The sequence below is a fragment of the Budorcas taxicolor genome, chromosome 11 (assembly GCF_023091745.1).
Source record: "Budorcas taxicolor isolate Tak-1 chromosome 11, Takin1.1, whole genome shotgun sequence".
Taxonomy (NCBI): Eukaryota; Metazoa; Chordata; class Mammalia; order Artiodactyla; family Bovidae; genus Budorcas; species Budorcas taxicolor.
Genome location: NC_068920.1, coordinates 170,748 through 272,189, shown reverse-complemented (window position 1 = coordinate 272,189; position 101,442 = coordinate 170,748). Strand labels below are relative to the sequence as shown.

Here is a 101,442-nt window from a genome sequence, read left to right as displayed (position 1 = left end):
CAGTGTGGATAGTAGTGGCAGACCAGGGCCTCCCCAGCCCTGTCTAGCGTGCATCACTGCTCTGACTGAAGGGTCCTGCACCCTGATACAGACTCTGGTACCAAACTTGCTTGCATCACTGCTCTGACTGAAGGGTCCTGCACCCTGATACAGACTCTGGTACCAAACTTGCTTTTGGTGACCCTAGAGGGAGAGAGAGAGCTTGTTAACAGCATGTTGGTAATCCATGGTTCTCCATGCCTGATCTGTAGGACTTGCCCTCGGTGGGGAGTTTCAGCACTGCTGTGCCCCGGATCACCACTAGGTGGGAGTGTTGAGTTCGGTGCTGGGTGAGGCTGAGGGTCCCTGGCTCCGTTGCCTGGGAAGTCTGAAGATCGCGCTCTCTTCCTTATTCAGTTCAGCCTCTAACCTGGAATGCCACACCCACTGCAGCCCATGATTAGAGCTAGGAGGGATGCCGCAGTGCCCTTGACATCATCTCCCCCTCTGACCCCTTTGCATTCTCTTTTCTACATGGGACCATCAGCAAGTGTCTCTAAACTCTGCCTCAATGCTTAGGATGACACGGGGATTCCCCACCTCATGCAGCCCAGCCCATTTGACCAGTTCTGATTAGTTTCTAATGTCTACTGTATACAGTCGTCCATCAGTATCTGCGGGGGTTTGGTTCCAGGAGCCCCCGATGCTCAAGTCCCATGGTCAGCCCTCCATAGAAGTGGTTCTGCATTCTGGAATTCAGCCAACCACAGATTATGTCGTACTGCGATATAGGAGACGTGGGTTCGATCCCTGGGTCAGGAAGATCCCCTGGAGGAAGGCATGGCAACCCTCTCCAGTACTCTTGCCTGGAGAATCCCAGGGACAGAGGAGACTGGCCGGTTACAGTCCATGGGGTTGCACAGAGTCAGACGGGACTGAAGTGACTGAACACAGCACACAGCAGGTCTTTATTGAAAACAATCCCCACGTAAATGGACCTGTGCAATTCAGACTCACGTTGTTCAAGGGCAAAGTGTGTATCACTGTAATCTGGAGCTCAGCTCTGTTCTGCTGTCTTTCACAGATGGCCCTTCATAGATCTGAGCATCACATCTCTGCTCCGGCTTTTTCTATCCTTCCCCAGGCCATACATCTTCAGTTGCTGCCACTGTTATGTACCTGTCTTGGGTCCAGACCTCCCACTAACCCCATCACTCCATCCTGTGTATGCCCGCCAGTATCCCCTTGCCTCAGGACTTTGTGACCTTACCAATGCTGTATGCTATTGCAGTATTTATTCTGTTACTGAGAATAGTGTGCTTTTTAAATGATGCTATACGAGCTCTTGCCTGGAGAATCCCATGGATGGAGGAGCCTGGTGGGCTGCCGTCCATGGGGTCGCACAGAGTCGGACACGACTGAAGCAACTTAGCAGCAGCAGCAGCATACCAACTTTTAGGCACCAAACCCAACTGTTGGTTCATATTGAATGGATAGTCAAACAGAAAATTCCTGGGCTGTTTGAAATGAACTATTTTTCAACCAGATCTCTCTAACCCTGCTATTAATTGAGCTATTGAAACCAAGGGTAGGGCATATATTTATTCTTGTTCATTTTAGTATTTTTGGCTTTGTGCCATCACTTCCAGTTTCTTAGGATATATTTGAATATTAATTGCAGGTAATATATTAAGCCGGCTTCCCGACAGCTCAGTTGGGAAAGAATCCACCTGCAATGCAGGAGGCCCTGGTTTGATTCCTGGGTCAGGAAGATCCACTGGAGAAGGAATAGGCTATCCACTCCAGTATTCAGTATAATATAGTAAGCACCCCTTCCAGCCTTCTGTTGCCTCTAAATATGATAACCAAACCACTTAATAAAATGTTGAACAGAATAGAACTGAAAATAGAGTTCTTGCATACCATTTGCCCCACACTGACACTGAACAGTTAAGGTCTATGATACAGACTGGAAACTAAGTGTTTGATGAATGACTATGTGATACACTTCCTGTGAGGTATGCTTGTTCAGTCAGCCTTGAAGATATCTAATTATGCTGTCATCCAGCACACTTTCCTCCATTTTGGAAATTTCAAGCATGTCAGAGTTGGGCGTACTTTTAACATTTAACCTAAACAAAGTGCATTCTGCCTTTGCACTACACAGGTCAACCTGTTTAATAATTCACTAAAACAAGAGATTTGCATGCCGGGACTTCAAGAATCCTTGCCAAGCCCTAGTGACCCCTCCCATTGGGTCCAGGCGTTCTGTCTTTTAAATGGTCTCATGGTTTTTCCAGAACTGACACAGGCTCACCAGGCTCTATTTCCTCCTCTTTAAAATGAAAACTATGTATCTGTTGTGCATGGACATTACAAGCCAGTCGTGGGTTTCACTCAAACTGAGAAACTCACAGGATGGAGGGTGCTGGGCAGAGCAACCCAGTGTATCGCCCTGACCTTGGGATGCATGTTTAGGACTGTATGTATCAGATTCTAGGTGTGTTTTCTATTCAGAGCAGTTAGTTCGTATTTATGGGACTTGGAGTCAGTAGGGATCATCTCATTTTCCTGTCACTTCTGAAACAAGCTGAATCCATGGTAATGGGTAGGGGGAGTTACAGGGATTTTTGAATGATAGCAAAGACAGAAGTGTCTTCCTTTATTAAAGGTTGCTTTTCCTCCCAGAGATGACTGAATCATAGGTATAATTTACAATAATATTCTTTTTAAAGTGTGTTTCCTTAGAGTTTTCGAAGACAGAACCAGAAGAAAAGGAGCATCTGTTACTTAGAACTGTATCAAGTTTAGGTGACCTCAAAGGAAACAGCTGAGTTCTGCCTAAATATTCCTGTATGTGCGTAGTCGTTTCCGACTCTTTTGCAACCCCGTGGACTATAGACCACCAAGCTCCTCTGTCCATGGGATTTCCCAGGCAAGAATACTGGAGTGGGTTGCCATTCCCTTCTCCAGGGGATCTTTCCGACCCAAGGATTGAACCCAGGTCTCCTGCGTTGCAGGCGGATTCTTTACTGTCTGAGCCGCTAGGGGAATAACCCTAAACATTAGCTGCTTGTCTCCAAGGCGCCATCAGTTCTGTCTGCTCACAGAACCTAGTTTGGTTCCCCAGCACTTACTCCATTAGAAAGAGGCTGAGATGTCTACTTAGGAGCTTAGGTGTACAGGCTGAGTTTCTCACCCCTTGCTGTGCATGTGAATCATCTGGGGATTTTATTAAAATGCAGAGACTCTGAATCGGGAGCTTTGGATAGGACCCGAGTCTCTGCATTTCTAAAGCTGCTGGGGGAGCTGGTCTGAGGACCACACTTGGAATAGCAAGGCCATATGCCACTGAGCTAAATTTTAAGATACTGATGGAGAGAGAGAGATATAAATGGAGATGTGAAGATGCTTAAGATGACTCTATTCAGAACAGTGATTAACAGGCAAATCATACGTAGTAAACCCTATATAAATTTGTCTTGATCCATCTATTGATCCCTGTTCACTTCCCCTTTCCTAATAGTAATGTTTAAACATGATCTGCCTGTGTGGCTCTTTGGTAACTTTGCAGTTATATAATCGTGCTCAGCCCCATGTTTCTGTTGCGGCAGGTGCATCCGGAGGCACACGCCTCGTTTTGGGGACTCAGGTGAATGAACCATTGGTGTGTTTCAGCACTGAAAAGGCAATTAGGGACATAAAGCCCATTTGTCTGCAGCTAGAAAGAAGCCCTAAAGCAGACATCCACTCTCCTTTCTTCTCTTCTTTCCTAGTCTCTCTCTCCCTCTCCCTTTTCCCTCCTGTACTTTCTACCTTCATAGTTTTATCTCTGTTTTTTTTCATCCCGTGAACCATCATCCAATGTACCAGGGACACAGTGGCGTCCTGTGGTGCCCTCTCGTGGCTCACTGAAAATATAGCTAGACACAGTCCCTACTCTCACAATGACTTCCCCTGCTGAGAGATACGGACAGCACAGAGAGCCAATGAAGCGCAGAACAGGGACACGTGCCCCAGAATTACAGCGACCCACGTCTGTAGCTGCACTGGTAAATAGGAAACATGGTCCTTCTAAATGTAGGAGGGTGAGCTGAAATTTATATCAGTCTGGCCCCAGGGTTGCTCCAGTTAATCTTTGTATCCTTGACTTAGTGTCAGTTATTATCTGGAAAAGATGTTTATCAGTGGACCACTTTTCAGAAGAGTGCATTTGAATTTGTGTGTTAAGGCCGATATGTTTTAGTGGTCCATTAGCAGAAGAACCAGCCATGGAATCTATAATGAGATCTTTAAGGCCAACAAAGCCTCCCAGTGTCTCTCAAAACAAACAAAAAAACAGTGTATATAAACCAAGGCACTGCTAAGAACCAAGTCGGCCTTGTTTTTTTCAGATTCACTGAAGCTGAGTTCTGTTTTAAAAAGTACCTTCAGAGGAGTTTTCTAGTTTTGTGTATGGTGTGTTCCATTGTGCAGCCATTTCACATTTGCATTGCTAATGGACCTCTTTGCAAACGTGTTTGACATTTTGCTTGGCTTTGAAAGGACTTTTATGCTGCTATTTTTTCCTTCCCTAGAGCTGCCTTGGGCTAATTAACCTATTCCCTTACTGGCTGGGCTGCTATATGCAAATACTCTCATTCTGGATTCTGACACACTACTCTTACAGGAACATCCCTAATGAAATCCTGTGGGGTTTTATTGGAGCAGTGCTACTGTGGGGCCAGCAGGGGGCGCATGGAGCAGTTCACGTTGAGTCCATCTCCTAAATCACTTTCCTTTGCTAGTCCCAATGGGAATGCCAGTTTATGTTCTCTTTCTTAGAGTAACTTGAAACCTAGAGATAAAAGATCAGTATCAACACTTTTTAAGCAGTCAAAAGCGTCAACTGTTTTCAATTTTGGTAGTTTAGTTTTATTCTGTCGTTTTGAAAACAGCACTGTCATCTCAGATTTGTATATATTAGGTGTAAATTACATGCCATGAACTTCCTAAGAGAAGGCTATACCTGGGGCTTAATAAAGCCGGAGGTTGGGAGACTAATGCTGAAAACTGCTGCCTTATTGTGTCTGTTTTAACATCAGACTATAGAAAACAGGTCTGGGTAGGAGAAATGCTAAAACCCAGGACCTGGAATTCCCAGAACCTGATTCAGCAACTTTCCAGGATCACAGCACAAGACTGCGGACAGCCTGTAGGCAGCCCTCACATCTGCCTCCTGTTAGCCTAGTTCCTGTTGGTTCCACTGATGATCTGCCTCTTGCCAGGTGGACATCTGTCTGCCTACACAGTTCTGGTAACAGAGTTCGGTGGTTCCCGAAAGACTGAGATAGGTGTCCATGAAAACTGGCTCCCTACTTGTATGGCCAGGTTGAAACACACAGGCCTGATTGGTCTAGCAGAGGCTTCATCTCCAGGGTTCATGGTGGACTGGCCCTTTCCAAGAAGAGGGTAGAGAGAGTATGCAGAGAGAATTCAAAGAGCACTTGGAAAGGAAGGAAGAGGCAGAGATGAAGCAAGCATGTTGCCCTCATTAAGGACACCCTCAATGCCTGATTATTGCATTTTTAAAAACCAAACCATGTTCCTGTTTTAACTGTCTCATACATTCCTTTTGGCTGTTACCGTATGAGTAGCTGTACTGGGAGCTGTTTGGAAACGTGTAGAGAACATAATTATTTGGGGCTGCCTCTGCTCAGTTGGCCTGTATATAGTGTGTTTGTTTATGTCTGTGTGTGTGTGTGTTAGGCAAGAGAGAATTGTTGTAAATCCAGTATGGACCCAGAGTCACTAGAATCTTAGAGTAGTGCCTATGGCGGAGCTTCCCTGATAGCTCAGCTGGTAAAGAATCTGCCTGCAGTGCAGGAGACCCAGGTTCAATTCCTGGGTTGGGAAGATCCCCTGGTGAAGGGAAAGGATACCCACTCCAGTATTCTGGTCTGGAGAATTCCATGGACTGTATAGTCCATGGAGTCGCAGAGTCGGAGAGGGCTGAGCCTCTTCCACTTTCACTATGGCAGAGGAGGACTCAGATAAGCTATGAAATCCGCTGGGGACTTCCCTTCCTAACCTGGTCCTCCCAGTGCCTGGCTCAGAGGAGGGCTGATCATCACTGGTGCCATCCTCCTTGTAGGCTTCATTTGATCCTCCAGAGACTGGGTAAAGATACAGCTGAGGAGTGGGAGGGCCATTTCTGGGAGGGAAACTGAGAAATGCATTGTTTGCCCTCCAAAAAGAAAAAGGGGCGGGGGAGGAGAAGGTATTGAGAGAGATATCTTAGAAGACTTACTAAACCCATAAAAAAGGTTTGACTTGCTCCATGGCTTAATGATCTTCCTGATGTCCTACCCAACACGGCCAGCGTTTTACCTGCTCTAATAGTGGGGCTGGCGGCAGGATTTTGGGGGATTCACATCAATCTCCGGGAGGGTGTTCTTTTCCGGTGTTGATGTTCTGACGCCCTGTTCCCCCACCCCCCCACCCCTTTCTCCCTCTTGGTCCCGACCCTCTGCCTTTTCCCAGATTCCAGAGCAGCTGCTGGAGGATCGCACCCACGGGGAGATGATTCCTCATGAAGAGCCTGGATCCCCTACAGAAATCAAATGTGACTTTCCGTTTATCAGACTAAAACCAGAGCCAGTCCGACAGTGAAACGGTCACCGTGGAGGGGGGACGGCGAAAAATGAAATCCAACCAAGAGCGCAGCAACGAATGCCTGCCTCCCAAGAAGCGCGAGATCCCCGCCACCAGCCGGCCGTCCTCGGAGGACAAGGCAGTGCCCAGCGACAACCACCGCGCGGAGAATGCGGCATGGCTCCCCGGCGCCCGGGGCCACGTGGGCGGGCGGCTAGGACCGGCGGGGCCCCCGGCGGAGCTCGGTTTACAGCAGGGAATAGGTTTACACAAAGCGCTGTCCACGGGGCTGGACTACTCCCCGCCCAGCGCGCCCCGGTCCGTCCCGGCGGTGGCATCCACCACGACGATGCCCGCGGCATACCCGCCGCCCCCGCCATCCGGGGCCCCCGTGTCCCCGGTGCAGTACGCCCACCTGCCGCACACGTTACAGTTCATCGGGTCTTCCCAGTACAGCGGGCCCTACACCGGTTTCATCCCTTCCCAGCTGATCTCGCCCACGGCCAGCCCGGTCACCAGCGCGGTGGCCTCGGCGGTGGGCGCCGCCACGCCTGCCCAGCGCTCCCAGCTGGAGGCCTATAGCAGCCTGCTGGCTGACATGGGCGGGCTGAGCCGAGCCTCCGGACACAAGGCTGAGCCACCGCCACCGCCGCCACCGCCGCAGCACCTAGGCCGGACTGCGGGGCTCCTCCCCCCGGGGTCCCCTCCGCCCCCCCAGCAGAGCCAGTACGTGCGCATCTCCAGCTCGCCGCAGAACACCGCACGCCCGGCCTCGCCGCCGACCCTCCCCGTCCACCTGCACACGCACCCGACCATGATCCCACACACGCTCACCCTGGGGCCCTCCCCGCAGGTGGTCGTGCAGTACACCGACTCCGGCAGCCACTTTGTCACCCGCGAGGCCACCAAGAAGGCCGAGAGCAGCCGGCTGCAGCAGGCCATGCAGGCCAAGGAGATGCTGAACGGGGAGGTGGAGAAGGGCCGCCGGTACGGGGCGCCCCCTGCGGCCGACCTGGGCCTGGTGAAGGCAGCCGGCAAGGCGGTGCCCCACCCCTACGAGTCCAGGCACGTGGTGGTCCACCCCGGCCCCGCCGACTACAGCGTCCGCGACGCGTCGGGGGTACGGGCCTCCGTGATGGTCCTGCCCAACAGCAGCACCCCCGCCGCCGACCTCGAGGGGCAGCAGGTCACCCACCGGGAGAACTCGCCGTCCGCCCTCAACGACAAGAGCGGCCTGCACTTGGGGAAGCCCGGGCACCGCTCCTACGCACTGTCCCCGCAGCAGGCGCTGGGCCCCGAAGGCGTGAAGGCCGTCGCCACGCTGTCCCCGCATACGGTCATCCAGACCACACATAGCGCCTCGGAGGCCCTCCCGGTCGGGCTGCCGGCCACGGCCTTCTACGCGGGCACGCAGCCGCCGGTCATCGGCTACCTGAGCAGCCAGCAGCAAGCGATCACCTACGCCGGCGGCCTGCCCCCGCACCTGGTCATCCCGGGCACCCAGCCCCTGCTCATCCCCGTGGGCAGCGCCGACCTGGAGGGGTCGGGCGCCGCCTCGGCCATCGTCACGTCGTCGCCCCAGTTTGCTGCAGTGCCTCACACGTTCGTCACCACCGCCCTGGCCAAGAGCGAGAACTTCGGCCCTGAAGCCCTGGTCACCCAGGCCGCCTACCCGGCCATGGTGCAGGCCCAGATCCACTTGCCCGTGGCGCAGTCCGTGGCCTCCCCCGCCGCTGCCGCGCCCCCCACGCTGCCGCCCTACTTCATGAAAGGCTCCATCATCCAGTTGGCCAACGGGGAGCTGAAGAAAGTGGAGGACCTGAAGACAGAGGACTTCATCCAGAGCGCGGAGATCAGCACCGACCTGAAGATCGACTCCAGTACGGTGGAGAGGATCGCGGACAGCCACAGCCCCGGCGTCGCCGTGATCCAGTTTGCCGTCGGGGATCACCGAGCGCAGGTAATGTTGTGGCCGCATCACGGGGGTAGGGGGACACCGCACCGTGCCGCCGCCCTTACCTCCTGGCACCGTGACTTTCTTCCAAGCAGCAGACCTGTCTGCGGCTGTGGGAGTGATTGAGGGTTTTCTTTCACTTTCACTTGGTACCTAAAGGTTAGGCTTCTCACGTTCCTCCAACCACCATTCTCTAAGAGAATTAAGCCCTAATGCACCCGGAAGCATCCTCTGTTTGTAATGAATTAATTTCTCTGCTTCTCCAATGGGGGCTGGTCAGGTACCATGCTTGGGGTAGTTAAGAAAATCACCACTCGGGTTGTTTTGCTGATGTTGTCCTGTGGTTCACATGAGTAACCCTGATTAAGAAAAGCCATTTTCCACCCCCACCCCTTTTGGTTTTTTTTTTTTTGGTCAGGAAAAGACAGTGCTGCTTCAGGGGAGAATGTTAGTTGCTCAGAGTTGCCATATCCCATTACAACATCGGTGTTTTGTTATTGTTTTTATTTATTTATTTTGGCTGTGCTGGGTCTTAGTTACAGCACTCAGAATCTGATCTTAGTCGTGGCATGTGAACTCTTAGTTGCAGTGTGGGGGATCTAGCTCCCTGACCAGGGGGTCGAACTCAGGCCGCCTGTATCAGGAGCTTGGAGTCTTAGGCGCTGGACCACCAGGGAAGTCCCAACATCCATGTTTTAACATGTAGGTTTTATTATCATTTAGGTATGGTGAGGCCAACAGAGGAGAATACATCTGGTTATACTCAGATCCCAAGAAGAGGGGATATGCCCGGCCACGTGGGCTGCCATGCGGAAGAAGGCCAAGGGCTGCTACAAGGCACTGGGAGCCAGGAGAATACATGAACAAGAGCCTTTGCTGTCATTTCAGTGGGAAGGAGTGTGTGAGGCAGGGTAGCAAGATAGTGGCCCCAGAGAGTGAAAGTCCCATTCACTGAGGAGGAAGCTGGGTTGTGGGTGTTTGCTTTACACGTGAAGAACATTATCCCCAGCAGGGGAGCTGTTGGCTATGTCTAGGAATTAGCTAACGCAGGGAGTGACAGTCTCTCCAGTGTCAGCAAGACCCCAAGATGTCAAAGCATCAGATACAGAGAATAAAAGGCATGGTTCATCTAATCTGGAAGGTCAAGGCTGTCCCACGTGATCTCCTGGACTTCTGATAAATAGGAACCCCCAAGGGCCAGATGCAGCCAAGCTGAGTCATGTTAAAACTAGAACCAGGATCAGCTCTTAATTTCCATGAGTTCCTTCAGTCCACTCTTTTCCAGCTTCTTAAATCACTTGAATGCCTTGATTCCACCCATGTGTATGGAAACAGCAGTTTCACTGCCCAGCTTGCTTGAAGTCAGGTTTGGCCCCAAGGCGGGGAACTTCCCAGGCTATAGAGCCTCAGTGCCTCTGGGAATGGGATATGACAGCACCTTCTTCAGTTTGAAATGAGTTGAAAAATGGTCATGGCGTAGCTGGTATTTGGGACAGTCAAAGATAAACAAACTAGTTAATGGTTTGAATTGTTCTTAGAATATTTTTTAGAAGATCAAGTGAGGTGGGGGAGTCTGATTTTCCAAAGCGTCTTCCAGGACTTCTTGTGAATGTCCGGATGTGGGATCTGGCACAATATCAGAGGGCCTGCGTTGCCAGGAGCTTTTAGCCCCGAAGACTTTTCTTTTTAATGGTGAGATGTCGCTGTAAACTTTGGTGAGGCCCAAGAAAAATTTCTCAGGGTTCTGATGTAAAAAAAAAAAAACAAAACAAAAATCAGGATATTTGGAAAAGGGCATCATTATGTAGAACTCCCTGCCCACATCTAAGTTTCTGCTCCCTCTCCACGTCCTACGTGGATTAGGAGTGGGTGGATCCTCATTGACAAAAGAATGAGCTGACTTACTAGCAAAGTTGTCTTTTAACAGACCCCAAGTGAAGCCTGGGAAATAAACAAGAAGAAAAAGTAAATGTTTTTGTTTTTTTTTTTTCATGATGCTTTTAATCCTTAAAGCACTACTGTGAACAGAGGTAAGCAGAGGAAGAGGGTTTATTTTGAAATGCAACTATCTCCTGCCCAGCACCTCTTTTCAGCTTTCAGTAAAGAACAGCTCTGAGCTGCAGGCTCATCTCCAGGGCTGCAGGAGCCCCCATAGACCGGAGCCTCACAGACCTCTAGGCAGTGCTGAGGGAGGTAGCATCTCTGCGTGCTCCTTCCCCCCCAATCCTCCGCAGAGCGAATGCTTAAACGATCGAGAAATTGGCTTCCGAGTGTGAAGTCTCATTTCCTTCCCATTGCCAGGCCACCAGTCTCCTTGCTGACGGCCAAGGTGCAAATTAGAAGGTAGCGGGTTTGTCAGGGCCTGTTTGCAGGCCTGTGAGGCCGCCCGCTGGGAAGGACTCAAAAGGGTGGCTGGGGTTCCAAGCTGCAGAAACACAAGTGCAGGGCCCGGCACGCCAGCGATGTGTCACTTTACCCAGAAGCCTATCAGAAACAGGCTGACATCATCCCAGCTAAAATACTCCACCAGCTGTGTTTGCCACAAGTGACGGGGGCAGAGTCAGCCGAGAATCAGAGAAAGCAAGGCGGGGAGAAGGGCGGCCAGGGAGAAGGAAGGTCCAGATTTAATTTACACTCTAAGGGCTGAGGGCTTCCCTTCCTCCTCAGGGGGCTCTCTGAGGGGTTTTCTCCCCAGGCCTGGAGATCCCATCTCGGTCTTCTCAAAAATTAGAAATCTCTTAACACTTGCACCCATTAGGGAGGGTGAGAGATGTGCAGAGCACTTTGACTTAATTAGCCAAATCACAGATTTGATTGGGGAAGTTGTGGGAGGAAGGGGGTGGTTTTCTAAAGGACAGATGGCTTTGTGACCCCAGGCGTAAATCCTGCACGGAGGCAGGACCACAGGGACACTTGACTTCATAACCTACCACAGGCGTCCCCGGTGAATGCGGTGTGGCTGGTGGGAGAAGCCCCGAGCTTGGGGTCTGGACAAGGGCAGGACAAAAATGGTCTCACTTCTCTCTGAGCTAGGGTTTTTCTCATCACTAAAATGGGAAAATGATTCCTTATACAAGATCATATCTTCAGCATCCTCTTTGTTTTTGTATTCCTTTGCTTTCCTGCCATTCAGAACAGTCCTTGTAAAATTTACTAGCATCCACTAAACAAAAAAAAAAGTGGGGGGATATACAGGGAAAGTTACCTGACTTTATGCTAATAATCAGCATATAGATCCAGTGAGAAGGAAAGCCACCCTCTATAGAAACAAGGGAATTTTCACTGAGGGATTATTTTCAGGAGCTGAATTCCTAATTATTATTGTGAAAAGAGACCTCCAGGGTGGTGGATCTGAAGCTCCCTGTGAGGCAGTGTAGGAGAAGAATGCTTTTGCATATCCGTCCCCATCCCTGTGGTTTTGTTGTTCCCAGAGCTGTATTTCTTGGCCCAGGCAAAGTATCCTTGCATCTCAGTTCCGCCCAGGCTGGTTCTCCTCCAGGAGAATTGAAGGATCTCAGGCATTGTCTGTCAGCCTGTGTGCACCACACGAAGCCTCTCGGTAGCCACCCATGGTCTCCTGAATCTATGGTGAGCCCAGAAGGGATCCTGAGATGATGATAAGATCCACATGGGAGCCCGTGTGATTCAACTGGAGGGCAGAGCATCGTCTGCTTGGGTGGGAAGCAGGTTAACTGGTCAGAAAATGCAAGACCTGGAGCTGAAAAGACCCGAGGCCGAATCTGTCCTCCACCACCGGAGCTTTGGGACTTGGTGCAAATCACAAACAGACTAGTGCACACATGCTTCATGGTGCAAATGACACATGTGCCTTCCATCCGGCTCGTGTTGTAGTGTGAAGAATGAAAGTGGTTGTAAGAATGAAAGGAAAGTGAAGCCAGGGTGTTAGCCGCTCAGTGGTGTTACTCTTTGCAACCCCATGGACTCTAGCCCGCCAGGCTCCTCTGTCCATGGAATTCTCCAGGCAAGCATACTGGAGTGGGTTGCCATTTCCTTCTCCAGGGGATCTTCTCAACCCAGGGATTGAACCTGGGTCTCCTGCACTACAGGTGGATTCTTTACCAGTTGAGCCACCAGGGAAGAAAGGAAATTTGCTCAAAAGAACCAGTTCAGTCAGTAGTGGATAGTAGGTCCTCAGCAGTGTTAGTTTCCCTTCCTTGGTTCCACTTGGGTGGGACTTTGACCCTAAGAAGAGAAAGGTTAGGCCCTGAAAAGTGAATGAGTAAAAGGCTTCATGTTCTTACAAGAGCTTTTGGAAGGAGGGACAGTTTAGAAAAGTCTGGAAGGAAGGCTGAACTTTCTGGTGAGCCTCATAAGCCATTTATTTCACTCTGCCTGTGTTCTTGTGGCATATTCCCAGGAGAGGTCCAGGAGCATCCCTCGCCATCGTCTTTCTGTGAAGGAAGTACCATGACCTCATGCTGGCCTGCGTGCACGCAACACTGTCTGGTTTTCCTGAGTGTGAGCTGGACTGGAAGGGTCATTTGATGGTTGAGCCCTCCACATCAGTGACCAATGCAGAAACAGGCTCATGCACCTCTCCTTTGCAGAAAGGATCTGGGCACCATGCCCACTGAGGGACCCCCGGCCCGGGACGGCCCCACTGGGGGAGCCCTGGTCTTCCATTTTCGCAGCCTCCTCAGCCCTCTATCTCATGCTCCCCAGGCTTGACTTTTCTGAAGAGTACACAACATTTTGTCAGTACGATTTATCTGTGATGAGGCTGCTGCTTTTCCCTTCATGCTGGGCTCTGTCTCTCATTAGGGCTGTCTGTCGCCTCCCAGAGTCAGGAGCTGCCTGCTTCCTTTTACCTCCTTGGTGGCAGCTTAATATTCCATGTCATTTTCTTCTCCCAACTCGTGTGTGTGTGCGCGTGTGTGTGTGCGTGCACGCACACACCCATACAGCATGTTACAATGATATGCTCACTGTACATCGACTGCTTCTTCCATTCCACTATTTTTTCATATGACCGCTGTGTTTTGTGAGCCATCAGTGTCTGCATTATGCATTTAATAGGTTAGCTGGTGCCTAAAAATAGCCGGAGCCCTCCTGCAGGCAGCACAGACGCCTGTATAGTCCCTAAGCAGCCAAAGCAGACCAACTTGCCAAACATTTTACACATGGGGCTTGGTGGATGTGAACCCTGATGAACCAGAAAATGGGTAGTGGCTGCCCTCGATGCAAAGCTCATTACTGGCCCTGGGGTCCAGTGATTGGTGATAATCCTCCCAGCTCTAATGCCAGAAAGGCTCCAGCAGAGAAGCAATATCAAACACATTTTTCTTTGCCTGTGTTCCCTCCCACTCACCCCAAAAGAAGAAAAATGCTCTGCTTTAGCATGTGTGTGATATAAGTGCCCCCTGCTTGGGGATCTTACATGTGTTATTGAAGCAGATTATCTGGGACCATTGTAGCTTTTTTTTTTTAAGTAGACTTTATTGTTGAAAGTAGTTTTAGCAGAAAGTACAGAGTTCCCAGACACCTAGAGTTTCCCGTTATTAAAATCTTGCATTTTAACGGTACACGTGTGGCTTGTAATTGATGAGCTAATGTTGATGCATTATTATTATCTAAAGTCCATACTTTATATTAGGATTTACTCTGCTCTACATGCTGTAGGTTTTGAGAAATGTGTAATGTCACATATACAGCCTTCCAGTGTCCTGAAAGATCATTTCCCCACCCTAGAGATCCTTCATGCTTCACCTGTGGGTACTCCCCACCCCACCCCTAACCCTGGCAATCACTGATCTGTTTCCATCTCTGTAATTCTCCCTTTTCTAGAACGTCATGCAGTTGGACTCCTATAGTGTGTCGCCTTTCAGACTTCTATCACTCGGGAACATAAATTTACAGTACCTTCATGTTGTTCTGTGGCTTTGAAAGCTCATTTCCTTATAGCACTGAATAGTGCACGTTTGTTCTTTAAGGCACGCATTTTCAGACCCTGGTAGGGAGGGAAGGCAAGTGGGACAGACCTGTGTGCCCCAGAGCTGCCCTGGTCACCTGCCAGTTGGGTCTCTGGGAGCCAAGCAACATTGCGAAAAGAACTCAGCTCATCCGTCATGTGGGGCTTGTGTTTGGAGGCGTCTCTGTGCTGGGATGTGGGTTTAATGAAACAGCTTCCACCAAAGACTGAGTCAGGCTTAGCGTGAACGTGATGAAATGTTTTAAATAGAACACTCACAGACGCTCTTACACTCGACTGAAGAGGTGTGACTGTTTTTATTAATGATTTTTCAACATTGAAGTAAATCGGGCCTCTGTCAGCCCCTCCGTCTTTGCTCCAGTGTTTTCATTTTTTCTTTTTTACTTGGAGAATGTGGTCATGCAAACTAGCCTTCAAGGAGAGCAGACAGACTTTTCTCTATGGGTGAAACGGGACCCAGAACTTCACTTGAATGTCACCAAAAGTGAGAGGTCCTCACTGACACCCACTTCTGAGTCATGTCCTCACTCCTGGATGCAGGCAGAATGTGTACATTTGCGATAGGCTCGAGAAAAGAGTGCTTTGTAAAACAGATGCCCTTCACATTTGTGAAAACAGGGATTCTCATGAAGGAAAAGGGAGACAAATTTAAACAGCAGATGTTTTGTTTTGTTTATATCTTGTTTTCGGTGATACATACATATGTGTGTGTATAGAGAGAGCACCAATCTACTGTTTAAAAATACAGCCAGACAGCATAGATGTGTGTATATGCATGCACGGTTTAGATATGGTGGTCTTTAAGTAGCTAAAGGTATTTTACTGAACTTACACAAGAGCTAAGAATGATCATAAAAGGCGGTCATTCGCCAGACCAGGAGGCGACACTAAATAATTATCAGCCCAACGTGAGGATAGTACCTCCCTGTCTTGGTGTCTTCATCATGAATAGAAGTTGGAGGCGATCATTTTAGAGGAGCTGGTTTAGCGGGGCTGGAGAGGGGGAGGGCAGGCGGGGCAGGTTCCTCTTTGGAGCCGTGGGGAGCAGTGGGTGTGTCTGCAGCCATGGGAAGAAGGCGGGAAAGGGCACAGGAGGATGGAAGGTGACCACCCCTAAAAAAGAGAGGTGCTGGATACAAGGCATCCAGGGATGAAAGGCAGAGGGGGCCTCAAGCTGACACCAGGACAAAGGCTATTCATGCTCCCATTTCATCCTCCAGTTTGCTTCAAGTGTTTGGAAAAGGATGTATTTATGTGATGAAGAAAGAGAAACGGGCTGTGCCGCGCTGCCAGGAGTTATATAACAGGTTCTGGTCTTGTTATGGTCCTGCCCTCTTAAATATATTTTCATTGGGGTTTAATCAGAGCCCATTTGAACCTCGACAAGGTCATAAAACGAAATCATGGTTATTAGCGCAGCTGAAAGCGCAGAAAGGAACCTCACGCTTGGGGAGAAAGTAACTGAAGTATGACTCAGTGGGATCAGGGTGAGCACCACGTCTGACAGGGGACTGTGGGTGAGGCGGCTGTGGCTCAGCCTGGAACGGCACCTATGAAGAGCTGAGCGAGACCCAGGGAAGCTGCAGCTCCTCTCTGGGCCAGGAGCGTGAGCCTGGTGGAGTCCCGGCTGGTGGTCGCAGGCCCAGGCAGTCTCTGTAGCATCTAAACACTGGCCTCTGTTGGCCAGTGGTACGTTGCGGTGTTTTCACTCGTGGAGGGCAAACACAGAACCAGTCTTTCAGATTTGTCCTGAGCACCCATTACAAGCCAGGAGGTGTCCTGCACCCTGGGGATAAATCAGTGAGCAAACCAGGCGGTATCTCAGCACAGCACCCCCCACCCAGAACATACAGTCTCTCGGGAGTTCATGGGCCGAGGTGAAACGGAGAAATATGGAAGTAAAGAAAATGACACATCCAAAGATAACCCGTGCTGTGGGAAAAAATAAAGCAGACTAAAAAGGATGGGGAAAGAAGGACGGAGAATAGTTCAACAGGGTGTTTGGTGACACTCTCTCTGAGAAGGGGAACAGGAGGTGACAGGACACAGAGCAAAAAGGCTTTCAAGTGGAGGGAATAGCAGACGCACAGACCCAGAGGCACGAGAAAGGACCAACGAGAAGACCAGCGTCACTGCGGTGCAGGAATGAAGGGGGGGGATACAGACCACGCCGGGCTTGTTCACAGGGCTTTTTCTCCCAGTGAGAAGCTGGCTTGGCCAGGACTGTGACCGTGGAGGCAGTGAGAAATAGTCTTATTCTAGCTGTATTTGGAAGAGAGAACCCCTTGGACTTGCTTGTGATTTGGATGCATGCGGTCTGGGAGGAGGAGCCCAGGAAAGTATGATGCCCAGGCTGTTGACTTGAATGCTGGAAGTGCGGGGACGCGGCTCTTGGAGGTGCCTGGAGGAACCCAGGAGGGGCGTATCAGGGGTCTGTTTGGGACATGTTCAGTTAGAGTTGCCAGTATATAGCCAAGCGGACATCGCCAGGTAACATGGTTGCCAGTATCCAAACAGGCCCTGGTGAATTTACTGGCTTTGCATGCCTGTTCTGGCTCCTCAATGAAGGCAGGAACTAGGTCTTAAACAGTAACTCTCACAGTCTCAGTGTTACATTTTGAACTTGATTCAAACTGCAAAACCTGGAGTGTGAAATAATATTTCTCAGCACCAGAGGGAGCCCCACATGGGCCTCAAGTTCAAGAAATTCAGACTCATTTCTGGTTTAAAGCGACGTCATGTCCCAAAATCCCACCATGTCTGTTTCATATCCACAGTAGTACCTGTTGGCCTTGACAGCATGTTTTGAGGCAGATAATGCTCCTCTGTAAGGGAGTTTCAAGCGGGCAGACCCAGCCATATACATTCTCACCGAAAAATCTGTCAGTATGATTTCTTCATTAATTGTTAATGATCAGTTAACCTTTGAGAATGTTTATGTCCTTCTGACAAACCTAGTTACAAAATGAAAATACCTTTGTTATGACTACTTCAGTGTGCTTATTTGAGATATGTGCAAATGAGAGTTTAACTTTCACCTGAGGAAGGGCGAAACCTTACTTTAGTTCACGTATATCCAGACCCCTCAAAAAAAGTGCATTATCTAGATAATTCAGGCTACAGCATTAGGGAGGGAAGAATATTCATGATGGTAAATATTAGCAAGGATAAATAATTAGGAGAAAAGTAACATGGGGCCTGAGCCACGCACTCAACTGCTTACCACGATCAGATGACCTGAATCTTTTGCTCCTAATTTGTATGGACCCAGCTGAAGGGGTGGCATCTTTTCCTGGGATGGCAGAGCTCTCTAGGGAGAAGACACAGCGAGCTTTTAGGAGGAAGGGGCCAAAGGCAAGCCTTTGAAATGACAGAGATTTCCCCAAAGCTCTCTAGGTTAAAATAACCCATTATCATCGCCCTTTTCAGCATACCTCTCAAATATTCTCCTCTCTCCTCATCACTTTTCTTTCATGCATTATTAGGTAGGCTGTTCAAGCTATCAGGCACCTCACAGAATTTCATTCTAAGACCTGCTTTTGGAGTTTTGAGATGATAGAATGATAAAGGGCTTTCTAAATGCCCCCAAATATGGTGTATGTAACGGGGGAGCAGATTACATCTATATCATTCCTTGTGGAGTCATCAGTAACATTACTTGTCACAAAGGCTTTGAAGCCATCTTCTTAATGAGTCTGTCGCACTTGGCAACATGTAAAAGTCTTCAGGTAGATTTGCCTTTGGCCCCTTCAGGTAGATTTGTACACAGTAGAAGTTATTTTCAGAATGTGAACACTGGCTGCTCTGAGGAATGTGTGTGATTCGGCTGACACAGCAAGATCCTCTTGGTTGGGAGTTGTTGGGCTGACTGTCAGCACAGGTCTACCCAGGAGCAGGGCTCACCTAGGAAATGCAGCCAACAGTCCCCACTTGAAGTAGGATTTGTCTCCTCTGCTCTGTGTATGATGTTAATGGCTTCAAGCCATAATGGATTCATGGAGCTAGCTCCTGATTGGTCCTCCCAGTTGGAACTTAGTGGGTATCCCCATCTGATACTGTAACTTGTATACATTTGCATGACGTGACCATAGCTCTGTCATTGAATATCAGCCTCATATATAGGGAGACACTTGATTCGCATAGCAGATGTAAGGCTGATGATATTTCACAGTTTTTTGTCTCATGGAACAAATCCATAACCTTGGGTCATTGGATTCTATTTATTCCAAGTAACATTCACCACTTTTGGGGTAGTGGAAATGTTAAGTTCATCTCTTCTGGTGATACTACAATATCTTTGTTCACAGGGGCAGAGATCAGTAACAGAGGAAAAAAGAAAATGGGTTTGGGGGCCACAGAGACTAGGATTAAATCCCAACTCCATCAGGGTATAGTCATGGCATTAGGTCACCGATTCAATCTCTTTGACACTTAGAGTTCCTTAGTTGTAAAATTGGAACAACAGCATTTTCCTCACTAGTTTATTGTGAGTATCAAACAAAATACTTTTTGTGAAGTATGTACCTAAATGTTTAAGAGATGTAGGAACTCAAAATTTTTTTAATTCTCTTTTCATTATTCAGATAGTCCATAACAATGAAAATTTCCCCAGATAATATGAACAGTTATATGGGCTCATGCCCACACACTGGAGAAGGAAATGGCATCCCACTCCAGTATTCTTGCCTGGAGAATCCCATGGACAGAGGAGCCAGGCAGGCTACAGTCCATGGGATCACAAGAGTCAGTCACGACTGTGATTAAACCACCACCATGCCTACACACATACTGTAGTAATAGGCTTTCATATAAATTCATCCTAGTTGTCTTTTCTAAAAACAGTTAGGTCTTCTATGGAGCAAATAAAATATATCATTCAAGAAGTGCATTTAAAACAAGATTAATCACAGTTATCAAAAAATAGGTTAAATAGAAAAGCCACAATCCATGTAAATTACATGAAAATTTACTACTTTTAAAGTGAGATATTTTAATTATTTATGTGTTTCTGGATGCGTGCCTGTGCATGAAATTCAACAACATTTTCAATATTATTGTGTTTAGTCAATACAGCCATCTTTCCATATCTGTGGGTTCCACACCTGTGGAGTCAACCAATCACAGATTGAAAATATTTATGGAGGAAAAGAATTCTAGAAAGTTCCAAAAAGCAAAACTTGAGTAGTTCCCAGGCAACAATTTACATAGCATTTACATTATAAGTAACGTAGTTGAGTTAATGTATGCAGACAATGTGTGTAGGTTATATGCAAATACTGTGCCCTTTTATATGGACTTGAGTATCCTTTCAGTCATTGCAGTTTATTGAAATTTACAGTAATACATGGCACATGTGTGTGTGCTCCAGTCGTGTCTGACTCTTTGAGATCCTATGGACTGTAGACCGCTAGGCTCCTCTGTCCATGGGATTCTCTAGGCGAGAATACTGGAGTGGGTTGCCACACCCTCCTCCAGGGGATCTTCCTGACACAGGCATTGAACCTGCGTCTCCTGCAGTTCCTGCATCGGCAGGCAGTTTCGTTATCACTAGCGCCACCTGGGAAGCCTGCATGGCATATAAGCAGCCTAGGAAAAACAACAGCTACTGAAAGCATGCTGGGCTTCCCCTGCTTTTGTCTTTCAGACAAAAGAGAGACTGTCTGGAGTGCCTGGGGCTTGACGGTGTAGCTGGGCCAAGCCCGTGAACTGTTTTGTATTCATTGTACCCTCAAACCCCTTGAAGTGGTGCCCAGGTTTCAGGTCCTGGGGAAGCCCTCCCTGTTTTCTCCAGCTCTCATTGGTTCTCCTTCTCCTAAATTCCTAGAATATGCATTCATTTGTCCAACAAATATTTATTTTCAACTACGTGCTGGGTACTCTCTTCGGGGCCAGGGACAGTGATGAACACGTGCCTGCCTGCCTCATGAAGCTAAAATACAGTCTTAACTCTGATGCCTGTTCAGCGCTGCCATCGGTGAGGACAGCATCTGTCCAGTGAGTTAATAAAGCACAGGAACATACTTTGGGCGTGAGTCACATGCAGCGCCCAGCGCCTGAACACTGAGCAGGTGTTTGTCATCCTTGGAGGGGTACATTGACTTGTTTTAACAGAGACCAGCTACAGAGCAGATAAACAGTAAAACTATATTTTGAATACTGAATGGACTTTGACTCGCTTCACTATATGGTAAACACAGGGACAGCAGAAAATTAAGAGGCCTATTTACATGTGTTGGTAGAGGCAGATTGGGGAACTGAGTCTGTCTTTTCTTCCGATCAGCTTATGTGCGAATGTATGTTTGTGTACATGTGTATATGCAATAAAACAAGGATAAAACATCTTCATCTTTTCCTGCTTTCCCTTCTCCCTGTCTCTCCCTGTTCCCACAGGTCAGCGTGGAAGTTTTGGTAGAGTATCCTTTTTTTGTGTTTGGACAGGGCTGGTCATCCTGTTGCCCGGAGAGGACCAGCCAGCTCTTTGATTTGCCATGCTCCAAACTCTCCGTTGGGGACGTCTGTATCTCGCTCACCCTCAAGAACCTGAAGAACGGCTCTGTTAAAAAGGGCCAGCCCGTGGATCCAGCCAGTGTCCTGCTGAAGCACTCAAAGACCGATGGCCTCGCTGGCAGTAGACACAGGTATGCCGAGCAGGAAAACGGGATCAGCCAGGGAAGCGCCCAGATGCTCTCTGAGAACGGCGAACTGAAGTTTCCCGAAAAAATAGGATTGCCGGCCGCGCCCTTGCTCACCAAAATAGAACCCAGCAAGCCCGCGGCCACGAGGAAGAGGAGGTGGTCAGCGCCCGAGACCCGCAAACTGGAGAAGTCGGAAGACGAGCCACCTTTGACTCTTCCCAAGCCTTCTCTCATTTCTCAGGAGGTTAAGATTTGCATCGAAGGCCGCTCTAACGTAGGCAAGTAGAAGCTGTGTGGGGAAGGGAAAGCTGGCCCTCCTTTATCATTTGTATCCAGATTACAGATGTACTGTAGGTTAAATAACTCAGTATTTACATGTTATCCTCTTACTTTAGGGTTCTGTTATAACCTTGTCATTAGAGTTACAGCTGGCATTGGGCAGGCGATCGGTGCATATGCTTTTTCCGGGCGTATCTCTCGGCAGGTGGGGTGCCAGGGTAGGTCCAGCCCAGGCTCCAGGCAGGTGGTGGGCATCCTGGTTGAGATGAAGGTGGCCCCATGGCACCCGCCTTTTCTGGCATCGTGGATGCATCCACGGGGGCACCGACTTCCACTGGCTTCAGAGGGATGATCTCGGGAAGGGAGCTGCGTCAGGGGGGTGTGCGTGTGCCTGTGTGCCAGGGAGGGTGCCTGGGTGACACTTCTGTGAGGGTGTCTTTCTCTCTGCCTCCCTCTCTCTCGCTCTCAGCACCAGATTGGAGGTCTGGGGGAATGTCCTCAGGAGGTTCCCCCGGTGCAGAGTCAGCACTGGGGCCTCCGAGAGAGGTACCAGACAGCAGATGGAAAGCTAACCGTGTAAAAGAACATTTCCCCCCCCCCAACTTATTTTACAATAAAAGCAACTTTTAATCATAGAGATAAATATATATATATATATATATTTCCCCCTATGGGGCCTGACTGCACTGATATTTTTTTAAAGAGCAACTGCCACCCATGGGATTTTGTTTCTGCTTTACTAGTGCAGTAGTGATGCCTCCAGGGCGTCATGGTGGGCAGGCGGCCCCTGCTGGCATCGCTCCGCACTGGTTGGGGGGGGGGGGGGGGCGCTGGGCAGCAGGGGTGGGGGAAAGTGAACACCCCCTCCGGTCTCTGTGCAGTGTTAGGAAAACCAATCAGGTTAATTGCATTGACTTCGCTCCCAAGAGATAAGACACAAACTGCCCTTCAGAAGAGCTGCAGAAGCTCTTTGCTTTGGGTTTGCAAATCTTTTGTCTTTTAACTCTAGTACTGTTTATAGTTCATGACAATGGACAACTCGGGTGCCACTTTTTTCAGATTCCAGTGTGACGTGAGGAAATAAGATTTTGAAGATAAGCATATATATTACTATCTCTTAAGTACTTAAAATGCCGTTCACACTTTATTACCAAGCATCTTGGTCTCTCATTCAACAAGTACTGTATCTCACTTTAAACTCTTTGGGAAGAAAAACAGAAAAGAAAAAAAAAAAACTAAGTTGCTTTCTTTTTTTTTTTTAACACTGTAACTACATTTCAGCTCTGCAGAGTTTCTCACGGAGCAAGATGCTGAAAGTTTCAAAGTGGTTTCAAGGGATGAATGTGAATTATGAACTTGTATGTGACAATGAATGACCACCAAGTACAGCCTGACAGGAGGCACTCTTCACTTTGATGTCTCAGAAAGGAGTAAAAAGCGTATGCAGAGCTGGCAGAGGAACTGAGAGGGAAGGGATGGGGAAAAAAAAAAAAAAAGAATACTCACTTTTGTCCAGTGTTTTTCTTTTTAAGACGAACTTTTAAAGAACCTTGCGATTTGCACATCTTGAGTTTATAAATTTGTGTGATATTCCTGCAGTTTTTCTCAAATAACATTGTGGGAAAGGCTTGGGGGACTGAACGAGCATAAATAAATGTAGCAAAATTACTTTCTAACCTGCCTAAACTCTAGGCCTTTTATAAGGTTATGTTCCTTTCAAGATTCATTTTTGGTCTTCTTACCGTATCTGTCACATAAAACCAGGTCTTAGCAGGACAACTCTGAGAATTTTCTTCAGATTCATTGAGAGAGTTTTCCATGAAGACATTTATATATGTGAGCAAGTTTTTTTTTTTTTTAAAGAAAACAATTATTGTTGTTGTTATTAATGTTATTTTCAAAATGACTTTCTTTTTCCATCTGAAATCAAGATTTAATATTTGGTACAAACCCAGAAAGGGTCTTTCACAGTTGAGACCTTTTATCCCCAGAGATCTGAAAAATTGTTTGTGGGTTTTGAGTGTGCGTTTTAAGTGCTTAAAAGTTTTATAAGGAGAGAGAAATTTTTAAATATTCTTACTTGGAATGGCTGCAGAGAATCTGAACAAATACCTGATTTTTCTTTTACCATTGAAAATAGTACTTTTTCCATTTCACAGATTTAAAAAAAAATTCTTGTCAGCCCACATTCTGGCTTTCCAGTATTCCTTCACATTTAGCTCTCAGCAGAACTGATGATTTTTAGAAACCATTTCTGGGGTGTACCAAAACCATTGGAGTAGGTTTTGAACTGCTAGAACCAGTCCTTGACTTTCCTCGGTGTTCATTACCCTCTCAGCATGCTAGCAGAGAGCTGGGTGAGTCCATTTTTGCAGTCATATTGCTTACTTAGTGCTGTATTTTTTTAAATGTCTCTGTTCAGAGAACTTGCTTAATCTTCCATATATTCTGCTCAGGGCACTTGCAATTATTAGGTTTTGTTTTTCTTTTTTTGTTTTGACGGTAAGAGGAATACGGGGCTGCCATACAGACTTTGTCCTCATCAGTACCACTAAGGACAGCGATTCACGCGGACTCAGAGAAACACCCACCACCTTTTGGCTTCTTTTGAGTATTGAACTAACCGGATCCACACCTCCAACACTAAAACAGGAAAACATGCGTGGTTTGGAGCAATAGGAACATCATCATTGTTTTTCGTGCTTTTGTTTCAGGTATAGGAATTATCGAAGAATCGGTTCTTTCTAAACATTGTCCTGTTTCACCTTCTTGCTTCTTTAGTGTGTGCAATACTTTCCGTGCCAATAGAGTCTGATCAGTGTGCTCTAGACAAGTGTAGGTAGGCCCCTCTTGGCTTTTTCCTTATTCTCTCCATCCTTTTTCTGTGCCGGCCAAAGAAGGGCTGGAAGGAAGGAGCCAGGAAGGGGAGAGCCTCCTGCTGGGCGATGGCCCTGCTCGGGGAAGCCGAGGCCCCGGGGCAGGGAGCTTTCGGGGGAGCCCCGCATTTCTGTCGCCCTGTTGCAGAAAGGAGCAAACAAAGCAGATCTTCCCCTCCTCACCGCGAGGAATCGTGGCGTGCAGACGGGAAGCAGGCAGACTCGCTTCTAAGGCGCACTCGAGCAATCGAGCCGGGATCAGCCCCTGTTCCACTGTCCTTTCCTCGAGTAGGTGGGCCCCCACCCACTCAGGTCTATGTCCTGGAGACTTGGAGCCGTACATCCTCCAAGCGTGGGCAGGAAGTGTGGTCCACCGCGTGCGCGCCTTCCGAGCCTCGGGCGCAGGCGGCTGCGGAGGGCCCGGGCCTCCTGCGAACAATGGCCACCACTCCTCTGTGGCAGCTCTCGCCTCCAAATAGGAAGGCCATCCGGAGAACAGGGGCCCTCCTCCCGTTGGCACATGTGGGCGAGCGCCGAGGCCCCCAGAGCAGCCCGGTCACCGCGCCCGCGTAGCCCACCGAACAGTGCCACGCAGCTTGTGAGGAGCAGCCATGTGCCTCTGTACCGGGTCCACTTTGCAATACTTACCTAACCCATCTTTTGTTCTCCTTACCTGTTTTCCATTTTTAAACTAGTAACAGCAGGCCTTTTGCGTTTACAGTGGAACACAATCACCAAGAAATTAGTCAGGGCGAAAAGAAAAAAAAAAAATTCACCAACAAACAAGGACCTCTCTTTCTAGGGATTTCTAAATATATAAAATGACTGTTCCTTAGGATGTTTCAACTTCAGAATTATTTCAGTTTGGGCCACATTGGGGGCGGGGCGGGGTGGCTAGAGAGATGGATACCACTTACCTCAAATCTTTTCAAGTGGAAATCCAAAATTGCTTTTTCATTTGGACGTTCAGGATGATTTTCTATGTCGGTCAATTTTGTGTCTTTTCCAACTCACCCCCGTTTGTTTTGGGAGGAATTTCTTCTTTTTTTTTTTTCCCCCCATTGCTGTCCTCAGTCCCATTTCTCACCCTGAATCATGACCCTCTGTGTGTCCTGTTAGGTGAGCGCGTTGGGTTATCTCGCCCACCGGGAAATGGCAGCACCCCTCCTCCTCCCCCCCAAGGAACTCTGCAGAACCTTTCACACCTCTAACTCAGGGACGGGGCTGGCGTGTGTGTGGTACACTGATGTGTCCAGAAGCAGCACTTTGACTGTTCTGGGAGTAGGGTTGTACAACTTCAAGGAATGTTTGGATTCCCTGCATCTTGTGGGTTTCTCCTTAGATACCGCATCGATTGCAATATGATGCTGCATGTTCGAGACGAACAGTAGCTCCTAGAAATCAGAAAATCCACTCTTTGCACATAGTTCGATCTTTACTGAAATACATTGCCAAAATTTACTTTTGTTGTATAGCTTTGGAATTTTTTTTTTTTTTTAAGGAAACAATTGACAATACCCTTTAACATCTGTGACTACTAAGGAAGCCTGTTTCTTTCATAGAGAAAAAAATATCAAATGCTTTTGAAGACACTAAATGCCATCCTATTTCAGATCTGGGTGAAGAAGCAGAGCTCTGGGGACAGAAAGGCTGGGCTTTTTGAGCTGTGTTGGTTGTCACGGCTACTGTTTGATGAACTGTAAGCAGCTCGACAAACTGTGGTCCGTTTCCTCCTCAAACCCTTTGCACGTCCTATCTCCTAGTCACCATGATAATCCCAGGTGAAAAAAGGGCCAGCAGTCTCCGTGGCCCAATCCCACTTCTTCAGGGTGATGTGAAGGCAAAGGGGAGGACACTGTGTGGGCTTTTCAAGTGAAGCGGAAGTCTCTGCTTCCACCTTTGTTTTCAACCCAGAATTTCTGAAATAGAAAATTTAAGAACACATCCAGTAATAACTATACAGAGAACATACTTTGCTATAAAGCACATGCCTATCTATGCCATTGTGTTAGGTTGGTTTCCTCTTTTTTCCCTCCACGGACAGTGTTGTGTTTCTGTTGATAGGGAAACTCCAAACTGTTTGCACATCTCTACTCCGGAGCTAAGATTTCTTTTACATAGATGACCTCGCTTCAAATAAGTTACCTTACTGATAGATCTTTTCTTGTAGCACTATACCTTGTGGAAATTTTTTTTTTAATGTACACCTAATTTGAGAAGCTGAAGAAAAAAAAACTTTGAAGCACTCACTTTGAGGAGTACAGGTAATGTTTTACAAAATTGCACAAAAGAAAAATGAATGTCAAAATGATTCATTCAGTGTTTGAAAGATATGGATCTGTTGAAACAATGAGTTTCATACCTTGTTTGTAAAAAAAAAAAAAAGCATAAAGGTTGAAAGTTACATGTTTTTTTGTATATAGAAATATGTCATGTCTAAATGATCAGATTTGTATGGTTATGGCCTGAAAGAATTACTACTTAAAAGGCTCTTCAACTATACCTATGCTTCCTCTAGGTTTTTGTTACATAGAACCCTCATCTGAGGGAGAGTAATTCTGTATTTTGCAATTAGAGAATACTGTTCATTCCTATGCCGAAAGTACTTCTCCGAGCTCCCTTCTTAGTTTAAACTCTTAAGCCATTGCAACTCCTTTTTCTCCAGAGATGATGTTTGACATTTTCAGCACTTCCTGTTCCAGTAAACCCAAAGAATATAATTCTGAACAAGAAGTGTTTGTAACAAGGGATCCTGGCTACCACGAAAACGGGGCTCATCACGAGGACACACACACAGAAATATTCAGCCTTCTCTCCCCACCGACACCTCATTTCAATGGCGGGGGGTGGGGGGTTAAACAAGAATTTCAGTTGAGATGCCTTGTTTCACTTTGGTTTTGATTTTTTTTTTTCTTTACCATTAAGAGGCCAAAATTAATGTGGAGCAACTTCTCAGAAGTCATATTCTGTCCAGAAATCAAACCAGCCAGCAGAAACTGGACAGCTGGCAGGGGAGGGGCGGGATGTTGAGCAGATCCCCCCTCCAATTCTTAAAATTCAGAATCTGAGCCCCTCCCTCACATTACACGCAGTGTTTCTGGTAGCTGACATTCACCTGTACGACGGCGGGAGGGAACAGCGGCTTCAGTTTCTCGTGTCCTCACGACTTGCATACAAATGGTTCAGCTGTATTAAAATTAAGTGCTTTTGGCCAATAGATAGTAGCTCTCCAGTAACCGTCTCTTAAGAATTTCCGTCACTTTTCTTAGCTGAAAGGACTCCAGTCTTCCACTGCAGATAATTGGAGACTTCACCCAAGTTTTCTTTCCCTTTAGTTTGTTCGTTTGCTGTCTGGGACGGCCGATGAGCCAGTCTCCTTTTCCATGGCCAGTCTGAAGGCCCCCTTTGGAAGTGCTGTTTGCAGTCATCCTTGCCGAGGTAACAGGAACTGTCCTCTGGAATAAATGGCAAGTCTGAACGGTTACCAAGCTGGGTGTGTAGGTTTCCTCTGGTTCCTAACATGAACCGCCTACTCTTCAATTAATCCAGTTCAGGAGTGGGGTGAATTTCTTTACTGTCAGTGAACATTAAACTTGATACCTGTGTGCATCAGTTCTGTGAATACTGCCCTTTTGGCCTTTTAGGGGAGGTTTGTTTTTTTTTTCCTCCTCAGCCTTCACTACTCCCTGTACACCCAAATTAGTGTCAGCTGAAAGGCTCCAGCAGAGCCCTGCCAGCATTTTCTGGTGGCCTTTGGTTAAGACAAGAGTCCTAATTTCTAGCCAGTGGGGTCCTGGCCCCAGGGCCATCTCTGAGAGTCACACCGATGTTTTTCTAGTATCAGCTCACGACCTACCAACCTTCCAATCGTACGCCTCCCACCGGCCAAGGAAAAAGAGACACCAGAACTTTGAGGGCACTATCAGACTGACATGGCCAGTACAGAGGAGAACTAGGGAAGGGATGATGATTTGCACCTTATTGAAAAGAAAAATTTAAGTGCATACATAGTTAAGAGCTTTTATTGTGACAGGAGAACTTTTTTCCATATGCGTGCATACTCTCTGTAATTCCAGTGTAAAATATTGTACTTGCACTAGCTTTTTTAAAACAAATATTAAAAAAAAAATGGAAGAATTCCTATTCTATTTTCTAATCGTGGTGTGTCTATTTGTAGGATACACTCGAGTCTGTTTATTGAATTTTATGGTCCCTTTCTTTGATGGTGCTTGCAGGTTTTCTAGGTAGAAATTATTTCATTATTATAATAAAACAATGTTTGATTCAAAATTTGAACAAAATTGTTTTAAATAAATTGTCTGTAAACCAGTACAAGTTTATTGTTTCAGTATACTCATACTAATAAAATAACCGTGCCAATTGCAAACGTGTCTGTGCCTTGTGTCAGGTCCTGGGAAACCAGGGAGGCCGAGGAAGTGTCAGTCCTTCTTCCTTCTTGACCCGCTGTGATCACTGGGTAGCTTTGTGGTGGCAAGGGTGACATCAGGCTCTGCCTTTCTTACTAATTTTGGGGAGTGGTAAGCGGGTCGGTCGTGCTTGAGATGAGAATCAAAGTCAGGTTTCAACATCTGATGTTTCAGCTCGTTCCATTTGTTTCTCTTCTCTGCACACTGCTGTGTTTACAAGAGATTTTTCTTCTCAACAGAATTTGCCATCTTTGTGGGCTCGTAGCATTATCGATATGTTTCTGTAAGCTTTGCTGCACACTGGTTAATGGTCTGAAGGTGGAAAGTTCATTTCTTAGAGTTCATGCCTGTTAGAAACTCAGAGGTTTGCACGGTGCCCGCTCTCAGATGAAGGAGACTTGGCAGTTGCCCCAGAAAGGAATTCCTCCAGGACCCAGGCAGGTAAGGCCCTCTACCTGTATCTGCATGCGTGGCTGTCCGATCCTCCCAGCCTTCAGGTTCTGCAGTGCTGGAAGAGAACTTTTGGCATCCAGTTCAGTGTTGTTGCTTACCCCAGGCAGGGACGGGTATCTCCCGTCCTGTTAGTCGTCTTGCTTCGGTGTATGGGGACATCTCACCAGGACTCTGCTGTTAGCCCTGCGACATCGAGGTCCTGTTGTACTAAGAATGCTAGCGTGAACGAATGTTGGGTGTGTAAATTAGCAGTGATGCACTGAGCCTTGAAACCCAGACAACAAGGCTGTCCAAGCCCTCATCCTCCAGAACGGTCTGGGCTGATGTGGGTCGCTCTGGTACAGCAGTCTGAACTGCCGCCTGCTCTGCTGTTGTAATAGTAGCTGCTAATGGTCCTGACAAGTCTGGGTTCCAAGAGCTGCGAGTCTTACTTGAGTCAGTCCAGTTGATGAGAGGAAAGCCTTTGCTTCACAGGCGGCAACGAGGTCGACCTTAAAACCACCAGGAGCCTACAGTGCACAGGAAGCCCTGTACAATCAGCAGGTCTGAGGGTGTCCAGGGCAGGCTCCCCCACGCCCACTGCTACCGGAGGCAGGGATGAACCTGCAGAGGGTCAGGGAGCCTTAGAAGTGAAACCTCTGCTTCAACATGTTCCTGATGAGGTTCTGGCTTCTGCGATCATGTTTTCGCTTCCCTAAATAAACCAGGTGAGTGAGGAACCTGCCTCACTCCCCTTGGTGGAAACAGAGCGGGTAGTCTGGAAAGTCTTTGCACGAGATGGATAAAGCAGGCACACGTCCTCACGGATAGGACTGGACAGCCCCAAGTCAAGACAGGAGTATGAAGGATGCTGTTCTGGAAGTTTCCTGACTACTTACTGGCAGTCCCTTTTTAAGAGCTTTAAGACTTCTCCTCCACTTCTTTCCCTTCTTTTGCCATGAAGGATCTCTTAAAACTAATGAACTCAAGGGCTCGAGTGGGACATACATCTAGCTCAGGTTACAGGGGTTCACACCTCAGACAGCCAGACAGAAAAGGTGGAGTACCTCCAGCAGCAATGCACATCCCGCCAGAGGTTCAGTACCCTTCAAACCCTCAGGTGTGTGGGCATTTGTGTTCCTACAAGAATTACTCTGGGTGGATTTAGGAGGAAAAAGTATTACCACAGAGCTCAAGTTGCTGAATTTTTTAACGTATTCTTCTAAGACTGTAAGACTGGACCACGAAGAAGGCTGAGCGCTGAAAAATTGATGCCTTTGAATCATGATGCTGGAGAAGACTCCTGAGAGTCCCTTGGACAGCAAGGAGCTCAAACTGGTCAATCCTAAAGGAAAACCACCCTGAGTATTCATTGCAAGGACTGATGCTGAAGCTGAAGTTTTCCAATACTTGGGCCACCTTACGCGAAGAGCTGACTCATTGGGAAAGACCCTGATGCTGGGAAAGATTGAGGACAGGAGAAGGGGGTGACAGAGGATGAAATAGTTGGATGGCATCACCAACTCAACGGACATGAATCTGAACAAACTCTGGGACATAGTGAAAGCCAGGGAAGCCTGACGTGCTATAGTCCATGGGGTCACAAAGAGTTGGACACAACTGAGCAACCGCATGGACAACAAAGACTATAAACTCAGGCCTGTAAGTCCCTGGAGTGTGGTGGTTTGTTCGGATTCCTCGTACAGTGTCAGTCACCAGGAACGTCAGGCTGTTAATTCGCTCTCACGCAGCAGGAAGGAGTGGCTCCTCTCTCCTCTAGGGCCGTCACTTGTCTCTCCAAAGAAGAATTAACTCCTGTATCTGCTTCTTTAGCCTCATTTAAAAGGAAATGAAGCAAAACATCCTGGGCTGCATACACTTCCCAGTCCTAATACTCAAGTAATGCTTCAAAAGAAGTGGCCGGTCATCATTAATGCATGCGGGTTCACCGTTTAGACAAGTGTCACCGGGCACTGGGGTGGGACTCCCACCAAGGCCATGAGTCTTTTCTCCAAGAAAGTACAAATGTCACCAATGAATGCATGGACCCTTAGCCATGCCCACGGTCCCTCCTGGAGAGTATTCATTGCTGTGACGAGGGGATGCTAGCTCTGATGCTAAACCAATGTCAAGGCTTTAGCTGCTTTTCACTGGGACTCTACCTGCCAAAACTTTTTAGTGGATAACCTTGCACTCACTGGAAAGATCCCCTGGAACTTCCTTAAAATAATGTTCTCTAAGAGAGAGGAAAGCCTGGAACTGAGGGGGAGAGAGATGGAGGAAAACGAACCGAACGAAAACCCAGGACAAGACTAGAAGCAGCGTGAGCACAGTGACAGAGGCCCTGTTCCCCAAAGGCATGGGTAAGAGACGTGGCGTCAGTGCGTCCCCGCACCTTGGGGACACTGAGAGGAAACCAAGTTCAGCTGTCCGGGTGATGATTGCTCTCATTCTTCTGCAGCACCTGTGATCTGGATGGAGCGGGGGCTGGTTCCCCTGGCTGCAGCCCCCTCCCCCCACCCTGCCCACCCTGGTACCTTGACCACCAAGAGCCAATCGTGGGAAGGAAGCAGAAAACCCCCAGCCCCCCAACAACGTGGTCCTGTAAATGCGAACTCCAGCACGCAAGCAAGTCTTTGTAACATTATATTAAAGTGAAACCATTTTCTTAAAAAAAAAAAAAGGCGTGAGTTTTAGTTTTACCAATGAGGTTACACATTTTGGGTAGGTAAGCTCCAACCGCTGAGCCACTGAGTGCCTGACTTCTGGGCCCCTAGACCTAGGGGAGCCCTGCAGCCTCCAGGTGATGGGAGGAGGAGGGGGGCCCCCCCCACACCCCAGGACCTGCTGGAACCTCTGCCCTAACATGAGGAGGGAGATGGAAAAGCAGGCGTGTGTGGATGCCTCCGCCAGCCGGAGGTGGCCTCGTCCGCAGGGTTAGCTGAACACGGTGTTGTATTGCTGGGTCACTCGGATGAACGTCGCCCTCCTGCTGAGCTCTTTGAGTTTGGCGGCCCCCACGTAGGTGCAGGTAGACCTCAGTCCCCCAAGAATATCCAGAATAGTGTTCTCGACGTCACCTTTGTAAGGCACTTCCACAGTCTTGCCCTCAGGGGCCCTGGAAGAAAAAGGAGGTGTTTCTTTCAGTCTGGTTCTTTTCCCTGAACTACCCAGCCGGGATCCCCAGCTTTGGCACTTGAACCCACCCCAAGGCACTTGGGCGGCTGCATGCCACCCTCTGATCCAACCCACCCTGGGAGGACCTCGGCCTCGCTGCACACGCCACGTGGGTCAGGCCAGCATCTCAGGTGAACGCACTCCTCCCACCCAAGACGCACAACCTGGCTGCTGACTGCCCAGAGTGCCAGGAACACAGTCTCCATCAGCAACTCCTGGAAGAGTTGCAGACCCGGCCCGCACCCCACTATCTCCTGCAGGTACGCCACACCTTCCATCAGAAACCAGCCCCCCCTTTCCATCCTCTGCTAATCTGTACACGGGCCTCCAGCTGACCCAGAGTCCCGAACACCAATGGGGTTAGGGGAACAGACCTCCCGGCCACCTCCCACCACGGCCTCTCCTGCTGGCCCGCCCTAACCAATAACAGAACAAGCCCAGAGTGTCCCCTTCCCCCGTACCCCTGCCAGCCCTCCAATCGGCATCAGACAGAGCATCTTCACAGGAGACAATTGAGAGAGGAAGAAGGGACAGGGAAAATGGACGGGCACTGTGAGGTTACATGGAGACCTCCACAAGTAAGGTAAGTGACTCCACTCACACGGCCTCTCTTGGGCACCCCTCAGCTTACTTCCCTGCGTCTGCACAAATCACCACGCCTAGATGTGCTGCGGGGCCTCTGCAAGGTGGACCCAGAGCAGAACTAAGGACCTCCTCAGCACCCAAGGCTTTGGTAAGCATCCTTCATGTTTTCTGAGTGACACTTAGAAATCCAGGTCTGGCTCATGGCACAAACGTTAAACCACATCTGACTGTCCGGCTGAGTCCTTGTCCCACTCTTCCTAAGGCCACCAAGCAACACTGCCAGATTCCGTGTCACACCCCCTTACTGCAGGTTTTGAAGATACCATCTAGACTTGCGTTAGAAGGGGCATTGCAAGAAGGGAATCTCCAGTCCACACAAAACTCTACCCCCCATCCAAGGGTCAGGAAATCTGGAAATTCTAACAATTTACCAAATACCGGAACTTTAGCTGGTCTCTTCACATGAAAAAACAGCATCTCTTGATCAAAAAGTCATTACCTAGAATTTCAAAAGGGTATTAACTCTTGTGCATTGAAATCTACACATGCAAGACTACCCTCAGGTAAGATCTAGCAGTTTAAACCATTGACCAGAACAAGACAAGGATGTCCATTCTCGCCACTTGTTATTCAACCTAGTTTTTGAAGTCCTAGCCTCTGCAATCAGAGAAGAAATAAAAGGTATCCAAACTGGAAAAGAAGTAAAATTGTTTGCAGATGATGATACTATACACAGAAAATCCTAAAGAGGCCACCAGAAAGCTACTGGTGCTAATCAATGAATTTGGTAAAGCTGCAAGATACAAAATTAATGCAGAGAAATCTCTTGCATTCCTATACACTAACAATGAAAGATCAGAAAGAGAAATTAAGGAAACAATACCATTTTACCATTGCAACAAAAAATAAAAATACCTTGGAATAAACCTACCTGAAGCAAAGACCTTTCCTTGGGTAAAGGAGAACAGTATGGAGGTTCCTTAAAAAACTAAAAATAGAGCTACCCTATGACCCAGCAATCCCACTCCTGGGCATATACCAGAGAAAACCCTTAATTCAAAAAAGATACAGGCACCTCAGTGCTTAATTACTGCAGCACTGTTGACAATAGCCCAGACACGGAAGCAACCTAAATGTCCATCAACAGAGGAATGGCTACCGACGTGGTACATATACAGAATGGAATGTTACTCAGCCACAAAAAGGAATGAAATTGTACCACATGCAAAAACATGGATAGACCTAGAGACAGTCATACAGAGTGAAGTCAAGTCAGAGAAAAACAAATATGCAATAACACGTATATGTGGAATCTAGAAAAATGGTAGAAAGGAACTTATCTACAAAGCAGAAATAAAGTGGGAGGGAAATCTAAATAAAGGGGATATGGGTATACATATGGCTGATTTACTTTGCTGTAAAGCAGAAACACAACATGGTACACAAACAACTATAGTCCAATAAAAATTAAGGAAAAAAAAAACAAAAACACAAACCATTGGCCAGACCAAGGGCTGGCCTAGTGGCTAGTTTACAGCACCAAGTTCATGAAGCCGGTCACTGGTCACACCCAAGATGACTGGCATTGCTGTATTCTCTGACCACAGACCAACATGTGCATGTGTGCCAGAAATGATAACCACTTCATTTTTCAATAAACATTTCCATGGCCTCCCCAGGCTTACAGACACCCTCCAGATCCTCAGCATCACTTCTTCTCTAAGTGGCGATGGTACCTTTTGCAAGTCATTTATCATTGACGCCCAAGTCTTCTCATCTGTAAAATGAAGGGCTTGGATGTGTCTCCCAAGGACAGTGTGAGAACTAAATGGGTCATGACTGGGAAGGAACTAGCAAAGCATAAATAACTCTGCCTTAATTAAATACAATGTCAAACTAGGAGAACCAGTCTTCGGAGGAGATCAGATGATGGGGGGGCAGGGTGCGGGTCAGGGGGGTGCAGAGACGGAACACGGATGCAGCCTAGAGGGCTCGCGCTGCCTCTGGATTACGCTTCTCACTCCAGCAGCACTTTCCTTCCGTGTCTAAGATTTGATTGAATCCACTTCCGGAACTGAGTCTTGGTACTCCCGAATCTTCTATTTTCTGTTTTGTCTAAACCCTGCTGGAATCACAGAAGATGGTTTTTTGTTCAGCTCCTTGGTTTCTGTTTGTGCTCTAGCCTGGTCTGGCCTTCCCTACCTGCTTTTCTTAGAAACCCAAAACAGATGCAGTGGCTAGAGGGGAAAAAAAGTCCTCCAGGCACAGCATCTGGCTGCCACGCAATCACAATGGTTCCTCTCCCAGTCCAGCACATGGAAGAAGGCACAGGCCCTTGAACAGTGGTACTGGTAAAGCATTAAGCTGCTTGGCAGAGGTTCAGGTCGAAGGGGAGGCAGTAAACCCCTTTCTCTCTCTCCCCCGACACTGTCCGGCCTCCTCCACTAGTCATCACACAGGAGAAAGAGTCCTTTGGAGGCTGTGTGGGACGGGGTGTCCCTCTTGTCCTAAACTGTCTGCAGCTTCCAGGATGAAGGTACGAATGTAGCCCCCAGCTCCTTGTTCCCACCCCGCTGTCCCCATAACTACAACATATTTTTCTTATTGAGAATGCCCCCAAAAGAGAAAGACTGCAGAGAAAGAGGAGTGAAGTTAGACTACCAGTACCCGAGGAACAGAGCTCTGGTGGGGGACCCCACCCCTCCCACCAGCCTGCCCACCTGAAATATCTCAGTGACTGAACTGTGTACCTTGAGCTTGGCTCAGACCTTACATAATGCCTCCAAATCCCACATCCTCATGATAAGCTTTTGGGTGTGGAATACGTGATAGGAAATTGAGGGTATCGGCCCATGGAAAGGGGCCTGAATTCCCATTCTTCTAAGGATTCAGGAGCCCGTCCACATGGTGCAGCCTGTCATCACTGCCAACTCTGATGAGAAGCAATGGCAGACTCTATGGAGGAGGGCGAGGTGGTGAGCAAACTCTGCCACAACGTTCTTTAAACACACGTACAAACAATTAAAACGGAAGTGGAACAGATAAGCAGACGTGAGCATCCCTTCCGCAGACTGATGTGATTAAATGCCTACAAAAGCTGCCTGTGTCAACTGTCTCAGCCTGCAGGCAGGGGCGAGTCCTGTGGGAGCTGCTGCAGGTGACCCAGGGCATTCTTCCCAAAAGGTCTGACCTCCGTGAGGGGGTCTCACCCATGCCATCTCACATGCAGTGGGAGACCCTTCAGCCTGACTCACACCAGGCTCCACAGGGGCTCTCTCAGGACAAGGCTGGGATGTTCTGGCCTAGCCCCTTGGAAGCCTAGTGGGTTCCCCTCCAGGGCTGGCTGAACAAAAGTCATAACTACTCACACATACCCCTAATTCCATTTCCAACTCGACCCCAAACACTGCCAATGCTAGTTGGGATAAAAATTATGGCTGTTTTGAAAGAGGCCAGGATGGGTTTTCTAATCAAAGATGATATAAATAGATGGAAAGAAACCACGTTCTTGGATTGGAGGAATCAATATTGTCAAAATGATTATACTACCCAATGCAATCTCTTATCAAATTAGCAATGGCATTTTTCACAGAACAACAACAAAAAATTCTTACAATTTCTATGGAGATACAAAAGACCCCAAATAGCCAAAGTGATCTTGAGGAGAAAAATGAAGCTGGAGGAATCAGGCCCCCCGACTTCCGACTATACTATATACAAAGCTACAGTTATCTAAACAATATGGTACTGGCACAAAAACAAATGTAGGTAAATGGAGCAGGACAGCAAGCTCAGAAATAAATCCACACACCTCTGGTCAATTAATCTATGACAAAGGAGGCGAGACTACACAATGGAGAAAAGACAGCCTCTGCAATAAATGGGGCTGGGAAAATTGTGGGGAAAAAAGAACATTGTTTAACATCATACACAAAAAGAAACTCAAAATGGATTTAAGACCTAAATGTAAGACCTGATACTAGGAAACTCAGAGGAAAACATAGGTAAAACTCTTTGACATAAATCACAATATCTTTTGATCCATCTCCTAGAGTAATAGAAATAAAAATAAATGGGACCTAATTAAACTCAAAAAGTTTCTGCACAGCAAAGGAAACCATAATCAAAATGAAAAGACAACCCACAGAATGGAAGAAAATATTTGCAAATGATGGCAACTAGCAAGGGATTACTCTCCAAAATTTACAAGTAGCTCATGTGGCTCAATCTTAGAGATCACCTCACACCAGTCATAATGGCCATGATCAAAAAGTCTACAAAGAGTAAATGCTAGAAAGGGTGTGGAGAAAAGAGAACCCTCCTACACTGTTGGTGGGAACGCAAACTGGTACACCCGCTACAGAAACAGTATGGAGACTCCTTAGGAGAGTAAAAACGGAGCTACCGTATGATCCAGACCCACTCCTGGACATATACCTGGGGAAAAACATGGTTCTAAAGGATGCATGTACCCCAGCGTTCACTGCAGCTCTGTTTACAATAGACAGGACATGGAAGCATCCTAAATGTCCATCGACAGATAAATGGATAAAGAATACATGGTACATATAACATGTACACGATGGAATATTACTCAGCCATTAAAAATGAAATAATGCCACTTCAGCAACATGGATGGACACACTAAGAAGTCAGAGAAAGACAAATATCATATGCTAGGGCTTCTATGCACAAGCTAAAAAGAATGATACGAATGAATTTACGAATAAACTTACGGTTACCGGGAAGGAAGATGGGGGACAGACTCAGAGTCTGGCACTGATATGTACACACTGCTATGTTTACAGTAGGTAACCAACAAGGACCTACTGTATAGCACAGGGAACTCTATTCAGTATTTTGCAGTAACCTATAAGGAAAAAGAATCTGAAAAAAAAAGTATGCGTATGTACAACTGAATCACTTTGCCATACACCTGAAACTAACAATGCTGTCAATCAACTATACTTCAATTAAAAAAGTGTAAGCCATACAGTTATTTAATTAAATCTCTTAATTTTAAAAATGTTTCCCAGGCCTTTCCCGTGGTACCATAATATAAACAGACTCATATTCTTGAGACCTACTTCCATCCCCCAGGTCTCCCTCACTGCAGGTGGATTCTTTACCAGCTGAGCCACCAGGGAAGCCCAAGAATCCTGGTGTGGGTAGCCTATCCCTTCTACAGGGGATTATCCCAACCCAGGAATCAAACCAGGGTCTCCTGCATTGCAGGCGGACTCTCTATCAGCTGAGCTACAAGGGAAGCCACCATAATATAAACCAACTTGTGCTCTTTGAGACCTATTTCCATCCCATTTCTGTAAGAAGCAAGGGAATGTAACCTCACCAGTTATGGCGCTGTGCCCACTCCCCATCGAACCCCCACATACCTATACTCCGCAACCCCTCCCGAGTGTTTCTTCATCGCCGTCTCTGAGCTCATCCCATAGAAGAGCTTGAGCTTCTGTCCATTCCTCTCGATCACCTCTCCGGCACACTCAGTATGGCCTGAAAACATTCCTCCCAGCATGACAAAATCTGCTCCAGCCCCTGTACCCCAAAGTGGGGACAAAAAGCAGCAGCAGAGAAACGAGTCAGGGAAAAATCAGCTCCAGAAAGATGCAAGGACTACCAACCCCCCCTGTCTCTCCTGGCTATAGTGAGAAAAAGCTCGACTTCCTTACTCAGGGGAAAAAAGTTAGGAACAGACGAGCACCAGACAGTCTGAGCAACAGAGCCTACTGAAGCTTGGTGACTGGTACACTTGGCAGTCCTTAGTGGTTATTGTTGACTTCCTATGACCATCTTCCACAGGTCTAACTCTCTTAAAATCAGAGAAACTTTAGAAGTGAGCAGCATCTCAGTGTGCTGTCCAATCTCATACTTAATACGATACGTCCTCTGCCATGTCCCCCTTGGGCATCTGGTCTACCAAAAGGTCTCAGCACTCTCACATTCTGTATAGACGGGAAGGGACCTCAGAACAGACAGAACTTCCTGCCCTAGAGCTTGGGCATGGAGGAGCATTTGTGTGTACACATGTGTCTGTCTGTGTACATCAAACATATACACACATCTGCCTATAGATATATCCTGTAAAACTCGACTCACACCTCTGTTGTGATAAACATTTGACTTCCAGTGTAAACAACAATGCATATAAACCACCGAATTACATGAAACTTCCAGGACAGGTACAGAGGACACTGGGGTGTTGCAGCGGCCTTTGGAGGTTATGTTGGATCCGAACCAGGAGTGGTAGGACCCGGGCTGGCTCACTGCTCTGTCCTCAGTGTTTATCACAGCACATGGCAGAGGTGGCACAACTAGCTGTCAGGAAAGTAGAAGGCATACACGGAAGAAATAGAAACAGTCACCGTTCGCCATCCTGACCATCCTACTGAGGGTTTACATTCAGAATCAGGGGATATCAGGGTACAGAAGTGTTACACAGTCAGGATGAAGGACCAGAAGGAGCAAGCACAGATTCCCCTAAAAACTGGCCTTGACCACTTCCAGCTGGTCGCTTAAATATTTGTAAGAGGACTTTGACGTGTGCCTCAGGTGTCCCAGGCCCTTCCGTCCAGCATCACAGAAGGCCGGCTCTGCAAGGCTGGACCCTGGGCCTGGCAAGCAAGACATAGGGCCTCTCGACTTGGCAGCAAGCTTTGACGACTTCCCTGCAGGGTCCCCAACACAAATGCCAGCTCCTCCGTCCCCCTGCCACGATGATAAGGGGGCAGGGACAACTGGTGTCCGGTCAGGACTCCTGATGACCACAACTCAGGAAGCAGTGCTTTGAAGTGGCTCCCAATCACTTCCCTTTCTGAACGCTCTTGTGTCCTTTCCCAACCAGCATTTTTCCCTAAAGTGGTTCCTCTCCGTCCGAAGGCATGGCTACACTTCCTGGAATGGGGGTGGGGGCAAGCCTTCAGTGCCCGAGTGCAGAGACCACTCTGCACAGGGTGCCCGTGTGCACTGTTAGAGGGGAGCCCGAGACAGAACACCCTTCAGTGTTCAGTACATCCAGCTGAAAACCCCACAGGAGAAATGTCCTTGGCTGCTGATCCTTATTATAAGAGGTGAGTGAACAGACCAGTGGAGCCGGAATCCCGACTCCGCCCCCGAGTCCGGGACCCTTAGCTTGTCACTCGCCTCTGGGGGCCTCCGTTCTCCAGGGTTGCTACAAAACCTAGCTGCTAAGAACAGCCCCCTGCATTGTCATGAGCAGCATTCGAAAAATAATTTTAAAAATGAACTCATTTTAGATAATTTAGAATTATCTAAATATTTAGAAAAAATAATTTAAAACATGAACCTAAGATGATTTACGACGGGCTGAACTGAAACAGCAGTAAAGAAGGACAAGAGGGGATGTCACCTCTTACAGGTGAGAGGAGGGGCCCGCAGCATCTCTGAGGGGTGCCCAAGGCAGAAAAGTTCCCTCCAGCGAACAAGAAAAAAATAAACCAGCAGCAAACCCGGTCCTGTTATCAGGAAAGGAAGGAGGGGCTGCCTCTGGCTGGTACACCTCACAGCTGCGGACCGCAGTTGGCAAAGGTTCAGTGGCGGGCACGGGGCACAGCCTGCAGAGATGCTGCATGGCCCAGTGCCTTCCCAAGAAAACCCCTGGCCAGCCAGCCCGTGGTCCAGCCCCACCAGACCACAGCCGGAAGCTGCTGCCCCCTAGTGGGAAACAGGCTCCTCAGCATCTGGTATGTGAAACTGCGGCTTGGCTCTCAGTCCCTCCCTGGGGATATTAACCCTAGGTTAGGCTCCAAACACCCCCTGGCTGAAGTTTGAAGTTTCGTGGGGCATCAGACCTGGTACAGTCCTCTTCCAACAGGTCCCCTGAGCCTTCTCAGTGGTGACTTCTGGGCTCTGACTTTGCCCACTATCTATCCCTGGGCACTCCGCCTGCTCTGACACCAATTAGAACCCAAGGGCCAATCAGAGGCTGAGATCCAGGGAGAGGAAACTCAGGATTAGCCCCATCCTCTCCCAACGTGTCTGCCCCCTCCCTCCGGCACCCCCTCAGGGAGCTCACCGCCCCCTTTCCTGCACGCTCCCTCCCCTCCACGGCCTCTTACCAAAGGCTTTGGCGACATCTCCTGGACACGTGCAGCCTCCGTCCTTCAAAAAGGGGAAGAGCAAAGAGAGGAGGTCAGTGGGAGCTGGGCCAGGCCATTCCCAGCCCCCACCATCTCCCCTGGGCGGGGAATGAGATGGTGTCTGCTGACCTAGCCCCCTCTGGCCACCCTCCCTGCAGACAACCACACAACCAGCAGAGCCCAGGCCCAACACTCCCCTTGTAACCAAGCCAGACTGTGTGGGTAGCTCTGTCAAGTTTACGATTAACCTCCTTCTCTGAACTTTTATTCCTTTTCTTGTTCAAAAACTTGTTCTCCTCAAGGCTGAGGAGTATCAGAAAAAAAGAGGAACTGTAACCCAGCAGGACCCCATGGGGCCCTTCCTGGGAGACAGGCCTCCGCCCGTATTGTGTGCTCAAGCTCCTCTCTGAAGTACCTAGATAATAGTATTTGATGCACAGTTCCTGAGTTGCTTTGCAGATATGAAAGTGAAAAGTGAAAGTGTTAGTTGCTCAGTCGTGTCCAACTCTTTGTGACCCCGTGGACTGTAGCCTGCCAGGCTCCTCTTGGCCATGGAATTCTCCAGGCAAGAATATTGGAGTGGGCTGCCATTCTCTTCTTCAGAGGATCTTCCTGACCCCGGGATTGACCCCAGGTCCCTTGCATTGCAGGTAGATTCTTTACTATCTGAGTCACCAGAGAAGCCCCTATTTAATGCACAGTTCTTGAGTTGCTTTGCAGATACGAAAACCCACCACCAAACAGATGTTAACTACTCTATTAATATTTGATGACCATGAGCACATAGCCCCAGGCTAGGACCAATAACATGAACCCCTGTGACATCACCCTGTTCCCTCACCATCAACCAATGCGATAATTGTGCACAAGCTGATCACGTGACCCTGCAATCTTCCCCCAACACCCGAACCTGGCTTTTAAAAGTGCTTTGCCAAAACCTTTCCAGGAGCTTAGGTTTTTTTAGGGCATGAGCCACTGTCTCTTTGCATGGCCCTGCGATTAACCCTTCTCTGCTCCAAACTCCAATGTTTCCGTTTGTTTGGCCTCTGCATTGGGCACCCCAACTTGTGCTAATACCCTCACCATTGCACCTGCCATTCCCAGGCCCCGTCAGTCATGTTTCAGGCCAGTACACACACCCCGCCCCCCACCACCTGCCCCCGCTCCACCACCGGGCATCAGTACTTCGCTTAGGATGCAGGAACCACTGAGCAGGCAGGATCGGGGGGCCGGACCTCACCTCCACCAGCCCCCGTACAACATGCCTGGCCACTGGCCATCCCCACGTAACTAGCATTCAGTCATCACCTCTCCCCGCTGCCCGGCATGAAGTGAGATTTATTTAGCACAGGAGCACTGGTATTTCATGAGCCACAAAGGACACTGAATTTGCTCCTTTATATTTCGAGCCTTGTGTCTCCCTGTCACTTCCTTGTAAGGTCCCCAGTTTCCTTCAAGTCAAACACAGGCTCCCGAAATCCACTTGACCCACAGAGCGCCCTGACTGGTTCCGTGCCTGTCACCGTGGGCTGCTGGCACAGTTTGGCCGTGGGGGTTATGTTTCAACACCAGGGACCCAGTATAAAACCACAGGACACAGACCTACTGGGTTTTCTTACAAGTATGAGAGGCACAAAATAACCAGGCTGCTACCTGCCGTTGGCAGTGCGGCCTGTGTGAAGTCCAAGGAGGAAAAGGCCAGCCACGGGGCCTGGGGTAGCCGCCCACCCAACAGAGAAAGGCAAGGAAGCAGCGGCCCTGGGAAGCCAGGTCAGTCCTCAGGTGAGACGTGACAGAGCCCAGGGCTGGTCTTGGAGGGAAGTGCCTGTCCCTAGGAGAGGGGACACACTCTGGGAAGGATGCAGAAGACGCAGGCCACCCGAGCTACCCATGTAGTGATGGCAGGAAGGTGGAGGGCATCTCCGTGGAACTGAGAGGAACCACCTTACAAACAGAGTCTCTGACTGAGGACGTGGGTCCCTATGACTCAGTTCTCCTTTTCTGGTCTGCTTTTAAGCCTGTCCTTCCAGGAGCTAGACCTCAAACACTCAGTTCAGTTGCTCAGGCGTGTCCAGCTCTTTGCAACCCCATGGACTGCAGCACGCCAGGCCTCCCTGTTCATCAACAACTCCCAGGGCCTACTCAAACTCATGTCCATTGTGTCGGTGATGCCATTCAACCATCTCATCCTCTGTCATCCCCTTCTCCCGCCTTCAATCTTTCCCAGCATCAAGGTCTTTTCCAATGAGTCAGTTATTCGTATCAGGTGGCAAAAATATTGAAGTTTCAGCTTCAGCATCAGTCCTTCCAATGAATATTCAGGACTGATTTCCTTTAGGATTGCCTGGTTGAATCTCAAACACTGCTTCATTGCAATTCTGATCAAAAGGCAGGGGTAGGGGTTCAGTCTCTTGTTTTTATGAATATTTACTGACTGCAATTACCTCCTCCATCAAGTGCATCATTCATGTCTGGCTTTCCTGACCCAGGAGGACCATGGGGTCACAAGCAAGGATTTATTTCAGAAGCAGACTCTCCATAGAAGGGCCAAAGCCCTTCATGTGAATACAGTCACACACATGGCCGTCTGTCTTGTTGCTGCTTCAAATTTCCTGCATATTTTTACTTTCTCTTTCAAAGGTGCAACTCCTCTATGCCCTTCACTTGACTTGCCAATTATTTTTAAATTGCTTTATCTTTTTATCAAAACCAGTTCTCCACAATAGGGTTTCAAACTTATAACCTCGAAAGAATAAATAGGGACTGGCCCTGGCAGTCTAGTGGTTAAGACGCCCAAGCTTCCACTGCAGGGAGCATGGGTTCAATCCCTGGGTGGGGAACTAATATCCCATATGCCATGCAGTATGGCCAGAAATAAAGAAGATTAAATACACTCATGCTCCCAATAAGAAGGTCCCTAGCATGGTCTGACTTAAAACCAAAAAATGTGTGCATACCTCCACACACACACAAGCGTGTTCTTAAGTCTTTATCTCACTTGTGAATAGTTCGTGACTGCTTGTGCAGGCTCTGAAAATGTCACACCTGTGTGGTCAGTGATGCAGCCTGACTCAGAAAGCCTGCACTCTAGGGACCCCCAGAAAGCAAGCTCTTCTCCTCCCAGGATGTCCACAGATGTCAAGATGTCCACAGTTAACAGGACTTCATGATGTGCTTGGGAGACGAAACCATACATAGCGCTTCATCTACTCGCTGTGCCAGGGTGGGATTTAGGAAACAGAGAAGGCATGGCCAAAAGGCAGGACTACAGTTTAACCCAGTGCAACCCAACGTCACACAACGCCTTAGGGCAAAGGAGTCTGCCCCCGACTACATTTACAGGTAATCTCCAAAGGAGGTTCAAAGCATCCTTTCATGTTCTCAGGAGGCAGAGACATGCATTTACTTTCATACATAAACATGCACAGCTGCAGGGAGTTTTTTTTATTTTTAATGCAAATATTTCAAGGGTTACTTGTTTTGTTTTCCAAGAGTGTTAAAGTCTTTTAGTAGAAAAGGTATCACATAACATGAGTGGTGATTCGATCTGTGAGCTGTCAGCATGACCTCTTCTTAAAAATACCTGCCCAGCCCTAAAAGAAGGGGCAGTGAAAACAAGCACGTGTGCACAGAGGGGACTGAATCGAGCACCAACTATGAACAAGGGGTTCTTACAAATTTCATTTTTCTATTCAAACACCACAAGTACCGGAAGTTGATACTTTGTAGGTTGGGGAAACTCAAAGAGGGAGGCTCAGAAAGGTGGAGTGACTTGTTCAAGGTCACACAGCTATAATAATGGATGAATGAGATTAGAACCCTAGTTAAGAGTAACCTCTAACAATGTCTAGAAGCATACATATCAAAACATTAGCAGTGGTTATCTTAAGATGGCATTTCTATAGAAGCAAAAACAGAGAAATGGGACCTAATCAGGCTTCTAAGCTTTTGCACAGCAAAGGAAACCATCATCATAACAAAAAGACAACCTACAGACTGGGAGAAAATATTTGCAAATGATACAACTGACAAGAGCTTAATTTTCTAAATATACAAACAGTTCATACAACTCCAAAACAAACGACCCCATCAAAAAATGGGCAAAAGGCCTAAATAGACATTTCTCCAAAGAAGATGTACTGATAGACAACAGGGACATGAAAAGATGCTCATCATCTCTAGTTATTAGAGAAATGCAATCAAAATTACAATGAGGTACCCCTCGCACCAGTCAGAATGGACATCATTAAAAAGTCTACAAATGACACTTGATAGAGAGGGTGTGAAGAAAAGAACTCTCCTACACTGTTGGTGAGAATCTAAATTGGTACAGTCACTATGGACGAGGATGGAGTATGGAGGTTCCTCAAAAAACTAAAAATAGAGCTGCCATGTGACCCAGCTATCCCACTCCTGGGCATATATCCAGACCAAACTCTAATTTGAAGAGAAACACGCACCCCTGTGTTCATAGCAGCACTCTTCACAATGGCCAAGACATGGAAAGAACCTAAACTGTCCACTGACATATGAATGGATAAAGCTCTCTCTACACACACGCACGCACACACACAGAGGAATATTATGCGGCCTTAAAAAGAACGAAACCATGCCACTGGCAGCAACATGGACGGACCTACAGATTATCACAAATGAAGCAAGTCAAAAAGAGAGACAGGGGCTTCCCTGGTGGCTTAGTGGCAAAGAAGCCACCTGCCACTGCAGGGGCATGGGCTCAATCCCGGATCCAGGAGATCCCACATGCTGTGGAGCAACTAAGCCCGTGCACCGTAAGTACTGCGCCTGTGCCCTAGAGCCCAGGAGCCGCAACTCCTGAGCCTGTGCACCCTGGAGCCCACGCTCTGCAACAAGAGAAGACACTGCAGTGAGAAGCCTGCGCACTGCAGCTAGAGACTAGCCGCTGCTTGCCACAACTAGAGAAAAGCCCACGCAGCAACAAAGACTCGGCACAGCCAAAAACAGAGTATGTTTTTCAAAAGACAAATACAGTACCACTTATATATGGAATCTAAAATATGACACAAACGACCTTATCTACAAAACAGAAACAGACTCACAGACATAGAGAACCAGACATCTTGTGCTTGCCAAGAGGGAGGGGTTGCAGGGAGGATAGATTGGGCATTTGGGATTAGCAGATGCTGACTATTATATATAAAATGGGTAAACAACAGTGTCCTACTGTATAGCACAGGGAACTATATTCAATACTCTGCAATACACCATAATGGAAAAGTATGTATACATATGTGTGTGTAACTGAATCACTTTGCAGCGCAGTAGAAATTAACACACTGTCTATCAACTATACTTTAATAATTTTTTTAAAAGATGGCATTTCTTGTAATATTTATTTCCTCTATATTTCTAACTTGTACTAGGCTAAATGTATTTGGTTGAGGGATTTTTCAAGCCTCAAAAAAATGAAATTTTTTGAATGACTTTGTTTAGTTCAGTTCAGTCGCTCAGTCGTGTCCCACTCTTTGCAACCCCATGAATCGCAGCACACCAGGCCTCCCTGTCCATCACCATCTCCCGGAGTTCACTCAGACTCACGTCCATTGAGTCAGTGATGCCATCCAGCCATCTCATCCTTGGTCGTCCCCTTCTTCTCCTGCCCCCAATCCCTCCCAGCATCAGAGTCTTTTCCAATGAGTCAACACTTCGCATAAGGTGGCCAAAGTACTGGAGCTTCAGCTTCAGCATCATTCCTTCCAAAAAAATCCCAGGGCTGATCTCCTTCAGAATGGACTGGTTGGATCTCCTTGCAGTCCAGGGGACTCTCAAGAGTCTTCTCCAACACCACAGTTCAAAAGCATCAATTCTTCGGCACTCAGCCTTCGTCACAGTCCAACTCTCACATCCATACATGACCACTGGAAAAACCATAGCCTTGACTAGACGGACCTTCGTCGGCAAAGTAATATCTCTGCTTTTCAATATGCTATCTAGATTGGTCATAACTTTTCTTCCAAAAAGTAAGCGTCTTTTAATTTCATGGCTGCAGTCACCATCTGCAATGATTTTGGAGCCCAAAAAAATAAAGTCTGACAGTTTCCACTGTTTCTCCATCTATTTCCCATGGAGTGATGGGACCAAATGCCATGATCTTCATTTTCTGAATGTTGAGCTTTAAGCCAACTTTTTCACTCTCCTCTTTTACTTTCATCAAGAGGTTTTTTAGTTCCTCTTCACTTTCTGCCATAAGGGTGGTGTCATCTGCATATCTGAGGTTATTGATATTTCTCCCGGCAATCTTGATTCCAGCCTGTGCTTCTTCCAGCCCAGCGTTTCTCGTGATGTACTCTGCATATAAGTTAAATAAGCAGGATGACAATATACAGCCTTGACGTACTCCTTTTCCTATTTGGAACCAGTCTGTTGTTCCATGTCCAGTTCTAACTATTGCTTCCTGGCCTGCATACAGATTTCTTAAGAGGCAGGTTAGGTGGTCTGGTATTCTCATCTCTTTCAGAATTTTCCACAGTTTACTGTGATCCACACAGTCAAAGGCTTTGGCATAGTCAATAAAACAGAAATCGATGTTTTTCTGGAACTCTCTTGCTTTATTCATGATCCAGCAGATGTTGGCAATTTGATCTCTGGTTCCTCTGCCTTTTCTAAAACCAGCTTGAACATCAGGAAGTTCACGGTTCACGTATTGCTGAAGCCTAGCTTGGAGAATTTTGAGCGTTACTTTACTAGCGTGTGAGATGAGTGCAAGTATGTGGTAGTTTGAGCATTCTTTGGCATTGCCTTTCTTTGGGATTGGAATGAAAACTGACCTTTTCCAGTCCTGTGGCCACGGCTGAGTTTTCCAAATTTGCTGGCATATTGAGTGCAGCACTTTGACAGCACCATCTTTCAGGATTTGAAATAGCTCTACTGGAATTCCATCACCTCCACTAGCTTTGTTCGTAGTGATGCTTTCTAAGGCCCACTTGACTTCACATTCCAAGATATCTGGTTCTAGATGAATGATCACACCATCGTGATTATCCAGGTCGTGAAGATCCTTTTTGTACAGTTCTTCTGTGTATTCTTGCCATCTCTTCTTAATCTTCTTCTTCTGTTAGGTCCATACCATTTCTGTCCTTTATCAAGCCCATCTTTGCATGAAATGTCCCCTTGATATCTCTAATTTTCTTGAAGAGATCTCTAGTCTTTCTCATTCTGTTCTTTTCCTCTATTTCTTTGCATTGATCTCTGTAGAAGGCTTTCTTATCTCTTCTTGCTATTCTTTGGGACTCTGCATTCAGATGCTTATATCTTTCCTTTTCTCCTTTGCTTTTTGCTTTTTTGCATTTCTTTTCCATGGGGATGGTCTTGATCCCTGTCTCCTGTACAATGTCATGAACCTCATTCCATAGATCATCAGGCACTCTATCTATCAGATCTAGGCCCTTAAATCTATTTCTCACTTCCACTGTATAATCATAAGGGATTTGACTTAGGTCATACCTGAATGGTCTAGAGGTTTTCCCTGCTTTCTTCAATTTAAGTCTGAATTTGGTAATAAGGAGTTCATGATCTGAGCCACAGTCAGCTCCAGGTCTTGTTTTTGTTGACTGTATAGAGCTTCTCCATCTTTTGCTGCAGAGAATATAATCAATCTGATTTCGGTGTTGACCATCTGGTGATGTCCATGTATAGAGTCTTCTCTTGTGTTGTTGGAAGAGGGTGTTTGCTATGACCAGTGCATTATCTTGGCAAAACTCTCATTAGCCTTTGCCCTGCTTCATTCTGTATTTCAAGGCCAAATTTGCCTGTTACTCCAGGTGTTTCTTGACTTCCTACTTTTGCATTCCAGTCCCCTATAATGAAAAGGACATCTTTTTGGGGTGTTAGTTCTAAAAGGTCTTGTAGGTCTTCATAGCACCGTTCAACTTCAGCTTCTTCACCGTTACTGGTTGAGGCATAGACTTGGATTACTGTAATATTGAATGGTTTGCCTTGGAAACGAACAGAGATCATTCTGTCGTTTTTGAGATTGCATCCAAGTACTGCATTTCGGACTCTTCTGTTGACCATGATGGCTACTCCATTTCTTCTGAGGGATTCCTGCCCACAGTAGTAGATATAATGGTCATCTGAGTTAAATTTACCCATTCCAGTCCACTTTAGTTCGCTGATTCCTAGAATGTCGACGTTCACTCTTGCCATCTCTTGTTTGACCACTTCCAATTTGCCTTGATTCATGGACCTGACATTCCAGGTTCCTATGCAATATTGCTTTTACAGCATCGGACTTTGTTTCTATCACCAGTCACATCCACAGCTGGGTATTGTTTTTGCTTTGGCTCCATCCCTTCTTTTCAAATAATGGTCTGACCATTCCTAAACTAACCATTCCTAAGCTAATGCATTAAATCAACAAAATAAATCTGCGGATCAATGGATCCCTCTTTGCGGAAGGTCAGTGAAGTGGATGAGAGCCCTACTGACTGGGTGGAGACAAGCAGGGGGTTGGGGGTTACTCTGAATCAGCCTCACCTCTATCATTCTCTCCTCAGACTGGAGAAGCATGCTCTCTCGGTCTTTATCAAATACAATGGTTAAAATTTTGGCCCTGAGTAGGGAGACAACAGTGATTCCAGCCAACCTCATCACAGGACTTTTTTTTTTTAGATCCTGCCTGGGAAGCACTACAGAGTCCAGACTATTTTGGGTATGGACAGTGAACTCATCTGGTTCTTCAAATCCCTCCCCTTCCTCAGGGTTCATCAGGTACTGACTCTGATCTCTTCACTGGAACACAAGCTTGGGAGCCCTGAAGGAAAGGCTGAGCTATAAGCACAGATTAAGCTGAAGCTCCCCACAAAGCATGGGTGGGAAAGGGGCAGACCGGGAATGCTGGGCCAACCCTGCATTCTTGTTGATTTCAGCGAGCCCTCACCCTCTGAGTCCCCACATTTTCTAAATGAGGGTGATCAAGGGAAGGCTTGGAACACAGGAGACAAACAGGCCTCGGTTTCAGAGCTGGCTTTGCCCTCCACCAGCAGTGTGATGCTGAGCAAATCACTAAGGTCTCAAAGCTTCAGTCTCCTCACCAGGTGTGATAATGTTATATGCCAACTTAACTGGGCTGTGGAGTGGCCTTTGGTCAAAAATTGTCCTGGGTGTTTCTGGGAGGGTGTTTTGGCAATAAGAGTATGTGTGTGTTAAGTCGCTTCAGCCGTGTCCAACTCTTGGCAATCCTATGGACTGTAGCCCACCAGGCTCCTCTGTCCATGGGGTTCTCCAGGTAAGAATACTGGAGTGGGTTGCCATACCCTCCTCCAGGGGAGCTTCCCAATCCAGGGATTGAACCCATGGCTCTTACACTGGCAGGCAGATTCTTTACCAGTGGCACCACCTGGAAAGCCCTTTGTGGATGAGATTAATATGCAAATCAGTAGCATAAAGCAGATTGCTCTCCCACATGTGGGTGGGCCTCACCTAATCACTTGAAGGCTTGAATAGCACAAAAAGGCTGAGACTTCCCCCAAGGGAAGAGGATTCTTCCTCAATGACTGCCTTAGAACTGTGACACCGACTCCAACTGAAACACTGGCTCTCCCTGGTTCTCAGGTCTTCGAACTCAAGATTGGAACCACACGATCAGCTCTCCTAGGCCTCCAGCTTGCCAATTCACCCTACAGATCTTGCGATTCTTTTCAGTCCCATCATCACACGAACCAACTTATTTCCTTATAATAAATCTACTTCTATCTAAACACACAGGTGCACACACACACACACATACCCTACTGGTTCTGTTTCTCTGGAGAACCCTGACTAACACACCTGTCCAAAGAAGATAACAGCAGTATACTTAATACCTAGACCATTCCAGGGATTAGAGATTATAGGTATACTGTGCCCAGAAGATAGATGTTCAATACCTGACAGCCATTGCGACCTCTAAAGCTGTTTCTACCTTTAAAATGCTCTCCTTTGTGCCACGTCCCCAGCAGATGACAAGACAAAATGAACCGGTCACACCTTACTCTTCACCTATCCCAGGGGGTGTCTTGGATTTCTCAGCCCTCTGCCTCTCAGAAGCCCACATGGATCACAATAAATGGAAACCCAGCTCAAGTCCAGCCGCTTGGCCATGGCCAACCCCCTGCTGTGGCTTCCTTCTGAACTTCAGTAGCAAACACGTGCAAATTCAGCAATGAGAGTGTAAAATGAGGCAGCTGGACAAAGTGGCAGGATCCAAACAACTGACAGGTTTCCACTGGGTTTAGGTCTCTTGGCAAGTGGGAGAAACCTGTTTGTGAAGCTCCATTAGGCAAACGGTCAGCAAGTAAAACAGCTGCTCTGAACCACAAGATGCTCAGCTCATCAGAAGGAATGAACTGAAGTCAGGGGTCCAGAACCTATGTAAGTCTGTGAACTTCACGGGGTCTCTGCTGGCTACAAATTGAACTTCTAGCCCTATCTAGGAAAGCTCTGGCCACCCATGGAAAAATAAGAACCTCAGAGCATCAGGACCACCAGCCTGGGCTGTCACTGTCCCTGACAAACTCAGAAAAGCTGTTTTGTGGTTGTCAAAAGACGGCTCTGGCACATGGACCCAACCTGTGTGTGCTAAGCCTCGACTGTAGAAGCCAGTGCCTCTCAAGCTTGAGAACAGACCCAGATTACTCGGAGGGCTTGTTAATTTCACCTTCAGGGCTTCCCATTCACTAGGTCTGAGATGAGGCCTGAGAACTTCTCACAAAGTTCTCAGTTGATACTGGTACTGCTGGTCTGTCCACACACTTAGTGGACATACACTTAGGCTGACATAAGCTATAAAGTAGAGGGTGCTGGGTAAGGAGATCCTAGGTTGATTTTCCGAGTCATCTGTGGTGCGAGCAGAGCCTCCACCCCTACTCTCCCCAAAGTCCTATAAACTAAGCCAGTGTGAAATTTCCAGAAAGACACAAGTATGGGATCTCAGAGTAAGTCCATAGTAAAACTTCATTAATTTGACCTCTACTGATTTAAAAATGGTGGCCTTTGAAGGAATACATATAAGGTCTAAATTGTTACTAAGACTCTTGATGGTGAACGGAGAAGTATGACTAATTACCTATGGTGCTCTAGGACACCAACTATGAGCAGTTTAATTCAACAGGATTGAGGGAATGTAAACTGATATATGCACTATAGAGAACAGTATGGGAACGCCTCAAAAATCTAAAAATAGAGCTACCATATCATCCAGCAATCCCATTCCTGGACACATACCCAGAGAAAACCATAATTCAAAAAGATACATGCGCCCCAATGTTCATTTCAGCACTATTTACAATACCAGGACACGGAAGCAACCTACATGTCCATCGACAGATGAATGGATAAAGAAGGCGTGCTACACATGCACAGTCACACACACAGTGGGATATTGCTCGGCCATAAAACGGAATGAAACCGTGCCATTTGCAGAGACACAGATGGACCTGTATGCAGAATGAAGTCAGTCAGAAGGGAAAAGCAAATATCATATCTTACCACATATATGTGGAATCTAGAAAAATGGTACAGATGAACTTATTCGCAAAGCAGAAACAGTCACAGACGTAGAGAACAAACGTAGGGATACCAAGGGGGAAAGAAGAAGGTGGAATGGATTGGGAAATTGGAATTGACATTTATACACTATTATGCATAAAATAGATAAGGAGTGAGAACCACAAGGAACCCTACTCAATGCTCTGTGGTGACCTATGTGGGAAGGAAGAGGGGCTATATGTATCCACGTGGCTATGCTGTACAATAGAAACAACATCGTAAAGCAAGTATACTTCAATAAAAACTTTTTTTTAAATTAAACAGAATGGGGACCAGGAATGTGTACAGTGAAAAGCCTCCCTGGTGACTGTCATACAACTAGCCCAAGAGGCGGCTATGGTGAGTATTCAAGAACCACACTGGAGGACAGCACTGTTTGGTAACTCCAATGATATCTCTCCCTAAATCAACTCACTCCATAAATGTAGGATGATGGCTCTATATCAGCCTTTTATGCACAAGTTGTTCAATAAATGGGTCTTAATTTGTTCACTAGGGCAAAAGCTAAAAGAGAAAGATACTGAGTTGAAGACCTTAGAACTGTTGTGCATGTATGCTAAGTCGCTTCAGTCATGTCTGACTCTGTGTGACCCTATGGACTATAGCCCACCAGGTGAGAATACTGGAGTGGGTTGCCATGCTCTTCTCCAAGGGATCTTCCCAACCAAGGGATCGAAGCTGCATCTCTTATGCCTCCTGCATTGGCAGGCAGGTTCTTTACCACTAACACCACCTGGGAAAGAACTCTGTCAGCACCTGATAAATATTCAGTCATTTATTCCAGCCCCAAGCACACAGTAGATGCTCAATGAATATGAACTAACTGAATGGATGGATGGATGGAAAGCCTGGATGAGAAACCAGAAGGAGCACAGGAAGTGAGCGTGGGACCATGAATCAAAGACCTAGATCTTCATTTCGGTTTACCAAGTCGTGTGGGGGGAAGCACTGGCAGCAAGGCTCAGATGCTGCAGTAAAATCTGAAAGAGATTGTGTGCGTGCTCATAGGGATTTTTAAAGTATATTATTATACCCTCAATACCGAAATCTGATTGATTATATTCTTTGCAACCGAAAATGGGAGAGGCTGTATACAGTCAGCAAAAACAAGACTGGGAGCTGACTGTGGCTCAGGTCACAAATTTCCTATTGCAAAATCCAGACTTAAATTGAAGACAGTACAGAAAACCACTATTCTGGTATGACCTAAATCAAATCCCTTATGATTATACAGTGGAAGTGACAAAGAGATTCAAGGGATTAGATCTGACAGAGTGCCTGAGGAACTATGGACAGAGGTTCATAACACTGTATGGGAGGTAGTGATCAAAACCATCCCTAAGAAAAAGAAATGCAAAGAAGCAAAATGGTTGTCTGAGGAGGCTTTACAAATGGCTGAGAAAAGAAGAGAAGGGAAAGGCAAAGGAGAAAAGGAAAGATACACCCATTTGAATGAAGAGTTCCAAAGAACAGCAAGAAGAGATAAGAAAGCCTTAAGTGAACAATGCAAAGAAATAGAGGAAAACAATAGGATGGGAAAGATTAGAGATTTCTTCAAGAAAATTAGAGATACAAAAGGAACATTCGATGCAAAGATGGGCACAATAAAGGACAGAAATAGTATGGACCTAACAGAAGCAGAAGATATTAAGAAAAGGTGGCAAGAATGAAGAAGAACTATACAAAAAAGGTCTTCATGACTCAGATAACCATGGTGGTGTGATCACTCATCCAGAGCCAGATATCCTGGAGTCTGAAGTCAAGTGGGTCTTTGGGAGCATTACTATGAACAAAGCTAACAGAGATGACGGAATTCCAGCTGAACTATTTCAAAGCCTAAAAGACGATGCTGTGAAAGGGCTGCACTCAATATGCCAGCAAATTTGGAAAACTCAGCAGTGGCCACAGGACTGGAAAAGGTCAGTTTTCATTCTAATCCCAAAGAAAGGCAATGCCAAGGAATGTTCAAGCTACCACACAATTGCATTCATCTCACACGCTAGCAAAGAACTGCTCAAAATTCTCCAAGCTAGGCTTCTTCAACAGTCTGTGAATTGAGAACTTCCAGATGTGCAACCTGGATTTAGAAAAGGCAGAGGAACCAGTGATCAAATTGCTAACATCCACTGGACCATGGAAAAAGCAAGAGAATTACAGAAAAACATCTGCTTCGTTGACTACGTTAAAGTCTTTGACTGTGTGGATCACAACAAACTGTAGAAAATTCTTCAAGAGATGGGACTACCAGGCCACCTTACCTACCTCCTGAGAAATCTGTATGCAGGTCAAGAAGCAACAGTTAGAACCAGACATGCAACAACAGACTGTTTCAAATGGGGAAAGGAGTACGTCAAGAGTGTATATTGTCACCCTGCTTATTTAACTTATATGTAGAGTAAAATCATGCAAAATGCTAGGCTGAATGAAGCACAAGCTTGAATCAAAATTGCTGAGAGAAATATCAATAACCTCAGATATGCAGATGACACCACTCTTATGGCAGAAATCGAAGAGGAACTCAAGAACCTCTTGTTGAAAGTGAAAGAGGAGAGTAAAAAAGCTGATTTAAAACTCAACATTCAAAAGACAAAGATTGTGGCATCCAGTCCCATCACTTCATGGCAAATAGATGGGGAAACAATGGAAACAGTGACAGACTTTATTTTGGGGGCTCCAAAATCACTGCAGATGGTGATTCCAGCCATGAACTTTAAAAGACACTTGCTCCTTGGAAGAAAAGTTATGACCAACCTAGACAGTGTATTAAAAAGCAGAGACATTACTTTGCCAACAAAGGTCCATCTAGTCAAAGCTATGGTTTTTCCAGTAGTCATGTGTGGATGTGAGAGTTGGACTATAAAGAAAGCTGAGTGCCAAAGAATTGATGCTTTTGAACTGTGGTGTTGGAGAAGACTCTTGAGAGTCCCTTGGACAGTAAGGAGATCCAACCAGTCCATCCTAAAGGAAATCAGTCCTGAATATTCATTGGAAGGACTGAAGCTGAAACTTCAGTTGGCCACCTGATACAAAGAGACAACTCACTGGAAAAGTCCCTGATTCTGGGAAAGATTGAGGGCAGGAAGAGAAAGAGGCAACAGAGGATGAGATAGATGGATGGATGGCATCATTGACTCAATGAACATGAGTTTCAGCAACTCCAGGGGACAGTGAAGGACAGGGAGGCCTGGCGTGCTGTAGCCCATGGGGTAGCAAAGAGTCGGACACGACTGAGCAATTGAACAACAATAAATTATGTCCTCAAAGCAGGTCTAGAAATCAAATCTCACTAGTTTCAATGCTGAGCCAAAACCAGTAACAGATCATTCCACCAGAATGTTAATTTACTATATCCATTTTTTTTTTTAACCAAAATAGCCTGTCAATTATTTAATGTGAGAGCTTGGCTTAGCAACTGAACAAGTGAAAAGGACTGAAGATTTAATTTACTATATTTAATATGAGTCCATTGTTATAGCACTGCTAAAAACATGCCAAAAGTTCAGAATTTAGATATATGTTATTAAATATATATAATTCAAATGTTTATAGGATATATACGGGCTTCCTTTGAGGCTCAGCTGGTAAAGAATCTGCCTGCAATGTGGGAGACCTGGGTTCATTCCCTGAGTTGGGAAGATCCCCTGGAGGCGGCGAAGGCTACCCACTCCACTATTCTGGCCTGGAGAATTCCATGGGCTATACAGACCATGGGGTTGCGAAGAGTAGGACACGACTGAGAGGCTTTCACTTTCAGGATATACATATATAACCCCCATAAACTGAAGCCATAGCTCTGTCCAAGTCCATCCAAATATATCTGACAAGTTCTGCCCTGTTCTGAGCATCTCCCCTAGAAGGAGACACATGTGATGACTACTTGAATGATGGACATGTCGATAAAGGTAGAGAAGAATGACGGATAAACTGAGGGTTAAATTGACAACACCTTCGATCTGTAAAATTTAGTCGCTGAGTACTGGGGTGTTTTTCTTCCAGAAGCTCCATAACAGTGTTGTTAGATCACTGACTCTCTTCACCTCCATCCATATACCCCTCCACTTGCATAATCTAACTTCTGCCCCCAGCATCGTACCAAACCCCCGCTCACTACAGAAACCAGTGACCAGCCGGAGCACTGAAAGCACTGCAGATGTGAGTAGCTAAGGTGAGGTCACCTTGGAGTAGGGTGGGCTCTAGTCCCATACAACTGATGTTCTTATAAAAAGGAGAAGTCTGGACACAAAGGCAGATGTGCATGCAGGGAGGATGCCCTGTGAAAACCAGAGCTCTGGTGCCCTTAGCTGAGGAACTACCAGAAGCTCTGGAGGCTGGAACAGGGGTCCCCCAGAGGCTTTGTGGCCCTACTGACACCTTGATCTTGGACCTCTGACCTCCAGAAGAGTGAGACAATATACTTCTCTTATTTGTTCAGTTCAGTCACTCAGTCGTGTCTTACTCTTCGCAACCCCATGGACTGCAGCACACCAGGCCTCCCTGTCCATCACCAGTTCCCAGAGTTTACTCAAACTCATGTCCATTGAGTCAGTGATGCCATCCAACCATCTCATCCTCTGCCTTCTCCTCCTCCTGCCTTCAGTCTTTCCCAGAATCAGGGTTTTGTCCAATGAGTCAGTGTTTTGCATCAGGTGGCCAAACTATTGGAATTTCAGCTTCAGCAACAGTCCTTCCAATGAATATTCAGGACTGATTTCCTTTAGGATGGACTGGTTGGATCTCCTTACTGTCCAAGGGACTCTCAAGAGTCTTCTCCAACACCACAGTTCAAAAGCATCAATTCTTCGGTGCTCAGCTTTCTTTATAGTCCAACTCTCACATCCATACACAACTACTGGAAAAACCATAGCTTTGACTAGATGGACCTTTGTTGGCAAAGTAATATCTCTGCTTTTTAATATGCTGTCTAGATTTGTCATAACTCTTCTTCCAAGGAGCAAGCATCTTTTAATTTATGGCTGCAGTCACCATCTGCAGTGATTTTGGAGCCCAAAAAAATAGTCTGTCACTGTTTCCATTGTTTCCCCATCTATTTGCCATGAAGTGATGGGACCAGATGCCATGATCTCTTGTTTTCTGAATGTTGAGTTTTAAGCCAACTTTTTCACTCTTTTCTTTCACCTTCATCAAGAGGCTCTTTGGTTCTTCCTCACTTTTGGCCATAAGGGTGGTGTCATCTGCCTATCTGAGGTTATTGATACGTCTACCTGTAATCTTGAGTCCAGCTTGTGCTTCATCCAGTAAGGGGCACTTTGTTACAGGAGCCCTAGCAAGCAAACACGTGACCCTCTCATTTTCTCAAAGCTCCCCATGTATCCCGTCATGATAAGCACCACCTCCAGCTATTACTGACTACAGAGTAGTTACTTGCCAAGGAGCCGCCCCCTTCTCCACAGTCCCTAGGGAGTAGGGGCTGTATCTTTGTTGCGTGTCACCGTCAGCGAACGCTGCGAGCGTGGTCCCCAGCTGGCTCCCGAGACCGCAGGGTCACCAACGAGGTGAAAGGCGGCAGGGGGCAAGGGCCTCCCGGAAACGTCCCCCCACAGCCCCCTCCCCCAGCCCCGCCGGGACACTTACGGAGATGATGTGCCCCTTCAGGCCGTGGGCCGAGTCTGCGCACTCGATCACAGCGCTCAGCTGGGGGTAGCCCACCCCTGTCTTGGTGCGGGTGGTGCACACGGAACCTGGATGGAGGAGGAGGGGGACCCCAGGGAGAGATGGTTAGGGCTGAGCAGACAACGAGCCTCCTCTCCCATCACACAGCCATGCCCCCATTTCCTGGGGTGGAGGGGGGCGGGGCGGGGCGGCCCCCGCAGCTCAGCCGAGGTGGTTATAACAGCCGTCATGGCCACTCGTCCTTTCCGGGCCCATATCACCCTCATCCGCTCAGGTCCAGGGCACGGCTCCCTACACCGGTCACCGTCAACTCTCCACGATATCAGCTCCCTCTTACCGACTTCCCAACCTCCAACTCCACTCCTTCCCACCTTCCCTCACTTCCCACACAACCACAAGAGACCTTCAGATGCCTTCCATGGTCTTGAGCCTCCTTGACCTTCAACTTCTGTCAAATGACTCACTTCTCTAAGCCTCAGTGCCTCACTCAAAAGGTGGAAATGAAAGCATTGACCTCATGGGGCTGTGATGGAGATGAAATGGCATGAGGGATGAAGACTGCCCGGCCTCCAGTAAGCCGCTGAGCAAAGGGAGCCAGCGCTCAGGGCATGCTCGCAGCCGCCCTGACTCGGCTCTGGCCTCTACACACGCCAGCCTCCTGGTCCAGCCTCCCTCTGACCTGGCTCTGGCCTCTACACACGCCAGCCTCCTGGTCCAGCCTCCCTCTGACTCGGCTCTGGCCTCTACACATGCCAGCCTCCCAGTCCAGCCTCCCTCTGACCCAGCTCTGGCCTCTACACACTCCAGCCTCCCGGTCCAGCCTCCCTCTGACCCAGCTCTGGCCTCTACACATGCCAGCCTCCCAGTCCAGCCTCCCTCTGACCCAGCTCTGGCCTCTACACACGCCAGCCTCCCGGTCCAGCCTCCCTCTGACCCAGCTCTGGCCTCTACACACGCCAGCCTCCCGGTCCTCACCCTCTCCTGGTCCATCTCTCACCCTGTCCAGCCCGGCCTCTGAGGTGAGCTGCCACTGCAGAACTCAAACCAGCCGCCTCAATGCCTTCATCCCCGCTGACCTCTGCCCTCCCCATGGTCAACTCCAGCCCTAGTTCACTATCTGCAGTGCATTAGCCCAGTCAGGTCCAGGCCGAATCAGACGGGCCTCTCCAGCACATCTCCCTGCTCAAGCCTCCCCTTCCCTCCCAGAAGACCAGCGCCTGCTCCGAGGCCACCCAGCTCAAGCTCTGCACTGCCTACCCACCCACCCCCTCTTCTCTCGGCCCGCCCCGCTCGGCACCCCCCAGCCTCGCTGACCTTTCCATTCTTCCCACCTCGGGGATCCCCTGTACGTGATGTTCTGTCTCCCGAGCGCTCCCCTCTGCACCAACCCCCTGGTCTGGCCAACCCTTTCTCATCTTCCAGGCTTCATCTTCCATGTCACTGCCTCAGGAACACTGTTCGTCACAGCAGCTCGTTTCAAAAAGAGCATTTAAGTCATTATTTGTGTAAGAACCGAGGATCTGTTTTCTCCGCTGGAGGGTAAGCTCCGTGGAGATTCATTGTTGTCAATCTAGTGCTAAGAACAGAGCTTTGTGCATAATAAGGCCGCTATAAATAGTCACTGAAAGCATGCGTGAACTCAAGAATGAATGAGTCACGTCGCTGTCTCCACCGCTTCACCACTCACTCTCACTCCGTCCCTCCTGCCTGTCTGGAGGTGTCGCCTATGGGCCCATGCAAAAGCTTGGCATGAACTCCTCCACTCCCACCAGACTCATGCAAAGCCTCTGCCTCCTCTCCTTTTCCCCACCATCACCAGTGGCTTCCCAGATGCCCACAAACCTCTCCCGACAGGTCGAGAGCCAAGGCTATATATACTTTGAGGCCTGGGTCCAGCAGAGTCACCTGGACCAGGGGAGCCGCCTTCTCCCGCATCTAGTTGCAGAGAGGAGCTGTCTCCCTCTGTCCATCCTTACAACACGGCCACTCGCTCCCTGGGGGCTGTGGTGCTTCCCTCCCGACCAAGGCACCCCTGCCCCAGACACGCACTGTGCGAGGCACAACTGGAGCTTTACAACCTCTGGTTCTGGTTCAGAATCGGCCTTTCTCCTTTCCCACTCCACTGCCAGATCCTGGTGGGCAGGGACTCAGCTGCAGTGGCCTGGAGCTCTGCATGGGTGGGGGACAAGGCGGGGAGTGGTCCTGATGAACCCCCAGGTTGATAGGAGAAACTGGGTACCCACTTCTTCCCAGCCCCAGTGGCCGTGAGGCACATTTTTAATGCTTTTTTTCCCCCAGGTCCCAGGAGTTGTTCTGTGATGAACCTTATTTAATGCTTTCACCTGGGCTTCCCTGGTGGAGCTCAGTAGTAAAGAATCCACCTGCCAAGGCAGGAGACACAAGTTTGATTCCCGGTCCAGGAAGATCCCATGTGCCAGGGAGCAACCAAGCCCATGTGACACAACTACTGAGCCTGTGCTCTCGGGCCCAGCAGCCCTTGCTACTGAGCCCACGCGCCTGGAGCCTGGGCTCCGTAACAGAAGCCCCACAATGAGAAGCCCCTGCACCACAGCTAGAGAGCAGCCTCTGTCGACCAAACCTCGAGAAAAGCCTGCACAGTGGTAAACACCCAGCACAGCCAAAAGTAAACAGATAAAATTATTTAAAGAAAAAAAGTGCTTAGGGCCATTTACAAGCCTACAGGGCTCTCCTTCCCTAAGAGTCCCTTCCTGCCCATCCTGGTCCCTCAAGGCTGAAGACTGTGCCAGGTCACAACACAACCATGGTTTCTGCCTCCCTCTCAGACTATGGTTTGCTTCCTTTTTTGGTAGTGTCTTCTGAGAGCATGGTATTTGTTAAAAAAAAAAAAAAAACACTTTGCTGTTTTTTTATTCCCAAATGAAAATGTATATCTCTTTTCCTTCTCTCCCATTTTAGTGTTTGGTTAATCATGGATGTGCAAGGAGGAATTTTTAATATGAAGAAATTAAAAATATGGAAGCTCATGCACCTGTCTAGCCAAAAGGGAAGGTCAGCATCAAGTGGCCCTGAGAGGAATAGGTCTACCCAGAAGAGGGTAGAAAGGTGCCACCTTATTCCTCCACTCAGAATGCCACCGGTGGTCCTGGGAGAGAAGGCCTGGGAGGATGCAGCAAAATCTGAAATGGATATGTATCAGCTGAAGAGCCAAAGGTGATAACTGCCTGGACCATGAGTCAAGTTCAAACGTGGCCTCAGCTGCATGCTTATTTGTAATGTTTGGGGTCCCTCAAACATTCACATAAACTGGAGTCATTCACATCCATTAACTGTCCCTGTGAGCTCTTCATACCTCACCTTCCTCTTCAAGGTGAATGGGATCACTCGTGAGCTTTCATTCTTTTCTTCCACAGGAATGTTCTGAAACCAAGACCTTATCTGAATCGAACCATATTCAAGTTCACTCAGAACTTCCCAGAGGCATCAGAAAGTAGCTCAGTGATATTTCTAATCAGGAGACTCTTCTGATCAGAAGCTCAACAATACTTCCAAAAGAAATGTGCTTTAAACCTGTGGCTGGATCATTCCTGAGGTCCCTTCTGGGCATCTCTGGTCCCCCCAAGCGCTAGACCCCAATCCTCCCCAACAACACACTCTCAGCTGAGCTCCCAGCAAGTCTTACCTGGTCCAACTCCCACTTTGATGATATCTGCTCCAGAAAGAATAAGCTCTTCCACCATCTCTCCCGTCACCACGTTCCCTGCCTGGGATAGAAAGAATATAGCTTTATGATCATGAACTACTCCAGGAGGAACTTGGTGAGTGACGGAGGAGCCCCACTCCTGAACACAAGGAGGAGCTGGTTCTGAAGCCATCAGACAGCCAAGGGGACAAAAGTAAAAAACAGAGAAGACAAGGGCCCAATCCCTGAATCAACTTTTAGCCAATTGGTGGCTTGGGGTTTTCTCCAGGTTTCCTTTCTTCTCAATTAACTACGATGGTGTGATCATTCACCAAGAGCCAGACGTCCTAGAGTGTGACATCAACTGGGCATCAACTTAGGAAGCATCACCACCAACCAAGTGAGGGGAGGTGATGGAATTCCAGCTGAGCTATTTTAAATCCTAAAAGATGATGCTGCTAAAGTGCTGCACTCAGTATGCCAGCAAATTTGGAAACAACCCTAAATAACAACAATTAACAAGAACACAGAATTGGACACCCCAGGCTACCACTGGGTGAGCAGACAGCATGAGGAATTTACAGAACTACATGACTTCAGAACTCCAAGAGACCTTGGTCTTTCTAGGTCAGGCAAGACAAACTCTTACAGAGAACCCAAACATATAAAATAAGCAATGAAACACTCTCTCAGCTGATTAAAATGTTAATTGTGGTTCACAGTTTGTAAAACCCCTGAAGAACTTCTATGGAACCAATAGAACCCAGAATTAGGGAACTACTGGTCACCTCATAGTTGGGAAAATACCTGGATATCCCATCCTAAAGGAAATCAGTCCTGAATATTCACTGGAAGGACTGATGCTGAAGCTGGAACTCCAATACTTTGGCTACCTGATACCAAGAACTGACTCATTTGAAAAGACCCTGATGCTGGGAAAGATTGAAGGTGGGAGAAGGGGACAACAGAAGATGAGACGCTTGGATGGCATCACCGACTTGATGGACATGAGTTTGTGCAAGCTCCAGGAGTTGGTGATGGGCAGGGAGGCCTGGCATGCTGCAGTCCATGGGGTTGCAAAGAGTCGGACATGACTGAACGACTGGGTTGAACTAAACCCATCATGGGGTCAGTGGTTCCCACTGAGATATGAAAAGGCAGATGAACCCTAGGCACCTTGGGGACTGGTACATACTTCATTTCAGAACAACATGAAACTGTGGGCCTAAGAATAAACCCATAAGCCAGGAAGTGGTAGAAACTAAAAACCAGAAGGATGCATCTGGTTTGAAAACAGTGCATGTTCTTTCACTGCAGGAGCCTGGGAACGTAAAAATAGCCCTTTTTATTACAACTCACTGGCCTGTGGATTCTTCAGTTGGTACATAGAATACTTGGCAGGATGCCTGTCTGAATTTTCACAACTGTGCAAAGTCTTATTTTGGGTAGTACATCCCTAACTCATACAACTTGTTTTTTGGCATTGAAGCCCCAAAAGTGTCTTTTCACTGAATTAATTCCCAGGGGAATTTTTCTTTCTCCACCTAGACAACGTGACTTTTAACTTTGTATAAAAGGATCTTCCAAAGGGGTGATGAGGATGGCTCAAAGTTACTTTAATCCCAACAGCATTTGACAATGGAAAATGTTAGCCCAGAGAAAGGATAGGAACATATGAGAATACAGTACATGATAAAGATGGCGTTTCACATCACAGAGGAAAGGAACAATATTTCAATAGACAGAAATATTGAAATTTGGGGGGAAAGGGATCTTTTGGAAACAGATATGGATTATCACTCATACCTTGCACCAAAATAAGCTTCAGATAAATTAAAAGTTGTCTCCTCCCAGATTTAGAGGAAAATTTTGAATACTTGTAATACACATACAAGTGAAAAAACATAAAGACAGATCTGTCTACATGAAAGTTAAAAACCTGCATAAACACACACTCATGCATATAATCAACAAAACTAATAAACAGCCTGGTGGAGAAAAAGATTCACAATTACGAAGAAGACTAACATTATGAGAGCTTTCCCAAATGTACAAGAAAAATGCAAGTACTGCACGGAATAACTTCTGAAGGACATGAACTAATGAGAGAAATAAAAGTGGGCAATAAACACAGGGAAAGTGTTTAACCTTCACCAGCAATCAAATTTCAATGAAGATATCACCAAGGTATCACTTTTCACTTAACAAATTGTCAGTGATTATAAAAACTAAATGCTGAAAACAGACACTCATTCTCTGCCAGTGGAATGCCTACTCCAGGACAAGTTTTCCTAGAAAATAATTTGCCCATATACAGAAATGAAAAGTATGTATATCCTTTGATCCAATAACTTCCAGGATTTTCTCTCAAGGCAATAATTATGGATGAGGTCAAAGATTTAACTACAAACATGTATTACTGTTAACAGTGCAAAACTGCAAATATATTCCCCCAAAAGGGAATGGTTCAACAATCTCTGGCCAACCCATGTGATGTTTATAAGGTTGGTTTGATGCCATGGGAAAATGCTTAAATGCTTTCAGTATAATGTTAGGAGAAACAGAAGGAAATAGTAAGATCTCAGTTTTGTTAAACAAGTATATGTATAGATGGAAATATACACCAAAACGCTGATAAAACACATCCTGGTGAGGGAATATTCTGACTTTTATCAGTAATTCCTTACAATTTCTTAGATTTGACAGTAGAAACTGCATTACTTTTACAATTGAAAGTTATAGTTTCTGTTTCCTTAGGGTTTTTATTTTCTCCTAAGTATACAACTCTGAACCTGGAAAAGAACTTAGTAGGAACCCAAGAAGGGCTTCCCTGGTGGCTCAGTGGTAAAGAATCTGCCTGCAGCGCAGGAGCTGCAGAAGACATGGGTTCGGTCCCTGGGTTGGGAAGATTGCCCTGGAAGAGGGCATGGCCACTGACTGCATACTCTTCCTTGGAGAATCCCATGGACAGAGGAGCATGGCAGATACAGTGCATAGGGTCGCAAAGAGTCAGACACAACTGAAGTGGCTTAGCACACACACAGGAACCCAAGAAACAGCACGCCAAGCCCTCATTCTTCCTCCCTGGTTGACTTGCTAAAAATTCAAAATAGATTTTACAAATAAAAATTAATTAGAAGTTAAAAATAAAACATCTAAAGAAGCTACTCGAAGCTCCCTACAAGGTTTCACTTTCATTGTGGATTTTTCTCCCCATTCTGGTACTGCCTACAGACCAGTTTAAAAGGGTTCACTTTATACCAAATAAGTCAATTCAAATCACCTCAGATGGACATAGCAAGTATAACCATGTGAGGTGAAGATAAGGTTAAAAGTGTGGAGGGAGCTGATGCCATTAAGAGCCCAGGGGCTCCCCAGGTGTCCCCATCCCCTCCGAGCTGCCTTCAGGGCTCCTGAACCAGAAGCAGGCACCACAAAGAGGACTGAGCATGGGAAAACTCAGACTGATGACAAAAAGCCTCCAGCCCGAGGACCACACAACAAGGATGCCGATGACCAGGCGAGGACGGTGAGTGTCCCCTTGCAGGAACAAACACCAATCCAAGTTTGAAACCAAGATGGGCAAACACAAAAGCTGAAAGAAGTCAAGTTCAGAAATGCGAGAGGCCCCGGGAGTGTGGTTAGGCTCTGGGGGAAGCCCAGCCCACAGCGCAGGCAGCAGCGGGCTCCGGGTGGGATGCGCTGGGGTGGGGGGGTAGTTGGCCGGGGGTGATTAGTGAGCAGTCGGCTTATCTTGGCCAGAAACAGCTCCTGTGGGGAGTGGATACCAGAGGCTCAGAAGTTGGCAGCACGTCCGGCCTGGTCATGATGGGGGCAGCCAGGACAAATAGAAGCTGCAGACCCTAGCTGGGTCCCAGAGCAGACAGGCGGAGGTTTCTGTGAGGCCCCCCTCTCCCCAGGGAGGCCAAGCACTGTCCGGGCACCACCTCCTGCTCCTCCGAGTCCAGGGCAGGTGGGAGGACCCAGAGAACACACAAAAGGAACAACAAGAACATTTCACGTACGTGTGTAACGTTTAAGAAAGGCCTCTAGGGGCCTCCCTGGTGGCTCAGTGGTTAAGAAGCCCCTGCCAACACAGGAGACGCGGCTTCCATCCCTGGTCCAGGAAGATCCCACAGGCTGAGAACTGACTAAGCCTCTGTGCCACAAGTACTGTAGCCTGAGCACCCTAGAGCTCAGCTCTGCAACAAGAGAAGCCACCACAATGAGATGTCCGCCAGCCACAGCTAGAGAAAAGCCCGCGCAGCAGCCAAGACCCAGCACAGGAAAAAATTAAATTATTTTTTTTTTAAAAATGAAAACTTTAAAAAATAAATTAAAAAGTCCTCTGGGCAAAAACCAACCCCAATTTTTCCAGTTCTCCTTTGGACCCAGACATCTATGGTAAGATAACTTCAGAAAGCTGGGGCTGACTGAAGGCCCTCCCACTCACTGGGTAATTTTAAGAAAATCGTATCCACTCCAAGTCTCCATTTATCCTGCTATAAAGCGGGGCTGATCAGACCCACCTGTCCTTGTCACTGGAAGGTTTACAAAGGAACTTCACCAATATCCATCTCCAGAACTTTTTCATCATCCCAAACTGAAATTTTGTACCCATTAAACAGTAAGTTTTCTACCCACTTTTTACTGGCTCTTCGGAAGTCTTTTGCCAAGAAAAATCCTTTCTGTAGAATGAGAAAATGTGGAAAACTCAGCAGCAGCCACAGGACTGGAAAAGGTCAGTTTTCATTCCAATCCCAAAGAAGGGCAATGCCAAGGAATGTTCAAACTACTGCACAATTGCACTCATCTCACATGCTAGCAAGGTAATGCTTAAAATCCTTCAAGTTAGGTTTCAGTAGTATGTGAACTGAGACCTTATAGATGTATGAGCTGGATTTAGAAAAGGCAGAGGAACCAGAGATCAAATTGCCAACATCCGCTGGATTACAGAAAAAGCAAGAGAATTCGAGAAAAATATCTACTTCTGCTTCATTGACTATGCTAAAGCCTTTGTGTGGATCACAACAAACTGTGGAAAATTCTTAAAAGAGATGGGAATACCAGACCAACTTACCTGTCTCCTGTGAAACCTGCATGCAGGTCAAGATGCAACAGTTAGAACCAGACATTGAACAACAGACTGGTTCCAAATTGGGGAAGTCAAGTCAAGGGGAGGTACATCGAGGCTATATATTGTCACCCTGCTTATTTAACTCACATGCAGAGTACATCATGAGAAATGCCAGGCTGGATGAAGCACAAGCTGGAATCAAGAATGCCGGGAGAAATATCAATAACCTCAATAACCTCAGATATGCAGTGGAGAAGGAAATGGCAACCCACTCCAGTATTCTTGCCTGGAGAATCCCATGGACAGAGCAGCCTGATAGGCTACAGTCCACGGGGTGGCAAAGAGTCAGACACGACTGAGTGACTTTACTTCACTTCAGATGAGATGGTTGGATGCAGATGACACCACACTAATGGTAGAAAGTGAAGAGGAACTAAAGAGCCTCTTGATGAAAGTGAAAGAGGAGAGTGAAAAAGTTGGCTTAAAGCTCAACATGCAGAAAACTAAGATCACGGCATCCGGTCCCATCACTTCATGGCAGATAGATGGGGAAACAATGGAAACAGTGACAGACTTTATTTTCTTGGGCTCCAAAATCACTGCAGATGGTGACTGCAGTCTTGCAATTAAAAGACACTCGCTCCTGGGAAGAAAAGCTATGGCAAACCTAGACAGCATATTAAAAATCAGAGACATCATTTTGCCTACAAAGGTCCGTCTAGTCAAAGCTATGGTTTTTCCAGTAGTCATGTACGGATGTGAGAGTTGGATCATAAAGAAGACTGAGTGCAGAAGAAATGATGCTTTTGAATGGTGGTGCTGGAGAAGACTCTTGAGAGTCCCTTGGACTGCAAGGAGATCAGACAAGTCAATTCTAAAGGAAATCAACCCTGAATATTCAATGGAAGGACTGATGTTGATGCTGAAGCTTCAATACTCTGGCCACCTGATGCAAACAGCTGACTCATTGGACAAGACCCTGATGCTGGGAAAGGCTGAGGGCAGGAGGAGGAGGCGATGACAGAGGATGAGATGGTTGGATGGCATCATCAACTCGATGAACATGAGTTTGAGCAAACTCCGAGAGACAGCAAAGAACAGGGAAGCCTGGTGTGCTGCAGTCCATGGGGTCGCAAACAGTCGGATAGGACTGAGCAACTGAACAACAAGCCAACAGCAGCAGACTGAATCTGGCCTGAGGGCCAACTCCTAACAGAAAGTGCTAGAACATTAATACCAGAGACTTCCCCCATGCACCCGAGGATATCCCTCTATTTACCGGGGCATTCCAGGGAGTAGGAGATGCCACCAAGGCAATAACCACCTTTCACATGAAAAACACAAGCAACCAAATTTACTGCATGACTCTCAAAGGCACACATCAGCCGAATCTTGGGGGCCCTTCCTAGCTTCTGCCACAGTTTCAGTTGACACTGGTTCCAAAGAGAGGATGAACCAGAAAATCTAGGCTAACTAGGCCTGAGAGGGTGTCTGTGCTTCAGGGAGGTAAATTAGGGTGCCCACGGCTGCCACCTTCAAGAACACTGAAGAGCATCACCCGCCCCCACCCTCTCGCCTCCCCAGGAAGAGGCATAGAGCAGGTGGGGCCTCCGTGTGACTCAGAACCTTATCTGACCATAAAATGCTGGAGAAAGGATCCAGACAGGTGTCTGAGCCACTGGCCACACACGCAAAGGCCAAGGACATGCCCACAGCTTCCCAGGGTTTGCCAACAGTGGCTGACTTGACATTCCCCAGGGGAGCAGAGCTAGTCTCCTCTGAACAGATTAGGTGTCACAAGCCTGTGTCCTCAGGGCCAGATCAGAAAGAGCCACCAGCACAAAAGCACTTCCCGGACCCAACCTGGGTTTTGCAGGCGGCTCTCGTGGTAAAGAATCTGCCTGCCAATGCAGGAGGCACGGGACACTGCGGGTTTAATCCCTAGGTTGGGAAAAGCCCCTGGAGGAGGAAATGGCAACCCACTCCAGTGTTCTTGCCTGGAAAATTGAATGGACAGAGGAGCCTGGTGGGCTACAGTCCATAGGGTTGGACACGACTAAACACACACAAGAGACCCCACACAGGAACCTCTCGGTCACAAGGAGCCTGAGCTGGTAGGGGGTCTGGCTGCTGCAGGGTGCAATGGGGGGGGGAGCCTGGAAAGGGGGATTCTAGACCCTGGGGACACACTCTTTAGCTCAGTCCCACCTCTCACTGGCTGCGTGAACATCAAAAAGTTTCTTGACCCCTCTAAGCTGAAGCCTCCCAACTAAAGTAGGTGCTTTTAGCCTTACTCGAGCACCAGTTATCATAAAAGACAAATGCCTGGTCCTTGCTAGCGCCTCTTTCCACAGTCCCTGGAATCCACCCAAGAACACACCATTCCCATTCCTCTCAGAAAGCCACCAGGCAGAGGCCCAGAGGACTTGTCACACTCTAACACCCAGCACCTTCACAAGACCCTTTTCTGCCAGTGACGTTCTCTAAATATCCCTGCTTCCTCCCTCCTGACCTGCAGTGGTGCTTTCCTTAGGTGAAAGGTAAGAAGCAAAGGGTCCACGTGAATCCCAGATGTGCTGGGCAATGGGAGCAGCAAGCCTGGAACTGGGGCTCTGCCAAGACGCTTCTGAGCTGCCCTTCTGTTCACTGCAGAGTAAAACCATCAGGACAGCACTCAGCATCCCCTGAGTTATTTACCTTTCAGTTCCCCATCAGTGGACAAGCGCATCCTCACAATGCCTCCAAACACCACGAGAAAAATTATCTTCCTAAAGACCAAGGGTGTTAAGAATACTGGAGGTTTCCACGTGAACCTGAGGAGTCAATGTAGGTAAAGCAGCCGGGAGAGAGAGGCTAGAGCCTCCTGCTCATCCCTGGGGAGACCAATGCCAACACTGGGAATACGCCCCCTGGGCAGTCGGCAGGCACTGCAGAGGAATGCTGAAAAGCATCACCCCGCATCCCCCACCCACCCCGCCTCCCCGGGGAAGAGGCACAGAGCAGGTGGGGCCTCCGTGTGGCTCAGCACCCCTGGGTGCCCAGGGGGCGTGGGAACTCAGTGTCACTCTCCCCCTCCCCGCCTCACCCCTACCCCAGCAGCCCCCGGGCACTGAACTAGGCCTGGCGCCCTTTCCCTGCCCTGCCAGCCCGCCTCCTTCCTGTACCGCCCATCTCCCCTGCTCCTCTCCCTGGAGCTGGAAGCCAGGCTCCACAACAGGCAGCCCGCTCAGCCCTAGGTACAGCCAGCTGTGAGCTAAAACTCACTGGCAACTGTAGGCAGGGTGCACTGGAAGCTCTGGGGTGCTGGGGCATTTCTGCTCTCACTATCCTTATTTCAAAAAGTGGCTCATGTTGTCTCCTTCTTCTTAAAACCAATATACACCCCCTCATCCCACCCCCATTTCTTTTCTCCATCAGCCTTCAGCCTCTGGTTCAGTTCCCAGCGCACATGCCCAGTCACTCAGTGGTACTTGCCCACTTGCCACTGGGTGACTACTGCACCCTTCCCATCAGCCCATCTGATCCCCATGATGATGCTTCAACCATTTTTATCTTGACCAGCTTTTCACAGGGGGGAAGAATGAGCTTCAGAAGGTAGGTGATGTCCCCAACGTGGTTCGGCCGAATCATGTTGCTCATGTGGCCACAATGACATCCGGGACCCTCAGCGATGTTAATGCTGGTACAACCAGCATCGAAGCAGAGCAAGAGGTCAAGAGCAAGGGAGGTGCCTGGGAAACGGGATTAAGATTCACCCCAGGAACGGTATATGACCCCACAGCTTCCATGAAACAATGTGGGCCATCACAATGGACTACAGAGGCAAAGACCCAGAAGACAGGCAGTAGAATCACCATTTATATGAGGTTCAAAAATAGGCAAATTCAGTGGTGTCCTTTAGGAATGCATTGGTAGATGGCAAAACCAGGGACACTCGAGGAAGGAAAAGAGCACCAGGAAGGGTGGGGCTTTTGTCCAAGGTGGGAGGAGGGGCTGCAGAGTACAGGTATGCTGAAGGGCCCCTGCTTTTATGACCGTTTATTAAACACCCGTGTTTTATGCACTTGTTGGTATGTATGTCATATTTCACAACAGAATACGTCAATTATCCAAAACAAAAAAGTAAAGCCACTAGGTTGCTTCATTCAAAAAGTGTAATTTCTGGTCCCTAACTACTGGAGGTGAACTGGAATGATCTGGAAAGATCTAGATCCCACTACCTCAGACCAGAGGAGACATCAACAGCAACCCAGAAGTACTCACCAGAAGGAATCAATGAAGGCCTCCTCCTGCTCAAATATTTGTCCTGCTCTTCCTACCATCCCAGTCATCACTGCACAGAGTTTGTGTTTAACACCAAATGTTTGCAGGGCTCCCAGGTCCCAGCTGAGGGGAGAGGGCATCTGCCCTCCTGGGAGGCCAGCTTTCTCATTCCTCCGTTTCCCCAGGGGACTAGGGGCAGAGGAGCCAGCTGGGGCCTCAGGACTAGATACATACGCCTTGCTGGGTGATGACAGGAGCCTGAGGAAGCTGCCCAGCTCAGGACTGAGAAATAGGAAACTGGTCACGTGTATGGCCCAGTGGAAGGAGGGAGCTTCATCAGTAAAGTTAGCAAGGATGGGGCATGTTTGCAGGTCTCCAGGGCAGAGCCTGGACTCTGAATTCTGACCGCCCTGACCTCAAACCCCAGCTCCACCACGCCACAGGGTGTGCCACACTCACAAGGGTGTGAGCTTGTGAAAATCGCAAAGTCGAAGGATCAGGAATAAGGATTTCTCATCTGCAATAAACTTGGGACAACAGTTCCTTCTCTTCACAGAGATGATGTAAAGAAAAAGAACAGAAGGAAGCCTCCTGAAACATGGGAGTGAAAGTATCAGTCACTCAGTCGTGTCTGATTCTTTGCAACCCCATGGACCGTGGTCTGCCAGGCTTCTCTGCCCATGGGATTCTCCAGGCAAGAAAACTGGAGTTCATTGCCATTCCCTTCTCAAGGGATTGAACTTCCGTCTCCTGCATTGCAGGTGAAATCTCTACCTTCTGAAAGACATGAGAGGAACTCAACAAATGGTGTTTCTTCATCAAAACACAACAATGCTGGCAGCACTATGATGAGGGTGAAACGAATCTTGCTGTTCCCCACCCCCCCCAGCTTCAAACATGGTACAGCTGGTTGACCTCGGGACAATACTTGATGCGCTCTTCTCACTTGATTGGAAAGCATAAAAATACTTATCTCAAAAATTTGGTGGGGGCGGGGGGGGCGGGGTGCTGCGCTGGTGGCTCAGTGGTAAAGAATCCACCTGCCAATACGGGAGACACGGGTTCAATCCCTGGTCCAGGAAGATCCCACATGCTATGGAGCAACTAAGCCCGAGCACCACAACTACTGAGCCTTTGCTCTGGAGCCCGAGAGCTGCAACTACTGAGCCCACGTTCCCTAGAGCCCGTGCTCCACAAGAAAAGAAGCCACCACAGTGAGAAGCTCGTGCAACGCAACTAGAGAGTAGCTCCCACTGGCAGCAACTACAGCAAAGTCTGAGCAGCAGCAAAGACCCAGCACACCCAGCACTAAATAAAAATATATTTTAAAAATGTTTTGGAAATCCTTCACAGGTGATTTAGCTTTGTCAACAGAAATACCTTCCTTAAAATGATGAAATGTGAAGATAAATTAAAAATTTGTAAAAGGAAAACATAGAGAACAGACTTGTGCTTGTCAGGGTAGAAGAGGGGCTGGGGAAGGATGGTTTGGGAGTTTGGGATTAGCAGATGCAAACTATATGTACAGAGTGGATAAACAACAAGCTCCTACGGTATAGCGCAGGGAACTATATTCAACATCTCGTGATATACCATAATAAGAAAGACTATGAAAAAATGTATATATGCACACATGTATAACTAAAGCACTTTGTTGTAGAACAGAAATTAACACAACATTGTAAATCCACTATACAATAAAATAAATTTTAGAAAAGAACTGGGTTCAAAAAAACTTATAAAAGGAGAGTTAGGTAAATTATCTAGTGGTCAATCAATAATCACCATGTTAATTAAGACCAATAAAGATACATAATTACAATATAGATTTTCCGGAAGCCCAAATTTAACCCTAAAGCTTCTAGTTCATTTTTCTATAAATCTGTGTCCCAACGATAACAGATATACATTCTCACCAGTAATGGTGTTAAAAATTAGTAAAAATAACCCCCTCAAAAGGTAGGAAAGTTCAAAGATAAAGATCCTAGATAAAACAATACACCAATTGATTTGAAAATAGCTGACTTTTGTGAAATGTTCATATTGTGGATTTCAACTCTCACAGCAGACTTTTCTACTAGCAAGGAGAGTGGCGCAGAGATGACAAATATGATAAAGAGAAAGCCAACTGCGTTGTTTTCATTTTTTTAATAGACTGTTAAGCAGTGACATGCACCTTGGTTTAAAGATCTCACATGGTACGAAACCCTTGATGATATTTAGCAGAGACAAGGAGCCAGCACCCTACGGCGTTGATCTGGATTTTACTTTTTATAGTGGAACCACTTTTCAGATCTTCACAGCTGCTGCCTGTGCTTTTCCCACTGATTCTCAACTATTCTTCTAGAAAGAAGGCACCAAAAGCTCCCAAGAGAACACAGCTCTCCCAACACACCGTGTAACTCTTCTCTGCTTCCCCATCTAGAGGGTCATCCCATCACACTTACCATGATGGTATGTTCTGGAAATCTGGACCGGACCAGCTTCACGAACTCCACAAAATGTTCCGAGTACCCATTGGCCACATCCAGGCAAATAAACTTAACCTGCGGCACAGCTTCCAGGATGTCGCTCATCTTTTCCAGATCATTCTTCCCACTGCCCGAACTCACGGCTACATGCTGTACCAAATAAACCAAGAGGTGTAAGACAGGAACGGTAAGTGGCATTCAGAGGCCAGACCCTGCCTCCATCCACCCTCCAGTTCTGGGGACAGTACCGTGCCTGTCTGAGGTTCACCCTGATCATACACACAGCAAACCAGCTCAAGAAACCTGCAGCAGCAGAGGCAAAGGAGATTCTCACGGTCAGTTATCTAAACTGACCGTTGTCTTTTCCAACACTAAACTGCATATAAACGCTAAACTGAGCCCTGCGCCTTGGCCACACAATCTCATCCGTGGCTTTTGTTTAATTTCCTCAAGCTTTCCACGCGGCCATCAAACCAGTCGATCTTAAAGGAAATCAACCTTGAATGCTCATTGGAAGGACTGATGCTGAAGCTTCAATACTTTGGCCAGCTGATGTGAAGAGCCAGTCTTGGAAAAGACCCTGATGCTAGCAAAGACTGAAGGCAGAAGGAGAAGGGGATGGCAGAGGATGAGATAGTTGGGCAGCATCATCGATTCAATGGACATGAGCCAGGGTAAACTCTGGGAGACGGTGAGGGACAGGGAAGGCTGGCATGCTGTAGTCCATGAGGTTGCAAAGAGTCGGACACGACTTGGCAACTGAACAACACCGCCACATGGAACGCAGAACCATGGAGTGACTGGTGCAAATCCTCCTCTTGGAGCAGAGGAGAGGCAAGGAGAATCAGGGTGGCCAGTCTGCTCGGGTTCCTCATGCCAAAGCTGTGGCTGTTACCCTGAGCATCCCACTGAGATGGGGGTGGGGGAAGAGAGAGTGAAAGATGTCTAAAACCTCCCTGATAAAACTCCTTCCTGTTCTCATTTTTACTCCCAATACAACAATATCACAACATGCAAATTGTGCTCTCCCAGTGCAGGAGGTCCAAGTTCAATCCCTGGTCAGGGGAACTAGATCCCACACGATGCAACTAAGATCCAGTGCAGCCAAATAACTAAATATTTAAAAAGAGAGAGAGAGAAGAAAAATGACATACAAGTGTTAATGTCTCCAATAAAAAAGACAAAATGTCCCAAAGCACAAGAATGAACGCGACTGAAAGGATCCTTCCTGTCTGTGCTGGGACATGTTTCCATCTGATGCCGCCACCTCCTCCTCCGTGATACCCTCTCCCCCAACCTTCCTCAGCACCCGTGCCTCCAACCCACCCCTCTGAGGCTCTCAAAATCTGCTCTGTGCGTTTTAGCAGTTTATGCCTCGTTAAAACTAGCCCGTGGGACTGTGCCCAGAGTTAGCGTCTCACCTTCTACGACGTATTTATTTTTTATAAATTTAAAATTTGTAAATTCAATATTTTAACTCACACCTCTAAACTATAAACTGCCGGTGAGCAGCACATCTTACTATCCTTTGTTACTCTCCCCAAGCCACAAATCACAACGGTGTAGCTACACCCCGCAGACTGAGTGTAAACCTACTGGTAATGTGATACATACCGACTCCCACCTTCACTCCCCAGGACAGTCTGACCGGTGCCCCAGGTCCACAGGTTCTTTCCCTCCCACTCAGCTCTGCTATCTTTTTAATCTTTCATTTCTGTTCAAGTTTGGCAGGTGGAACTGGAAACTGGTTACGTTTCTCTCAGTACCCTTTTTTAATGAGCTTTAACTTCGGTGGCAGTGGGGTAGTGAGTGGCATGATCGCCCTTGGTAATGAAAGCCACGGTTCTGATTCACAGTATGCTGCTGGAAACGTACGCTCCCCAAACTTCCTCCAGAGGAGAGGGGGAGAAGGTGAAACGAGATAATCCATTAGAATAAATTATGCCAAAAAGAAAAGACTCAAGTGTGAGCCAGAACTGTTTTACCTCTGAAACCACCTCCTCGCCAATCAAAACCCACACACAGCCACGGCACAGCACAGAAAAATAGCCAGAAACTGGTCTAACTTCAAAATCAGTACAATAGGAAGTCACTTTCCAATCCAGATGATCTGACCATGGAGGAAATCATCTGCAGTGTAGAGATGTCTCTTTGGCATGGATGCAGGACCACCAAGGGTGCCAGGATCAAGATGCAGGATCAAAGACTGGCATGTTCTATTGGGGCCTTTATCATTTTCAAACCGCCTGTATTTTTTCTCAGTAACACCTTTATTGAGATCTAGTCACACACACTTCCTCTATTTAAAGTGCACAATTTAGTGGGTTTTAGTATATTCAGAGCTGTGCAACCATCACCACAATCAATTCTAGAACATTTCATCAACTCCCCAGAGAAATCTCCACACCCTTTAGCCCTCACTCTCAACTAATCCACTTCCGTCTCCAGGTTTCCCTTGTCTCAACATTTCATGTAAATAGAATCATATACAAGGCTTTTTGTGTCTGGCTTTTTCACTTAGCAAACTGTTTTTGAAACAAGAGTGAAGCGGGCAGGGCATGAGCTTTAAAAGAATGACACAGACCAAGGACACAACGTAAATGGTCACCGTTGTTGTTCAATTACTAATTCGACTTAGCACGTCACAGTGATGGTGAGCAAAAAGGACGTGTGCTTATCTTCTGCGAGAACATCAAAATCACAACTAGCTGCTGAGTAACCATGGACAGGAGGATGTTGGAACCCATCAACATCAACTGATCAGAATCAAATGCATTCAAGATGGAGGACGAGCAGACTTCCACTAGAAACTGAGCCTCAGTACATGCTCACTGTGACACATCGGCAAGCTAAACGACACACCCACAGGCACCATGACAGTTCCAAGGCTGCCCATCAAGGACCAAAGAGTTGGCAGTGGCCCAGTTCCTGGAAATCTCCACCCCCTCACCAAAAAAGTTGGAATAATCCTCCCACTCATTATCCTATGAAATTACCCAAGCCATAGAAGCTAGTGAAAGTGCAAAGTTGAAAGTGTTAAGTCACTCAGCTCAGTCGAGTCTGATTCTTTGCGACCCCATGGACTGTAGTCCGCCAGGCTCCTCTGTCCATGGAATTTCTCCAGGGAAGAATACGAGAGTGGGTTGCCATGCCCCTCTCCAGGGGATCTTCCTGACCCAGGGATCAAACTTGGGTCTCCCACATAGCAGGCAGATTCTTTACCAACTGAGACACCAGGGAAGTACCCCATAAAAGCTAACCACACCACATTTCAAACTTCCCAGGTGACGCTAGTGCTAAAAGAAACTGCCTGCCAATGCAGCAGATGTAACAGAGGTGGGTTCAGTCTCTGCGTCGGGAAGATCCCCTTGAGAAAGGCAAGACAACCCACTCCTGTGTCCTTTCCCGGAGAATCCCATGAACAGGGGAGCCGGTCAGGCTACAGTCCAGAGACTTGCAAAGAGTCAGACAAAACCGAGGCAACTGAGCACTAGTACCACCTTTCAAGGCCACTCCTGCCTTCTGAGATGGCCCACACCCTGTGGCATGTGTTCCTTTCAAATAAATCCGCTTCTTACCTATCTCTCTGGGCTTCCCAGGTGGCATGAGTGGTAAAGGACCTGCCCGCCAATGCAGGAGACATAAGAGAAGTGGGTTTGATCCCTGGATCAGGAAGATCCCCTGGAGGAGGGCATGGCAACTCACTTCAGTATTCTTGCCTGGAAATCCCTACGGACAGAAGAGCCTGGTGGGCTACAGTCCATGGGGTCATAAAGAGTCAGACCCAACTGAAGCCACTTGGCAGGCAGCACACCTATCACTCTGTCTCTCGCTGAATTCTTTCTGCGATGAAACATCAAGAACTTGAGCTTCATTAGGTCCTGAAACCCCAGTGTGTGAGTTCAGCTGAAAGACCGTGGGTTTGCTTGGGTTTGAGTCCCAGCTGTGTGTGTCCAAGTCCCAGTTTGAGGTGAACAGTTTCATTTCCAAGGTTCATTCATGTTGTAGCATGAATCAATACTTTATTGCCCTTCTTAGCTGAATATTCCGCCCTATGTGTATACTAGGTTTTGTTTGTTCATCAGCTGATGGGCACTTGGGTTGTCTCCACCATTTGGCTTCCATGAAGAGTGCTACTGTGAATATCTGTGTGGGCTTCCCTGGTGGTTCAGATGGTAAAGAATCTGCCTGCAATGCGGGAGACATGAGAGACCGGGGCTCGATCCCTGGGTTGGGATGATCCCCTGGAGGAGGGCACGGCAATCCACGCCAGTATTCTTGCCTGGAGCATCCTCAGGGACAGAGGACCCTGGTGGTCTGTAGTCCATGGGCAATATTCGTGTATAAGGTTTTGTGTGAACATACATTTTTATATCTGTTGGGTCTATTCTAGGAATAGAATTGTTAGGTGATATGGTAACTCCTATGCTGAACCTTCTGAGAAATTGCTGAACTGTCTTCCAAAGCAGTGGCACCATGTTACATTCCCACCAGCACGGCAGAGGGTTCCAACTGCTGCACCAACACTTGGTGCTATCTGCCTTTCTCACTAAAGTCATCCTGGAGAGCATACTGTTTATTCTGCTCCATCATATTCAGCTCCATTTATAACTTATTATAATTAGATGTTTTTGTCTAGATAAAAGGCATGTTTGGAATGGACTCAATCCCTGGCAGGATTGACCTTGCTGGGACCTCCGCAAGCTCTCATGACAAAACACTTCACTTTCCAAGGGAAAAAAATATGTTCCTTATAGGTAAATCATATTTTTAAAAAGGAGTATAGAACAGGTTTCCTTGGCAAATTCCTAGCAACAATCAAGGGCTGGGGATTCACTATTGCCTTCCCCAATATCTCTCTGGGACTGCGTGTCTGTTGTTATTGTTCAGTTGCTAAGTCGACTACAGGGCACCAGGCTTCCCTGTCTTTCACTATCTCCTGGGAGTCTGTGTGTCTATCTGCTGCCAACTCAAATCCTTTTGACTACCCTGACCATTTCCTTTCCTGGAAATCGTTGTCGGTTTCCTGGGCAACAAAGGTCATTTATAACCAGGGTAGTCTTACCTGCAGGCATTCTGGGTGATTAGCTGCAAAGAGCTTCCAGTCATCCAGGGTATAATGCTTGTGAATCGCTGTAAACATGGAGTGCTAGGAAACAAAACAGAAAGGCACCTTTAGGACGAGAAGCCAAGGGAACCCTGCCCCGCCTTCCTCCATATTGCGAGGTTAAACCACCAAGACAAAACCATCCAGTGTTCCAGCCATTCACGCTTCACTTGCTTTGAATCTGCTCCGAGGAGCCCCAAACAGAGGAAGGTGTAACCAGGGAAATCACAGGACCGTGTTTTCCATTCTAATCTCATCAGCCAACACAGCATTCAAGATTTAGGAGGCAATGCCAGGAGGCAGGGGTGGGAGAGGATGAGAGAGGGTTCTGAGAGCCCTGGTCCAGCCCACATGTGACAGGCCAAGAGCAGCCCAGAGGGCTGGTCTCCTGCTAGTCAGCAGCACAGCCCGAAGGCAAAGTGATGCTTCTTCTTCTTGTTCAGTGGCTATGTTGTGTCTGACTCTTTGCAGCCCCATGGACTGCATCATGCCAGGCATTCCTGTCCACTCTCTCCCAAAGTTCACTCAAACTCATGTCCATTGAGTTGGTGATGCCATCCAACCATCTCACCCTCCTCTGTTGCCCCCTTCTGCCCTCAATCTTTCCCAGCATCACAGTCTTTTCCAATGAGTCAGCGCTTCACAGCAGGTGGCCAAAGTATTGGAGCTTAGTGATGCTTAGTCAACCCAAAAGAACCTCAGCTTCTACCCGAAAGCTTCTCTTTGTGTTCATGACCTAAACATTTCCTGCTAAAACCTAAACCCATCAGGCAGCTGGTATTCTTGAGGGAAGGAAGCACATAAATCCTAATTCTAAAACTATGACCATCAACCCAGCAAGGGGTTACTGAACATCTATTTTGCGTAAGAACTTCACATACATTATTTCATGTACTTCTCAGAACAACTTTGTACAATAGCAGTAACTTCGTGGGCAAAGATGGGACTTAAGAAACTTACATTTAAGACATTTAACAACTGCTTGGCAAAAAGGGGGCAAAGGACAGAATCAAACTCAAATCTGAATGCAGAACCCAGGCTCCTCCTCCTCCTATATAGGGGCCTCACTCCAAAATTCTCTCAGTCTCTCCCCCATTGAAAAATTCTCTGACTTCACTGATGCAAGGAACTAACTCAGCATTCTAGAAACGGAAAATTCATAGGACCCACACATGATTAGTTATTTCAATGAACACTGTCTCATTTATGGAAAGTCTTTCCTGTGCAAATGGGAAGAGCCTAGCAAGTTCTCTGTTTCTCATGAAACAGTAATCTGATATGTGAATTAATCAGGGCTATTAATCGCTCCCTGATTCCATGCACTTTTACACAAATACATAATTCATGAAGAGCAATGGCTGATCACAGCAGAGTGAGGGGAAAGATAGGGAGAAAAAAAAAACAACCACAAATCCCTTTTCCAATTAAATTGTTAGCCTCCGGCCCAAAGCTCAACAGGGGCTGAGGGTGGACCGACGATGCAACTGATCCTGGCCTCAGACCTCAGGCAGACCACCCCCTTCACTATTTGGTGAGTTCGTAATTTGTTTGAAAATCTTCCTTCTAATCACTGGCTAATAATGAATCCCAGCACCTCCTGAAGTTAGACGTGCTGCCCACAGCAAGAAGCTCTTTCAACTAACTGGATTTATCTTTTCACTTGGCAGGCATTGTCTACGGAAATAGATGCACAGACTCTGAGCATCAGAAACACACATTTCACATCGATGATGAGTTAAGATGCACTGAACCTTGAATCCAAATGCAGACACAGATGTGTGAGATGAAGGTTCTGCCCACAGTAGCTTTGCCTTTATTTTCCCAAGCCCAGGATACTAGTCTCTTTGCAGGCAGAAAGAGAGCAGCCGGCTCCAGGGACCTTGAGCTTATATCAGTACTATGATCTGCCAGTGTAAGTTGGGAGGCAGGTCCCTGATGCTGGAGTCAGTCTGGGTTTGCATCTCAGCTCTTTGTCTATTTGCCTAAACGCCTTGGGCCAAGTGACCTCTCCTGTCTGTCTCTGGTGGAGTTGTGACCACCTCATCCACATTCCATCCAGTGCTTGGCACCTACAGTTTCTATATTGTGATATAATAAATGCTACAGAGCAAAGTGATTCTGTCTTTTTAAAGGTGCTGTCGCTCTTCTACTAAATGTGACACTTCTCTAACACTGTAATATGGCATGACATCCAACTTCGTTTTGTATCTCTAATTTCCAAAACTATCACAGGCATTTTCAAGGAAGAAATGGATGCAGGTCTGAAACTGAGTGGGGTCCTGTGAGGCTCCTGGGCACAGCTTTTCAGTGTCCCCCATTGCTTTGATTATAGGAAACAGCCTTCACTCAGCCTCCATAACCTTCCCTGAGTTCCAATGGGCAGATTCAAACAGTTACTGATTAGGCAAGGGAGGGGAGACCAGCAAGCAACAACAGTGAGGAGCAGCCTGGGAGCAAGGTCCTGTTTCCCCATCAAAGGATACACACGACTGTATCTTTGAGCTATTTTGCAGATACCGAAACACCTCCCAGGTGGCAGAAGTTAATGATTAAGGATGGTATGCTGCCCACCCTCCTAGTGGCTCAGACGGTAAAGAATCCGCCTGCCAGTGCAGGAAACACGGGTTCGATCCCCGGGTCGGGAAGACCCCTAGAGAAGGGAATGGCAACCCACTCTAGTATTCTTGCCTTGAGAACATCATGGACAGAGGAGCCTGGTGGGCTACCGTCCAGGGGCCACCAAAGAGTCAGACACGACTGAGTGACTGACACTACTTCTCATGGTGCCCACAAGCCTGTAGACCGCACACAGCTGGACCTGAAGGTTGAAAACACTGACTCCTTACCTTACCACCAACCCATCAGAGGAATGTCTGAGAGCTGATCACACCCTCTTTGAACAATTACTACAAAACTTGTCACTATCATCCCCAAGTGCAGACACACAGTTTTGAATTCATTAGTCCATTGTGTCCCCCTTTGCCTGGCAAAGCAATGAGTATGTTAGTCGCTCAGTCATGTCCGACTCTTTGTGACTCCATGGACTATATATAGCCCCCAGGCTCCTCTGTCCATGAGATTCTCCAGGCAAGAATCCTGGAGTGAGTTGCCATTTCCTTCTCCAGGGGATCTTCCTGACCCAGGGATTGAACCCAAGTCTCCTCCATTGCAGGTAGATTCAATGGCAAAGCAATAAAGCTATCCTTTTCTACTTCACCCAAAACTCCCCATCAAGGGATACACACGACGATATCTTTGAGCTATACTGCAGATACTGAAACACCCTCCAGGTGGGAGAAGTTAATGATTAAAGATGGTCTCTGAGATTTGATTGGCACCAATGTACAAAGAAGCTGAGCTTTGGGCATCAGATCTAGACCATCTCATTGAATGTGAAGTCCAGACTCTACCCACCTTCTGATGGAAGAGAGAAAAAGAAGGGCTTCCAAACAACAATCAGACTCAGAACCAATTAGTTTGGCCAAAGTGAATGACCTGAAATGTCTCACTTTTCTCCTCTCCCCTATGTATGACAACCTGTCTAGTGTGAGCACCAGAGGGAAAAAGCCCACCGTCCTACCTGTGACATCACCACTGCCATCTCAAACGTCCCCACGGTGTCCATGTTGGCCACAATGATGGGAATCCCCGAGTAGGTCTGCTTCGAGTTCCGAAATGTGAAGGTTCGCTCAAGGTCCACCTATTGCAAGAGGGAAAAGAAGTCCTTGGTTCTTTATGTGATTGGGGCAGAATTTCTAGAGTTTGCAGTGAATGAAAAGACACGAAGGAAGTGTATGTCCCTGGGTCCTCTTAGGGGTTGGGCCAGGGGTTCCAAACACAAGCGAGTCCCTGAGGAAATGGAATCATGGGTTGTTATCCCGGTGCAAAAACAGAACCCAGCTCCTTGCGATCCTCAAGAAACCAGGACAAGGCACCGCATGTTCTGCCATCAAGCCTAGCCTCCAAAGGGGAAGCTCTCTCCTTCCCATCCCCTGCCACCTTCTGTCGCCAGCCTGCTTCATGCCAGCCTCGAACACCACACACAAGTCACTGTTCTCCACTTCTGGAGGGACAGTTTCCCTTCTGGGAAAATCCACTCCAGTCTTCCCTGCCATTCAAGACTCTCCCTTTAATTCCCACCTTCGGAGAGAACCAGGCACTTCACCTTCACCCTGCAGTCAGCAACCCCCATTAATCCCCTTGCCTTCAACCTTCTCCACTGTTTCATGACAACCAGCATCTTTCAAAGATAGCCACGACTGTGCACATAACCACTGGTTTCTGATTTGCAAACACAGCTCCAATTCTACCCTAATTCCAGCTTCAGGGTATTTATGACTAACTCAAGTGATCAAGAATCCAGAACGAGAGCTAAGCCAGGAAGGTGGGCTCAGCAAAAGCAGTGAGTAGGGCCAGGTGTTCGCCAAGAGCTGCTGCTGCTAAGTCACCTCAGTCATGTCCAACTCTGTGTGACCCCATAGACGGCAGCCCACCAGGCTCCCCCGTCCCCGGGATTCTCCAGGCAAGAATTCTGGAGTGGGTTGCCATTTCCTTCTCCAATGCATGAAAGTGAAAAGTGAAAGGGAAGTCACTCAGTCGTGTCCACCTCTTTGCAACCCCATGGACTGCAGCCTACCAGGCTCCTCCGTCCATGGGATTTTCCAGGCAAGAGTCCTGGAGTGCGGTGCCATTGCCTTCTCCACGCCAAGAGCTAGCAGAATTTAAATCACGGCCTCAACGTGGGCCAGATCTCCGGCTGCCATACAAAGGCAGCCACGTATGTGCCCAGATGCAGTGCTCATCCTATGCCTGCTCTTATCTAAGTGCTCTGCTCTTATCTAAGGACCCCCCAACACACACACACACCACCATAGGCTCCACTTCCCACGCTGGTTTCTGGCTGGGTTTGGCCAATGGGGTCACTGGTGGGGCAAGGGAGGAGACAGGCCTGGGTCCAAGCAGAGTAGTTCTGCAGACCCCCTCGGCCATGGCCTGCCAGGTTGAGGTTCTAGCTCAGAGTGATCCCAGGCCTTGGGACCCTCCCCTTTGGAAGTGGTTTCTCTGCAGCCAATCTCTGGGGTCCCTCATATCCCCTCTGGCATCTCTGCTGAGCCATGCTGCCTCGTATTAAATTTCCTGTTTTAAATATTCAGTCCTGTTTCCTCAGTTGGACCCTGTGGGACACAGCCTGCACGGAAGCAAGGGGGCGCTTCCCCAAGCCAGAACTGGCAGCACAAACCCAGGTGTGAATCTTAAGCTGCCGCAAGAATCTGGACCTACATTAATCCTGGCTTACTAAGGACCATGGCAATAATCATTTCCTACCAGTGTTTATCTAGAGCCTTTTATTTTTCGTTGGAAGTAACTTTCTATTTTTTTTATTTTTTAATAAAAATTGCTTTACACTGTTGTGTTGGCTTCTGCCATACAATGTGAATCAGGCATAATTATATTGTCCCTCCCCTCATCCACCCCATCCTTCTAGGTCATCACACAGTGCCAGGCTTAGCTCCGTGTTATACAGCAATTTCCCACTAGCTATCTGTTTTACACACGGCAGTGTACACATGGCTTCCCTGCTAGCTCAGTTGGTAAAGAATCCACCTGCAGTGCAGGAGACTCTGGTTTGATTCCTGGGATGGGAAAATCCGCTGGAGAAGGGATAGGCTACCCACTCCAGTATTCTTGGGCTTCTCTTGTGGCTCAGCTGGTAGAGAATCTGCCTGGAATGCAGGAGACCTGGGTTCAGTCCCTGGGTTGGGAAGATCCCCTGGAGAAGGAAATGGCAACCTGCTCCAATATTCCTGCCTGGAGAATCCCATGGGCAGAGGAGCCTAGCGGGCTACAATCTACGGGGTTGCAAGAGTTGGACACAACTTAGTGACTAAACCACCACCACCACCACCAGTGTATACATGTCAATGCTATTTTTTTTTCTTTTTTTTAAATTTAAATTTGTTTATTTTAATTGGAGGCTAATTACTTTACAATATTATATTGGTTTTGCCATACATCAACATGAATCTGCCAGGGGTGTACACGTGTTCCCCATCCTGAACCCTCTCCCACCTCCCTCCCCATCCCATCCCTCTGCTTCATCCCAGTGCAACAGCCCCAAGCATCCTGCATCGAACCTGGACTGGCAATTCGTTTTTTATATGATATTATACATGTTTCAATGCCATTCTCCCAAATCATCCCACCCTCGCCCTCTCCCACAGAGTCCAAAAGACTGTTCTATACATCTGTGTCTCTTTTGTTCTCTCGCATACAGGGTTATCGTTACCTTCTTTCTAAATTCCATACATATGTGTTAGTATACTGTATTGGTGTTTTTCTTTCTGGCTTACTTCACTCTGTATAATAGGCTCCAGTTTCATCCACCTCATTAGAACTGATTCAGATGTATTCTTTTTACTGGCTGAGTAATACTCCATTGTGTATATGTACCACAGCTTTCTTATCCATTCGTCTGCTGATGGACATCTAGGTTGCTTCCATGTCCTGGCTATTATAAACAGTGCTGCGATGAACACTGGGGTACAGGTGTCTCTTTCCATTCTGGTTTCCTCGGTGTGTATGCCCAGCAGTGGGATTGCTAGGTCATAAGGCAGTTCTATTTCCAGTTTTCTAAGGAATCTCCACACTGTTCTCCATAGTGGCTGGACTAGTTTCCGTCAATGCTACTTTCTCAGTTCGCCCCACACCCTCTCCTTCAGCCGCTGTGTCCCCAAGTCCCTTCTCTGCGTCTGCGTCTCCATTCCTGTCCTGCAGATAGGTTCCTCAGTACCTGGGTCAGCTGTAGTGAGGTGGATAAACCTAGAGCCTGTTACAGAGTGAAGTGAGTCAGAAAAACAAATACCGCATAGTAACACGTACACACGGGATCTAGTAAAAAAAAACAGTACCGATGAACCTATTTGTAGGAAGGAACTCTCGCTTTGCCATCAGCATGTCAAGACACCAGGGGATACCTAGGTCTTTGGGCCTTTTCGCATCTCCTGTTCCTCCACACACACAAAGCTTCCTGAGCCAAGGAGGTCATCAACATGACGACATCGGCCTTAAACAGCATCAGCGAGGGGAAAAGAGATGCTGTGACTGCGGGGGCACTGGTGGGAGGCGCTCATCCCTTTCCCCCACTTCCTTTATGACCATGCTTGGTTCTACTTCAGTGAAGCAAGTTCAATCTGCATCCTGAAAGATAACTGATGGGAACTATTAATGGCACCCTTCTGGGCTGCTAATGGCCCTCTAACATTTTGGCTTCGCAGGCTCAGGACAATCAGGATTTCTTGGTCTCGAATTACTAATACTCCTTCCAAGAAGCATGGGAAGAGCAGCTACACTCTGCACCTGGCTGAGCTCACAATGGTATTTTTTTTTTTTCTTGGCACTCCAAAAACCTATAGGCAGTAGGCAAAAAACTGTTCTCCGTGGAAGAGGTCAGCCTTGACAATGAACTCTTCCCCTCATGTCTAGTCTCTTCCACATGGCAGAGTCTATGCAATCCTTAATTCTAGGAATGAGAAATAAAACATCTGCTCTGACCTTATGTACACAGAAAGAAAGACACACAAACACACACCCCAAAACAGACCAGTTGTTTGCTGAGAGAAATATTTTAAATATCCTAGCCACCAGAAACTAAACTTGGCATTTAATCTGCCACAGCTGGTCAAGGCACCAAATATAGCACCTCCAAACCCCCTCTCTGCTAAGCCTGATTTGAAAGGGCACATTAAGTAATAAGCCACCCCTCTTCCACCTCAAAAATACACGTTTGAACTGCTCTTGCTTCCCTAGTGGCTCAGACAGTAAAGAATCTGCCTGCAAGGCAGGAGACCCAGGTTCAATCCCTGGGTCAGGAGCATCCCCTGGAGAAGGGAATGGCAACCCACTCCAGAATTCTTGCCTGGAGAAGCCCATGGACAGAGGAGCCTGGTGGGCTACAGCCCATGCAGTCGCAAAGAGTCAGACATGACTGGGCAAACAACACACTTTCACTTTTATCACAGTCAGTCCTACAGCCCATTGTTTGAGGGCCCCAAAGTACAACCAGAAGCCCATCTACCACGTTTCCACATATCTCAATGTCAGGAGCAATGTATAAGAAGCTGCTGCACAAATTTTGCTCTGTCCTCCTTCCTGGACAACAGTTTCATTAAGGGCCTGGAAAGCACTAGAACATGGCATCATGGGAGCCAGTCCTGGCCATCTCCTCTCACACACATCCTTTTGTGTACACAGGGACACTTCAGTCTACCTGCTAACCTCTATGTCCACACGCCTATCCCTCAAACAGCAGTGACCTGGCCACTCTCTGAGATAGACAGGCAAGCATCTGAGCAGCATGGCTGGCCGCTAGAAAACACACCTGGGGAAGGCTCCCCACCCCCCACCCACCTGCCCCCTGCCCTCTTGCCCTGTGCAGGCCCTGGAATCAGTTCAAAGTCATCTGGGCAGGAAATTCAGGATCCTGAGTATCTAGAGCACGGCCCAGAGGGAAAGGCCGAGCCTTCAGCTCTGTCCAATGAGAAGGGACAAAAATGGGGTCTGAGGCAGGGGCTTCTTTTGCCTAAATCTATGGATGGTGCTGATTAAAGCAATTCTCTGTGTTACTTGGTACCGGTCTCACGTGTGGACTATAAGTGCAGGGCAATGCCTTTCCCTGCTGTGGTCCGAGTGGCTCAGAAGGGTGCAAATAATTAATGTCTGGCTAAGGGTAAGGATGGGATCGTGTTTTGGCTCCCAGTCTTTCAGGGCAATGTGTGGTGGCCCCAGCCCGGCCCTCTGAACGTGCCTGGTCCCCTGGATGTTTCCCCATCAGTTGTCAGGATTCATGGAAGCACGTGCAGCCGCATATCACCACAAAATGACGATGCTCCACTGTGCAAAGGCTCCAGTGGCCAGCCCCTGGCACCTGTGTGCACATCAGAATCACACATGATGATTCCCAAAATACACATGCTCAATCCGCCCCAACCTCATAAATCAGAACCTTTGTGAAGGAGACACAGTATTTAGGAGTGTCTTCCTAGGTGATTCTGATGCATTCATGAAAAGCAAGCCTAGTCAAACCCTCCAGTGTTACAGAGCAACATTTACAGAGGCTGTTACAGTTGGAACTGTCTCTCCTCCAAAAGGCATTGAAATACCAACCAGTTCAGTACCTGTGAACATGACCTTTTTGGAGATAAGGTCTTTTGGGTAATCAAGGTAAGATGAGATCATTAAGGTAGGTCCCACTCCAGTATGACTAGTGTTCTTATAAAAAGTGGGACTTTGGACAGAGACACACAGCAAGGGAGAATGCTGATTGATGGGGAAGGCAGAGATTGAACAATGCTTGCAGCCAAGGAATAACCAGGCTGTGCATCAACAACCTGAAGGAAGGGGAGAGGCAAGGAAGATTCTCCCTCATAGCTCTCAGCAGGAACCCACCCTGCTGAAATCTTGACCCGGGGCTTCCAGAACTGAGAGACAATAAATCCCTGTTGTATGAGTCAGTCGGTCTATGGTACTTTGTTACAGTGGCCCCAGAAAACACAGAGCCCAGGAAATAACACAACTGGCTCAGAGCATGGAAGAACCCAGGTCTCCTTTCTTCCAGCCAATATCCTCTCTACTCTGCCACGGTCTTGCTCCTCTCAGACCAGCCTGCTGTCCACTGAAGCTGGACCAGAACTCACCAGAGCTGGTCCATTTCTCACCGGACCTCTGGTGAGAAAAAGACTACGGAGCATTTAGGAGATTGATCACTCATTGGGTTATGTCTTGTCTGCCCCAGCCCAAGTGACCAGTTTTCCGCTGCAAACTCCTTCACTGTCCGACTTCCAACATTATGGTTGTGCCGTTAGGTTTGTGGTTTTCTTTAAACATCTTACTAGCTTAAGGACAAGGATGGGACTCTGGAGCAAGGAATGGGTCCAAAGGAAGAAAATTCTCAGGCAGTCAGGGATGAGGTCACCCCGTCAGTGTGGCAGAGGTCTTGCCCAACCAACATGTCCCTTCCTCTGAAAACACTACCTAAATGCAGCCCTGTGGCCCTCTATTCCTGCGGCCCGAGGACTTGTGGAGACAGGAGCACAGACAATGGAGGGACAGCTGACAATGGCTGTTGACGTGGTACAACCACAGGAAGGCCACCTGGGCTGTCTCCACTTGTACCCTTAGCCTCCGGGAGCTGATCTCAGGTTCATTTCCTGTGACACTTGTGGCAATGCCCTGGCAGGAGCACTAACCTTGAGTGTGAGGGCACCCTGCCTTTCTCTCCATTTCCTGCTCACTTGTCTGGTGGATCCTGCAGCTGGTCCAGCTCTGAGCAAAGCTGTAGCAGCGATGCATCTTGTCAACAGTCACCAGGCTCCCCTCCCAGCCAGACTGCTATCATGGGGGCTGTTTGCTCTCCTGGCTCCACTCACATCTGCTCTAGGGCTGGGCTCAAAGTCCGGCCATTTACCATTTAGTTTCAAATTTACATTCAGATATCCCCGTGCCTGGGGGCATGCACTTCAGGATGATACCTGGTCGTACAATGCAAAGTTTTCCTCTGCCTATGGGAAACTTCAGGCATCCACAGCCCACTGAGCACACCTTGAGAGGGGGTTAGAGGTCCTCCTAGATCCCTCAGTATCAGTGAAGCAGGCAGCCAGGTGATGGGGGTAGCCAACAGGCAGCTAAACCATGATGGTATCCAAATGGGCTTCCCTGGTGGCTCAGATGGCAAAGAGTCTGCCTGCAATGCAGAAAACCTGGGTTTGATCCCTGGGTTAGAAAGATCCCTTGGAGAAGAAAATGGTAACCCACCCCAGTATTCTTGCCTGGAGAATCCCATGGACAGTGGAGCCTGGCAGGCTACAGTCCGTGGGGTTGCAAAGAGTAGGGCACAACTGAGCAATTTACTTCCTGCTGCTGCTAAGTCACTTCAGTCATGTCCAACTCTGTGCGACCCCATAGACAGCAACACACCAGGCTCCGCCGTCCCTGGGAGTCTCCAGGCAAGAACACTGGAGTGAGTTGCCATTTCCTTCTCCAACGCACGAAAGTGAAGTCACTCAGTTGTGTCCGACTCTTAGCAACCCTTCTCCGACTGCAGCCTACCAGGCTCCTCTGTCCATGGAATTTTCCAGGCAAGAGTACTGGAGTGGGGTGCCATTCACTTCCTAGGTCCCTCAATATCAATGAAACGGGCAGTCCGGTGATGGGGGTGGCCAGCAGGCAGCTAAGCCATGATAGGAGCCAAATGGAAAGGCAACGCCAGTTAATTCAGGTTTCCAGGAAGGGAGCTGGTAAACTCCCACAAACGTGGAAATCTGAAAACACTTCTCAAGGGCACTGAGATCTCACTGCTGTGTGTGCATGTAGATTGCAATGTATCATGGGAAGCTGGGACATTAACAGCTTCAGTCAGCCCAAATTACGAAACCAGATGACTCAAGACAACGTCATACTATTCCCTGGAAAAGAGTAATTCATTCTAGTGCAGAAGAAGGGGGTGACAGAGGATGAGATGGTTGGATGGCATCATCGACTCAAGGGACATGAGTTTGAGCAAACTCTGGGAGATAGTGAAGGACAGGGAAGCTTGGTGTATTGCAGTCCGAGGGGTTGCAAAGAGTCAGGCACGACTAAGCAACTGAACAACAACAACAAACACAAATTCTGAATGTTTTACAAGAGGTTTCCTGCTTCAGAAAATACACATAATACATCCTTGCTTTAAATATATGATTTTTCTCAAAATAACTTTTTCTTTACTAAGTGAACCCAATATTTAGATTATTGCTGCCACCAAATTATTAGTCTGCCCCAAATCCCCACATCTCGTCTCAGTGTGGACTCAGGTACCAGCTACTGCTGAGACTTCAGGAGTCTGGGCCCTGCCATCCAAGCTGTTCAGTGTTCTTCCAAGTGACACAGTGAAGGGCAGGAAGAGAGCTGACCAATCCAGAGTGACAAGGGTTACTCATTCCCCACCTCTTCCAGTCTGGGCTCCAGCTGCCAACCCTCCAGCTTGAGAAAGTGAGTTGATTAGTTCTGATTATTGGCTAAAGCAGGAGGCTTGTAGTTAATTCAAACAAGCCCTCAGCTGGCAGCACCAGGCACTGCAGTCAGGAGTCCCAGCCGCACAGGCAGGCAGGCAGGCAGCCCAGATCCTCGCAAGGGGATTTATTTATGGTCCTGGAAGGGGAGGGGGGGTGCGGTGGAGAAACCTATGCTGGCTCAGCCTCCCCCTGTTTACATCTGCAACCCCTGCCTCCAGACACAGCAGGTTCCTCACCTTGCTCTCCAGCTCAAAGCCCCAAGCAAAGCCACCATCACACATATACACATCTCCAGGGGATTCTGCCTATCTGTGCAACTAGTTTATCCTTCAAGACTTGACCTTCCTCCTGCCCCCACCCTCTAGCTCTTTCCAGTCTGGTCTCCACCTGTTCCTCAGGCTTTGCTCTCATTATTAAGGCAGAATGGGCAAAACTGCCCCCACCCCTGCCCCCCAGCGGTCCCATTAGCCCCCACACCCGCACCCCAGTGTTTCCAGCTTCTGGAAGACTGGGTTGGACTCCAGCTGTCCAGTAAGGGGGTGCCGCCAGGCACAGGTCCCCAGCCTGTGCCTCCCAGAAGTCACTGAAACGCAGAAAGTAAACCCTGAACTTTTGCCCCGGAGTTTCCCTGTGTTTCAGACCTCCTAAAATAAATTCCATGGCTGGACCTGATACTAAAGCTGTCGGAGTTCTCCGCAGGGAGACGCTGCCAAAAAAATCCCCGTCCCTGTACACCTGGGCTCTGCTGCGTCCTTTTCACCCTATATGCACCCCTCAACCGGCCCCTGTCGTCGCCGTCACTCTGAATCAGCTGATCACTTGGTCTTCGCTCCTCTGGGGTTTAGTTCCGCTGTCCCTTTCCCCTCGCCGCCCCAACCGGACGCATTGAAGATTTTAGGCCAGAGTCGGACCCCTTAAGGACAGCTCGGACCTCTTACAGACACCTCCTGTCCTGGCAAGGAACCAGCTGGTTTTCCCTCTCTCCGGTGGTGAGAAGAGCAGAAGGGGTCGGCGTCCCACCCACCCCTAGACACACTGAAAAGCAGGCGCGGTGGGCACACAGTACAGCGGCTCTCACCCACCTCCCCCGCGCCACCCCGGAAAAAAACAAACAATCCCACACCAATGCGGCTTTCCAAGGGCCCCACCTCGGCTCGACTCTTGAGGCTGCTTCGCTTGGGTCGGAGCAGGACATCTTTGAAGTCCAGCTTGAGGTCCGCATCTATGCGGGGCATGGTGCGGGCAGCGCGCTCGGGCCGGCGCGGCTGGAGCCCGCAGATCCTTCCTGCAGTACAGGCGGCGCGGGACACGAGCGGGGTTTGCGGGGAGCCGCGAAGGTTAGGGCGGGCGGGGCGGGGCTCCGGCGGGCGGGGGCGGGGCCTCCGGTGGGCGGGGCGGGGCTCCGGCGGACGGGGCGGGGCCTCCGGTGGGAGGGGAGGGGCTCCGGCGGACGGGGGCGGTGCCGCGGGAGCGCGAGGGTGGAAGGCTGTGCCGCGGCGGCTGCTCTGCCCGCGCGCACGCGGCCCCCTTAAGGCCTCGGGCCGCCCCCAGCCGCTCTCGGCCCCGCCCCGCGCCCCGGAGGCCCCGCCCTCAACGGCGGCGGCCGAGGTGAAGAGCAGAGCCGGGAACTGACGCGGTGGCGACAGACCAGATGGACGCTAAGGAGTCCGCTCGTGTGACACTTCTGGCCGCTGCCCGCCCCTGTTTACGGGCTTGCTCATTGCGGTGACCAAAGTGTGTGGGGAGGGGGAGGAGGAGTGCACACCGCCTCGTCTGTCACCGAGGTCCCCTGTAGGGAGGAGACTTGGCCTGTGACCCCCTCACCCACGGAAAAGTCCACTCCTTGAAAGGCTTCCCTTCTTTCATTTCAAGCCCCGTGTGCCCGTCAGGTGCTGAGTCACACCTCTCACATGCCCAAAACGAAGAAACCCCTGGGAAGTTGGAGAGAACCGGGAAAAGAGAGTGGGCAGGTGGCTCTATTTAGCCGTGGTGGACTTGTTGAGACAACCTTTGCGTTCCCTTTGGATTTCAAGAATGTGTATTAATATAAAAGCGTAACGTCTGTAGTCGGCGGAGATCCTGAGATTCGAGGGACCTTAGTCCTTCTGAGAATGAGTGATGTCAGTTTATTTTTAGTTCACTTGTTGACCACGCTGAGCCGTCATTATGCATTAGGAATGTGCTCAAGTGCCCGCCCTGCACCTGCTCATTCACTTGCACAACAACCCAATGAAGAAGGAGCCGGTTTGCAGATAAGGAACTTGAGGACATATAAAGGAAATAGCTTGCCCAAGGTTACAATAAAGTAAAATATAAATCTCTCGGTCCTTAAAACTTACTACAACCTTAGGTAAAGCTGCTTTTGTCTTGGGACCTCTCTCTGCCTGGGTTCAAAACCTGACCCCACCACATTCTAGCTGGATGACCTTGGGGGAGCCACTTAATAATTTATCTAAACCTGTTTTCTCATAAGTTAAAAGATGAAGAAAAACATTTAACGCTATTCTCTCCCACGTTTGGGAGAAAATTAAATTGTGTGTGTGGGTTTCCCGTAATTAATACATGGGAACTGTTTATTTGGAGTCACATGTAGCATCATGTGCTTTTTGCTTTGCATCCTCAAACTAGATTGCTAACTGCACAAAAGCAACTTTCATTTTCTTTCAGTTGTCTGCAGGCTTGACCTGTTCTCAGGGAACTCATATTTGGTACAGCTGACCATAAAGAAATATCACAATGTTCATTTAACACAAATGTCTGCACATGATAAAGTTCGCAGCCCGTCCCACTTGCTCTCAACACCTTTGCACCATAGGAAGTTCCTGAAGTTTCCTGGAAGGAAATGAAAGTTATCAGGGAGAGAGTGAAAGTCACCACAATTAGCTGGGCAGGCTAAGTATTTATAACCCTTATGGAATCATTTGTTGGGAGCCAGCCAGATGGGCTGCTTATTTTCAAAGTCTCAAGTTAATTCTGATCTTGATTCTGATCTTAAGTTCCTAACTAAAAACAAGGTAAAATGTAATTATTTATGGTATGGTTATTTGAAAATGATACTCCCAACAGTGAAGAGAAACTAAACTTACGAAGGATCTACCTGGGGTTACAGTAACGGGTGAATGTGGGCTTTATAGTTGTTATTACCTACCACATCTTACTCAGACGGTAAAGCGTGTCCCTACAATGCAGGAGACCTGGGTTCGATCCCTGGGTCGGGAAGATCCCTTGGAGAAGGAAATGGCAACCCACTCCAGTATTCTTGCCTGGAAAATCCCATGGACGGAGGAGCCTGGTAGGCTACAGTCCATGGGGTCGCAAAGAGTCGGACACGACTGAGCAACTTCACTTTCACATCTTAAAGGAAAAGCCTCCTTTGAGTGACCTTGCTCATTATTAACCAGGAAGGTACCTCTCCTCTTTGTCTCTTGCCCACTCCCTTTCTATAGGATAGAGACAGAAGACCACCTTGTGCATTCCATTTTCTTTCCTTCTGGAATGTTCCATCATACCTTTCCTCTTCCCAGGCACAAAATCATGTTCCAGGGGTCTTAGCTAAGAACTCAGAAGGGCAGAGGAACAATTATTTCTTCTCTAAAATTTGTTATTTTAAGTTACAGTCTAACCAAGTTTATATGCAGAGTTGAAATAGGAGAACATAAGGTTCAACCTATTTATAATTTAAATGTAATAGATTCACAAGTTATTTAAATACAGGGGAAGATTTGACTTAATTGAAGCACTAAAAGGAAAATGAATATATTGAATTTAAATATGTGGTGTAACATGTTTATAGAAATTTAATTACATTTATGAACAGGACTAAACACTTTCAAAGGCTTCTCGATGATAAAATGTACTAACTTTAGAAAAAGATGATTAGGAACCTAACTTTGAAAAGTTAAAGAATTTGAGGTTTTAAAAGTGCAACTTTGGGGGGGAGGTAGGTTTAGCAGTGGTCTTGTTGCTATATAACAAATTATCAAAAAAATTTAGCAGTTTTAAAAACACGATTTCTATAGGTCAGAAGTTTGCATCTGGCTTAGATAGTTTCTTTACTTCAAGGTTTTATCAGACTACAATCCAGGTGTTAGCCAGAACTGTGGTCTCATAAGAACCTCAACTGGGGAAAGACCGGCTTTCAAACTTTCTCAGATTGTTGTGAGAATGCATTTCCTGCAGCTGCAAAACTGAGGATTTCAGTCTTTCAGAGGTCTCTCTCTGTTCTTGCTCATACTCAGTCACGTGCAACTCTTTGCGACTCCATGGACTGTAGCCTGCCAGCTCCTGTCCGTGGGATTCTCCAGGCAAGAATACTGGAGTGGATTGCCATTTCTGCTTCCATGGGATTTTCCCTACCCAGGGATGGAACCCACGTCTCTTGTGTCTCCTATACTGGCAGGTGGATTCTTTACCAGTAGCTCCACTTGGGAAGCCCCTCTGCTCCTAGTGGCTGCTTGCAGATCCTTGCCATGTAGGTTTCTCCAACATGCCCGCGTATTTCCTAAAAGCGTGCTTCTTCAAAGCTGGCAATAGAATTTGAGTTTACTAGCCAGATGGGGAGAAGGCAATGGCACCCCACTCCAGTACTCTTGCCTGGAAAATCCCAGGGATGGAGGAGCCTGGTAGGCTGCAGTCCATGGGGTCGTCAAGAGTCGGACACAACTGAGCGACTTCACTTTCACATTTCACTTTCATGCATTGGAGAAGGAAATGGCAACTCACTCCAGTGTTCTTGCCTGGAGAATCCCAGGGATGGTGGAGCCTGGTGGGCTGCCGTCTATGGGGTCGCACAGAGCTGGACACGACTGAAGCGACTTAGCAGCAGCAGCAGCCAGATGGAGTCCTGTCTGTGTGTGTGCGTGTGTGCTAAGCTGCTTCAGTTGTGTCCGACTCTTTGCAACCGTATGGACTATAGACCATCGTGACAGCTCCTCTGTCCATGGGGTACTCCAGGCAAGAATACTGGAGTGGGTTGGCATGCCCTCCTCCAGGGATCCTCCTGACCCAGGGACTGAACCCGTGTCTCTTATGTCCCCTACATTGGCAGGTTGGTTCTTTACCACTAGAGCCACCTGGGAAGCCCAGAGTCCTGTTCAACAAAATATAATCGCTAGAGTAATGTCTCATTACTTTGCTATATTCTGTTAGAAAGAAGCTCAGGTCCTGTCCACACTCAACAAAGGGGATATTAAAAGGGCATGAGCTCTGGGAGGTGAGGGGCACAGAGGGAACTCTAGGGCCTGTCTGTCATTGCTGTTTTTCCACCTCTCCCCCCGTTCCAGGATTCAAACCGGAATTTTGAGCTGTATTTCATTTAGTTCTTGGCACCAAGAGCATCCTTAGTCTCCTCCAATCTGTGACAGTTTCCTAGGTTTTCCTTATCATTCATGACCTTGACACTTCTGAAGAGAATTGGTCATAGATTTTCTCCCTCAGTTTGGGTTTACCTCATGTTTTCTTAATATAAGACTTGGGTTAGGATGTGTATGTGTGTGTGAAGAATACAACAGACGTGAAGCACTCATCTCATTGTATTATGTCAGGGGCTCATGATATTAATGTGATTTGTTACTGGTGATGTGGAAGTTAATGACTTTGATAAGGTCGTGTCTGCCAGGTTTCTGTACTATAAACTGATCCTTTTCTATTCTCCATGTTCTTTTCAAAGCGAGTTACTAAGCCAGTCTACACTCAGGCAGAGGGGATTTAGCTCCACCTCTTGGAAGGAAGAGTGTCAAAAAATTCATGATGTATGTTAATGTGCTGTGTTCACTCATGTCTGACTCTTTGCGACCCCCTGGACTGGGACCCATCAGGCTCCTCTGTCCATGGGATTTCCCAGGTGAGAATGCTGGCGTGAGCTGCCATTTCCTTCTCCAGAGAATCTTTCTGACACAGGGATCAAACTCGTGTTTCTTGCATCTCCTGCATTTGCAGCTGCATTCTTTATCACTAGCACCACCTGGGAAGTCCTTCATATTGCTCAGTAATTAGTAAATTAATTTGGGGAGATATTTTGAGGCTGTACAACTATCCTATTTCTCACTGAAGCTTCTATTAATTTTAGCATTCATGATTGAAAAATTTTTACTATTTGCTTTTCTTCTCCTCTACTAATATGAAAGTTATATTCTCCATTTCTGTTATGTTTTTTAAAAGTCTTTATTAAATGAGTTACAGTATTGCTTCTGTTTCATGTTTTGGTTTTTTTGGCTGTGAAGCATGTGGGCTCTCAGCTCCGCAGTGAGGGATAGAACCCACACCCCCTGCACTGGAAGTCAAAGTCTTAACCACTGGACCACAGGAAGTCTCTGTTTCTATTTTTTTATTCAGTTCCTAGAAGTTATAACATGCGTCATATCTTTTTGCCTTTTCATACTGTCTTAAAACTCAAGATTCAAAAAACTAAGATCATAGTATCCAGTCCCATCACTTCATGGCAAATAGATGGGGAAACAATGGAAACAGTAATAGGCTTTATTTTCTTGGGCTCCAAAATCACTGCAAATGGTGAGTGTAGTCAAGAAATTAAAAGACGTTTGCTCCTTGGAAGAAAAGCTATGACCAACCTAGACAGCATATTAAAAAGCAGAGACATTACTTTGCTGACAAAGGTCTGTCTAGTCAAAGCTATGGTTTTTCCAGTGGTCATGTATGGATGTGAGAGCTGTAAACAAAGCTGAGTGCCGAAGAACTGATGCTTTCGAACTGTGGTGTTGGAGAAGACGCTCGACAGTCCCTTGGACTGCAAGGAGCTCAAACCAGTTAATCCTAAAGGAAATCAGTCCTGAATATTTATTGGAAGGACTGATGTCGAAGCTGAAATTCCAATATTTTGGCCATCTGTTGCGAAAAACTGACTCATTGGAAAAAGACCCTGATGCTGGAAAAGCGAGCAGGAAGAGAAGGGGATGACAGAGGATGAGATGGTTGGATGGCACCACTGACTCGACGGACATAAGTCTGACAAGCTCCGAGAGTTGATGATGGACAGGAAATCCTGGCATGCTGCAGTCCATGGGGTCACAAAAAGTTGGACACGACTGAGTGACTGAATTGAACTGAACTGAATAACGTGTATTTGGTTTATTAAGTTCTTAAATTATTAAAATCTTTACCCCATCCCCAAATAGTACAAAGATTGCAAAACACTCCAAGTCCATTCATCACATTCATGACTTACATGCTATTTTTAGCACAATATTTTGAGTCTCTTTGTTATTAATATTTATTTTACCCCAGTAGATAATGTCATTGCTGTTGCTATTTTTAAGTCACTAATTAGTTTCACCCATGTTACCACTTTAATCTTTTTGATCTCAGTTCTGCTAGCTGGGATGGCTGTCTAATTCTGAAGACTGTTCTTTAGGATTCTTTTTTTTTTTTTTAGTGAGGTTTTCCTTGTGATGAACTCTCAGTTTTTGTTTATCTGCATGTCTTTATTTTGTCCTCATTTTTGAATAATATTTTTCCCAGGTATAGAATTCTAGATTGTTAGTTACTTTCATCAGCGCACTGATCATCTTTCTCTGAGAAGTGCCTTTGGGTGTCCATTATTGCTGTGAAGTCAGTTGTAGATCTACTTGTACATCCTTTAATGGAGACAGTCCTACATTGAAGCTATGATGGCTCAGGCATTTCCCCCTTTTGCTTTGCTGTTTCTTCTATTCTGCTCAACAGTCAACAGCTCTCTTTACACACAGCTGGGCAGTGGGGAGAAGCTGGGAGCTGAATGTAGATCCCCTTCATCCTAACACTGAAGATTTAGGGTTCCCCTTTGGGGGTCCCCATTTTGTGTGGGCAGGGTCTCCTATCAGACCCTCTTCCTTGCATGAGACCTGAGCGCTGACAGTTCACTTTCCCCTGACACAGATACTGAACCGAAGCAGAGGTGAGGGGTGTCAGCAGATTCTCCAATAATGTGTTTACCTCTCCAGTTACTGATATCTTGTGGAACACTGGCCCATGAGCTTCCCAGTGTGTTCAATTCTACCGTGCTGAACAGGCTTCAAGTTGTTGTGAAGTCTGATGTTTTTCACTATTTTTAGAGCGGGAGGGTTGACCGGTATGACCTAGTCCATCATTAACCAGCAATTAGAACCTGACAATGGTCGCTCAATCACTAAAGTTTAAGGTTTCCCTTATGGCTCAGTGGTAAAGAATCTGCCTGCCAGTACAGGAGACAGGTTCAATCCCTGGTGTGGGAAGATCCCACATACCGCCACAACTTCTGAGCTTGTGCCCTAGAGCCTGGGAGCCGCAGCTTCTGAAGCTGGCATGCCCTGGAGCCTGTGCTCATCAATAAGAGAAGGCCCTGCAATGAGAAGCTTGCACACTGCAACGAAGAGCAGCCCCCGCTGCAACTAGAGAAAGCCCATTGCAGCGACAAAGACTCAGCATATCCAAAAATAAATTCTTCTTAAAAAGCACTAAGGTTTATGGATTAACAGTAACTGGACCAGCTGTCATTTTTCAGACACAAGTTTGAAGGAAAGTCGCGTTTGGTAAAGTATGGCCACGGTCCTTTCCATTTCTCAAGTGATTACTCTCCACCTGCCCTTCTGCTAAACCCTTGCAGTGCATTGTCTCCTTGGATTATGGAAACAAAGCTATGAAATACAGTCTGTTCTTATTCCCATTTAACGGTTAAACAAAGTAAAATAGAGCTGTTCAAACTAGGACCTGGCTGGCTTCAGACTTCCCCTAGGCAAGCAGTCTTACCTATAGAAAAACAAAAATCCTTGTTGAATTGGATAGAGTTCAGTACAGTTTAGTCACTCAGTCATGTCTGACTCTGCGACTCCATGAACCACAGCACGCCAGGCCTCCCTGTCCATCATCAACTCCTGGGGCCCACTCAAACTCATGCCCGTTGAGTCGGTGATGCCATCCAACCATCTCATCCTCTGTCGTCCCCTTCTCCTCCTGCCCTCAATCTTTCCCAGCATCAGGGTCTTTTCCAGTGAGTTAGCTCTTCACATCAGGTGGCCAAAGTATTGGAGTTTCAGCTTCAACATCAGTCCTTCCAATGAACACCCAGGACTGATCTCCTTTAGGATGGACTGGTTGGAGCTCCTTGCAGTCCAAGGGACTCTCAAGAGTCTTCTCCAACACCACAGTTCAAAAGCATCAATTCTTCGGTGCTCAGCTTTCTTCACAGTCCAACTCTCACATCCATACATGACCACTGGAAAAACCATAGCTTTGACTAAATGGACGTTTGTTGACAAAGTAATGTCTCTGCTTTTGAATATGCTGTCTAGGTTGGTCATAACTTTCCTTCCAAGGAGTAGGTGTCTTTTAATTTCATGGCTGCAATCACTATCTGCAGTGATTTTGGAACCCAGAAAAATAAAGTCAGCCACTGTTTCTCCATCTATTTTCCATGAAGTGATGGGACCGGATGCCATGATCTTCGTTTTCTGAATGTTGAGCTTTCAGCCAACCTTTTCACTCTCCTCTTTCATGCTCATCAAGAGGCTTTTTAGTTCCTCTTCACTTTCTGCCATAAGGGTGGTGTCATCTGCATATCTGAGGTTATTGAGATTTCTCCCGCAGTCTTGATTCCAGCTTGTGCTTCTTCCAGCCCAGCGTTTCTCATGATGTACTCTGCATATAAGTTAAATAAGCAGGGTGACAATATACAGCATTGATGTACTCCTTTTCCTATTTGGAACCAGTCTGTTGTTCCATGTCCAGTTCTAACTGTTGCTTCCTGACCTGCATACAGGTTTCTCAAGAGAGACCCCATTAATTAAAAATATATCTTGGAGACATTACTTCCCACCTATTAGGATGGATCTTATTTTTTAAATATAAAGTATTGGCAAAGACGTAGAGAAATTGGAACACTTCATTCTTGCTGGTGGGAACGTAAAATGGTGAGGTTGCAGTGGAAAACAACTGGGCAGTTCCTCAAAAAGCTAAACACAGAATTACCATATGATCCAGCAATTCCAGCTCAGGGTATATACCCCAAGCACTGAAAGTAGGGACTCAAACAGACACTTGAACGTCAGTGTTCACAGTAGCATTATTCACAGTACCCAAAAGATGGAAATATGTAACTTGTCCATGGATGAGTGAATAAACAAAATGTAGTATATTCATACAATGAAATAGTATCCAACCTTTTAAAAAGAATGAAATTCTGATCCATTCTTTAACATAAATGAACCTTGAATATATTATGCTAAGTGAAATAAGCGCATCTCGAAAGGAAAACTATTGTGCGGTCACACTTATAGGAGGAATCTAGAGTACACAAATTCACAGACACAGAAAGCAGAATGGAGGTTACCAGGGGCTGGGAGGAGGGGGATTAGGGTTTGATAGGTACATACAGAGTTTCTGCTTGGGTGATGAAAATTTCCTGGAGATAGTGGTGATGGTTGCATGACATTATAAACGTTCATAACGTTGCCAAATTGCACATTTTAACACGGTTACAATGGTAAATTTTGTGTTATGTGTATTTTACCACAGTAAAAAGTCACCAAAATGTAAATGCCGTAAATCATGTTTTGTTTTTTTTAAAGTAGTTTGTTGATATAAAATATTTCATTCCCCCGACCCCACC

General features: G+C 47.4%; 2 protein-coding genes across 3 annotated transcripts; one reads left to right on the top strand and one right to left on the bottom strand.

Annotated features, from left to right (window-relative positions):
• The first annotated feature begins 6,521 nt into the window (after window positions 1-6,521).
• Window positions 6,522-23,149, top strand: LOC128055942 (ataxin-1-like). The gene is made up of 3 exons (XM_052648539.1): window positions 6,522-8,572; window positions 20,907-21,429; window positions 22,712-23,149. Exons 1-3 carry the CDS (start codon window positions 6,662-6,664, stop codon window positions 22,804-22,806), a joined length of 2,529 nt encoding a protein of 842 aa, XP_052504499.1. The 5' UTR covers window positions 6,522-6,661; the 3' UTR covers window positions 22,807-23,149.
• An 8,649-nt stretch (window positions 23,150-31,798) lies between these two features.
• On the bottom strand, window positions 31,799-92,185 carry LOC128056421 (GMP reductase 1). 2 transcript variants are annotated; one of them, XR_008200167.1, is made up of 10 exons: window positions 92,012-92,185; window positions 82,397-82,516; window positions 78,775-78,858; window positions 73,686-73,859; window positions 61,899-61,980; window positions 58,199-58,305; window positions 41,021-41,063; window positions 38,321-38,480; window positions 33,359-33,426; window positions 32,146-32,283 (listed from the first exon to the last, which is right to left on the bottom strand). XR_008200167.1 is itself a non-coding variant. In XM_052649185.1 (9 exons), exons 1-9 carry the CDS (start codon window positions 92,096-92,098, stop codon window positions 32,103-32,105), a joined length of 1,038 nt encoding a protein of 345 aa, XP_052505145.1. In that variant the 5' UTR covers window positions 92,099-92,182; the 3' UTR covers window positions 31,799-32,102. The 2 variants fall into 2 exon arrangements, 1 of the variants encoding a protein (XP_052505145.1); XM_052649185.1 differs by lacking the exon at window positions 33,359-33,426 and having other exon boundaries at window positions 31,799-32,283; window positions 92,012-92,182.
• Window positions 92,186-101,442: the final 9,257 nt, after the last annotated feature.

Bases quoted from the DNA above. Each gene is read 5' to 3' on its own strand.
- LOC128056421 (XM_052649185.1), bottom strand. From the start codon at position 92,098: ATGCCCCGCATAGATGCGGACCTCAAGCTGGACTTCAAAGATGTCCTG. The intron at 78,859-82,396 runs GTAGGACGGTGG...TTTGTTTCCTAG, and splicing joins TGGCAGTGGTGATGTCACAG to CACTCCATGTTTACAGCGAT. The intron at 41,064-58,198 runs GTAAGTGTCCCG...CCCTTTTTGAAG, and splicing joins TGAAGGGGCACATCATCTCC to GACGGAGGCTGCACGTGTCC.
- LOC128055942 (XM_052648539.1), top strand. From the start codon at position 6,662: ATGAAATCCAACCAAGAGCGCAGCAACGAATGCCTGCCTCCCAAGAAG. The intron at 8,573-20,906 runs GTAATGTTGTGG...CTGTTCCCACAG, and splicing joins TCGGGGATCACCGAGCGCAG to GTCAGCGTGGAAGTTTTGGT. The intron at 21,430-22,711 runs GCAAGTAGAAGC...ACTACATTTCAG, and splicing joins CGAAGGCCGCTCTAACGTAG to CTCTGCAGAGTTTCTCACGG.